The sequence below is a fragment of the Pempheris klunzingeri genome, chromosome 23, assembly GCF_042242105.1.
Source record: "Pempheris klunzingeri isolate RE-2024b chromosome 23, fPemKlu1.hap1, whole genome shotgun sequence".
Classification (NCBI taxonomy): Eukaryota; Metazoa; Chordata; class Actinopteri; order Acropomatiformes; family Pempheridae; genus Pempheris; species Pempheris klunzingeri.
Genome location: NC_092034.1, coordinates 17,668,611 through 17,812,789, shown reverse-complemented (window position 1 = coordinate 17,812,789; position 144,179 = coordinate 17,668,611). Strand labels below are relative to the sequence as shown.

The 144,179-nt window shown below is 41.6% G+C and overlaps 2 protein-coding genes across 2 annotated transcripts; both read left to right on the top strand.

The window, feature by feature from the left end:
• Window positions 1–81,398: 81,398 nt before the first annotated feature.
• On the top strand, window positions 81,399–93,559 carry LOC139223286 (mucin-17-like). The gene is made up of 12 exons (XM_070855263.1): window positions 81,399–81,527; window positions 81,651–81,766; window positions 82,645–82,709; window positions 82,846–82,891; window positions 82,979–83,034; window positions 83,712–83,833; window positions 84,459–84,521; window positions 84,849–85,020; window positions 89,444–89,608; window positions 90,430–90,518; window positions 93,037–93,296; window positions 93,503–93,559. The coding sequence occupies exons 3-12, from the start codon at window positions 82,645–82,647 to the stop codon at window positions 93,557–93,559; spliced, it is 1,095 nt and encodes a 364-aa protein (XP_070711364.1). The 5' UTR covers window positions 81,399–81,527; window positions 81,651–81,766.
• A 19,161-nt stretch (window positions 93,560–112,720) lies between these two features.
• ache (acetylcholinesterase (Yt blood group)) lies at window positions 112,721–143,618 on the top strand. Its single transcript, XM_070855306.1, has 10 exons — window positions 112,721–112,883; window positions 130,960–131,466; window positions 132,164–132,387; window positions 132,497–132,757; window positions 133,669–133,891; window positions 134,307–134,552; window positions 136,892–137,084; window positions 139,169–139,347; window positions 140,978–141,393; window positions 142,910–143,618. Exons 2-9 carry the CDS (start codon window positions 131,034–131,036, stop codon window positions 141,097–141,099), a joined length of 1,881 nt encoding a protein of 626 aa, XP_070711407.1. The 5' UTR covers window positions 112,721–112,883; window positions 130,960–131,033; the 3' UTR covers window positions 141,100–141,393; window positions 142,910–143,618.
• The last annotated feature ends 561 nt before the right edge of the window (window positions 143,619–144,179 follow it).

Sequence of the window (144,179 nt, the reverse complement as noted above, 5' to 3'; positions counted from 1 at the left end):
TTGTTAATTGCTGAACTGACCAAACTCTTTAGTTAGAGAGAGACCCAACGATTCAGGAATTCAAAATTAAGGATTCAAGAATCCCCACATGAGCAGCATCAGATATTATATTGAGCAACAGTGGCCAGGAAAAACTCCCCTTTAACGGGAAGAAACCTCGAACTTCGAGAGAGACAGAGAGAGAGAGAGACAACACAAGCAGCAACCAATATACTAACAGTGACTATAGCACTGACAATAAGAGTGTGACTAAAACATTAGCATTAGCAATATGGTTATGTTGAAAAACATGATGAGTGGCCGACGATCCTCAGCAGTGATTCATGAAGCCAGAGAACCACAGCAGAAGAACCACAGGACAGGATCCACAGGAACCTGAGAGATGAGAATTCCCCCCCTTGGCTCGCTTCAGCTCAACCATTTGGTAACATGGTGACAGTCTATACTGTGAATTGCAACAAATCTGCAATTAAAAATCACAGCACACACTACAAACCTCTAGACCTTTCTTATCTATTTCCCCACAATCTAAACAAGCGAAAACAATTTATGCATTTTAATATCAACAAACATTTGTCAAAAAGGAAAAAAAAAACTCCGCTTGGCCTGACCCAATGATGTAATGCTGACATCACCACCATCATAAATTGGGGAAGTGCTGGGCCGGCCTCCTCTCCAAACACTCCACACACACCAGAACAAACAAAGGTAAGTATAAACAAAGGAATAAACCACATTTAACCTGCAACTTAATAAAAGATAACTGACCTAAATGACCGTGTGTTTTACTTAAATTCTTCATGTACTAGATTTAAACTGTAACCTGACACAAACAACCCCGGGATAGTATGTGCCTTGCTACACTAGCCTGGTTAATTAAAGAAAAACACACATATAAGGAAAACAGAAACATGTCCAGGGACAAGTGGTGAGAAGAACCCACCCACTTTGTCACACGGGCATGTTTAATTTGGAGGGCTGCATCCATTGCTGTGAAGAAAATTCTTCTATAAGTGCTAGATGGAGCAATTTGTAGTAATTTCGGACACTGCGGGGTTGTGACTGTACAAACTTTAGAGATGGTCTTCCAAACATGTCTAACTTCCTCCCTTTCGGTTGCATGGGGTAGGTTAAATAGAATTCCCTAAAATAGTCATCAACGTGGTGATCACGTTGTCTGGATCAAACTTAGCTAGAAATTAAGTGTTGGACCCCCATAACCAGGGGGTCAATCGGGTTTTACCCCTTCAAGGTTTGAAGCCTAATTACAGACTGTGGTACAGAAGAGTGCTAAAGCCATTGACACACTGCTTACCTCAGTTTTCAGTTTCGCTCTGGCAGTGTTGTATGATTCCTTGTCACCTAAGACCAGTTGTAGCTCCCAGAAATGTTCTCGTAAACACATGTTGTAACTTAATAGTTGTTTTGTTTTTTTTTGTTTTAATGTGGTGAAATGTTATAAATGCACAAAGATGAAATCTTGTGGCACCCTTTGCCCCACCTCAAGGCTATCCAAGATTCCCACTAGGCTGATGGCAGTATAAAACAATTAACAGTGCACGAGGAGAGGTGTGTATGTGTAATAAACTTGAGGCACGGTCAAAAGGTTTACTGCGCTGCTTCCTCTTATCTTTGACCACCCTGCTTTCTGTGATATTTTCTCCACTCCCTGACACTACATGTTGTGTTGCTGTGCACAGTGTTGGGACCAGATGAAAGACTTAATCCTCAAAAGTCAGAGTATACCATACTTATGTGGCAATCTATTTTAAATGTTTTGAGAATTTGGAGTCATTCATCCCTGATATCTGAGATGTGGGAGACTAGGATGTAATCTGGTGATGGCACTTCCCTCAAGTTTCATGATCATCTTTTTTACAGTCATCTGTTCATGTTCAGCTGACAGAACTGCTTACGGTAAGATTTATAAATGTTAATTTCATTTCAATACTCCCAAACAGTTGTGATTCTTGTAGTAAAAATGTATGAATTGGAATGTACTTTCAAGTCAGATAAATGTATTAATTCCAGAGCGAAATTGTAGCATTATGACAGAAAAATCACATAGGTGATTACATGGTAGTAAGGAAATTAATACAACCACAAAGCCAAATAATTAGTAAAACAAATGAGTAAAATTTTAACAATTTAATAATCATTTGTCGACAACAATCTGTTGACCATACCATTGTATTTTTTTTTTTACAATTACTAATAAGCATTTACCTATAGACCTACTTAAATACGTTGTCTAAACTCTCAATACAGCAGCACACTGAATTAGCCAAATAATTAATTTTCTGCCCACATTTTGTTCATTAAATACCAACTCTACATTTAAAAATGCAAAAAACAATATCTACATGCATTACCTCTATCAAAACATGGCAAACCCAATTCAATATCAAATCATTCTTTCAAAACACCAGCAATGGTTAGTCAATCATAGCATAAATTTCAAATTCAGTTGAAGGCATTGCAAAAATTCTTTCTGTATTTTTCATGTTTCAGTTCAACTTGCATTCAACAAATAACGTGAAATCCATTGTTTTTTATAATTCAATTTCCATTACTGCTCTAACATTTTAAGTGTTGAATGTGTGCATTTTGGCGGTATACTATCTAAAAGTAAAGGAGTCATCTTTACTTTATAAAATGTACGGTAGAAAAATAGTACATGAAAGAATTGCTACAGTAAAGCCTACTAATAATGTGAATAATAATTGCTGCCAGTGATTAAAAAAAATCCAACAAATCCAGTACAGTAAAAAAGCTCAGAAGGGAAAAACACAAAAATGTACTGTCCTGTTCTCTATGTGATCTTCAGCATTTGGCCACATTGTCCTTATCATCTCATCTTATGCCACTGCTCACTATGCACCTTGCATAAACACTTGGCATGCCTAATACACCCTGGCAGTCCAGACATTAATTTGTTGTCTCTCTGCTCCTCTGTGTTGTTCTGTATCAACATTGAACAAAATCAATTCAAAAAGTTCTCTTTTTACTGTATATGTCCATGCAAGTGAAAGAATTTCAAAACCTGGCCATGTCTCCGATTGAGAATAGAATCAGCTGTAGGTGATTTACTTTACACTACTTAATTCAGCTATTTCTCAGCATTTTAATGCTCTGTTCATTCAAAAATGCTAATCAGCAGTTAATATAGCTTTTGAGTTGCTGTTGTTGCAAAGTTAACAGCTTTATACTATTTTTGTTTAAAAAACATTTACCTAATGTTTTGAACAATAGGTTTTTATTTCTGGCAGGCTCTTACAAGCATTTGTAAATAAAAAAAAAGGAAGCAACATAAATTTGGTATATGTAAAGAAAATTAAAGCATTTTAGAACATTTTAATTGCATATTCTGTGAAAACAACATAAATTGTGTTAATGGTAGAATCTACAAACATTTTTGAAAATGTGACATCAGAATGGACAAAGGGATATCAGCGATTGTAAAAAATAACAGTTTTTCAGAAAAGTGGAAACAAGTTGTTATTAAATTGTTAAACTTTTATTAATTAGTTGTTCTGATTTACCAGTTCTCTCTTACAATTTTTTTCTACTCTGCCTTCTTTTAAGTGAAGATGACTCATTTACTTTTATATTGTATGGTGCCAAAAATGCACGTTTGACACAACCAAAAAATGTAGAGTGGTTTGCAGTAAAAAGGAAACTGTATTCTAAAAAACTATTGATTTCTTATTCTATTATGCACAGGTAGAACTGAAACATAAAAAGTAATGTAGTCGTTGGGCCATGATTGACTGTATGTTTAGAAAGAATGATTTGATATTTAGTCACTCTGGTCACAGTCCAAGTGGCCCCCCTCAAAATTTTGTTAATGTGGATATTTTTTTCTTTCTTTCATTTTCTTCATTAATTTAAAACAGTTTAAAACATTAAGTTTAAAACAGTTTAAAACATTAAGTTTAAACAGTGTCCCAGAGTTTCTCTACTCAACTACTAAGCTTTTTACTAAGACTGCTATCAACTCTACCAGGGATATATTGTGTGTAATTGATGAAATGTTATTTATTCAAGTGCTGACTATAATGTCAGTTTTGGGGTCTAAGTCAAACAATGATTGGCAACTTTTTGAATTAAAGAAAAATGTAATGTACATGGTAATTGAACCTTTGCCTCTAAACTCAATTGGACATGTTAATTTCAATCCTGTTACTGTACCACTTCTGGTAATATGACAATGTCACTGAAATGTATCAATATTTGACTTTGTAAGGTCATGACCGTTATCTAAAATGTTTAATGTGTGAGGCTTTACATAATGAGAATATTGATACCTCTGGGAATAAATTTAATTGGAAAACAGTGCAATCCATTTTGATTAGCAAGGCTCTTTCATATGGGCATATGAGCAATGACAAATTTGGTTTGTCTGATAAGTCTACATTTTGCCAAGTACAGATCAAATTGTTCTTGCTCTGCCCTTTTCAAGCTGATTTAAGCAAATCAAGCAATAGTTGATGGCTCAGGATAGAAACCAGACTAATTGTTTTAATTTTTTTTAATGTTCTGAGTTTTTGTTAAGCAACAGCATGCAGTCTATTAAAATGTCTATTTTCAAAGAATAAAACAGATGTATATGAAATAAAATTTCATTGTAAGCTAATCAGAAAAATACCTAAATAAATAAAAAGATACTTCAGACTGAGCATACTCTGATCGCCCAGTAATCAAATCAGATCAGTGTGGTTACATCAATCAAATAAAACAGTTAGGATGATTAGATTCCAGTGTGCCTTCCTTTAAGATTTGCTTGACTAGTATGGATAATGGGTCATGGTCTGACTGCTGCAAATGCAAAAAGTACCCTTTTGTCAATATTGAAGTAGGCATGATTATTAACCAGTATTCGCTCTCCCTCTCATCAGTGGTGATTTACTGAAAATTACCCAACCCACAATAAGCAGTAAAATCCTGTGCAGTTGTTGATGTCATGGTTTGACTTAGCTGTTGATAGCCAGGTGACAGTGGCCTCCTGTTTTGTCAATGCCAACTTTACTTGCTCCACATTTTTTGTATTTGTTTACAGTCAAGTCAGCTGTTTAGCACGTGTCTCTGATTGGTGATTGTTTGTACAGTTGCTTGTTGGAGTTATTTTCATACTTGTTTGTCTGTTAAGCTGTACTGTGTAATTTAATGACTAAGGAAATGTTGGCCTATTCTGGTGCAATAGATAGGAAGGGTTGGAAAGCCATTTATTTGATACATTAAACAATACTTTTTTAGGTGAATGTAATATTTATAATATTATATGTTACGATATTCACTATGTTTTGCAATACTGGATGTATTGTAAAAGTCATGTATGGATGTTTACAATAACCGAATGTTGTGTGGGTTATATTCCAGCTCCATGCAAGTTTCTACAAATCTTTGTAAAATGATACCAGTGGGTTTAATGCTTCATATTACTGTAGGGGTCATGCCATTTTGGGGGCATTAATCTTGGCTGTCTGAAATCATTTGTAATTAGCAGAGATAATCAATAACCACCTTTCTTCAAAATTAAGAGACAAGATTTCTCAGTCATTTCTCTGAATTAATATGCTTCAATCTCAGTTTTGAATTATTATAAGTAGCATTTCTACTACCTAAATTACCATATCAAGTAACTCAATGAATGACATTAAGGCAAATCAACACATATACACTAAATGCAGGGTCTGTAACACTGGAAAAGCTAGCAAGAGTAGCTAGAGTTTGAAAGTGTCTGGCTTAAAAAAATCCCACACCCTTTCTTCATGCCTCCTTCCAATTCCAATTCCCCACAACACATGCCTGCCTAACAACTGCTGGAGGACAAGTCCACGGCTCTGCAGCTCTATAAGAGGTTTTATTGTCATTCTACAACTGTTAACAGCATTACAACGAAATTACGTTGGTACACGCGGTAACCCTAACCCTATATCAAAAGGAAGAATTATAAAAACAACAATTGGCTGCAAATATTCACATTTCAGAGGGTTGGTGGTATTAGTGCAAATAGACAGATATATGGAGTTGAACATATTTCACTGTAGTGTTGCACTTGAGAATATGGGTGTGGGTGAGGCTGGGTGTGGGATGTGGTGGTGGTGGTGGTGGTGGTGGGGGGGGTGTCAGTGACCTATAGTACGTTTAGCAGTTTGACATCTGTGGGGAAAAAGCTGTTTTTCAGTCTAGTGGTGTGGGCCTGAATTGTCCTAAATCTCCTGCCAGAGGGAAGGAGCCTGAAGAGGTGGTGGGCAGGGTGATGTTCCTGGCCCTGCTCTGGCATCGGGTCTCAAAGAGTTGGCTGACGGCAGGTAGATCAGACCCGGTGATCCTCTGTGCTGCTTTGATGACCCTCTGCAGTGCCTTCAGCTCCCTCTTGTGGCATCCTGCATACCACGCTGTGATGCAGTACGTCACCACCGTGCACCGGTAGAAGTTGGTGAGGAGGTTCCGCGGTAGTCCAGTCTTCCTCAGTTTCCTCAGGAAGTAGAGGCGTTGTTGTGCTCTGCTGGTGACGTGGGAAGTGTGTGTACTCCAGGAGAGGTTCTCGGTGATGTGAACCCCTAGAAACGTAAAGGTGGGGACTCTCTCCACAGCCTCTCCGTTGATGGTCATAGGAGCAGTGGCCGTCCTCCTGGAACTCCTGAAGTCCACCACAATCTCCTTGGTCTTTTTACTGTTCAGGATGAGATTGTTGGTGGAGCACCAGATTGTCAGGTTTTGTACCTCGCTCCTGTATGCTGTCTCGTCATTGTTGGAGATCAGTCCCACAACCGTTGTGTCGTCTGCGAACTTGATGATGGTGTTAGTCGCGTGGACAGGCTGACAGTCGTGGGTGAAGAGGGCAAAGAGGAGGGTGCTCAAGACACATCTTTGGGGCACACCGGTGTTCAGGGTGATGGTGGAGGATGTGTGATTCCCCAACCTGACAGACTGGGGGCGGTTGGTCAGGAAGTCCAGTGTCCAGTTGCAGATGATGGAGTTTAGGCCGAGGTTGTGCAGTTTGGAGACCAAGGCGCTGGGGATGACCGTGTTAAAGGCCGAACTGAAGTCCAGGATGAGCAGCCTGGCATAGGTGTTGGGTTTCTCCAGATGCTCCAGGGCGGTGCGCAGGACATTGCTGATGGCATCCTCGGTTGACCTGTTGGCTCGATAGATGAACTGGTGCTGGTCCAGCGTGGCAGGGATGGTGCATTTGAGGTGAGCCATGATTAACCTTTCAAAGCATTTCGCAATCACTGGTGTGAGTGCGATCGGCCTGTAGTCGTTCAAGCTGCTCACAGTTTTCAGCTTAGGGATGGGCACGATGGTGGTGGTTTTGAGGCATGCTGGGACGACTGCTCGGTTCAAGCTGAGGTTAAAGATGTCTGTGAACACCTCAGCAAGCTAGTCTGCGCATGCCTGGAGAACACATCCTGGGACGCTGTCAGGTCCTGTCGCTTTCCTGGTTTTGACTCGCTGCAGTGCATTCCTCACTTTGTTTGTGTCCAGCCTCAGCTTCCGTTTTCAAAACGGGCAAAGAACAGGTTCAGGTCCTCAGCAAGCAGGGGGTCGCATTGACAGGCAGAGTGCTGTTTGTTTTATAGTCACTGATTGACTGTAGGCCCTGCCACATACGTCTGGTGTTGTTGCTGTTGAAATTCCCCTCAATCTTGAGCCTGTATTCATTCTTTGCTGTTTTGATGCCACGCTTCAGGTTGGTTCTTGCCAGGCTGTATGCTGCAGTGTCTTTGGCCCTGTACGCAGCATTCCTGATCTTCTGTAGGTTCCTCACCTTGTTGTTGAACCAGGGTTTCTGGTTGGGGAACACACGGATTGTTTTCCTGGATGTAACAGTCTCTGTGCAGAAACTAATGTTGGACAATACTGAGGCTGTGTAGTGGTCCAGATCTAAGCTGTCCTGGGCAAAGACCAGTTTGTGCTCTCAAAACAGTCTTTCAGCTGTGATTTTGCAGTCTCGGGCCAGACCCTGATCTCTCTACTGGCTGGTTTAGTCCTGCTAATGAGTGGTTTGTAGGCTGGCAACATTAGCAGGGAGAGGTGATCAGATTGTCCGAGGTGAGGGCACACCACAGCCTTGTAGGCATTATTCACATTAGTGTACACATGGTCCCAAGTCTTCTCTCCCCTGGTAGGGCAGTTGATGTTCTGGTAGAAGTTGGGAAGAACTGATCTGAGGTTTGCTTGATTGAAGTCCCCAGCAACAATGAAGACGCCTTCGGGGTGGGAGTCCTGTTAGCCTGTGGTTGAATGTAAACGCCAGTAATGTAAACAACGGAGAATTCCCACGGTGAGTGAAAGGGTCTGCATTTCACTGTCATGTATTCCAGATCGGGGGTGCAGAGTCTCTCTGTAATTTTAGTGTCCATGCACCAGGCATTGTTGGTATAAACACAGAGTCCGCCACCCATCTTCTTGCCGGGTTCCGGTGTCCTGTTGGCACGGTAAAGCGTGCGGCCTGCTAGCTCCGCTGCCGCGTCTGGAGTGTTGCAGTTCAGCCATGTCTCCGTAAAAATCAGCACACAGCACTCCCTGATGTTGCGCTGAGATGTCATTATCAGTCTGAGCATGTCCAGTTTGTTGGAAAGTGACCGGACATTCGCAAGGAGAATCGTTGGAAGAGGCAGTTTGTATGGAGTAGCCTTTAGCTTAGCTTGTAGCCCGACTCGCCTCCCCCGCTTCTGTCTCCTCTGTCACCGCCGCCGCCGTCGTCTCAGTGGGATTACACGCTGATCCCGGTGGTCGGATGATCTCCGATGGTATCCTCTCATTAAACGGGAGGTGGCTACACTGAGTGCCAATTCTTAGGAGATCGTGTCGACTGTATCGTATAGCAGGCAGAGTGGTAAAAAACATGAGAAAAAGCAAAAACAAACAAAAAGACCGGGAGCACAGAGCCGCTGCGTCTGTGCATGCCGCCATCTCAGAGCAATTTTTTTCTTATTCATTCTGTGCTCAACCACTGACTCACAACCACTTAGCTTGTCAGTCTATCAAATAAGCGACTGTTAAATGCCAATATTATATAGACTGGAGCTAGATAGCTAAACCAAACGAAACATCACCTTTAACTGATTCTTACTGCTTGAGTGGATATTACTGGCTTGTGACAGTCACCAAAACCTTTTTTTTTTGTCAAAGTTTTTCATTTATTGATTACTTTTCAGACGTTATGAGAACTGCAACAAACAAAAAAATCTGAAATAAGTTATTTGCCCTGTCTTTAACAAGGTTAAAGAGTCCTGTGCTTAGCCTCAGACATGCTTTTGCTATGCATAAGGCATAAGGTCAAGGTTTATTTTAGAAGTGTTTGGAGGGAGACAGGGATTCTTTGGTGTGCAGTTTTCTTGGCTAGCATTTGATGAGCCAGGCTGGAAAAGGGTTGTGGCTCGAAAGAGGTATTTGCTGTGCAATGTTCTGATTGCAAACTGGAGGACACCAGTCGCTCCTGTATTCCTTGTTAGTTAGCCACTTGGCACAGCAGGATCCTGGAGACACACATTGACCAATGGTAGCTGAAAGCTGGCCCAGGTGCGAACATCTGTGGAATCTGGTAGAATGGGTTCACAAAAGGATTCATTTTATTCTCAACACAAAGAAACATGTGATACCACCATTTTAAAATGGTGGAATTTGGAATGAATGGAGATACAGAAAAAGCCTTAGTGAATGTAGTGTTACTAGTACTATTATATATATACATATAGTATATATCATAGTGTTCTCATAAAAGCTGGCAGCTTTAGTTGAAGTACTACAATCTACAATTAGTAGATACTTTGTGTGTAGAGTTCCTGTGAATACTGCCAAGAGGGGATCTACAAAGTATGATGAATGCTCGTATGCTAGGTAAAATGTGAATAACTTCAGCCTTGTACCTATGAACTTTCTTAGAAAATTATATACAAGAAGTACACGGACATACTCATGAATATGCTTAAAAGGACCATTACTATGCAAAAACTCAGTTTTGTGTATAAATGATGCTTGGTAATAAAGACATTAAATGTATATAATAAATTCTGTGAATTTTGTCTCGAATTATGTTGCAGGTAATAAAGAATGGCAAAAAGGAAATCTATTCATTTTTACTAACCTAACTGAAGACTCTCTTGCCTCATTAGTAAAAGATCCAAATGATACCTATTCAGAAATTAAAGAAACTAAGACATTTTCAGGAAACACCATTTCAAAATCAGTGTCCATTACTGAACAAATTATGTTGTTAAAGACTGATTACAATAATGATACATCAACAACTGATCAACCAAGGACAACAGATTCTACTGAAACCTCTTCAAGAACTTACAACACAGTAATGTTAACAACAAGATCGACTAATCCCACTGTAGCGTCTCATCCAACTGGAACAGCAGTCTCAGTATTATCAACTGAGCAAAGGCACGCAACTTCAACCACTGATTACATCACAATAACTAAGACAGTGGTAACAAATGGGAGAAGTGATGGCACCTCCACAACTGACCAACCTGAAACAACTGTTGAAACAAGTCGGGCAACTGAGAGTACCTTTACCACTGAGGAAACTGGTACGACTCTCGTGACAAGTGGATCAACTGACGAAACCTCCACAACTGATCGATCTGACACAACTGTTGTAACAAGTGAATCAACTGAGGTCACATCCACAACTGATCAATCTGACACAACTGTTTTAACACATGGGACAACTGATGGCCCTTCATCGACTGAACATTCTTCAACAACTCTTGTAACAAGTGGGACAACTGATGGCCCTTCATCGACTGAAACTTCTGCAACAACTGTTGTAACAAGTAGGACAACTGAGGGCACCTCCACAACTGATCAATCTGACACAACTCTTGTAACAAGTAGAACAACTGAGGAAACAGGAACAACTATTGTAACAAGTGGATCAACTGAGGGCACCTCCACAACTGATCAATCTGACACAACTCTTGTAACAAGTGGGACAACTGATGGCCCTTCATCGACTGAAACTTCTGCAACAACTCTTGTAACAAGTGGATCAACTGATGTCACCTCCACAACTGATCAATCTGGCACAACTTTTGTAACAAGTAGAACAACTGATGGAAGCATTACAACTGAAGAAACTGGAACAACTATTGCAACAAGTGGATCAACTGAGGGCACCTCCACAACTGATCAATCTGACACAACTTTTGTAACAAGTGGATCAACTGACGACACCTCCACAACTGATCAATCTGACACAACTGTTGTAACAAGTGGGACAACTGAAGGCCCTTCATCGACTGAACATTCTGCAACAACTGTTGTAACGAGCTCATCAACTGATGTCACCTCCACAACTGATCAATCTCACACAACTATTGTAACAAGTACAACAACTGAGGTAACAGGAACAACTATTGTAACAAGTGGAACAACTGAGGGCACCTCCACAACTGATCAATCTGAAACAACTGTTGTAACAACCTTATCAACTGATGTCACCTCTACTACTGATCAATCTGGCACAACTCTTGTAACAAGTGGATCAACTGAGGGCACCTCCACAACTGATCAATCTGACACAACTCTTGTAACAAGTGGATCAACTGAGGGCACCTCCACAACTGACCAATCTGACACAACTTTTATAACAAGTAGAACAACTGAGGGCACCTCCACAACTGATCAATCTGACACAACTCTTGTAACAAGTGGATCAACTGAGGTCAACTCCACAACTGATCAATCTGACACAACTGTTGTAACAAGTGGATCAACTGATGTCACCTCCACAACTGATCAATCTGACACAACTCTTGTAACAAGTGGAACAACTGATGGCCCTTCATCGACTGAACATTCTGCAACAACTGTTGTAACGAGCTCATCAACTGATGTCACCTCCACAACTGATCAATCTGACACAACTTTTGTAACAAGTAGAACAACTGATGGAAGCATTACAACTGAGGAAACAGGAACAACTATTGTAACAAGTGGATCAACTGAGGGCACCTCCACAACTGATCAATCTGACACAACTTTTGTAACAAGTGGATCAACTGATGTCACCTCCACCACTGATCAATCTGACACAACTGTTGTAACAAGTGGATCAACTGATGTCACCTCCACAACTGATCAATCTGACACAACTCTTGTAACAAGTGGAACAACTGAAGGCCCTTCATCGACTGAACATTCTGCAACAACTGTTGTAACGAGCTCATCAACTGATGTCACCTCCACAACTGATCAATCTGACACAACTTTTGTAACAAGTAGAACAACTGATGGAAGCATTACAACTGAGGAAACAGGAACAACTACTGTAACAAGTGGATCAACTGAGGGCACCTCCACAACTGATCAATCTGACACAACTGTTGTAACAAGTGGATCAACTGATGTCACCTCCACAACGGATCAATCTGAAACAACTCTTGTAACAAGTAGATCAACTGATGGCCCTTCATCTACTGAACATTCTGCAACAGCTGTTGTAACGAGCTCATCAACTGACGATACGTCCACAACTGACCAATCTGACACAACTGTTGTAACAAGTGGGACAACTGAGGGCACCTCCACAACTGATCAATCTGACACAACTCTTGTAACAAGTGGATCAACTGAGGTCACCTCCACAACTGATCAATCTGACACAACTTTTGTAACAAGTAGAACAACTGATGGAAGCATAACAACTGAAGAAACTGGAAAAACTATTGCAACAAGTGGATCAACTGAGGGCACCTCCACAACTGATCAATCTGACACAACTGTTGTAACAAGTGGATCAACTGACGACACCTCCACAACTGATCAGTCTGACACAACTGTTGTAACAAGTGGGACAACTGAAGGCCCTTCATCGACTGAACATTCTGCAACAACTGTTGTAACGAGCTCATCAACTGATGTCACCTCCACAACTGATCAATCTGACACAACTATTGTAACAAGTACAACAACTGAGGAAACAGGAACAACTATTGTAACAAGTGGAACAACTGAGGGCACCTCCACAACTGATCAATCTGAAACAACTGTTGTAACAAGCTTATCAACTGATGTCACCTCCACTACTGATCAATCTGGCACAACTGTTTTAACGAGCTTATCAACTGACGAGATCTCCACAACTGATCGATCTGACACAACTGTTATAACAAGTGGGACAACTGATGGCCCTTCATCGACTCAAACTTCTGCAACAACTGTTGTAACAAGTAGGACAACTGAGGGCACCTCCACAACTGATCAATCTGACACAACTCTTGTAACAAGTGGATCAACTGAGGGCACCTCCACAACTGATCAATCTGGCACAACTTTTGTAACAAGTAGAACAACTGATGGAATCATTACAACGGAAGAAACTGGAACAACTATTGCAACAAGTGGATCAACTGATGTCACCTCCACAACTGATCAATCTGACACAACTCTTGTAACAAGTGGAACAACTGATGGCCCTTCATCGACTGAACATTCTGCAACAACTGTTGTAACGAGCTCATCAACTGATGTCACCTCCACAACTGATCAATCTGACACAACTTTTGTAACAAGTAGAACAACTGATGGAAGCATTACAACTGAGGAAACAGGAACAACTATTGTAACAAGTGGATCAACTGAGGGCACCTCCACAACTGATCAATCTGACACAACTCTTGCAACAAGTGGATCAACTGAGGACACCTCCACAACTGATCAATCTGACACAACTCTTGTAACAAGTAGATCAACTGATGGCCCTTCATCTACTGAACATTCTGCAACAACTGTTGTAACGAGCTCATCAACTGACGATACGTCCACAACTGACCAATCTGACACAACTCTTGTAACAAGTGGATCAACTGAGGTCACCTCCACAACTGATCAATCTGGCACAACTTTTGTAACAAGTAGAACAACTGATGGAAGCATTACAACTGAAGAAACTGGAACAACTATTGCAACAAGTGGATCAACTGAGGGCACCTCCACAACTGATCAATCTGACACAACTCTTGTAACAAGTGGAACAACTGAAGGCCCTTCATCGACTGAACATTCTGCAACAACTGTTGTAACGAGCTCATCAACTGATGTCACCTCCACAACTGATCAATCTGACACAACTTTTGTAACAAGTAGAACAACTGATGGAAGCATTACAACTGAGGAAACAGGAACAACTATTGTAACAAGTGGATCAACTGAGGGCACCTCCACAACTGATCAATCTGACACAACTTTTGTAACAAGTGGATCAACTGATGTCACCTCCACAACTGATCAATCTGACACAACTCTTGTAACAAGTAGATCAACTGATGGCCCTTCATCTACTGAACATTCTGCAACAACTGTTGTAACGAGCTCATCAACTGACGATACGTCCACAACTGACCAATCTGACACAACTGTTGTAACAAGTGGGACAACTGAGGGCACCTCCACAACTGATCAATCTGACACAACTCTTGTAACAAGTGGATCAACTGAGGTCACCTCCACAACTGATCAATCTGGCACAACTTTTGTAACAAGTAGAACAACTGATGGAAGCATTACAACTGAAGAAACTGGAACAACTATTGCAACAAGTGGATCAACTGAGGGCACCTCCACAACTGATCAATCTGACACAACTCTTGTAACAAGTGGATCAACTGATGTCACCTCCACAACTGATCAATCTGACACAACTCTTGTAACAAGTGGATCAACTGATGTCACCTCCACAACTGATCAATCTGACACAACTGTTGTAACAAGTGGAACAACTGAAGGCCCTTCATCGACTGAACATTCTGCAACAACTGTTGTAACGAGCTCATCAACTGATGTCACCTCCACAACTGATCAATCTGACACAACTTTTGTAACAAGTAGAACAACTGATGGAAGCATTACAACTGAGGAAACAGGAACAACTATTGTAACAAGTGGATCAACTGAGGGCACCTCCACAACTGATCAATCTGACACAACTTTTGTAACAAGTGGATCAACTGATGTCACCTCCACAACTGATCAATCTGACACAACTCTTGTAACAAGTGGATCAACTGATGTCACCTCCACAACTGATCAATCTGACACAACTGTTGTAACAAGTGGAACAACTGAAGGCTCTTCATCGACTGAACATTCTGCAACAACTGTTGTAACGAGCTCATCAACTGATGTCACCTCCACAACTGATCAATCTGACACAACTTTTGTAACAAGTAGAACAACTGATGGAAGCATTACAACTGAGGAAACAGGAACAACTATTGTAACAAGTGGATCAACTGAGGGCACCTCCACAACTGATCAATCTGACACAACTTTTGTAACAAGTGGATCAACTGATGTCACCTCCACAACTGATCAATCTGACACAACTCTTGTAACAAGTAGATCAACTGATGGCCCTTCATCTACTGAACATTCTGCAACAACTGTTGTAACGAGCTCATCAACTGACGATACGTCCACAACTGACCAATCTGACACAACTCTTGTAACAAGTGGATCAACTGAGGTCACCTCCACAACTGATCAATCTGGCACAACTTTTGTAACAAGTAGAACAACTGATGGAAGCATTACAACTGAAGAAACTGGAACAACTATTGCAACAAGTGGATCAACTGAGGGCACCTCCACAACTGATCAATCTGACACAACTCTTGTAACAAGTGGAACAACTGAAGGCCCTTCATCGACTGAACATTCTGCAACAACTGTTGTAACGAGCTCATCAACTGATGTCACCTCCACAACTGATCAATCTGACACAACTTTTGTAACAAGTAGAACAACTGATGGAAGCATTACAACTGAGGAAACAGGAACAACTATTGTAACAAGTGGATCAACTGAGGGCACCTCCACAACTGATCAATCTGACACAACTTTTGTAACAAGTAGAACAACTGATGGAAGCATAACAACTGAAGAAACTGGAAAAACTATTGCAACAAGTGGATCAACTGAGGGCACCTCCACAACTGATCAATCTGACACAACTGTTGTAACAAGTGGATCAACTGACGACACCTCCACAACTGATCAGTCTGACACAACTGTTGTAACAAGTGGGACAACTGAAGGCCCTTCATCGACTGAACATTCTGCAACAACTGTTGTAACGAGCTCATCAACTGATGTCACCTCCACAACTGATCAATCTGACACAACTATTGTAACAAGTACAACAACTGAGGAAACAGGAACAACTATTGTAACAAGTGGAACAACTGAGGGCACCTCCACAACTGATCAATCTGAAACAACTGTTGTAACAAGCTTATCAACTGATGTCACCTCCACTACTGATCAATCTGGCACAACTGTTTTAACGAGCTTATCAACTGACGAGATCTCCACAACTGATCGATCTGACACAACTGTTATAACAAGTGGGACAACTGATGGCCCTTCATCGACTCAAACTTCTGCAACAACTGTTGTAACAAGTAGGACAACTGAGGGCACCTCCACAACTGATCAATCTGACACAACTCTTGTAACAAGTGGATCAACTGAGGGCACCTCCACAACTGATCAATCTGGCACAACTTTTGTAACAAGTAGAACAACTGATGGAATCATTACAACGGAAGAAACTGGAACAACTATTGCAACAAGTGGATCAACTGAGGGCACCTCCACAACTGATCAATCTGACACAACTGTTGTAACAAGTGGATCAACTGATGTCACCTCCACAACTGATCAATCTGACACAACTCTTGTAACAAGTGGAACAACTGATGGCCCTTCATCGACTGAACATTCTGCAACAACTGTTGTAACGAGCTCATCAACTGATGTCACCTCCACAACTGATCAATCTGACACAACTTTTGTAACAAGTAGAACAACTGATGGAAGCATTACAACTGAGGAAACAGGAACAACTATTGTAACAAGTGGATCAACTGAGGGCACCTCCACAACTGATCAATCTGACACAACTCTTGCAACAAGTGGATCAACTGAGGACACCTCCACAACTGATCAATCTGACACAACTCTTGTAACAAGTAGATCAACTGATGGCCCTTCATCTACTGAACATTCTGCAACAACTGTTGTAACGAGCTCATCAACTGACGATACGTCCACAACTGACCAATCTGACACAACTCTTGTAACAAGTGGATCAACTGAGGTCACCTCCACAACTGATCAATCTCGCACAACTTTTGTAACAAGTAGAACAACTGATGGAAGCATTACAACTGAAGAAACTGGAACAACTATTGCAACAAGTGGATCAACTGAGGGCACCTCCACAACTGATCAATCTGACACAACTCTTGTAACAAGTGGAACAACTGAAGGCCCTTCATCGACTGAACATTCTGCAACAACTGTTGTAACGAGCTCATCAACTGATGTCACCTCCACAACTGATCAATCTGACACAACTTTTGTAACAAGTAGAACAACTGATGGAAGCATTACAACTGAGGAAACAGGAACAACTATTGTAACAAGTGGATCAACTGAGGGCACCTCCACAACTGATCAATCTGACACAACTTTTGTAACAAGTGGATCAACTGATGTCACCTCCACAACTGATCAATCTGACACAACTCTTGTAACAAGTAGATCAACTGATGGCCCTTCATCTACTGAACATTCTGCAACAACTGTTGTAACGAGCTCATCAACTGACGATACGTCCACAACTGACCAATCTGACACAACTGTTGTAACAAGTGGGACAACTGAGGGCACCTCCACAACTGATCAATCTGACACAACTCTTGTAACAAGTGGATCAACTGAGGTCACCTCCACAACTGATCAATCTGGCACAACTTTTGTAACAAGTAGAACAACTGATGGAAGCATTACAACTGAAGAAACTGGAACAACTATTGCAACAAGTGGATCAACTGAGGGCACCTCCACAACTGATCAATCTGACACAACTCTTGTAACAAGTGGAACAACTGAAGGCCCTTCATCGACTGAACATTCTGCAACAACTGTTGTAACGAGCTCATCAACTGATGTCACCTCCACAACTGATCAATCTGACACAACTTTTGTAACAAGTAGAACAACTGATGGAAGCATTACAACTGAGGAAACAGGAACAACTATTGTAACAAGTGGATCAACTGAGGGCACCTCCACAACTGATCAATCTGACACAACTTTTGTAACAAGTAGAACAACTGATGGAAGCATAACAACTGAAGAAACTGGAAAAACTATTGCAACAAGTGGATCAACTGAGGGCACCTCCACAACTGATCAATCTGACACAACTGTTGTAACAAGTGGATCAACTGACGACACCTCCACAACTGATCAGTCTGACACAACTGTTGTAACAAGTGGGACAACTGAAGGCCCTTCATCGACTGAACATTCTGCAACAACTGTTGTAACGAGCTCATCAACTGATGTCACCTCCACAACTGATCAATCTGACACAACTATTGTAACAAGTACAACAACTGAGGAAACAGGAACAACTATTGTAACAAGTGGAACAACTGAGGGCACCTCCACAACTGATCAATCTGAAACAACTGTTGTAACAAGCTTATCAACTGATGTCACCTCCACTACTGATCAATCTGGCACAACTGTTTTAACGAGCTTATCAACTGACGAGATCTCCACAACTGATCGATCTGACACAACTGTTATAACAAGTGGGACAACTGATGGCCCTTCATCGACTCAAACTTCTGCAACAACTGTTGTAACAAGTAGGACAACTGAGGGCACCTCCACAACTGATCAATCTGACACAACTCTTGTAACAAGTGGATCAACTGAGGGCACCTCCACAACTGATCAATCTGGCACAACTTTTGTAACAAGTAGAACAACTGATGGAATCATTACAACGGAAGAAACTGGAACAACTATTGCAACAAGTGGATCAACTGAGGGCACCTCCACAACTGATCAATCTGACACAACTGTTGTAACAAGTGGATCAACTGATGTCACCTCCACAACTGATCAATCTGACACAACTCTTGTAACAAGTGGAACAACTGATGGCCCTTCATCGACTGAACATTCTGCAACAACTGTTGTAACGAGCTCATCAACTGATGTCACCTCCACAACTGATCAATCTGACACAACTTTTGTAACAAGTAGAACAACTGATGGAAGCATTACAACTGAGGAAACAGGAACAACTATTGTAACAAGTGGATCAACTGAGGGCACCTCCACAACTGATCAATCTGACACAACTCTTGCAACAAGTGGATCAACTGAGGACACCTCCACAACTGATCAATCTGACACAACTCTTGTAACAAGTAGATCAACTGATGGCCCTTCATCTACTGAACATTCTGCAACAACTGTTGTAACGAGCTCATCAACTGACGATACGTCCACAACTGACCAATCTGACACAACTCTTGTAACAAGTGGATCAACTGAGGTCACCTCCACAACTGATCAATCTGGCACAACTTTTGTAACAAGTAGAACAACTGATGGAAGCATTACAACTGAAGAAACTGGAACAACTATTGCAACAAGTGGATCAACTGAGGGCACCTCCACAACTGATCAATCTGACACAACTCTTGTAACAAGTGGAACAACTGAAGGCCCTTCATCGACTGAACATTCTGCAACAACTGTTGTAACGAGCTCATCAACTGATGTCACCTCCACAACTGATCAATCTGACACAACTTTTGTAACAAGTAGAACAACTGATGGAAGCATTACAACTGAGGAAACAGGAACAACTATTGTAACAAGTGGATCAACTGAGGGCACCTCCACAACTGATCAATCTGACACAACTTTTGTAACAAGTGGATCAACTGATGTCACCTCCACAACTGATCAATCTGACACAACTCTTGTAACAAGTAGATCAACTGATGGCCCTTCATCTACTGAACATTCTGCAACAACTGTTGTAACGAGCTCATCAACTGACGATACGTCCACAACTGACCAATCTGACACAACTGTTGTAACAAGTGGGACAACTGAGGGCACCTCCACAACTGATCAATCTGACACAACTCTTGTAACAAGTGGATCAACTGAGGTCACCTCCACAACTGATCAATCTGGCACAACTTTTGTAACAAGTAGAACAACTGATGGAAGCATTACAACTGAAGAAACTGGAACAACTATTGCAACAAGTGGATCAACTGAGGGCACCTCCACAACTGATCAATCTGACACAACTCTTGTAACAAGTGGATCAACTGATGTCACCTCCACAACTGATCAATCTGACACAACTCTTGTAACAAGTGGATCAACTGATGTCACCTCCACAACTGATCAATCTGACACAACTGTTGTAACAAGTGGAACAACTGAAGGCCCTTCATCGACTGAACATTCTGCAACAACTGTTGTAACGAGCTCATCAACTGATGTCACCTCCACAACTGATCAATCTGACACAACTTTTGTAACAAGTAGAACAACTGATGGAAGCATTACAACTGAGGAAACAGGAACAACTATTGTAACAAGTGGATCAACTGAGGGCACCTCCACAACTGATCAATCTGACACAACTTTTGTAACAAGTGGATCAACTGATGTCACCTCCACAACTGATCAATCTGACACAACTCTTGTAACAAGTGGATCAACTGATGTCACCTCCACAACTGATCAATCTGACACAACTGTTGTAACAAGTGGAACAACTGAAGGCTCTTCATCGACTGAACATTCTGCAACAACTGTTGTAACGAGCTCATCAACTGATGTCACCTCCACAACTGATCAATCTGACACAACTTTTGTAACAAGTAGAACAACTGATGGAAGCATTACAACTGAGGAAACAGGAACAACTATTGTAACAAGTGGATCAACTGAGGGCACCTCCACAACTGATCAATCTGACACAACTTTTGTAACAAGTGGATCAACTGATGTCACCTCCACAACTGATCAATCTGACACAACTCTTGTAACAAGTAGATCAACTGATGGCCCTTCATCTACTGAACATTCTGCAACAACTGTTGTAACGAGCTCATCAACTGACGATACGTCCACAACTGACCAATCTGACACAACTCTTGTAACAAGTGGATCAACTGAGGTCACCTCCACAACTGATCAATCTGGCACAACTTTTGTAACAAGTAGAACAACTGATGGAAGCATTACAACTGAAGAAACTGGAACAACTATTGCAACAAGTGGATCAACTGAGGGCACCTCCACAACTGATCAATCTGACACAACTCTTGTAACAAGTGGAACAACTGAAGGCCCTTCATCGACTGAACATTCTGCAACAACTGTTGTAACGAGCTCATCAACTGATGTCACCTCCACAACTGATCAATCTGACACAACTTTTGTAACAAGTAGAACAACTGATGGAAGCATTACAACTGAGGAAACAGGAACAACTATTGTAACAAGTGGATCAACTGAGGGCACCTCCACAACTGATCAATCTGACACAACTTTTGTAACAAGTGGATCAACTGATGTCACCTCCACAACTGATCAATCTGACACAACTCTTGTAACAAGTAGATCAACTGATGGCCCTTCATCTACTGAACATTCTGCAACAACTGTTGTAACGAGCTCATCAACTGACGATACGTCCACAACTGACCAATCTGACACAACTCTTGTAACAAGTGGATCAACTGAGGTCACCTCCACAACTGATCAATCTGGCACAACTTTTGTAACAAGTAGAACAACTGATGGATGCATTACAACTGAAGGAACTGGAACAACTATTGCAACAAGTGGATCAACTGAGGGCACCTCCACAACTGATCAATCTGACACAACTCTTGTAACAAGTGGAACAACTGAAGGCCCTTCATCGACTGAACATTCTGCAACAACTGTTGTAACGAGCTCATCAACTGATGTCACCTCCACAACTGATCAATCTGACACAACTTTTGTAACAAGTAGAACAACTGATGGAAGCATTACAACTGAGGAAACAGGAACAACTATTGTAACAAGTGGATCAACTGAGGGCACCTCCACAACTGATCAATCTGACACAACTTTTGTAACAAGTGGATCAACTGATGTCACCTCCACAACTGATCAATCTAACACAACTCTTGTAACAAGTGGATCAACTGAGGGCACCTCCACAACTGATCAATCTGACACAACTGTTGTAACAAGTGGAACAACTGAAGGCCCTTCATCGACTGAACATTCTGCAACAACTGTTGTAACGAGCTCATCAACTGATGTCACCTCCACAACTGATCAATCTGACACAACTTTTGTAACAAGTAGAACAACTGATGGAAGCATTACAACTGAGGAAACAGGAACAACTATTGTAACAAGTGGATCAACTGAGGGCACCTCCACAACTGATCAATCTGACACAACTTTTGTAACAAGTGGATCAACTGATGTCACCTCCACAACTGATCAATCTGACACAACTCTTGTAACAAGTGGATCAACTGATGTCACCTCCACAACTGATCAATCTGACACAACTGTTGTAACAAGTGGAACAACTGAAGGCTCTTCATCGACTGAACATTCTGCAACAACTGTTGTAACGAGCTCATCAACTGATGTCACCTCCACAACTGATCAATCTGACACAACTTTTGTAACAAGTAGAACAACTGATGGAAGCATTACAACTGAGGAAACAGGAACAACTATTGTAACAAGTGGATCAACTGAGGGCACCTCCACAACTGATCAATCTGACACAACTTTTGTAACAAGTGGATCAACTGATGTCACCTCCACAACTGATCAATCTGACACAACTCTTGTAACAAGTAGATCAACTGATGGCCCTTCATCTACTGAACATTCTGCAACAACTGTTGTAACGAGCTCATCAACTGACGATACGTCCACAACTGACCAATCTGACACAACTCTTGTAACAAGTGGATCAACTGAGGTCACCTCCACAACTGATCAATCTGGCACAACTTTTGTAACAAGTAGAACAACTGATGGAAGCATTACAACTGAAGAAACTGGAACAACTATTGCAACAAGTGGATCAACTGAGGGCACCTCCACAACTGATCAATCTGACACAACTCTTGTAACAAGTGGAACAACTGAAGGCCCTTCATCGACTGAACATTCTGCAACAACTGTTGTAACGAGCTCATCAACTGATGTCACCTCCACAACTGATCAATCTGACACAACTTTTGTAACAAGTAGAACAACTGATGGAAGCATTACAACTGAGGAAACAGGAACAACTATTGTAACAAGTGGATCAACTGAGGGCACCTCCACAACTGATCAATCTGACACAACTTTTGTAACAAGTGGATCAACTGATGTCACCTCCACAACTGATCAATCTGACACAACTCTTGTAACAAGTAGATCAACTGATGGCCCTTCATCTACTGAACATTCTGCAACAACTGTTGTAACGAGCTCATCAACTGACGATACGTCCACAACTGACCAATCTGACACAACTGTTGTAACAAGTGGGACAACTGAGGGCACCTCCACAACTGATCAATCTGACACAACTCTTGTAACAAGTGGATCAACTGAGGTCACCTCCACAACTGATCAATCTGGCACAACTTTTGTAACAAGTAGAACAACTGATGGAAGCATTACAACTGAAGAAACTGGAACAACTATTGCAACAAGTGGATCAACTGAGGGCACCTCCACAACTGATCAATCTGACACAACTCTTGTAACAAGTGGAACAACTGAAGGCCCTTCATCGACTGAACATTCTGCAACAACTGTTGTAACGAGCTCATCAACTGATGTCACCTCCACAACTGATCAATCTGACACAACTTTTGTAACAAGTAGAACAACTGATGGAAGCATTACAACTGAGGAAACAGGAACAACTATTGTAACAAGTGGATCAACTGAGGGCACCTCCACAACTGATCAATCTGACACAACTTTTGTAACAAATGGATCAACTGATGTCACCTCCACAACTGATCAATCTGACACAACTCTTGTAACAAGTGGATCAACTGATGTCACCTCCACAACTGATCAATCTGACACAACTGTTGTAACAAGTGGAACAACTGAAGGCTCTTCATCGACTGAACATTCTGCAACAACTGTTGTAACGAGCTCATCAACTGATGTCACCTCCACAACTGATCAATCTGACACAACTTTTGTAACAAGTAGAACAACTGATGGAAGCATTACAACTGAGGAAACAGGAACAACTATTGTAACAAGTGGATCAACTGAGGGCACCTCCACAACTGATCAATCTGACACAACTTTTGTAACAAGTGGATCAACTGATGTCACCTCCACAACTGATCAATCTGACACAACTCTTGTAACAAGTAGATCAACTGATGGCCCTTCATCTACTGAACATTCTGCAACAACTGTTGTAACGAGCTCATCAACTGACGATACGTCCACAACTGACCAATCTGACACAACTCTTGTAACAAGTGGATCAACTGAGGTCACCTCCACAACTGATCAATCTGGCACAACTTTTGTAACAAGTAGAACAACTGATGGAAGCATTACAACTGAAGAAACTGGAACAACTATTGCAACAAGTGGATCAACTGAGGGCACCTCCACAACTGATCAATCTGACACAACTCTTGTAACAAGTGGAACAACTGAAGGCCCTTCATCGACTGAACATTCTGCAACAACTGTTGTAACGAGCTCATCAACTGATGTCACCTCCACAATTGATCAATCTGACACAACTTTTGTAACAAGTAGAACAACTGATGGAAGCATTACAACTGAGGAAACAGGAACAACTATTGTAACAAGTGGATCAACTGAGGGCACCTCCACAACTGATCAATCTGACACAACTTTTGTAACAAGTGGATCAACTGATGTCACCTCCACAACTGATCAATCTGACACAACTCTTGTAACAAGTAGATCAACTGATGGCCCTTCATCTACTGAACATTCTGCAACAACTGTTGTAACGAGCTCATCAACTGACGATACGTCCACAACTGACCAATCTGACACAACTGTTGTAACAAGTGGGACAACTGAGGGCACCTCCACAACTGATCAATCTGACACAACTCTTGTAACAAGTGGATCAACTGAGGTCACCTCCACAACTGATCAATCTGGCACAACTTTTGTAACAAGTAGAACAACTGATGGAAGCATTACAACTGAAGAAACTGGAACAACTATTGCAACAAGTGGATCAACTGAGGGCACCTCCACAACTGATCAATCTGACACAACTCTTGTAACAAGTGGAACAACTGAAGGCCCTTCATCGACTGAACATTCTGCAACAACTGTTGTAACGAGCTCATCAACTGATGTCACCTCCACAACTGATCAATCTGACACAACTTTTGTAACAAGTAGAACAACTGATGGAAGCATTACAACTGAGGAAACAGGAACAACTATTGTAACAAGTGGATCAACTGAGGGCACCTCCACAACTGATCAATCTGACACAACTTTTGTAACAAATGGATCAACTGATGTCACCTCCACAACTGATCAATCTGACACAACTCTTGTAACAAGTGGATCAACTGATGTCACCTCCACAACTGATCAATCTGACACAACTGTTGTAACAAGTGGAACAACTGAAGGCTCTTCATCGACTGAACATTCTGCAACAACTGTTGTAACGAGCTCATCAACTGATGTCACCTCCACAACTGATCAATCTGACACAACTTTTGTAACAAGTAGAACAACTGATGGAAGCATTACAACTGAGGAAACAGGAACAACTATTGTAACAAGTGGATCAACTGAGGGCACCTCCACAACTGATCAATCTGACACAACTTTTGTAACAAGTGGATCAACTGATGTCACCTCCACAACTGATCAATCTGACACAACTCTTGTAACAAGTAGATCAACTGATGGCCCTTCATCTACTGAACATTCTGCAACAACTGTTGTAACGAGCTCATCAACTGACGATACGTCCACAACTGACCAATCTGACACAACTCTTGTAACAAGTGGATCAACTGAGGTCACCTCCACAACTGATCAATCTGGCACAACTTTTGTAACAAGTAGAACAACTGATGGAAGCATTACAACTGAAGAAACTGGAACAACTATTGCAACAAGTGGATCAACTGAGGGCACCTCCACAACTGATCAATCTGACACAACTCTTGTAACAAGTGGAACAACTGAAGGCCCTTCATCGACTGAACATTCTGCAACAACTGTTGTAACGAGCTCATCAACTGATGTCACCTCCACAATTGATCAATCTGACACAACTTTTGTAACAAGTAGAACAACTGATGGAAGCATTACAACTGAGGAAACAGGAACAACTATTGTAACAAGTGGATCAACTGAGGGCACCTCCACAACTGATCAATCTGACACAACTTTTGTAACAAGTGGATCAACTGATGTCACCTCCACAACTGATCAATCTGACACAACTCTTGTAACAAGTAGATCAACTGATGGCCCTTCATCTACTGAACATTCTGCAACAACTGTTGTAACGAGCTCATCAACTGACGATACGTCCACAACTGACCAATCTGACACAACTCTTGTAACAAGTGGATCAACTGAGGTCACCTCCACAACTGATCAATCTGGCACAACTTTTGTAACAAGTAGAACAACTGATGGAAGCATTACAACTGAAGAAACTGGAACAACTATTGCAACAAGTGGATCAACTGAGGGCACCTCCACAACTGATCAATCTGACACAACTCTTGTAACAAGTGGAACAACTGAAGGCCCTTCATCGACTGAACATTCTGCAACAACTGTTGTAACGAGCTCATCAACTGATGTCACCTCCACAACTGATCAATCTGACACAACTTTTGTAACAAGTAGAACAACTGATGGAAGCATTACAACTGAGGAAACAGGAACAACTATTGTAACAAGTGGATCAACTGAGGGCACCTCCACAACTGATCAATCTGACACAACTTTTGTAACAAATGGATCAACTGATGTCACCTCCACAACTGATCAATCTGACACAACTCTTGTAACAAGTGGATCAACTGATGTCACCTCCACAACTGATCAATCTGACACAACTGTTGTAACAAGTGGAACAACTGAAGGCTCTTCATCGACTGAACATTCTGCAACAACTGTTGTAACGAGCTCATCAACTGATGTCACCTCCACAACTGATCAATCTGACACAACTTTTGTAACAAGTAGAACAACTGATGGAAGCATTACAACTGAGGAAACAGGAACAACTATTGTAACAAGTGGATCAACTGAGGGCACCTCCACAACTGATCAATCTGACACAACTTTTGTAACAAGTGGATCAACTGATGTCACCTCCACAACTGATCAATCTGACACAACTCTTGTAACAAGTAGATCAACTGATGGCCCTTCATCTACTGAACATTCTGCAACAACTGTTGTAACGAGCTCATCAACTGACGATACGTCCACAACTGACCAATCTGACACAACTCTTGTAACAAGTGGATCAACTGAGGTCACCTCCACAACTGATCAATCTGGCACAACTTTTGTAACAAGTAGAACAACTGATGGAAGCATTACAACTGAAGAAACTGGAACAACTATTGCAACAAGTGGATCAACTGAGGGCACCTCCACAACTGATCAATCTGACACAACTCTTGTAACAAGTGGAACAACTGAAGGCCCTTCATCGACTGAACATTCTGCAACAACTGTTGTAACGAGCTCATCAACTGATGTCACCTCCACAATTGATCAATCTGACACAACTTTTGTAACAAGTAGAACAACTGATGGAAGCATTACAACTGAGGAAACAGGAACAACTATTGTAACAAGTGGATCAACTGAGGGCACCTCCACAACTGATCAATCTGACACAACTTTTGTAACAAGTGGATCAACTGATGTCACCTCCACAACTGATCAATCTGACACAACTCTTGTAACAAGTAGATCAACTGATGGCCCTTCATCTACTGAACATTCTGCAACAACTGTTGTAACGAGCTCATCAACTGACGATACGTCCACAACTGACCAATCTGACACAACTCTTGTAACAAGTGGATCAACTGAGGTCACCTCCACAACTGATCAATCTGGCACAACTTTTGTAACAAGTAGAACAACTGATGGAAGCATTACAACTGAAGAAACTGGAACAACTATTGCAACAAGTGGATCAACTGAGGGCACCTCCACAACTGATCAATCTGACACAACTCTTGTAACAAGTGGAACAACTGAAGGCCCTTCATCGACTGAACATTCTGCAACAACTGTTGTAACGAGCTCATCAACTGATGTCACCTCCACAACTGATCAATCTGACACAACTTTTGTAACAAGTAGAACAACTGATGGAAGCATTACAACTGAGGAAACAGGAACAACTATTGTAACAAGTGGATCAACTGAGGGCACCTCCACAACTGATCAATCTGACACAACTTTTGTAACAAGTGGATCAACTGATGTCACCTCCACAACTGATCAATCTGACACAACTCTTGTAACAAGTAGATCAACTGATGGCCCTTCATCTACTGAACATTCTGCAACAACTGTTGTAACGAGCTCATCAACTGACGATACGTCCACAACTGACCAATCTGACACAACTGTTGTAACAAGTGGGACAACTGAGGGCACCTCCACAACTGATCAATCTGACACAACTCTTGTAACAAGTGGATCAACTGAGGTCACCTCCACAACTGAACAATCTGGCACAACTTTTGTAACAAGTAGAACAACTGATGGAAGCATTACAACTGAAGAAACTGGAACAACTATTGCAACAAGTGGATCAACTGATGTCACCTCCACAACTGATCAATCTGACACAACTCTTGTAACAAGTGGAACAACTGATGGCCCTTCATCGACTGAACATTCTGCAACAACTGTTGTAACGAGCTCATCAACTGATGTCACCTCCACAACTGATCAATCTGACACAACTTTTGTAACAAGTAGAACAACTGATGGAAGCATTACAACTGAGGAAACAGGAACAACTATTGTAACAAGTGGATCAACTGAGGGCACCTCCACAACTGATCAATCTGACACAACTCTTGCAACAAGTGGATCAACTGAGGACACCTCCACAACTGATCAATCTGACACAACTCTTGTAACAAGTAGATCAACTGATGGCCCTTCATCTACTGAACATTCTGCAACAACTGTTGTAACGAGCTCATCAACTGACGATACGTCCACAACTGACCAATCTGACACAACTCTTGTAACAAGTGGATCAACTGAGGTCACCTCCACAACTGATCAATCTCGCACAACTTTTGTAACAAGTAGAACAACTGATGGAAGCATTACAACTGAAGAAACTGGAACAACTATTGCAACAAGTGGATCAACTGAGGGCACCTCCACAACTGATCAATCTGACACAACTCTTGTAACAAGTGGAACAACTGAAGGCCCTTCATCGACTGAACATTCTGCAACAACTGTTGTAACGAGCTCATCAACTGATGTCACCTCCACAACTGATCAATCTGACACAACTTTTGTAACAAGTAGAACAACTGATGGAAGCATTACAACTGAGGAAACAGGAACAACTATTGTAACAAGTGGATCAACTGAGGGCACCTCCACAACTGATCAATCTGACACAACTTTTGTAACAAGTGGATCAACTGATGTCACCTCCACAACTGATCAATCTGACACAACTCTTGTAACAAGTAGATCAACTGATGGCCCTTCATCTACTGAACATTCTGCAACAACTGTTGTAACGAGCTCATCAACTGACGATACGTCCACAACTGACCAATCTGACACAACTGTTGTAACAAGTGGGACAACTGAGGGCACCTCCACAACTGATCAATCTGACACAACTCTTGTAACAAGTGGATCAACTGAGGTCACCTCCACAACTGATCAATCTGGCACAACTTTTGTAACAAGTAGAACAACTGATGGAAGCATTACAACTGAAGAAACTGGAACAACTATTGCAACAAGTGGATCAACTGAGGGCACCTCCACAACTGATCAATCTGACACAACTCTTGTAACAAGTGGAACAACTGAAGGCCCTTCATCGACTGAACATTCTGCAACAACTGTTGTAACGAGCTCATCAACTGATGTCACCTCCACAACTGATCAATCTGACACAACTTTTGTAACAAGTAGAACAACTGATGGAAGCATTACAACTGAGGAAACAGGAACAACTATTGTAACAAGTGGATCAACTGAGGGCACCTCCACAACTGATCAATCTGACACAACTTTTGTAACAAGTGGATCAACTGATGTCACCTCCACAACTGATCAATCTGACACAACTCTTGTAACAAGTAGATCAACTGATGGCCCTTCATCTACTGAACATTCTGCAACAACTGTTGTAACGAGCTCATCAACTGACGATACGTCCACAACTGACCAATCTGACACAACTCTTGTAACAAGTGGGACAACTGAGGGCACCTCCACAACTGATCAATCTGACACAACTCTTGTAACAAGTGGATCAACTGGGGTCACCTCCACAACTGATCAATCTGGCACAACTTTTGTAACAAGTAGAACAACTGATGGAAGCATTACAACTGAAGAAACTGGAACAACTATTGCAACAAGTGGATCAACTGAGGGCACCTCCACAACTGATCAATCTGACACAACTCTTGTAACAAGTGGAACAACTGAAGGCCCTTCATCGACTGAACATTCTGCAACAACTGTTGTAACAAGCTCATCAACTGATGTCACCTCCACAACTGATCAATCTGACACAACTTTTGTAACAAGTAGAACAACTGATGGAAGCATTACAACTGAGGAAACAGGAACAACTATTGTAACAAGTGGATCAACTGAGGGCACCTCCACAACTGATCAATCTGACACAACTTTTGTAACAAGTGGATCAACTGATGTCACCTCCACAACTGATCAATCTGACACAACTCTTGTAACAAGTGGATCAACTGATGTCACCTCCACAACTGATCAATCTGACACAACTCTTGTAACAAGTGGAACAACTGAAGGCCCTTCATCGACTGAACATTCTGCAACAACTGTTGTAACGAGCTCATCAACTGATGTCACCTCCACAACTGATCAATCTGACACAACTCTTGTAACAAGTAGATCAACTGATGGCCCTTCATCTACTGAACATTCTGCAACAACTGTTGTAACGAGCTCATCAACTGACGATACGTCCACAACTGACCAATCTGACACAACTGTTGTAACAAGTGGGACAACTGAGGGCACCTCCACAACTGATCAATCTGACACAACTCTTGTAACAAGTGGATCAACTGAGGTCACCTCCACAACTGATCAATCTGGCACAACTTTTGTAACAAGTAGAACAACTGATGGAAGCATTACAACTGAAGAAACTGGAACAACTATTGCAACAAGTGGATCAACTGAGGGCACCTCCACAACTGATCAATCTGACACAACTCTTGTAACAAGTGGAACAACTGAAGGCCCTTCATCGACTGAACATTCTGCAACAACTGTTGTAACGAGCTCATCAACTGATGTCACCTCCACAACTGATCAATCTGACACAACTTTTGTAACAAGTAGAACAACTGATGGAAGCATTACAACTGAGGAAACAGGAACAACTATTGTAACAAGTGGATCAACTGAGGGCACCTCCACAACTGATCAATCTGACACAACTTTTGTAACAAGTGGATCAACTGATGTCACCTCCACAACTGATCAATCTGACACAACTCTTGTAACAAGTGGATCAACTGATGTCACCTCCACAACTGATCAATCTGACACAACTGTTGTAACAAGTGGAACAACTGAAGGCCCTTCATCGACTGAACATTCTGCAACAACTGTTGTAACGAGCTCATCAACTGATGTCACCTCCACAACTGATCAATCTGACACAACTTTTGTAACAAGTAGAACAACTGATGGAAGCATTACAACTGAGGAAACAGGAACAACTATTGTAACAAGTGGATCAACTGAGGGCACCTCCACAACTGATCAATCTGACACAACTTTTGTAACAAGTGGATCAACTGATGTCACCTCCACAACTGATCAATCTGACACAACTCTTGTAACAAGTGGATCAACTGATGTCACCTCCACAACTGATCAATCTGACACAACTGTTGTAACAAGTGGAACAACTGAAGGCTCTTCATCGACTGAACATTCTGCAACAACTGTTGTAACGAGCTCATCAACTGATGTCACCTCCACAACTGATCAATCTGACACAACTTTTGTAACAAGTGGATCAACTGATGTCACCTCCACAACTGATCAATCTGACACAACTCTTGTAACAAGTAGATCAACTGATGGCCCTTCATCTACTGAACATTCTGCAACAACTGTTGTAACGAGCTCATCAACTGACGATACGTCCACAACTGACCAATCTGACACAACTCTTGTAACAAGTGGATCAACTGAGGTCACCTCCACAACTGATCAATCTGGCACAACTTTTGTAACAAGTAGAACAACTGATGGAAGCATTACAACTGAAGAAACTGGAACAACTATTGCAACAAGTGGATCAACTGAGGGCACCTCCACAACTGATCAATCTGACACAACTCTTGTAACAAGTGGAACAACTGAAGGCCCTTCATCGACTGAACATTCTGCAACAACTGTTGTAACGAGCTCATCAACTGATGTCACCTCCACAACTGATCAATCTGACACAACTTTTGTAACAAGTAGAACAACTGATGGAAGCATTACAACTGAGGAAACAGGAACAACTATTGTAACAAGTGGATCAACTGAGGGCACCTCCACAACTGATCAATCTGACACAACTTTTGTAACAAGTGGATCAACTGATGTCACCTCCACAACTGATCAATCTGACACAACTCTTGTAACAAGTAGATCAACTGATGGCCCTTCATCTACTGAACATTCTGCAACAACTGTTGTAACGAGCTCATCAACTGACGATACGTCCACAACTGACCAATCTGACACAACTCTTGTAACAAGTGGATCAACTGAGGTCACCTCCACAACTGATCAATCTGGCACAACTTTTGTAACAAGTAGAACAACTGATGGAAGCATTACAACTGAAGAAACTGGAACAACTATTGCAACAAGTGGATCAACTGAGGGCACCTCCACAACTGATCAATCTGACACAACTCTTGTAACAAGTGGAACAACTGAAGGCCCTTCATCGACTGAACATTCTGCAACAACTGTTGTAACGAGCTCATCAACTGATGTCACCTCCACAACTGATCAATCTGACACAACTTTTGTAACAAGTGGATCAACTGATGTCACCTCCACAACTGATCAATCTGACACAACTCTTGTAACAAGTAGATCAACTGATGGCCCTTCATCTACTGAACATTCTGCAACAACTGTTGTAACGAGCTCATCAACTGACGATACGTCCACAACTGACCAATCTGACACAACTGTTGTAACAAGTGGGACAACTGAGGGCACCTCCACAACTGATCAATCTGACACAACTCTTGTAACAAGTGGATCAACTGAGGTCACCTCCACAACTGAACAATCTGGCACAACTTTTGTAACAAGTAGAACAACTGATGGAAGCATTACAACTGAAGAAACTGGAACAACTATTGCAACAAGTGGATCAACTGATGTCACCTCCACAACTGATCAATCTGACACAACTCTTGTAACAAGTGGAACAACTGATGGCCCTTCATCGACTGAACATTCTGCAACAACTGTTGTAACGAGCTCATCAACTGATGTCACCTCCACAACTGATCAATCTGACACAACTTTTGTAACAAGTAGAACAACTGATGGAAGCATTACAACTGAGGAAACAGGAACAACTATTGTAACAAGTGGATCAACTGAGGGCACCTCCACAACTGATCAATCTGACACAACTCTTGCAACAAGTGGATCAACTGTGGACACCTCCACAACTGATCAATCTGACACAACTCTTGTAACAAGTAGATCAACTGATGGCCCTTCATCTACTGAACATTCTGCAACAACTGTTGTAACGAGCTCATCAACTGACGATACGTCCACAACTGACCAATCTGACACAACTCTTGTAACAAGTGGATCAACTGAGGTCACCTCCACAACTGATCAATCTGGCACAACTTTTGTAACAAGTAGAACAACTGATGGAAGCATTACAACTGAAGAAACTGGAACAACTATTGCAACAAGTGGATCAACTGAGGGCACCTCCACAACTGATCAATCTGACACAACTCTTGTAACAAGTGGAACAACTGAAGGCCCTTCATCGACTGAACATTCTGCAACAACTGTTGTAACGAGCTCATCAACTGATGTCACCTCCACAACTGATCAATCTGACACAACTTTTGTAACAAGTAGAACAACTGATGGAAGCATTACAACTGAGGAAACAGGAACAACTATTGTAACAAGTGGATCAACTGAGGGCACCTCCACAACTGATCAATCTGACACAACTTTTGTAACAAGTGGATCAACTGATGTCACCTCCACAACTGATCAATCTGACACAACTCTTGTAACAAGTAGATCAACTGATGGCCCTTCATCTACTGAACATTCTGCAACAACTGTTGTAACGAGCTCATCAACTGACGATACGTCCACAACTGACCAATCTGACACAACTCTTGTAACAAGTGGATCAACTGAGGTCACCTCCACAACTGATCAATCTGGCACAACTTTTGTAACAAGTAGAACAACTGATGGAAGCATTACAACTGAAGAAACTGGAACAACTATTGCAACAAGTGGATCAACTGAGGGCACCTCCACAACTGATCAATCTGACACAACTCTTGTAACAAGTGGAACAACTGAAGGCCCTTCATCGACTGAACATTCTGCAACAACTGTTGTAACGAGCTCATCAACTGATGTCACCTCCACAACTGATCAATCTGACACAACTTTTGTAACAAGTAGAACAACTGATGGAAGCATTACAACTGAGGAAACAGGAACAACTATTGTAACAAGTGGATCAACTGAGGGCACCTCCACAACTGATCAATCTGACACAACTTTTGTAACAAGTGGATCAACTGATGTCACCTCCACAACTGATCAATCTGACACAACTCTTGTAACAAGTGGATCAACTGATGTCACCTCCACAACTGATCAATCTGACACAACTCTTGTAACAAGTGGAACAACTGAAGGCCCTTCATCGACTGAACATTCTGCAACAACCTTTGTAACGAGCTCATCAACTGATGTTACCTCCACAACTGATCAATCTGACACAACTTTTGTAACAAGTAGAACAACTGATGGAAGCATTACAACTGAGGAAACAGGAACAACTATTGTAACAAGTGGATCAACTGAGGGCACCTCCACAACTGATCAATCTGACACAACTGTTGTAACAAGTGGATCAACTGATGTCACCTCCACAATGGATCAATCTGACACAACTCTTGTAACAAGTAGATCAACTGATGGCCCTTCATCTACTGAACATTCTGCAACAACTGTTGTAACGAGCTCATCAACTGATGTCACCTCCACAACTGATCAATCTGACACAACTCTTGTACCAAGTGGATCAACTGAGGGCACCTCCACAACTGATCAATCTGATACAACTGTTGTAACAAGTGGATCAACTGACGTCACCTCCACAATGGATCAATCTGACACAACTGTTGTAACAAGTGGAACAACTGAGGAAACAGGGACAACTATTGTAACAAGTGGATCAACTGAGGTCACCTCCACAACTGATCAATTTGACACAACTCTTGTAACAAGTGGATCAACTGAGGGCACCTCCACTACTGATCAATCTGACACAACTGTTGTAACAAGTGGATCAACTGACGACACCTCCACAACTGATCAATCTGACACAACTGTTTTGACAAGTGGATCAACTGATGTCACCTCCACCACTGATCAATCTGACACAACTGTTGTAACAAGTGGATCAACTGATGGCACCTCCACAACGGATCAATCTGACACAACTCTTGTAACAAGTGGATCAACTGATGTCACCTCCACAACTGATCAATCTGACACAACTTTTGCAACAAGTAGAACAACTGATGGAAGCATTACAACTGAGGAAACAGGTACAACTATTGTAACAAGTGAATCAACTGAGGGCACCTCCACAACTGAACATTCTGCAACAACTGTTGTAACGAGCTCATCAACTGATGTCACCTCCACTACTGATCAATCTGACGCAACTTTTGTAACAAGTGGATCAACTGATGTCACCTCCACAACTGATCAATCTGACACAACTCTTGTAACAAGTGGATCAACTGATGGCACCTCCACAACTGATCAATCTGACACAACTCTTGTAACAAGTGGATCAACTGATGGCACCTCCACAACGGATCAATCTGACACAACTCTTGTAACAAGTGGATCAACTGATGTCACCTCCACAACTGATCAATCTGACACAACTCTTGTAACAAGTGGAACAACTGAAGGCCCTTCATCGACTGAACATTCTGCAACAACTATTTTAACGAGCTCATCAACTGATGTCACCTCCACTACTGATCAAACTGACACAACTTTTGTAACAAGTGAATCAACTGATGTCACCTCCACAACGGATCAATCTGACACAACTGTTGTAACAAGTGGATTAACTGACGGCACCTCCACAACGGATCAATCTGACACAACTCTTGTAACAAGTGGATCAACTGATGTCACCTCCACAACTGATCAATCTGACACAACTGTTGTAACAAGTGAATCAACTGATGTCACCTCCACAACTGATCAGTCTGACACAACTGTTGTAACAAGTGGAACAACTGAGGAAACAGGAACAACTATTGTAACAAGTGGATCAACTGAGGGCACCTCCACAACTGATCAATCTGACACAACTCTTGTAACAAGTGGATTAACTGACGGCACCTCCACAACGGATCAATCTGACACAACTCTTGTAACAAGTGGATCAACTGATGTCACCTCCACAACTGATCAATCTGACACAACTGTTGTAACAAGTGAATCAACTGATGTCACCTCCACAACTGATCAATCTGACACAACTGTTGTAACAAGTGAATCAACTGATGGCACCTCCACAACTGATCAATCTGATACAACTTTTGTGACAAGTGGATCAACTGATGTCACCTCCACAACTGATCAATCTGACACAACTGTTGTGACAAGTGGATCAACTGATGTCACCTCCACCACTGATCAATCTGACACAACTGTTGAAACAAGTGGATTAACTGACGGCACCTCCACAACGGATCAATCTGACACAACTCTTGTAACAAGTGGATCAACTGATGTCACCTCCACAACTGATCAATCTGACACAACTGTTGTAACAAGTGAATCAACTGATGTCACCTCCACAACGGATCAATCTGACACAACTCTTGTAACAAGTGGATCAACTGATGTCACCTCCACAACTGATCAATCTGGCACAACTGTTGTAACAAGTGGATCAACTGATGTCACCTCCACAACTGATCAATCTGACACAACTCTTGTAACAAGTGGAACAACTGAAGGCCCTTCATCGACTGAACATTCTGCAACAACTATTGTAACGAGCTCATCAACTGATGTCACCTCCACAACTGATCAATCTGACACAACTTTTGTAACAAGTAGAACAACTGATGGAAGCGTTACAACTGAGGAAACAGGAACAACTATTGTAACAAGTGAATCAACTGATGTCACCTCCACAACTGATCAATCTGATACAACTTTTGTGACAAGTGGATCAACTGATGTCACCTCCACCACTGATCAATCTGACACAACTGTTATAACAAGTGGATTAACTGACGTCACCTCCACAACGGATCAATCTGACACAACTCTTGTAACAAGTGGATCAACTGATGTCACCTCCACAACTGATCAATCTGACACAACTGTTGTAACAAGTGAATCAACTGATGTCACCTCCACAACGGATCAATCTGACACAACTCTTGTAACAAGTGGATCAACTGATGTCACCTCCACAACTGATCAATCTGACACAACTGTTGTAACAAGTGGATCAACTGATGTCACCTCCACAACTGATCAATCTGACACAACTCTTGTAACAAGTGGAACAACTGAAGGCCCTTCATCGACTGAACATTCTGCAACAACTATTGTAACGAGCTCATCAACTGATGTCATCTCCACAACTGATCAATCTGACACAACTGTTGTGACAACTGGATCAACTGATGTCACCTCCACCACTGATCAATCTGAAACAACTGTTGTAACAAGTGGATCAACTGACGGCACCTCCACAACGGATCAATCTGACACAACTCTTGTAACAAGTGGATCAACTGACGTCACCTCCACAACTGATCAATCTGACACAACTGTTGTAACAAGTGAATCAACTGATGTCACCTCCACAACTGATCAATCTGACACAACTGTTGTAACAAGTGAATCAACTGATGGCACCTCCACAACTGATCAATCTGATACAACTTTTGTGACAAGTGGATCAACTGATGTCACCTCCACAACTGATCAATCTGACACAACTGTTGTGACAAGTGGATCAACTGATGTCACCTCCACCACTGATCAATCTGACACAACTGTTGTAACAAGTGGATTAACTGACGGCACCTCCACAACGGATCAATCTGACACAACTCTTGTAACAAGTGGATCAACTGATGTCACCTCCACAACTGATCAATCTGACACAACTGTTGTAACAAGTGAATCAACTGATGTCACCTCCACAACGGATCAATCTGACACAACTCTTGTAACAAGTGGATCAACTGATGTCACCTCCACAACTGATCAATCTGACACAACTGTTGTAACAAGTGGATCAACTGATGTCACCGCCACAACTGATCAATCTGACACAACTCTTGTAACAAGTGGAACAACTGAAGGCCCTTCATCGACTGAACATTCTGCAACAACTATTGTAACGAGCTCATCAACTGATGTCATCTCCACAACTGATCAATCTGACACAACTGTTGTGACAACTGGATCAACTGATGTCACCTCCACCACTGATCAATCTGAAACAACTGTTGTAACAAGTGGATCAACTGACGGCACCTCCACAACGGATCAATCTGACACAACTCTTGTAACAAGTGGATCAACTGACGTAACCTCCACAACTGATCAATCTGACACAACTCTTGTAACAAGTGAATCAACTGATGTCACCTCCACAACTGATCAATCTGACACAACTGTTGTAACAAGTGAATCAACTGATGGCACCTCCACAACTGATCAATCTGATACAACTTTTGTGACAAGTGGATCAACTGATGTCACCTCCACAACTGATCAATCTGACACAACTGTTGTGACAAGTGGATCAACTGATGTCACCTCCACCACTGATCAATCTGACACAACTGTTGTAACAAGTGGATTAACTGACGGCACCTCCACAACGGATCAATCTGACACAACTCTTGTAACAAGTGGATCAACTGATGTCACCTCCACAACTGATCAATCTGACACAACTGTTGTAACAAGTGAATCAACTGATGTCACCTCCACAACGGATCAATCTGACACAACTCTTGTAACAAGTGGATCAACTGATGTCACCTCCACAACTGATCAATCTGACACAACTGTTGTAACAAGTGGATCAACTGATGTCACCGCCACAACTGATCAATCTGACACAACTCTTGTAACAAGTGGAACAACTGAAGGCCCTTCATCGACTGAACATTCTGCAACAACTATTGTAACGAGCTCATCAACTGATGTCACCTCCACAACTGATCAATCTGACACAACTTTTGTAACAAGTAGAACAACTGATGGAAGCGTTACAACTGAGGAAACAGGAACAACTATTGTAACAAGTGAATCAACTGATGTCACCTCCACAACTGATCAATCTGATACAACTTTTGTGACAAGTGGATCAACTGATGTCACCTCCACAACTGATCAATCTGACACAACTGTTGTGACAAGTGAATCAACTGATGTCACCTCCACATCGGATCAATCTGACACAACTCTTGTAACAAGTGGATCAACTGATGTCACCTCCACAACTGATCAATCTGACACAACTCTTGTAACAAGTGGATCAACTGATGTCACCTCCACAACTGATCAATCTGACACAACTCTTGTAACAAGTGGAACAACTGAAGGCCCTTCATCGACTGAACATTCTGCAACAACTATTGTAACGAGCTCATCAACTGATGTCACCTCCACAACTGATCAATCTGACACAACTGTTGTGACAAGTGGATCAACTGATGTCACCTCCACCACTGATCAATCTGACACAACTGTTGTAACAAGTGGATTAACTGACGGCACCTCCACAACGGATCAATCTGACACAACTCTTGTAACAAGTGGATCAACTGATGTCACCTCCACAACTGATCAATCTGACACAACTGTTATAACAAGTGAATCAACTGATGTCACCTCCACAACTGATCAATCTGATACAACTTTTGTGACAAGTGGATCAACTGATGTCACCTCCACAACTGATCAATCTGACACAACTGTTGTGACAAGTGGATCAACTGATGTCACCTCCACCACTGATCAATCTGACACAACTGTTATAACAAGTGGATTAACTGACGTCACCTCCACAACGGATCAATCTGACACAACTCTTGTAACAAGTGGATCAACTGATGTCACCTCCACAACTGATCAATCTGACACAACTGTTGTAACAAGTGAATCAACTGATGTCACCTCCACAACGGATCAATCTGACACAACTCTTGTAACAAGTGGATCAACTGATGTCACCTCCACAACTGATCAATCTGACACAACTGTTGTAACAAGTGGATCAACTGATGTCACCTCCACAACTGATCAATCTGACACAACTCTTGTAACAAGTGGAACAACTGAAGGCCCTTCATCGACTGAACATTCTGCAACAACTATTGTAACGAGCTCATCAACTGATGTCATCTCCACAACTGATCAATCTGACACAACTGTTGTGACAACTGGATCAACTGATGTCACCTCCACCACTGATCAATCTGAAACAACTGTTGTAACAAGTGGATTAACTGACGGCACCTCCACAACGGATCAATCTGACACAACTCTTGTAACAAGTGGATCAACTGATGTCACCTCCACAACTGATCAATCTGACACAACTGTTGTAACAAGTGAATCAACTGATGTCACCTCCACAACTGATCAATCTGACACAACTGTTGTAACAAGTGAATCAACTGATGGCACCTCCACAACTGATCAATCTGATACAACTTTTGTGACAAGTGGATCAACTGATGTCACCTCCACAACTGATCAATCTGACACAACTGTTGTGACAAGTGGATCAACTGATGTCACCTCCACCACTGATCAATCTGACACAACTGTTGTAACAAGTGGATTAACTGACGGCACCTCCACAACGGATCAATCTGACACAACTGTTGTAACAAGTGGATCAACTGATGTCACCTCCACAACTGATCAGTCTGACACAACTGTTGTAACAAGTGGAACAACTGAGGAAACAGGAACAACTATTGTAACAAGTGGATCAACTGAGGGCACCTCCACAACTGATCAATCTGACACAACTCTTGTAACAAGTGGATCAACTGACGACACCTCCACTACTGATCAATCTGACACAACTCTTGTAACAAGTGGATCAACTGATGTCACCTCCACAACTGATCAATCTGACACAACTCTTGTAACAAGTGGATCAACTGAGGGCACCTCCACAACTGATCAATCTGATACAACTGTTGTAACAAGTGGATCAACTGAGGTCACCTCCACTACTGATCAATCTGACACAACTGTTGTAACAAGTGGATCAACTGATGGCACCTCCACAACGGATCAATCTGACACAACTCTTGTAACAAGTGGATCAACTGATGTCACCTCCACAACTGATCAATCTGACACAACTGTTGTAACAAGTGAATCAACTGATGTCACCTCCACAACGGATCAATCTGACACAACTGTTGTAACAAGTGGATTAACTGACGGCACCTCCACAACGGATCAATCTGACACAACTCTTGTAACAAGTGGATCAACTGATGTCACCTCCACAACTGATCAATCTGACACAACTGTTGTAACAAGTGAATCAACTGATGTCACCTCCACAACTGATCAGTCTGACACAACTGTTGTAACAAGTGGAACAACTGAGGAAACAGGAACAACTATTGTAACAAGTGGATCAACTGAGGGCACCTCCACAACTGATCAATCTGACACAACTCTTGTAACAAGTGGATCAACTGACGTCACCTCCACAACTGATCAATCTGACACAACTGTTGTAACAAGTAGAACAACTGAGGAAACAGGGACAACTATTGTAACAAGTGGATCAACTGAGGTCACCTCCACTACTGATCAATCTGACACAACTGTTGTAACAAGTGGATCAACTGACGACACCTCCACAACTGATCAATCTGACACAACTCTTGTAACAAGTGGAACAACTGAAGGCCCTTCATCGACTGAACATTCTGCAACAACTATTGTAACGAGCTCATCAACTGATGTCACCTCCACTACTGATCAATCTGACACAACTTTTGTAACAAGTGAATCAACTGATGTCACCTCCACAACGGATCAATCTGACACAACTGTTGTAACAAGTGGATTAACTGACGGCACCTCCACAACGGATCAATCTGACACAACTCTTGTAACAAGTGGATCAACTGATGTCACCTCCACAACTGATCAATCTGACACAACTGTTGTAACAAGTGAATCAACTGATGTCACCTCCACAACTGATCAGTCTGACACAACTGTTGTAACAAGTGGAACAACTGAGGAAACAGGAACAACTATTGTAACAAGTGGATCAACTGAGGGCACCTCCACAACTGATCAATCTGACACAACTCTTGTAACAAGTGGATCAACTGACGACACCTCCACTACTGATCAATCTGACACAACTGTTGTAACAAGTGGATCAACTGACGACACCTCCACAACTGATCAATCTGACACAACTGTTGTAACAAGTGGATCAACTGACGGCACCTCCACAACGGATCAATCTGACACAACTCTTGTAACAAGTGGATCAACTGATGTCACCTCCACAACTGATCAATCTGACACAACTGTTGTAACAAGTGGATCAACTGATGTCACCTCCACAACTGATCAATCTGACACAACTGTTGTAACAAGTGGAACAACTGAGGAAACAGGAACAACTATTGTAACAAGTGGATCAACTGAGGGCACCTCCACAACTGATCAATCTGATACAACTGTTGTAACAAGTGGATCAACTGACGTCACCTCCACAACTGATCAATCTGACACAACTGTTGTAACAAGTAGAACAACTGAGGAAACAGGGACAACTATTGTAACAAGTGGATCAACTGAGGTCACCTCCACTACTGATCAATCTGACACAACTGTTGTAACAAGTGGATCAACTGACGACACCTCCACAACTGATCAATCTGACACAACTCTTGTAACAAGTGGATCAACTGATGTCACCTCCACAACTGATCAATCTGACACAACTGTTGTAACAAGTGGATTAACTGACGGCACCTCCACAACTGATCAATCTGACACAACTGTTTTGACAAGTGGATCAACTGATGTCACCTCCACAACTGATCAGTCTGACACAACTGTTGTAACAAGTGGAACAACTGAGGAAACAGGAACAACTATTGTAACAAGTGGATCAACTGAGGGCACCTCCACAACTGATCAATCTGACACAACTCTTGTAACAAGTGGATCAACTGACGACACCTCCACAACTGATCAATCTGACACAATTGTTGTAACAAGTGGATCAACTGACGGCACCTCCACAACGGATCAATCTGACACAACTCTTGTAACAAGTGGATCAACTGATGTCACCTCCACAACTGATCAATCTGACACAACTCTTGTAACAAGTGGAACAACTGAGGAAACAGGAACAACTATTGTAACAAGTGGATCAACTGAGGGCACCTCCACAACTGATCAATCTGATACAACTGTTGTAACAAGTGGATCAACTGACGTCACCTCCACAACTGATCAATCTGACACAACTGTTGTAACAAGTAGAACAACTGCGGAAACAGGGACAACTATTGTAACAAGTGGATCAACTGAGGTCACCTCCACTACTGATCAATCTGACACAACTGTTGTAACAAGTGGATCAACTGACGGCACCTCCACAACTGATCAATCTGACACAACTCTTGTAACAAGTGGATCAACTGATGTCACCTCCACAACTGATCAATCTGACACAACTGTTGTAACAAGTGGATTAACTGACGGCACCTCCACAACTGATCAATCTGACACAACTGTTGTAACAAGTGAATCAACTGATGTCACCTCCACAACGGATCAATCTGACACAACTGTTGTAACAAGTGGATCAACTGATGTCACCTCCACAACTGATCAATCTGACACAACTGTTGTAACAAGTGGATCAACTGATGTCACCTCCACAACTGATCAGTCTGACACAACTGTTGTAACAAGTGGAACAACTGAGGAAACAGGAACAACTATTGTAACAAGTGGATCAACTGAGGGCACCTCCACAACTGATCAATCTGACAAAACTCTTGTAACAAGTGGATCAACTGACGACACCTCCACTACTGATCAATCTGACACAACTCTTGTAACAAGTGGATCAACTGATGTCACCTCCACAACTGATCAATCTGACACAACTCTTGTAACAAGTGGAACAACTGAGGAAACAGGAACAACTATTGTAACAAGTGGATCAACTGAGGGCACCTCCACAACTGATCAATCTGATACAACTGTTGTAACAAGTGGATCAACTGAGGTCACCTCCACTACTGATCAATCTGACACAACTGTTGTAACAAGTGGATCAACTGATGGCACCTCCACAACGGATCAATCTGACACAACTCTTGTAACAAGTGGATCAACTGATGTCACCTCCACAACTGATCAATCTGACACAACTGTTGTAACAAGTGAATCAACTGATGTCACCTCCACAACGGATCAATCTGACACAACTGTTGTAACAAGTGGATTAACTGACGGCACCTCCACAACGGATCAATCTGACACAACTCTTGTAACAAGTGGATCAACTGATGTCACCTCCACAACTGATCAATCTGACACAACTGTTGTAACAAGTGAATCAACTGATGTCACCTCCACAACTGATCAGTCTGACACAACTGTTGTAACAAGTGGAACAACTGAGGAAACAGGAACAACTATTGTAACAAGTGGATCAACTGAGGGCACCTCCACAACTGATCAATCTGACACAACTGTTGTAACAAGTGGATCAACTGACGTCACCTCCACAACTGATCAATCTGACACAACTGTTGTAACAAGTAGAACAACTGAGGAAACAGGGACAACTATTGTAACAAGTGGATCAACTGAGGTCACCTCCACTACTGATCAATCTGACACAACTGTTGTAACAAGTGGATCAACTGACGACACCTCCACAACTGATCAATCTGACACAACTCTTGTAACAAGTGGAACAACTGAAGGCCCTTCATCGACTGAACATTCTGCAACAACTATTGTAACGAGCTCATCAACTGATGTCACCTCCACTACTGATCAATCTGACACAACTTTTGTAACAAGTGAATCAACTGATGTCACCACCACAACGGATCAATCTGACACAACTGTTGTAACAAGTGGATTAACTGACGGCACCTCCACAACGGATCAATCTGACACAACTCTTGTAACAAGTGGATCAACTGATGTCACCTCCACAACTGATCAATCTGACACAACTGTTGTAACAAGTGAATCAACTGATGTCACCTCCACAACTGATCAGTCTGACACAACTGTTGTAACAAGTGGAACAACTGAGGAAACAGGAACAACTATTGTAACAAGTGGATCAACTGAGGGCACCTCCACAACTGATCAATCTGACACAACTCTTGTAACAAGTGGATCAACTGATGTCACCTCCACTACTGATCAATCTGACACAACTGTTGTAACAAGTGGATCAACTGACGACACCTCCACAACTGATCAATCTGACACAACTGTTGTAACAAGTGGATCAACTGACGGCACCTCCACAACGGATCAATCTGACACAACTCTTGTAACAAGTGGATCAACTGATGTCACCTCCACAACTGATCAATCTGACACAACTGTTGTAACAAGTGGAACAACTGAGGAAACAGGAACAACTATTGTAACAAGTGGATCAACTGAGGGCACCTCCACAACTGATCAGTCTGATACAACTGTTGTAACAAGTGGATCAACTGACGTCACCTCCACAACTGATCAATCTGACACAACTGTTGTAACAAGTAGAACAACTGAGGAAACAGGGACAACTATTGTAACAAGTGGATCAACTGAGGTCACCTCCACTACTGATCAATCTGACACAACTGTTGTAACAAGTGGATCAACTGACGACACCTCCACAACTGATCAATCTGACACAACTCTTGTAACAAGTGGATCAACTGATGTCACCTCCACAACTGATCAATCTGACACAACTGTTGTAACAAGTGGATTAACTGACGGCACCTCCACAACTGATCAATCTGACACAACTGTTTTGACAAGTGGATCAACTGATGTCACCTCCACAACTGATCAGTCTGACACAACTGTTGTAACAAGTGGAACAACTGAGGAAACAGGAACAACTATTGTAACAAGTGGATCAACTGAGGGCACCTCCACAACTGATCAATCTGACACAACTCTTGTAACAAGTGGATCAACTGACGACACCTCCACTACTGATCAATCTGACACAACTGTTGTAACAAGTGGATCAACTGACGACACCTCCACAACTGATCAATCTGACACAACTGTTGTAACAAGTGGATCAACTGACGGCACCTCCACAACGGATCAATCTGACACAACTCTTGTAACAAGTGGATCAACTGATGTCACCTCCACAACTGATCAATCTGACACAACTCTTGTAACAAGTGGAACAACTGAGGAAACAGGAACAACTATTGTAACAAGTGGATCAACTGAGGGCACCTCCACAACTGATCAATCTGATACAACTGTTGTAACAAGTGGATCAACTGACGTCACCTCCACAACTGATCAATCTGACACAACTGTTGTAACAAGTAGAACAACTGCGGAAACAGGGACAACTATTGTAACAAGTGGATCAACTGAGGTCACCTCCACTACTGATCAATCTGACACAACTGTTGTAACAAGTGGATCAACTGACGGCACCTCCACAACGGATCAATCTGACACAACTCTTGTAACAAGTGGATCAACTGATGTCACCTCCACAACTGATCAATCTGACACAACTGTTTTAACAAGTGGAACAACTGAGGAAACAGGAACAACTATTGTAACAAGTGGATCAACTGAGGGCACCTCCACAACTGATCAATCTGATACAACTGTTGTAACAAGTGGATCAACTGACGTCACCTCCACAACTGATCAATCTGACACAACTGTTGTAACAAGTAGAACAACTGAGGAAACAGGGACAACTATTGTAACAAGTGGATCAACTGAGGTCACCTCCACTACTGATCAATCTGACACAACTGTTGTAACAAGTGGATCAACTGACGACACCTCCACAACTGATCAATCTGACACAACTCTTGTAACAAGTGGAACAACTGAAGGCCCTTCATCGACTGAACATTCTGCAACAACTATTGTAACGAGCTCATCAACTGATGTCACCTCCACTACTGATCAATCTGACACAACTTTTGTAACAAGTGAATCAACTGATGTCACCTCCACAACGGATCAATCTGACACAACTGTTGTAACAAGTGGATTAACTGACGGCACCTCCACAACGGATCAATCTGACACAACTCTTGTAACAAGTGGATCAACTGATGTCACCTCCACAACTGATCAATCTGACACAACTCTTGTAACAAGTGGAACAACTGAGGAAACAGGAACAACTATTGTAACAAGTGGATCAACTGATGTCACCTCCACAACTGATCAATCTGACACAACTGTTTTGACAAGTGGATCAACATATTTCACCTCCACCACTGATCAATCTGACACAACTGTTGTAACAAGTGAATCAACTGATGTCACCTCCACAACTGATCAGTCTGACACAACTGTTGTAACAAGTGGAACAACTGAGGAAACAGGAACAACTATTGTAACAAGTGGATCAACTGAGGGCACCTCCACAACTGATCAATCTGACACAACTCTTGTAACAAGTGGATCAACTGACGACACCTCCACTACTGATCAATCTGACACAACTGTTGTAACAAGTGGATCAACTGACGACACCTCCACAACTGATCAATCTGACACAACTGTTGTAACAAGTGGATCAACTGACGGCACCTCCACAACGGATCAATCTGACACAACTCTTGTAACAAGTGGATCAACTGATGTCACCTCCACAACTGATCAATCTGACACAACTGTTGTAACAAGTGGAACAACTGAGGAAACAGGAACAACTATTGTAACAAGTGGATCAACTGAGGGCACCTCCACAACTGATCAATCTGATACAACTGTTGTAACAAGTGGATCAACTGACGTCACCTCCACAACTGATCAATCTGACACAACTGTTGTAACAAGTAGAACAACTGAGGAAACAGGGACAACTATTGTAACAAGTGGATCAACTGAGGTCACCTCCACTACTGATCAATCTGACACAACTGTTGTAACAAGTGGATCAACTGACGACACCTCCACAACTGATCAATCTGACACAACTCTTGTAACAAGTGGATCAACTGACGACACCTCCACTACTGATCAATCTGACACAACTGTTGTAACAAGTGGATCAACTGACGACACCTCCACAACTGATCAATCTGACACAACTGTTGTAACAAGTGGATCAACTGACGGCACCTCCACAACGGATCAATCTGACACAACTCTTGTAACAAGTGGATCAACTGATGTCACCTCCACAACTGATCAATCTGACACAACTGTTGTAACAAGTGGAACAACTGAGGAAACAGGAACAACTATTGTAACAAGTGGATCAACTGACGTCACCTCCACAACTGATCAATCTGACACAACTGTTGTAACAAGTAGAACAACTGAGGAAACAGGGACAACTATTGTAACAAGTGGATCAACTGAGGTCACCTCCACTACTGATCAATCTGACACAACTGTTGTAACAAGTGGATCAACTGACGACACCTCCACAACTGATCAATCTGACACAACTCTTGTAACAAGTGGATCAACTGATGTCACCTCCACAACTGATCAATCTGACACAACTGTTGTAACAAGTGGATTAACTGACGGCACCTCCACAACTGATCAATCTGACACAACTGTTTTGACAAGTGGATCAACTGATGTCACCTCCACAACTGATCAGTCTGACACAACTGTTGTAACAAGTGGAACAACTGAGGAAACAGGAACAACTATTGTAACAAGTGGATCAACTGAGGGCACCTCCACAACTGATCAATCTGACACAACTCTTGTAACAAGTGGATCAACTGACGACACCTCCACTACTGATCAATCTGACACAACTGTTGTAACAAGTGGATCAACTGACGACACCTCCACAACTGATCAATCTGACACAACTGTTGTAACAAGTGGATCAACTGATGTCACCTCCACAACGGATCAATCTGACACAACTCTTGTAACAAGTGGATCAACTGATGTCACCTCCACAAGTGATCAATCTGACACAACTCTTGTAACAAGTGGAACAACTGAGGAAACAGGAACAACTATTGTAACAAGTGGATCAACTGAGGGCACCTCCACAACTGATCAATCTGATACAACTGTTGTAACAAGTGGATCAACTGACGTCACCTCCACAACTGATCAATCTGACACAACTGTTGTAACAAGTAGAACAACTGATGAAACAGGGACAACTATTGTAACAAGTGGATCAACTGAGGTCACCTCCACTACTGATCAATCTGACACAACTGTTGTAACAAGTGGATCAACTGACGACACCTCCACAACTGATCAATCTGACACAACGGTTTTGACAAGTGGATCAACATATTTCACCTCCACCACTGATCAATCTGACACAACTGTTGTAACAAGTGGATCAACTGATGGCACCTCCACAATGGATCAATCTGACACAACTCTTGTAACAAGTGGATCAACTGATGTCACCTCCACAACTGATCAATCTGACACAACTTTTGCAACAAGTAGAACAACTGATGGAAGCATTACAACTGAGGAAACAGGTACAACTGTTGTAACGAGCTCATCAACTGATGTCACCTCCACTACTGATCAATCTGACGCAACTTTTGCAACAAGTGAATCAACTGATGTCACCTCCACAACGGATCAATCTGACACAACTCTTGTAACAAGTGGATCAACTGATGGCACCTCCACAACGGATCAATCTGACACAACTCTTGTAACAAGTGGATCAACTGATGTCACCTCCACAACTGATCAATCTGACACAACTCTTGTAACAAGTGGATCAACTGATGTCACCGCCACAACTGATCAATCTGACACAACTCTTGTAACAAGTGGAACAACTGAAGGCCCTTCATCGACTGAACATTCTGCAACAACTATTGTAACGAGCTCATCAACTGATGGAAGCGTTACAACTGAGGAAACAGGAACAACTATTGTAACAAGTGAATCAACTGATGTCACCTCCACAACTGATCAATCTGACACAACTTTTGTGACAAGTGAATCAACTGATGTCACCTCCACAACGGATCAATCTGACACAACTGTTGTAACAAGTGGATCAACTGACGACACCTCCACTACTGATCAATCTGACACAACTGTTGTAACAAGTGGATCAACTGACGACACCTCCACAACTGATCAATCTGACACAACTGTTGTAACAAGTGGATCAACTGACGGCACCTCCAAAACGGATCAATCTGACACAACTCTTGTAACAAGTGGATCAACTGATGTCACCTCCACAACTGATCAATCTGACACAACTCTTGTAACAAGTGGAACAACTGAAGGCCCTTCATCGACTGAACATTCTGCAACAACTATTGTAACAAGCTCATCAACTGATGTCACCTCCACAACTGATCAATCTGACACAACTGTTGTAACAAGTGAATCAACTGATGCCACCTCCACAACTGATCAGTCTGACACAACTGTTGTAACAAGTGGAACAACTGAGGAAACAGGAACAACTATTGTAACAAGTGGATCAACTGAGGGCACCTCCACAACTGATCAATCTGACACAACTCTTGTAACAAGTGGATCAACTGACGACACCTCCACTACTGATCAATCTGACACAACTGTTGTAACAAGTGGAACAACTGACGACACCTCCACTACTGATCAATCTGACACAACTGTTGTAACAAGTGAATCAACTGATGCCACCTCCACAACTGATCAGTCTGACACAACTGTTGTAACAAGTGGAACAACTGAGGAAACAGGGACAACTATTGTAACAAGTGGATCAACTAAGGGCACCTCCACAACTGATCAATCTGATACAACTGTTGTAACAAGTGGATCAACTGATGTCACCTCCACAACTGATCAATCTGACACAACTGTTGTAACAAGTGAATCAACTGATGTCACCTCCACAACGGATCAATCTGACACAACTCTTGTAACAAGTGGATCAACTGATGTCACCTCCACAACTGATCAATCTGACACAACTGTTGTAACAAGTGAATCAACTGATGGCACCTCCACAACTGATCAATCTGACACAACTTTTGTGACAAGTGGATCAACTGATGTCACCTCCACAACTGATCAATCTGACACAACTGTTGTGACAAGTGGATCAACTGATGTCACCTCCACCACTGATCAATCTGACACAACTGTTGTAACAAGTGGATTAACTGACGGCACCTCCACAACGGATCAATCTGACACAACTCTTGTAACAAGTGAATCAACTGATGTCACCTCCACAACGGATCAATCTGACACAACTGTTGTAACAAGTGAATCAACTGATGTCACCTCCACAACTGATCAATCTGACACAACTCTTGTAACAAGTGGAACAACTGAAGGCCCTTCATCGACTGAACATTCTGCAACAACTATTGTAACGAGCTCATCAACTGATGTCACCTCCACAACTGATCAATCTGACACAACTGTTGTAACAAGTGAATCAACTGATGCCACCTCCACAACTGATCAGTCTGACACAACTGTTGTAACAAGTGGAACAACTGAGGAAACAGGAACAACTATTGTAACAAGTGGATCAACTGAGGGCACCTCCACAACTGATCAATCTGACACAACTCTTGTAACAAGTGGATCAACTGACGACACCTCCACTACTGATCAATCTGACACAACTGTTGTAACAAGTGGAACAACTGAAGGCCCTTCATCGACTGAACATTCTGCAACAACTCTTGTAACAAGTGGATCAACTGATGTCACCTCCACAACGGATCAATCTGACACAACTCTTGTAATAAGTGAATCAACTGATGTCACCTCCACAACGGATCAATCTGACACAACTCTTGTAACAAGTGAATCAACTGATGTCACCTCCACAACTGATCAATCTGACACAACTCTTGTAACAAGTGGAACAACTGAAGGCCCTTCATCGACTGAACATTCTGCAACAACTATTGTAACGAGCTCATCAACTGATGTCACCTCCACAACTGATCAATCTGACACAACTGTTGTAACAAGTGAATCAACTGATGCCACCTCCACAACTGATCAGTCTGACACAACTGTTGTAACAAGTGGAACAACTGAGGAAACAGGAACAACTATTGTAACAAGTGGATCAACTGAGGGCACCTCCACAACTGATCAATCTGACACAACTCTTGTAACAAGTGGATCAACTGACGACACCTCCACTACTGATCAATCTGACACAACTGTTGTAACAAGTGGAACAACTGAAGGCCCTTCATCGACTGAACATTCTGCAACAACTCTTGTAACAAGTGGATCAACTGATGTCACCTCCACAACGGATCAATCTGACACAACTCTTGTAACAAGTGGAACAACTGAGGAAACAGGAACAACTATTGTAACAAGTGGATCAACTGAGGTCACCTCCACAACTGATCAATCTGGCACAACTTTTGTAACAAGTAGAACAACTGATGGAAGCATTACAACTGAAGAAACTGGAACAACTATTGCAACAAGTGGATCAACTGAGGGCACCTCCACAACTGATCAATCTGACACAACTCTTGTAACAAGTGGAACAACTGAAGGCCCTTCATCGACTGAACATTCTGCAACAACTGTTGTAACGAGCTCATCAACTGATGTCACCTCCACAACTGATCAATCTGACACAACTTTTGTAACAAGTAGAACAACTGATGGAAGCATTACAACTGAGGAAACAGGAACAACTATTGTAACAAGTGGATCAACTGAGGGCACCTCCACAACTGATCAATCTGACACAACTTTTGTAACAAGTGGATCAACTGATGTCACCTCCACAACTGATCAATCTGACACAACTCTTGTAACAAGTAGATCAACTGATGGCCCTTCATCTACTGAACATTCTGCAACAACTGTTGTAACGAGCTCATCAACTGACGATACGTCCACAACTGACCAATCTGACACAACTCTTGTAACAAGTGGGACAACTGAGGGCACCTCCACAACTGATCAATCTGACACAACTCTTGTAACAAGTGGATCAACTGGGGTCACCTCCACAACTGATCAATCTGGCACAACTTTTGTAACAAGTAGAACAACTGATGGAAGCATTACAACTGAAGAAACTGGAACAACTATTGCAACAAGTGGATCAACTGAGGGCACCTCCACAACTGATCAATCTGACACAACTCTTGTAACAAGTGGAACAACTGAAGGCCCTTCATCGACTGAACATTCTGCAACAACTGTTGTAACAAGCTCATCAACTGATGTCACCTCCACAACTGATCAATCTGACACAACTTTTGTAACAAGTAGAACAACTGATGGAAGCATTACAACTGAGGAAACAGGAACAACTATTGTAACAAGTGGATCAACTGAGGGCACCTCCACAACTGATCAATCTGACACAACTTTTGTAACAAGTGGATCAACTGATGTCACCTCCACAACTGATCAATCTGACACAACTCTTGTAACAAGTGGATCAACTGATGTCACCTCCACAACTGATCAATCTGACACAACTCTTGTAACAAGTGGAACAACTGAAGGCCCTTCATCGACTGAACATTCTGCAACAACTGTTGTAACGAGCTCATCAACTGATGTCACCTCCACAACTGATCAATCTGACACAACTCTTGTAACAAGTAGATCAACTGATGGCCCTTCATCTACTGAACATTCTGCAACAACTGTTGTAACGAGCTCATCAACTGACGATACGTCCACAACTGACCAATCTGACACAACTGTTGTAACAAGTGGGACAACTGAGGGCACCTCCACAACTGATCAATCTGACACAACTCTTGTAACAAGTGGATCAACTGAGGTCACCTCCACAACTGATCAATCTGGCACAACTTTTGTAACAAGTAGAACAACTGATGGAAGCATTACAACTGAAGAAACTGGAACAACTATTGCAACAAGTGGATCAACTGAGGGCACCTCCACAACTGATCAATCTGACACAACTCTTGTAACAAGTGGAACAACTGAAGGCCCTTCATCGACTGAACATTCTGCAACAACTGTTGTAACGAGCTCATCAACTGATGTCACCTCCACAACTGATCAATCTGACACAACTTTTGTAACAAGTAGAACAACTGATGGAAGCATTACAACTGAGGAAACAGGAACAACTATTGTAACAAGTGGATCAACTGAGGGCACCTCCACAACTGATCAATCTGACACAACTTTTGTAACAAGTGGATCAACTGATGTCACCTCCACAACTGATCAATCTGACACAACTCTTGTAACAAGTGGATCAACTGATGTCACCTCCACAACTGATCAATCTGACACAACTGTTGTAACAAGTGGAACAACTGAAGGCCCTTCATCGACTGAACATTCTGCAACAACTGTTGTAACGAGCTCATCAACTGATGTCACCTCCACAACTGATCAATCTGACACAACTTTTGTAACAAGTAGAACAACTGATGGAAGCATTACAACTGAGGAAACAGGAACAACTATTGTAACAAGTGGATCAACTGAGGGCACCTCCACAACTGATCAATCTGACACAACTTTTGTAACAAGTGGATCAACTGATGTCACCTCCACAACTGATCAATCTGACACAACTCTTGTAACAAGTGGATCAACTGATGTCACCTCCACAACTGATCAATCTGACACAACTGTTGTAACAAGTGGAACAACTGAAGGCTCTTCATCGACTGAACATTCTGCAACAACTGTTGTAACGAGCTCATCAACTGATGTCACCTCCACAACTGATCAATCTGACACAACTTTTGTAACAAGTGGATCAACTGATGTCACCTCCACAACTGATCAATCTGACACAACTCTTGTAACAAGTAGATCAACTGATGGCCCTTCATCTACTGAACATTCTGCAACAACTGTTGTAACGAGCTCATCAACTGACGATACGTCCACAACTGACCAATCTGACACAACTCTTGTAACAAGTGGATCAACTGAGGTCACCTCCACAACTGATCAATCTGGCACAACTTTTGTAACAAGTAGAACAACTGATGGAAGCATTACAACTGAAGAAACTGGAACAACTATTGCAACAAGTGGATCAACTGAGGGCACCTCCACAACTGATCAATCTGACACAACTCTTGTAACAAGTGGAACAACTGAAGGCCCTTCATCGACTGAACATTCTGCAACAACTGTTGTAACGAGCTCATCAACTGATGTCACCTCCACAACTGATCAATCTGACACAACTTTTGTAACAAGTAGAACAACTGATGGAAGCATTACAACTGAGGAAACAGGAACAACTATTGTAACAAGTGGATCAACTGAGGGCACCTCCACAACTGATCAATCTGACACAACTTTTGTAACAAGTGGATCAACTGATGTCACCTCCACAACTGATCAATCTGACACAACTCTTGTAACAAGTAGATCAACTGATGGCCCTTCATCTACTGAACATTCTGCAACAACTGTTGTAACGAGCTCATCAACTGACGATACGTCCACAACTGACCAATCTGACACAACTCTTGTAACAAGTGGATCAACTGAGGTCACCTCCACAACTGATCAATCTGGCACAACTTTTGTAACAAGTAGAACAACTGATGGAAGCATTACAACTGAAGAAACTGGAACAACTATTGCAACAAGTGGATCAACTGAGGGCACCTCCACAACTGATCAATCTGACACAACTCTTGTAACAAGTGGAACAACTGAAGGCCCTTCATCGACTGAACATTCTGCAACAACTGTTGTAACGAGCTCATCAACTGATGTCACCTCCACAACTGATCAATCTGACACAACTTTTGTAACAAGTGGATCAACTGATGTCACCTCCACAACTGATCAATCTGACACAACTCTTGTAACAAGTAGATCAACTGATGGCCCTTCATCTACTGAACATTCTGCAACAACTGTTGTAACGAGCTCATCAACTGACGATACGTCCACAACTGACCAATCTGACACAACTGTTGTAACAAGTGGGACAACTGAGGGCACCTCCACAACTGATCAATCTGACACAACTCTTGTAACAAGTGGATCAACTGAGGTCACCTCCACAACTGATCAATCTGGCACAACTTTTGTAACAAGTAGAACAACTGATGGAAGCATTACAACTGAAGAAACTGGAACAACTATTGCAACAAGTGGATCAACTGATGTCACCTCCACAACTGATCAATCTGACACAACTCTTGTAACAAGTGGAACAACTGATGGCCCTTCATCGACTGAACATTCTGCAACAACTGTTGTAACGAGCTCATCAACTGATGTCACCTCCACAACTGATCAATCTGACACAACTTTTGTAACAAGTAGAACAACTGATGGAAGCATTACAACTGAGGAAACAGGAACAACTATTGTAACAAGTGGATCAACTGAGGGCACCTCCACAACTGATCAATCTGACACAACTCTTGCAACAAGTGGATCAACTGTGGACACCTCCACAACTGATCAATCTGACACAACTCTTGTAACAAGTAGATCAACTGATGGCCCTTCATCTACTGAACATTCTGCAACAACTGTTGTAACGAGCTCATCAACTGACGATACGTCCACAACTGACCAATCTGACACAACTCTTGTAACAAGTGGATCAACTGAGGTCACCTCCACAACTGATCAATCTGGCACAACTTTTGTAACAAGTAGAACAACTGATGGAAGCATTACAACTGAAGAAACTGGAACAACTATTGCAACAAGTGGATCAACTGAGGGCACCTCCACAACTGATCAATCTGACACAACTCTTGTAACAAGTGGAACAACTGAAGGCCCTTCATCGACTGAACATTCTGCAACAACTGTTGTAACGAGCTCATCAACTGATGTCACCTCCACAACTGATCAATCTGACACAACTTTTGTAACAAGTAGAACAACTGATGGAAGCATTACAACTGAGGAAACAGGAACAACTATTGTAACAAGTGGATCAACTGAGGGCACCTCCACAACTGATCAATCTGACACAACTTTTGTAACAAGTGGATCAACTGATGTCACCTCCACAACTGATCAATCTGACACAACTCTTGTAACAAGTAGATCAACTGATGGCCCTTCATCTACTGAACATTCTGCAACAACTGTTGTAACGAGCTCATCAACTGACGATACGTCCACAACTGACCAATCTGACACAACTCTTGTAACAAGTGGATCAACTGAGGTCACCTCCACAACTGATCAATCTGGCACAACTTTTGTAACAAGTAGAACAACTGATGGAAGCATTACAACTGAAGAAACTGGAACAACTATTGCAACAAGTGGATCAACTGAGGGCACCTCCACAACTGATCAATCTGACACAACTCTTGTAACAAGTGGAACAACTGAAGGCCCTTCATCGACTGAACATTCTGCAACAACTGTTGTAACGAGCTCATCAACTGATGTCACCTCCACAACTGATCAATCTGACACAACTTTTGTAACAAGTAGAACAACTGATGGAAGCATTACAACTGAGGAAACAGGAACAACTATTGTAACAAGTGGATCAACTGAGGGCACCTCCACAACTGATCAATCTGACACAACTTTTGTAACAAGTGGATCAACTGATGTCACCTCCACAACTGATCAATCTGACACAACTCTTGTAACAAGTGGATCAACTGATGTCACCTCCACAACTGATCAATCTGACACAACTCTTGTAACAAGTGGAACAACTGAAGGCCCTTCATCGACTGAACATTCTGCAACAACCTTTGTAACGAGCTCATCAACTGATGTTACCTCCACAACTGATCAATCTGACACAACTTTTGTAACAAGTAGAACAACTGATGGAAGCATTACAACTGAGGAAACAGGAACAACTATTGTAACAAGTGGATCAACTGAGGGCACCTCCACAACTGATCAATCTGACACAACTGTTGTAACAAGTGGATCAACTGATGTCACCTCCACAATGGATCAATCTGACACAACTCTTGTAACAAGTAGATCAACTGATGGCCCTTCATCTACTGAACATTCTGCAACAACTGTTGTAACGAGCTCATCAACTGATGTCACCTCCACAACTGATCAATCTGACACAACTCTTGTACCAAGTGGATCAACTGAGGGCACCTCCACAACTGATCAATCTGATACAACTGTTGTAACAAGTGGATCAACTGACGTCACCTCCACAATGGATCAATCTGACACAACTGTTGTAACAAGTGGAACAACTGAGGAAACAGGGACAACTATTGTAACAAGTGGATCAACTGAGGTCACCTCCACAACTGATCAATCTGACACAACTCTTGTAACAAGTGGATCAACTGAGGGCACCTCCACTACTGATCAATCTGACACAACTGTTGTAACAAGTGGATCAACTGACGACACCTCCACAACTGATCAATCTGACACAACTGTTTTGACAAGTGGATCAACTGATGTCACCTCCACCACTGATCAATCTGACACAACTGTTGTAACAAGTGGATCAACTGATGGCACCTCCACAACGGATCAATCTGACACAACTCTTGTAACAAGTGGATCAACTGATGTCACCTCCACAACTGATCAATCTGACACAACTTTTGCAACAAGTAGAACAACTGATGGAAGCATTACAACTGAGGAAACAGGTACAACTATTGTAACAAGTGAATCAACTGAGGGCACCTCCACAACTGAACATTCTGCAACAACTGTTGTAACGAGCTCATCAACTGATGTCACCTCCACTACTGATCAATCTGACGCAACTTTTGTAACAAGTGGATCAACTGATGTCACCTCCACAACTGATCAATCTGACACAACTCTTGTAACAAGTGGATCAACTGATGGCACCTCCACAACTGATCAATCTGACACAACTCTTGTAACAAGTGGATCAACTGATGGCACCTCCACAACGGATCAATCTGACACAACTCTTGTAACAAGTGGATCAACTGATGTCACCTCCACAACTGATCAATCTGACACAACTCTTGTACCAAGTGGATCAACTGAGGGCACCTCCACAACTGATCAATCTGATACAACTGTTGTAACAAGTGGATCAACTGACGTCACCTCCACAATGGATCAATCTGACACAACTGTTGTAACAAGTGGAACAACTGAGGAAACAGGGACAACTATTGTAACAAGTGGATCAACTGAGGTCACCTCCACAACTGATCAATCTGACACAACTCTTGTAACAAGTGGATCAACTGAGGGCACCTCCACTACTGATCAATCTGACACAACTGTTGTAACAAGTGGATCAACTGACGACACCTCCACAACTGATCAATCTGACACAACTGTTTTGACAAGTGGATCAACTGATGTCACCTCCACCACTGATCAATCTGACACAACTGTTGTAACAAGTGGATCAACTGATGGCACCTCCACAACGGATCAATCTGACACAACTCTTGTAACAAGTGGATCAACTGATGTCACCTCCACAACTGATCAATCTGACACAACTTTTGCAACAAGTAGAACAACTGATGGAAGCATTACAACTGAGGAAACAGGTACAACTATTGTAACAAGTGAATCAACTGAGGGCACCTCCACAACTGAACATTCTGCAACAACTGTTGTAACGAGCTCATCAACTGATGTCACCTCCACTACTGATCAATCTGACGCAACTTTTGTAACAAGTGGATCAACTGATGTCACCTCCACAACTGATCAATCTGACACAACTCTTGTAACAAGTGGATCAACTGATGGCACCTCCACAACTGATCAATCTGACACAACTCTTGTAACAAGTGGATCAACTGATGGCACCTCCACAACGGATCAATCTGACACAACTCTTGTAACAAGTGGATCAACTGATGTCACCTCCACAACTGATCAATCTGACACAACTCTTGTAACAAGTGGAACAACTGAAGGCCCTTCATCGACTGAACATTCTGCAACAACTATTTTAACGAGCTCATCAACTGATGTCACCTCCACTACTGATCAAACTGACACAACTTTTGTAACAAGTGAATCAACTGATGTCACCTCCACAACGGATCAATCTGACACAACTGTTGTAACAAGTGGATTAACTGACGGCACCTCCACAACGGATCAATCTGACACAACTCTTGTAACAAGTGGATCAACTGATGTCACCTCCACAACTGATCAATCTGACACAACTGTTGTAACAAGTGAATCAACTGATGTCACCTCCACAACTGATCAGTCTGACACAACTGTTGTAACAAGTGGAACAACTGAGGAAACAGGAACAACTATTGTAACAAGTGGATCAACTGAGGGCACCTCCACAACTGATCAATCTGACACAACTCTTGTAACAAGTGGATTAACTGACGGCACCTCCACAACGGATCAATCTGACACAACTCTTGTAACAAGTGGATCAACTGATGTCACCTCCACAACTGATCAATCTGACACAACTGTTGTAACAAGTGAATCAACTGATGTCACCTCCACAACTGATCAATCTGACACAACTGTTGTAACAAGTGAATCAACTGATGGCACCTCCACAACTGATCAATCTGATACAACTTTTGTGACAAGTGGATCAACTGATGTCACCTCCACAACTGATCAATCTGACACAACTGTTGTGACAAGTGGATCAACTGATGTCACCTCCACCACTGATCAATCTGACACAACTGTTGAAACAAGTGGATTAACTGACGGCACCTCCACAACGGATCAATCTGACACAACTCTTGTAACAAGTGGATCAACTGATGTCACCTCCACAACTGATCAATCTGACACAACTGTTGTAACAAGTGAATCAACTGATGTCACCTCCACAACGGATCAATCTGACACAACTCTTGTAACAAGTGGATCAACTGATGTCACCTCCACAACTGATCAATCTGGCACAACTGTTGTAACAAGTGGATCAACTGATGTCACCTCCACAACTGATCAATCTGACACAACTCTTGTAACAAGTGGAACAACTGAAGGCCCTTCATCGACTGAACATTCTGCAACAACTATTGTAACGAGCTCATCAACTGATGTCACCTCCACAACTGATCAATCTGACACAACTTTTGTAACAAGTAGAACAACTGATGGAAGCGTTACAACTGAGGAAACAGGAACAACTATTGTAACAAGTGAATCAACTGATGTCACCTCCACAACTGATCAATCTGATACAACTTTTGTGACAAGTGGATCAACTGATGTCACCTCCACCACTGATCAATCTGACACAACTGTTATAACAAGTGGATTAACTGACGTCACCTCCACAACGGATCAATCTGACACAACTCTTGTAACAAGTGGATCAACTGATGTCACCTCCACAACTGATCAATCTGACACAACTGTTGTAACAAGTGAATCAACTGATGTCACCTCCACAACGGATCAATCTGACACAACTCTTGTAACAAGTGGATCAACTGATGTCACCTCCACAACTGATCAATCTGACACAACTGTTGTAACAAGTGGATCAACTGATGTCACCTCCACAACTGATCAATCTGACACAACTCTTGTAACAAGTGGAACAACTGAAGGCCCTTCATCGACTGAACATTCTGCAACAACTATTGTAACGAGCTCATCAACTGATGTCATCTCCACAACTGATCAATCTGACACAACTGTTGTGACAACTGGATCAACTGATGTCACCTCCACCACTGATCAATCTGAAACAACTGTTGTAACAAGTGGATCAACTGACGGCACCTCCACAACGGATCAATCTGACACAACTCTTGTAACAAGTGGATCAACTGACGTCACCTCCACAACTGATCAATCTGACACAACTGTTGTAACAAGTGAATCAACTGATGTCACCTCCACAACTGATCAATCTGACACAACTGTTGTAACAAGTGAATCAACTGATGGCACCTCCACAACTGATCAATCTGATACAACTTTTGTGACAAGTGGATCAACTGATGTCACCTCCACAACTGATCAATCTGACACAACTGTTGTGACAAGTGGATCAACTGATGTCACCTCCACCACTGATCAATCTGACACAACTGTTGTAACAAGTGGATTAACTGACGGCACCTCCACAACGGATCAATCTGACACAACTCTTGTAACAAGTGGATCAACTGATGTCACCTCCACAACTGATCAATCTGACACAACTGTTGTAACAAGTGAATCAACTGATGTCACCTCCACAACGGATCAATCTGACACAACTCTTGTAACAAGTGGATCAACTGATGTCACCTCCACAACTGATCAATCTGACACAACTGTTGTAACAAGTGGATCAACTGATGTCACCGCCACAACTGATCAATCTGACACAACTCTTGTAACAAGTGGAACAACTGAAGGCCCTTCATCGACTGAACATTCTGCAACAACTATTGTAACGAGCTCATCAACTGATGTCATCTCCACAACTGATCAATCTGACACAACTGTTGTGACAACTGGATCAACTGATGTCACCTCCACCACTGATCAATCTGAAACAACTGTTGTAACAAGTGGATCAACTGACGGCACCTCCACAACGGATCAATCTGACACAACTCTTGTAACAAGTGGATCAACTGACGTCACCTCCACAACTGATCAATCTGACACAACTCTTGTAACAAGTGAATCAACTGATGTCACCTCCACAACTGATCAATCTGACACAACTGTTGTAACAAGTGAATCAACTGATGGCACCTCCACAACTGATCAATCTGATACAACTTTTGTGACAAGTGGATCAACTGATGTCACCTCCACAACTGATCAATCTGACACAACTGTTGTGACAAGTGGATCAACTGATGTCACCTCCACCACTGATCAATCTGACACAACTGTTGTAACAAGTGGATTAACTGACGGCACCTCCACAACGGATCAATCTGACACAACTCTTGTAACAAGTGGATCAACTGATGTCACCTCCACAACTGATCAATCTGACACAACTGTTGTAACAAGTGAATCAACTGATGTCACCTCCACAACGGATCAATCTGACACAACTCTTGTAACAAGTGGATCAACTGATGTCACCTCCACAACTGATCAATCTGACACAACTGTTGTAACAAGTGGATCAACTGATGTCACCGCCACAACTGATCAATCTGACACAACTCTTGTAACAAGTGGAACAACTGAAGGCCCTTCATCGACTGAACATTCTGCAACAACTATTGTAACGAGCTCATCAACTGATGTCACCTCCACAACTGATCAATCTGACACAACTTTTGTAACAAGTAGAACAACTGATGGAAGCGTTACAACTGAGGAAACAGGAACAACTATTGTAACAAGTGAATCAACTGATGTCACCTCCACAACTGATCAATCTGATACAACTTTTGTGACAAGTGGATCAACTGATGTCACCTCCACAACTGATCAATCTGACACAACTGTTGTGACAAGTGAATCAACTGATGTCACCTCCACATCGGATCAATCTGACACAACTCTTGTAACAAGTGGATCAACTGATGTCACCTCCACAACTGATCAATCTGACACAACTCTTGTAACAAGTGGATCAACTGATGTCACCTCCACAACTGATCAATCTGACACAACTCTTGTAACAAGTGGAACAACTGAAGGCCCTTCATCGACTGAACATTCTGCAACAACTATTGTAACGAGCTCATCAACTGATGTCACCTCCACAACTGATCAATCTGACACAACTGTTGTGACAAGTGGATCAACTGATGTCACCTCCACCACTGATCAATCTGACACAACTGTTGTAACAAGTGGATTAACTGACGGCACCTCCACAACGGATCAATCTGACACAACTCTTGTAACAAGTGGATCAACTGATGTCACCTCCACAACTGATCAATCTGACACAACTGTTATAACAAGTGAATCAACTGATGTCACCTCCACAACTGATCAATCTGATACAACTTTTGTGACAAGTGGATCAACTGATGTCACCTCCACAACTGATCAATCTGACACAACTGTTGTGACAAGTGGATCAACTGATGTCACCTCCACCACTGATCAATCTGACACAACTGTTATAACAAGTGGATTAACTGACGTCACCTCCACAACGGATCAATCTGACACAACTCTTGTAACAAGTGGATCAACTGATGTCACCTCCACAACTGATCAATCTGACACAACTGTTGTAACAAGTGAATCAACTGATGTCACCTCCACAACGGATCAATCTGACACAACTCTTGTAACAAGTGGATCAACTGATGTCACCTCCACAACTGATCAATCTGACACAACTGTTGTAACAAGTGGATCAACTGATGTCACCTCCACAACTGATCAATCTGACACAACTCTTGTAACAAGTGGAACAACTGAAGGCCCTTCATCGACTGAACATTCTGCAACAACTATTGTAACGAGCTCATCAACTGATGTCATCTCCACAACTGATCAATCTGACACAACTGTTGTGACAACTGGATCAACTGATGTCACCTCCACCACTGATCAATCTGAAACAACTGTTGTAACAAGTGGATTAACTGACGGCACCTCCACAACGGATCAATCTGACACAACTCTTGTAACAAGTGGATCAACTGATGTCACCTCCACAACTGATCAATCTGACACAACTGTTGTAACAAGTGAATCAACTGATGTCACCTCCACAACTGATCAATCTGACACAACTGTTGTAACAAGTGAATCAACTGATGGCACCTCCACAACTGATCAATCTGATACAACTTTTGTGACAAGTGGATCAACTGATGTCACCTCCACAACTGATCAATCTGACACAACTGTTGTGACAAGTGGATCAACTGATGTCACCTCCACCACTGATCAATCTGACACAACTGTTGTAACAAGTGGATTAACTGACGGCACCTCCACAACGGATCAATCTGACACAACTGTTGTAACAAGTGGATCAACTGATGTCACCTCCACAACTGATCAGTCTGACACAACTGTTGTAACAAGTGGAACAACTGAGGAAACAGGAACAACTATTGTAACAAGTGGATCAACTGAGGGCACCTCCACAACTGATCAATCTGACACAACTCTTGTAACAAGTGGATCAACTGACGACACCTCCACTACTGATCAATCTGACACAACTCTTGTAACAAGTGGATCAACTGATGTCACCTCCACAACTGATCAATCTGACACAACTCTTGTAACAAGTGGATCAACTGAGGGCACCTCCACAACTGATCAATCTGATACAACTGTTGTAACAAGTGGATCAACTGAGGTCACCTCCACTACTGATCAATCTGACACAACTGTTGTAACAAGTGGATCAACTGATGGCACCTCCACAACGGATCAATCTGACACAACTCTTGTAACAAGTGGATCAACTGATGTCACCTCCACAACTGATCAATCTGACACAACTGTTGTAACAAGTGAATCAACTGATGTCACCTCCACAACGGATCAATCTGACACAACTGTTGTAACAAGTGGATTAACTGACGGCACCTCCACAACGGATCAATCTGACACAACTCTTGTAACAAGTGGATCAACTGATGTCACCTCCACAACTGATCAATCTGACACAACTGTTGTAACAAGTGAATCAACTGATGTCACCTCCACAACTGATCAGTCTGACACAACTGTTGTAACAAGTGGAACAACTGAGGAAACAGGAACAACTATTGTAACAAGTGGATCAACTGAGGGCACCTCCACAACTGATCAATCTGACACAACTCTTGTAACAAGTGGATCAACTGACGTCACCTCCACAACTGATCAATCTGACACAACTGTTGTAACAAGTAGAACAACTGAGGAAACAGGGACAACTATTGTAACAAGTGGATCAACTGAGGTCACCTCCACTACTGATCAATCTGACACAACTGTTGTAACAAGTGGATCAACTGACGACACCTCCACAACTGATCAATCTGACACAACTCTTGTAACAAGTGGAACAACTGAAGGCCCTTCATCGACTGAACATTCTGCAACAACTATTGTAACGAGCTCATCAACTGATGTCACCTCCACTACTGATCAATCTGACACAACTTTTGTAACAAGTGAATCAACTGATGTCACCTCCACAACGGATCAATCTGACACAACTGTTGTAACAAGTGGATTAACTGACGGCACCTCCACAACGGATCAATCTGACACAACTCTTGTAACAAGTGGATCAACTGATGTCACCTCCACAACTGATCAATCTGACACAACTGTTGTAACAAGTGAATCAACTGATGTCACCTCCACAACTGATCAGTCTGACACAACTGTTGTAACAAGTGGAACAACTGAGGAAACAGGAACAACTATTGTAACAAGTGGATCAACTGAGGGCACCTCCACAACTGATCAATCTGACACAACTCTTGTAACAAGTGGATCAACTGACGACACCTCCACTACTGATCAATCTGACACAACTGTTGTAACAAGTGGATCAACTGACGACACCTCCACAACTGATCAATCTGACACAACTGTTGTAACAAGTGGATCAACTGACGGCACCTCCACAACGGATCAATCTGACACAACTCTTGTAACAAGTGGATCAACTGATGTCACCTCCACAACTGATCAATCTGACACAACTGTTGTAACAAGTGGATCAACTGATGTCACCTCCACAACTGATCAATCTGACACAACTGTTGTAACAAGTGGAACAACTGAGGAAACAGGAACAACTATTGTAACAAGTGGATCAACTGAGGGCACCTCCACAACTGATCAATCTGATACAACTGTTGTAACAAGTGGATCAACTGACGTCACCTCCACAACTGATCAATCTGACACAACTGTTGTAACAAGTAGAACAACTGAGGAAACAGGGACAACTATTGTAACAAGTGGATCAACTGAGGTCACCTCCACTACTGATCAATCTGACACAACTGTTGTAACAAGTGGATCAACTGACGACACCTCCACAACTGATCAATCTGACACAACTCTTGTAACAAGTGGATCAACTGATGTCACCTCCACAACTGATCAATCTGACACAACTGTTGTAACAAGTGGATTAACTGACGGCACCTCCACAACTGATCAATCTGACACAACTGTTTTGACAAGTGGATCAACTGATGTCACCTCCACAACTGATCAGTCTGACACAACTGTTGTAACAAGTGGAACAACTGAGGAAACAGGAACAACTATTGTAACAAGTGGATCAACTGAGGGCACCTCCACAACTGATCAATCTGACACAACTCTTGTAACAAGTGGATCAACTGACGACACCTCCACAACTGATCAATCTGACACAATTGTTGTAACAAGTGGATCAACTGACGGCACCTCCACAACGGATCAATCTGACACAACTCTTGTAACAAGTGGATCAACTGATGTCACCTCCACAACTGATCAATCTGACACAACTCTTGTAACAAGTGGAACAACTGAGGAAACAGGAACAACTATTGTAACAAGTGGATCAACTGAGGGCACCTCCACAACTGATCAATCTGATACAACTGTTGTAACAAGTGGATCAACTGACGTCACCTCCACAACTGATCAATCTGACACAACTGTTGTAACAAGTAGAACAACTGCGGAAACAGGGACAACTATTGTAACAAGTGGATCAACTGAGGTCACCTCCACTACTGATCAATCTGACACAACTGTTGTAACAAGTGGATCAACTGACGGCACCTCCACAACTGATCAATCTGACACAACTCTTGTAACAAGTGGATCAACTGATGTCACCTCCACAACTGATCAATCTGACACAACTGTTGTAACAAGTGGATTAACTGACGGCACCTCCACAACTGATCAATCTGACACAACTGTTGTAACAAGTGAATCAACTGATGTCACCTCCACAACGGATCAATCTGACACAACTGTTGTAACAAGTGGATCAACTGATGTCACCTCCACAACTGATCAATCTGACACAACTGTTGTAACAAGTGGATCAACTGATGTCACCTCCACAACTGATCAGTCTGACACAACTGTTGTAACAAGTGGAACAACTGAGGAAACAGGAACAACTATTGTAACAAGTGGATCAACTGAGGGCACCTCCACAACTGATCAATCTGACAAAACTCTTGTAACAAGTGGATCAACTGACGACACCTCCACTACTGATCAATCTGACACAACTCTTGTAACAAGTGGATCAACTGATGTCACCTCCACAACTGATCAATCTGACACAACTCTTGTAACAAGTGGAACAACTGAGGAAACAGGAACAACTATTGTAACAAGTGGATCAACTGAGGGCACCTCCACAACTGATCAATCTGATACAACTGTTGTAACAAGTGGATCAACTGAGGTCACCTCCACTACTGATCAATCTGACACAACTGTTGTAACAAGTGGATCAACTGATGGCACCTCCACAACGGATCAATCTGACACAACTCTTGTAACAAGTGGATCAACTGATGTCACCTCCACAACTGATCAATCTGACACAACTGTTGTAACAAGTGAATCAACTGATGTCACCTCCACAACGGATCAATCTGACACAACTGTTGTAACAAGTGGATTAACTGACGGCACCTCCACAACGGATCAATCTGACACAACTCTTGTAACAAGTGGATCAACTGATGTCACCTCCACAACTGATCAATCTGACACAACTGTTGTAACAAGTGAATCAACTGATGTCACCTCCACAACTGATCAGTCTGACACAACTGTTGTAACAAGTGGAACAACTGAGGAAACAGGAACAACTATTGTAACAAGTGGATCAACTGAGGGCACCTCCACAACTGATCAATCTGACACAACTGTTGTAACAAGTGGATCAACTGACGTCACCTCCACAACTGATCAATCTGACACAACTGTTGTAACAAGTAGAACAACTGAGGAAACAGGGACAACTATTGTAACAAGTGGATCAACTGAGGTCACCTCCACTACTGATCAATCTGACACAACTGTTGTAACAAGTGGATCAACTGACGACACCTCCACAACTGATCAATCTGACACAACTCTTGTAACAAGTGGAACAACTGAAGGCCCTTCATCGACTGAACATTCTGCAACAACTATTGTAACGAGCTCATCAACTGATGTCACCTCCACTACTGATCAATCTGACACAACTTTTGTAACAAGTGAATCAACTGATGTCACCACCACAACGGATCAATCTGACACAACTGTTGTAACAAGTGGATTAACTGACGGCACCTCCACAACGGATCAATCTGACACAACTCTTGTAACAAGTGGATCAACTGATGTCACCTCCACAACTGATCAATCTGACACAACTGTTGTAACAAGTGAATCAACTGATGTCACCTCCACAACTGATCAGTCTGACACAACTGTTGTAACAAGTGGAACAACTGAGGAAACAGGAACAACTATTGTAACAAGTGGATCAACTGAGGGCACCTCCACAACTGATCAATCTGACACAACTCTTGTAACAAGTGGATCAACTGATGTCACCTCCACTACTGATCAATCTGACACAACTGTTGTAACAAGTGGATCAACTGACGACACCTCCACAACTGATCAATCTGACACAACTGTTGTAACAAGTGGATCAACTGACGGCACCTCCACAACGGATCAATCTGACACAACTCTTGTAACAAGTGGATCAACTGATGTCACCTCCACAACTGATCAATCTGACACAACTGTTGTAACAAGTGGAACAACTGAGGAAACAGGAACAACTATTGTAACAAGTGGATCAACTGAGGGCACCTCCACAACTGATCAGTCTGATACAACTGTTGTAACAAGTGGATCAACTGACGTCACCTCCACAACTGATCAATCTGACACAACTGTTGTAACAAGTAGAACAACTGAGGAAACAGGGACAACTATTGTAACAAGTGGATCAACTGAGGTCACCTCCACTACTGATCAATCTGACACAACTGTTGTAACAAGTGGATCAACTGACGACACCTCCACAACTGATCAATCTGACACAACTCTTGTAACAAGTGGATCAACTGATGTCACCTCCACAACTGATCAATCTGACACAACTGTTGTAACAAGTGGATTAACTGACGGCACCTCCACAACTGATCAATCTGACACAACTGTTTTGACAAGTGGATCAACTGATGTCACCTCCACAACTGATCAGTCTGACACAACTGTTGTAACAAGTGGAACAACTGAGGAAACAGGAACAACTATTGTAACAAGTGGATCAACTGAGGGCACCTCCACAACTGATCAATCTGACACAACTCTTGTAACAAGTGGATCAACTGACGACACCTCCACTACTGATCAATCTGACACAACTGTTGTAACAAGTGGATCAACTGACGACACCTCCACAACTGATCAATCTGACACAACTGTTGTAACAAGTGGATCAACTGACGGCACCTCCACAACGGATCAATCTGACACAACTCTTGTAACAAGTGGATCAACTGATGTCACCTCCACAACTGATCAATCTGACACAACTCTTGTAACAAGTGGAACAACTGAGGAAACAGGAACAACTATTGTAACAAGTGGATCAACTGAGGGCACCTCCACAACTGATCAATCTGATACAACTGTTGTAACAAGTGGATCAACTGACGTCACCTCCACAACTGATCAATCTGACACAACTGTTGTAACAAGTAGAACAACTGCGGAAACAGGGACAACTATTGTAACAAGTGGATCAACTGAGGTCACCTCCACTACTGATCAATCTGACACAACTGTTGTAACAAGTGGATCAACTGACGGCACCTCCACAACGGATCAATCTGACACAACTCTTGTAACAAGTGGATCAACTGATGTCACCTCCACAACTGATCAATCTGACACAACTGTTTTAACAAGTGGAACAACTGAGGAAACAGGAACAACTATTGTAACAAGTGGATCAACTGAGGGCACCTCCACAACTGATCAATCTGATACAACTGTTGTAACAAGTGGATCAACTGACGTCACCTCCACAACTGATCAATCTGACACAACTGTTGTAACAAGTAGAACAACTGAGGAAACAGGGACAACTATTGTAACAAGTGGATCAACTGAGGTCACCTCCACTACTGATCAATCTGACACAACTGTTGTAACAAGTGGATCAACTGACGACACCTCCACAACTGATCAATCTGACACAACTCTTGTAACAAGTGGAACAACTGAAGGCCCTTCATCGACTGAACATTCTGCAACAACTATTGTAACGAGCTCATCAACTGATGTCACCTCCACTACTGATCAATCTGACACAACTTTTGTAACAAGTGAATCAACTGATGTCACCTCCACAACGGATCAATCTGACACAACTGTTGTAACAAGTGGATTAACTGACGGCACCTCCACAACGGATCAATCTGACACAACTCTTGTAACAAGTGGATCAACTGATGTCACCTCCACAACTGATCAATCTGACACAACTCTTGTAACAAGTGGAACAACTGAGGAAACAGGAACAACTATTGTAACAAGTGGATCAACTGATGTCACCTCCACAACTGATCAATCTGACACAACTGTTTTGACAAGTGGATCAACATATTTCACCTCCACCACTGATCAATCTGACACAACTGTTGTAACAAGTGAATCAACTGATGTCACCTCCACAACTGATCAGTCTGACACAACTGTTGTAACAAGTGGAACAACTGAGGAAACAGGAACAACTATTGTAACAAGTGGATCAACTGAGGGCACCTCCACAACTGATCAATCTGACACAACTCTTGTAACAAGTGGATCAACTGACGACACCTCCACTACTGATCAATCTGACACAACTGTTGTAACAAGTGGATCAACTGACGACACCTCCACAACTGATCAATCTGACACAACTGTTGTAACAAGTGGATCAACTGACGGCACCTCCACAACGGATCAATCTGACACAACTCTTGTAACAAGTGGATCAACTGATGTCACCTCCACAACTGATCAATCTGACACAACTGTTGTAACAAGTGGAACAACTGAGGAAACAGGAACAACTATTGTAACAAGTGGATCAACTGAGGGCACCTCCACAACTGATCAATCTGATACAACTGTTGTAACAAGTGGATCAACTGACGTCACCTCCACAACTGATCAATCTGACACAACTGTTGTAACAAGTAGAACAACTGAGGAAACAGGGACAACTATTGTAACAAGTGGATCAACTGAGGTCACCTCCACTACTGATCAATCTGACACAACTGTTGTAACAAGTGGATCAACTGACGACACCTCCACAACTGATCAATCTGACACAACTCTTGTAACAAGTGGATCAACTGACGACACCTCCACTACTGATCAATCTGACACAACTGTTGTAACAAGTGGATCAACTGACGACACCTCCACAACTGATCAATCTGACACAACTGTTGTAACAAGTGGATCAACTGACGGCACCTCCACAACGGATCAATCTGACACAACTCTTGTAACAAGTGGATCAACTGATGTCACCTCCACAACTGATCAATCTGACACAACTGTTGTAACAAGTGGAACAACTGAGGAAACAGGAACAACTATTGTAACAAGTGGATCAACTGACGTCACCTCCACAACTGATCAATCTGACACAACTGTTGTAACAAGTAGAACAACTGAGGAAACAGGGACAACTATTGTAACAAGTGGATCAACTGAGGTCACCTCCACTACTGATCAATCTGACACAACTGTTGTAACAAGTGGATCAACTGACGACACCTCCACAACTGATCAATCTGACACAACTCTTGTAACAAGTGGATCAACTGATGTCACCTCCACAACTGATCAATCTGACACAACTGTTGTAACAAGTGGATTAACTGACGGCACCTCCACAACTGATCAATCTGACACAACTGTTTTGACAAGTGGATCAACTGATGTCACCTCCACAACTGATCAGTCTGACACAACTGTTGTAACAAGTGGAACAACTGAGGAAACAGGAACAACTATTGTAACAAGTGGATCAACTGAGGGCACCTCCACAACTGATCAATCTGACACAACTCTTGTAACAAGTGGATCAACTGACGACACCTCCACTACTGATCAATCTGACACAACTGTTGTAACAAGTGGATCAACTGACGACACCTCCACAACTGATCAATCTGACACAACTGTTGTAACAAGTGGATCAACTGATGTCACCTCCACAACGGATCAATCTGACACAACTCTTGTAACAAGTGGATCAACTGATGTCACCTCCACAAGTGATCAATCTGACACAACTCTTGTAACAAGTGGAACAACTGAGGAAACAGGAACAACTATTGTAACAAGTGGATCAACTGAGGGCACCTCCACAACTGATCAATCTGATACAACTGTTGTAACAAGTGGATCAACTGACGTCACCTCCACAACTGATCAATCTGACACAACTGTTGTAACAAGTAGAACAACTGATGAAACAGGGACAACTATTGTAACAAGTGGATCAACTGAGGTCACCTCCACTACTGATCAATCTGACACAACTGTTGTAACAAGTGGATCAACTGACGACACCTCCACAACTGATCAATCTGACACAACGGTTTTGACAAGTGGATCAACATATTTCACCTCCACCACTGATCAATCTGACACAACTGTTGTAACAAGTGGATCAACTGATGGCACCTCCACAATGGATCAATCTGACACAACTCTTGTAACAAGTGGATCAACTGATGTCACCTCCACAACTGATCAATCTGACACAACTTTTGCAACAAGTAGAACAACTGATGGAAGCATTACAACTGAGGAAACAGGTACAACTGTTGTAACGAGCTCATCAACTGATGTCACCTCCACTACTGATCAATCTGACGCAACTTTTGCAACAAGTGAATCAACTGATGTCACCTCCACAACGGATCAATCTGACACAACTCTTGTAACAAGTGGATCAACTGATGGCACCTCCACAACGGATCAATCTGACACAACTCTTGTAACAAGTGGATCAACTGATGTCACCTCCACAACTGATCAATCTGACACAACTCTTGTAACAAGTGGATCAACTGATGTCACCGCCACAACTGATCAATCTGACACAACTCTTGTAACAAGTGGAACAACTGAAGGCCCTTCATCGACTGAACATTCTGCAACAACTATTGTAACGAGCTCATCAACTGATGGAAGCGTTACAACTGAGGAAACAGGAACAACTATTGTAACAAGTGAATCAACTGATGTCACCTCCACAACTGATCAATCTGACACAACTTTTGTGACAAGTGAATCAACTGATGTCACCTCCACAACGGATCAATCTGACACAACTGTTGTAACAAGTGGATCAACTGACGACACCTCCACTACTGATCAATCTGACACAACTGTTGTAACAAGTGGATCAACTGACGACACCTCCACAACTGATCAATCTGACACAACTGTTGTAACAAGTGGATCAACTGACGGCACCTCCAAAACGGATCAATCTGACACAACTCTTGTAACAAGTGGATCAACTGATGTCACCTCCACAACTGATCAATCTGACACAACTCTTGTAACAAGTGGAACAACTGAAGGCCCTTCATCGACTGAACATTCTGCAACAACTATTGTAACAAGCTCATCAACTGATGTCACCTCCACAACTGATCAATCTGACACAACTGTTGTAACAAGTGAATCAACTGATGCCACCTCCACAACTGATCAGTCTGACACAACTGTTGTAACAAGTGGAACAACTGAGGAAACAGGAACAACTATTGTAACAAGTGGATCAACTGAGGGCACCTCCACAACTGATCAATCTGACACAACTCTTGTAACAAGTGGATCAACTGACGACACCTCCACTACTGATCAATCTGACACAACTGTTGTAACAAGTGGAACAACTGACGACACCTCCACTACTGATCAATCTGACACAACTGTTGTAACAAGTGAATCAACTGATGCCACCTCCACAACTGATCAGTCTGACACAACTGTTGTAACAAGTGGAACAACTGAGGAAACAGGGACAACTATTGTAACAAGTGGATCAACTAAGGGCACCTCCACAACTGATCAATCTGATACAACTGTTGTAACAAGTGGATCAACTGATGTCACCTCCACAACTGATCAATCTGACACAACTGTTGTAACAAGTGAATCAACTGATGTCACCTCCACAACGGATCAATCTGACACAACTCTTGTAACAAGTGGATCAACTGATGTCACCTCCACAACTGATCAATCTGACACAACTGTTGTAACAAGTGAATCAACTGATGGCACCTCCACAACTGATCAATCTGACACAACTTTTGTGACAAGTGGATCAACTGATGTCACCTCCACAACTGATCAATCTGACACAACTGTTGTGACAAGTGGATCAACTGATGTCACCTCCACCACTGATCAATCTGACACAACTGTTGTAACAAGTGGATTAACTGACGGCACCTCCACAACGGATCAATCTGACACAACTCTTGTAACAAGTGAATCAACTGATGTCACCTCCACAACGGATCAATCTGACACAACTGTTGTAACAAGTGAATCAACTGATGTCACCTCCACAACTGATCAATCTGACACAACTCTTGTAACAAGTGGAACAACTGAAGGCCCTTCATCGACTGAACATTCTGCAACAACTATTGTAACGAGCTCATCAACTGATGTCACCTCCACAACTGATCAATCTGACACAACTGTTGTAACAAGTGAATCAACTGATGCCACCTCCACAACTGATCAGTCTGACACAACTGTTGTAACAAGTGGAACAACTGAGGAAACAGGAACAACTATTGTAACAAGTGGATCAACTGAGGGCACCTCCACAACTGATCAATCTGACACAACTCTTGTAACAAGTGGATCAACTGACGACACCTCCACTACTGATCAATCTGACACAACTGTTGTAACAAGTGGAACAACTGAAGGCCCTTCATCGACTGAACATTCTGCAACAACTCTTGTAACAAGTGGATCAACTGATGTCACCTCCACAACGGATCAATCTGACACAACTCTTGTAATAAGTGAATCAACTGATGTCACCTCCACAACGGATCAATCTGACACAACTCTTGTAACAAGTGAATCAACTGATGTCACCTCCACAACTGATCAATCTGACACAACTCTTGTAACAAGTGGAACAACTGAAGGCCCTTCATCGACTGAACATTCTGCAACAACTATTGTAACGAGCTCATCAACTGATGTCACCTCCACAACTGATCAATCTGACACAACTGTTGTAACAAGTGAATCAACTGATGCCACCTCCACAACTGATCAGTCTGACACAACTGTTGTAACAAGTGGAACAACTGAGGAAACAGGAACAACTATTGTAACAAGTGGATCAACTGAGGGCACCTCCACAACTGATCAATCTGACACAACTCTTGTAACAAGTGGATCAACTGACGACACCTCCACTACTGATCAATCTGACACAACTGTTGTAACAAGTGGAACAACTGAAGGCCCTTCATCGACTGAACATTCTGCAACAACTCTTGTAACAAGTGGATCAACTGATGTCACCTCCACAACGGATCAATCTGACACAACTCTTGTAACAAGTGGAACAACTGAGGAAACAGGAACAACTATTGTAACAAGTGGATCAACTAAGGGCACCTCCACAACTGATCAATCTGATACAACTGTTGTAACAAGTGGATCAACTGATGTCACCTCCACAACTGATCAATCTGACACAACTGTTGTAACAAGTGAATCAACTGATGTCACCTCCACAACGGATCAATCTGACACAACTCTTGTAACAAGTGGATCAACTGATGTCACCTCCACAACTGATCAATCTGACACAACTGTTGTAACAAGTGGATCAACTGATGTCACCTCCACAACTGATCAATCTGACACAACTCTTGTAACAAGTGGAACAACTGAAGGCCCTTCATCGACTGAACATTCTGCAACAACTATTGTAACGAGCTCATCAACTGATGTCACCTCCACAACTGATCAATCTGACACAACTGTTGTGACAAGTGGATCAACTGATGTCACCTCCACCACTGATCAATCTGACACAACTGTTGTAACAAGTGGATTAACTGACGGCACCTCCACAACGGATCAATCTGACACAACTGTTGTAACAAGTGGATCAACTGATGTCACCTCCACAACTGATCAATCTGACACAACTGTTGTAACAAGTGAATCAACTGATGTCACCTCCACAACTGATCAGTCTGACACAACTCTTGTAACAAGTGGAACAACTGAGGAAACAGGAACAACTATTGTAACAAGTGGATCAACTGAGGGCACCTCCACAACTGATCAATCTGACACAACTCTTGTAACAAGTGGATCAACTGACGACACCTCCACCACTGATCAATCTGACACAACTGTTGTAACAAGTGGATTAACTGACGGCACCTCCACAACGGATCAATCTGACACAACTCTTGTAACAAGTGGATCAACTGATGTCACCTCCACAACTGATCAATCTGACACAACTGTTGTAACAAGTGAATCAACTGATGTCACCTCCACAACTGATCAGTCTGACACAACTGTTGTAACAAGTGGAACAACTGAGGAAACAGGAACAACTATTGTAACAAGTGGATCAACTGAGGGCACCTCCACAACTGATCAATCTGACACAACTCTTGTAACAAGTGGATCAACTGACGACACCTCCACTACTGATCAATCTGACTCAACTGTTGTAACAAGTGGATCAACTGACGACACCTCCACAACTGATCAATCTGACACAACTGTTGTAACAAGTGGATCAACTGATGGCACCTCCACAACGGATCAATCTGACACAACTCTTGTGACAAGTGGATCAACTGATGTCACCTCCACAACTGATCAATCTGACACAACTCTTGTAACAAGTGGAACAACTGAGGAAACAGGAACAACTATTGTAACAAGTGGATCAACTGAGGGCACCTTCACAACTGATCAATCTGACACAACTCTTGTAACAAGTGGATCAACTGATGTCACCTCCACAACTGATCAATCTGACACAACTTTTGCAACAAGTAGAACAACTGATGGAAGCATTACAACTGAGGAAACAGGTACAACTATTGTAACAAGTGAATCAACTGAGGGCACCTCCACAACTGAACATTCTGCAACAACTGTTGTAACGAGCTCATCAACTGATGTCACCTCCACAACGGATCAATCTGACACAACTTTTGTAACAAGTGAATCAACTGATGTCACCTCCACAACGGATCAATCTGACACAACTCTTGTAACAAGTGGATCAACTGATGGCACCTCCACAATGGATCAATCTGACACAACTCTTGTAACAAGTGGATCAACTGATGGCACCTCCACAACTGATCAATCTGACACAACTCTTGTAACAAGTGGAACAACTGAAGGCCCTTCATCGACTGAACATTCTGCAACACCTATTGTAACGAGCTCATCAACTGATGTCACCTCCACAACTGATCAATCTGACACAACTTTTGTAACAAGTAGAACAACTGATGGAAGCGTTACAACTGAGGAAACAGGAACAACTATTGTAACAAGTGAATCAACTGATGTCACCTCCACAACGGATCAATCTGACACAACTTTTGTGACAAGTGAATCAACTGATGTCACCTCCACAACGGATCAATCTGACACAACTCTTGTAACAAGTGGATCAACTGATGTCACCTCCACAACTGATCAATCTGACACAACTGTTGCAACAAGTGAATCAACTGATGGCACCTCCACAACTGATCAATCTGATACAACTTTTGTGACAAGTGGATCAACTGATGTCACCTCCACAACTGATCAATCTGACACAACTGTTGTGACAAGTGGATCAACTGATGTCACCTCCACCACTGATCAATCTGACACAACTGTTGTAACAAGTGGAACAACTGAGGAAACAGGAACAACTATTGTAACAAGTGGATCAACTGAGGGCACCTCCACAACTGATCAATCTGACACAACTCTTGTAACAAGTGGATCAACTGATGTCACCTCCACAACGGATCAATCTGACACAACTTTTGTGACAAGTGAATCAACTGATGTCACCTCCACAACGGATCAATCTGACACAACTCTTGTAACAAGTGGATCAACTGATGTCACCTCCACAACTGATCAATCTGACACAACTGTTGCAACAAGTGAATCAACTGATGGCACCTCCACAACTGATCAATCTGATACAACTTTTGTGACAAGTGGATCAACTGATGTCACCTCCACAACTGATCAATCTGACACAACTGTTGTGACAAGTGGATCAACTGATGTCACCTCCACAACGGATCAATCTGACACAACTCTTGTAACAAGTGGATCAACTGATGTCACCTCCACAACGGATCAATCTGACACAACTTTTGTGACAAGTGAATCAACTGATGTCACCTCCACAACGGATCAATCTGACACAACTCTTGTAACAAGTGGATCAACTGATGTCACCTCCACAACTGATCAATCTGACACAACTGTTGCAACAAGTGAATCAACTGATGGCACCTCCACAACTGATCAATCTGATACAACTTTTGTGACAAGTGGATCAACTGATGTCACCTCCACAACTGATCAATCTGACACAACTGTTGTGACAAGTGGATCAACTGATGTCACCTCCACCACTGATCAATCTGACACAACTGTTGTAACAAGTGGAACAACTGAGGAAACAGGAACAACTATTGTAACAAGTGGATCAACTGAGGGCACCTCCACAACTGATCAATCTGACACAACTCTTGTAACAAGTGGATCAACTGACGACACCTCCACAACTGATCAATCTGACACAACTGTTGTAACAAGTGGATCAACTGATGTCACCTCCACAACTGATCAATCTGACACAACTCTTGTAACAAGTGGAACAACTGAGGAAACAGGAACAACTATTGTAACAAGTGGATCAACTGATGGCCCCTCCACAACTGATCAATCTGACATAACTTTTGCAACAAGTAGAACAACTGCTGGAAGCATTACAACTGAGGAAACAGGAACAACTATTGTAACAAGTGGATCAACTGAGGGCACCTCCACAACTGATCAATCTGACACAACTGTTGTAACAAGTGGATCAACTGATGGAACCTCCACTGCTGATCAATCTGACACAACTTTTGTAACAAGTAGGACAACTGATGGAAGCATGACAACTGAGCAACCTGGAACAACTATTGTACCAAGTGGATCAACTGAGGGCACCTCCACAACTGATCAATCTGACACAACTTTTGTAACAAGTGGATCAACTGATGACACCTCCACAACTGATCAATCTGACACAACTGTTGTAACAAGTGGGGCAACTGATGGCCCTTCATCGACTGAACATTCTGCAACAACTGTTGTAACAAGTGGATCAACTGATCACTTTGATAAGACTGACGTAACAAGTCAGACAACTGAGGGAATCTCTACAACCGAGCAATCTGGAATGACTGTTGTAACAAGTGGATCAACAGATGGCACTTTACCAACAGATCGAACTAGTACAACATTTGACTTGTTTACTACTGTGGAAAAGTCAACATATCCATCAACTGAACTCCCCACTCGACCTCCCACTAAGATACCAACTGACTTTCCGACTCGACCTTCAACAGGAAAAACAACCCAACTGCCAACAGGAACTACATCTTTACTGCCAACTAAACCACCAACTGGACCACCAATCATAACATCAATAAACCCAACCACTAAGCCACCAACAACAGTTCCAACTAAACCATCTACAACAGCAACTGTTCCAACCACTAAAGAGCCATTACAATGCCAGAATGGAGGAACTTTCAATGGATACAATTGCACATGTGTTGTTGGACTCATTGGAACTCTTTGCGAATTTGTTAAAATCAGTCTCAATCCAGGTAAATCAGATATCTTCCTTCCTTTGAGTTTTACATTTAAATTTTCTAATTGGGATTAAGTGATTTTAAAATGTGTTATTATTCAACCAGAGTCAGTTTTATATATTTTTTCTCTCTTCACAGTTACACTCAACAGAGCAGTAGTGGTTAATGTGGTGATCAACGAAGAATATAATGACCAATATGATGATGTAACATCACGTGAATACAAAGAATTTGTTGGAAACTTCTCCAACCAGGTGAGATATGTGGATGAAGCATCTTTGTAAAGCAAAACCTGCCATATATGAATTGTACATTTCTAAACTATAAATCAAAGTAGCAGTGACCTCTTTGTCATCTTATATAGGTAATAGTCATAGTTAATTGTATAGTCAAGATGTATATAGTTATTATTGGCTGGAGTGTGTATGTGAAAACATACACACGTAAGAAACCTGGATCAATGTTAAGCACTATCCTCACTTAATACTCAAGCCAGAAAGTTTTAACCCATAGCAAACAATTGCAATCAAGCTTTTCAATCATCTGGTCCTCCAAATTTTGGCTTTTGTCATGATAATGAAGCAGCCCTGGGACAACAAATGAAAAAGTAGTTAATCAATCAATCAATCAGTCTTTATTTATATAGCGCCAATTCATAGCAGTGTTATCACAAGACGCTTTACAGAAAAAGCAGGTCTAGACCAAACTCTTTAATTAAGAGAGAGACCCAACGATTCAGGAATTCAAAATTAAGGATTCAAGAATCCCCACGAGCAAGCAAAAGTAGTGAACAATATCATTGTAGATTCATGTCATGCAACGTTGTAAAGCAGAGCCAAGTTGAAATCAAACAATTTGCTGCACTACATTTAATAGATATGAGGACTAAAAAGATTAATCAGCGTCCTTCATATCAAAGTGCAATCTGTTATAAAGTCTAAAATAGCTACACAAATTATCATTTATGTCAAGATGGCATTGTAAGTGGTTGTACTGTGTGTTAAGTGGCATAAGGAGTGTATCCTCTGTGTAACAACCAAAATATTGTATAGAACATGGGTTGAAGAGAGGTCACATGCAGTCTGTTAAACTGGGAAAACATAGACATTGTGTTTTTTGTTTTTTTTTTCAGATGGAGAAATATTACCTGACAAAGAAGATACAAAATTTTAAAGAAGTGGTGGTAATTAGTGTTAGGTACTTAGACTTTTTGAAAATAAAGGATTAATTATTGAAATAATCTTAAAGATGCACATTCTTTTTGATTTTTTGCACACTTTTAATATAATGCTGTTTTTTTTCCTTAAATTTCGCTTTTGTTCTTTTCTCTTAGCCGTGGAGACCCTCTAGTCAGATTCTCAAATAACATCATGGAACAGGTAAAGCTATTGAGACACTTCCAACAGTACATTGAATCAGACATGACAGATGAAAATTGGTCATTGATTGCTTTATGTTTATTTCAGATACGAATATTAGGTGAAGCCATGAGTATCTACAGGAGCACACCAAAAGCAAATGGGTAATTACAAAATAGACAACAACAAAGATTGTTCTTCTAGTAATGATAAATACATGAATTTAAAATGTAGATATCAGTTGAGTGAAACTGCACTGAGCAGCTGTTTCGTGGTAGTAACGCATACTGCAACTGTGTCGAAAATCTGATCCGACAATACCCTGTTAAGTAACTTTCAATCTTAGAACCCATTTGGTTACCTCTATGGGTGAGAACCAACCAGCAGATTTATGGATAATGGATAAGAGATACCCATTATCCATATATCCATATTAAGTTTATGTTCATGTTTGAATTGCATTGCACATTGGTGATTTTTTTTCACTCTCTGAGGTGAATAATTTTGTAGACACAGAGCTGCACAAGTGTTATCTTAATCAATCAGCATAAGAAGACTTTGGGAAAAAATATGTAAATAAGGATGGATGGAATTATCAAATTTGATTAAATTATTTTGTCAACTTACGGTTTTTATATTGACTAATCTAAATTTGAGTGACCTATAGTGCCTCAACTTGGGATTTATGAAGCAGGTGTATTTTCAACCAAAAATCGTACATTTTAGCACTGATCTCACCAACGCTTCATAATCTAAATTTGGAAAATCACAAATTTTAAGAACTTCTTTTAAGATTGTTTAAATGAAATTGACATATTGTATGAAATTCTTATTGCCACAGTGTTAGTGTCACACATGACGTGGTTCTGGTGATTCCAAATAACGTAAATGCTGAACAGCTATATGAGAAAGATGCTGAAGCAGTTCAGGAAGCTGCCGACACCCTTGTTAGCTGCACAGAAGGTAAGACAAAAATTTCATAATCATATACACAAGTAGAAAATCATGAGATTAAAAACCATATAAAAACAATCTTCTGACATGGTAAAGAAAATCTGTAAATAGTCCAAAAAAGTCCAAAGTTTGGTTTTGACATGTAAAAATGGTAATAACTGATATGCTAATATGCTCTCAATGACAGCAGCAGGTAGTTTTTTTATGATGATCACCATTTCAATTTGGCATGTCAGCATGCTGACATTCCCTTTTGGTTTTGTTGGTATTTGATCAAAAGTTGAAGAATTGGACAAATAAAAAAATGGACCTATTGATGGAATACTAAGCTGCCACCCAAATAATCAATTGAACCTGATTGATCAATTCAACATGAGAAGGGGCATGTTTGTCAGTAGTTGTTGATGTTTTGGCGATCCCTTTAGCGGTTATTGAGATATTTCACGATACAGGTGAAAATTTGACCTGGAATTCATCCTCTGGGGACCATTGAAGTCCATACTAATTTTCCTTGCAATCCATCCAATAGTTGTTGAGATATTTCTATCTGGACCAAAAAACTAAAAAAAATACTGTTGTGGATACTGTATGCTGTATATACGTCAAAATATTTTTTTATCCTCTCATTTTACAGAATGTCCTAATTTCAACATCACAGCTGAGCCCACAGTGAATAAAACGGAGGCTAATTTGGAATGTCAGTATTACCACGAGGCGTGTGTGTGTGTGTGTGTGTGTGTATTAAGTATGAAAATTACATTTATAATTTCATGTACTCTTTTGTTTGACTCTTCACACTGGCATTATTATAGCAGTAGCCATGACACGTTTTTGCATGCTTATACAAATTTAAGAGGCCCATTACATCATGAAAGTGTACTTCGCCCCATCCCCTTTAGTTAGACCAATTTTTGACCCTTTGAGATGTTACAATGAGAGTACATGTATGAATGGCAAAATTGGAATTAACAGTGTGGTTATTTGGCTCTTCATGTCTTCATTTCCTTCTCCTGTCATGTACCAGTGGCTTGTGGACATTTTGTTGAAGATCCAGATGTTGCTCAATACTACCAACCTCTGCCAATTGATGGAACGATAGCATGTGTGACTGTATGCCATATTCAACATTCACATCATAAAAGATGCTACAACAAGGGAGTCTGCAAAGTGTACAAAGTCTCAGGACCTTTTTGCGAGTAAGTTGATAACACTGTCAGTTTGATGCTTGTCTTACTACAGAGATGGTAGTTCACCTAGAAATGTGCACATATGGATCTACCTCACACTCAGCCCTCTACACGCCCGTATTCCATTTCCACCATAAAGCTTCTATTCAAATCACCTCATAGATGTTGATGCATAGAAATCATCCACTGATTATCAGCAATTTTACATAAAAACAAAATGAAAACTAAAATCATATTTGGTGTTATTTGATCTACTATACAATAGTAGAAGATATCAAAAATTACTGACACTCTGTTCTGGAATTCTTTAATGCTAGTTGTCTCTTTCCAACCGATGCATCAGGTAGGCTAGTTAACATGATTGAGATGAAAATGTTCACACTTCAGGAAAAGCCCACGCCAGACTTTCCTGAATATTGCCACCTGCCACATCTAGTCATTATCAAGTAGAAGTAGTAGTAGTAAAAAGTAGTACCACCCCAAATGCATGATTTTCAGATTATAAATAAATATTTTATATATACTGTGTGTGTATATATACAGTGGGTACAGAAAGTATTCAGACCCCTTCACTTTTTCCACATTTTGTTATGTTACAGCCTTATTCCAAAATGGATTTCCCTCATCAATCTACACACAATACCCCATAATGACAAAGTGAAAAAAGTTTTTTAGAAATTTTTACAAATATATTAAAAATAAAAAACTGAAATATCATATGTACATAAGTATTCACACCCCTTATTCAGTACTTTGTTGAGGCACCTTTGGCAGCAATTACAGCCTCAAGTCTTCTTGGGTATGATGCTACAAGCTTGGCACACCTGCATTTGGGGTGTTTTTCCCATTCTTCTCTGCAGATCCTCTCAAGCTCTGTCAGGTTAGATGGGGAGCGTCGCTGCACAGCTATTTTCAGAGATGTTCAATGGGGTTCAAGTCTGGACTTTGGCTGGGACACTCAAGGACATTCACAGACTTGTCCTGAAGCCACTCCTTTGTTATCTTGGCTGTGTGCTTCGGGTCATTGTCCTGTTGGAAGGTGAACCGTCGCCCCAGTCTGAGATCCTGAGCGCTCTAGAGCAGGTTTTCATCCAGGATGTCTCTGTACTTTGCTGCATTCATCTTTCCCTCTATCCTGACTAGTCTCCCAGTTCCTGCCGCTGAAAAACATCCCCACAGCATGATGCTGCCACCACCATGCTTCACCGTAGGGATGGTATTTGCCAGGTGATGAGCGGTGCCTGGTTTCCTCTAGACGTGACGCTTGGCATTCAGGCCAAATAGTTCTATCTTGGTTTCATCAGACCAGAGAATCACTGTGCTCTTCAGGACCTTCAATGCTGCAGAAATTTTTCTGTACCCTTCCCCAGATCTGTGCCTCGATACGATCCTGTCTCGGAGGTCTACAGACAATTCCTTTGACTTCATGGCTTGGTTTCTGCTCTGACATGCACTGTCAGCTGTGGGACCTTATATAGACAGGTGTGTGCCTTTCCAAATCAAGTCCAATCAATTGAATTTACCACAGGTGGACTCCAGTCAAGTTGTAGAAACATCTCAAGGACGATCAGTGGAAACAGGATGCACCTGAGCTCAGTTTTGAGTGTCATAGCAAAGGGTGTGAATACTTATGTACATGTGATATTTCAGTTTTTTATTTTTAATACATTTGCAAAAATTTCTAAACAACTTTTTTCACTTTGTCATTTGGTATTGTGTGTAGATTGATGAGGGAAAAAAAGAATTTAATCCATTTTGGAATAAGGCTGTATCATAACAAAATGTGGAAAAAGTGAAGGGGTCTGAATACTTTCCATACCCACTGTGTATATATATATATATGTGTGTGTGTGTATATATGTATATATATGTATATATATGTGTGTGTGTGTGTGTATATATGTGTGTATATATGTATGTATATATATATATATATATATATATATTTGTATCTTTCAATTAATATTCTTCAAATAGACACTTAATTGGAAAGTAAATCAAAACTAAAGCAGCTAAGCGCTGAGCTTTTTGTAGTGACAATACAAGTGCAGCATTACAAGCAGTTCACATTTCTATTTTTTTCTGTATTGTCATTATTGTGTTCTTGTTATATCACTACTACTACTACTAATGTGAAAAACACAATAACTAATTTCATAACAATTTCTTATGTCCTAGATCAGTGGTCGGCAACTAGCGGCCCACGGGCCAAAATTGGCCCGCCGCCAATAATACCTGGCCCACCAGGTGAAATTAGGCGGTCGCCTAGAGCACCAGCTGCTGGAGGGGCGCTGCCAGTAATAATTTGCATCCCCGAGTGGCGCCCCCCATCCGTCTGCAGCTGTTGAGACGCGCGCGCACCCCACCCCCCACCCCCCCGTCCGGCGCTCCTGAGGCGCACGCCGCCCCCCCCCCCCACAAATTGTGTTTGTTGATAAATGCTTTAACAAGGATATAGAATAATAACACTTAATGTTAAAATCTTTTTAACAATAGTTAAACAACGTAGCCCTCTAGCTGTCCACACATATTACTGATAAGGAAGGACATTATGTCTTTATGAAAGGGATTCTCAACTCTGGGGAAGTAACATTACTAATGTTTATAGACCACCAGTACAGGAAAAATTGGTAATCAAGAAAATATTTGACATGATTACCATCAAAGTATCTGGTATTTTAATTTGTGAAGGAGACTGGAATGTCCAGTCTTAGACTCCACAAATCCAACAAAAATGTTTAATCCTGGAACATTAAACTTGTTCACCCTTGTACGTCATATGGCATGATGTTTATGTAATCAATCACATCATGGTGAAATCGCTTTTAACAACCAATAGCCCCTTTTCCACCGCAGGAACTTTTTTCATTTACCTGGGATTTTGAAAAACCTCTGCGCGTTTCCACCGAAATTACCCGGGGAAAAAACTCTCCCTCAACCCCAAACTTTCCCTGAAAAAAGTTCCTAGTAGCGAGGTGGTACTTTTCAGATTACCCGGAATTGTTGAGGGGCAGGGCTGTGTGCTGAAGCACGCTGATTGGTGGAGCACACTTGCAACATTCCGCACTTCCGTGTTTAAGCCAGTGTGGCTGCAACTTGTTTATTTCATTTCTAAAAGCTTCACTTCGTTTGTATTTTGATCAGTGTTTCCCCTACCATTATATTAGGGGGGCGTCCCGTCCCCCAACGGCATCATGGTCTACATGGTGGCGCGTTTACAATTCTCCTCTGCTCTCTGTACCGCACTATGAGAAGTGGACGGATGATGAGGTCCAGGCTCTTTTGAGCGTATTATAAGAAGCTGAAGGACAACAACAGTCGCAGTGGGTCCGACCGCCGTACTATACGTCAGCCTGATTTGAATGAATGTTCCAGAACTTTGAGGTGCAGTGGAAACGCAAACCACACAGATGACCTGCAATTCTTTTACCCAGGTAAATAGATTCCTGGTAATAAAAGTTCCTGGAAATGTTGGTGGAAAAGGGGCTAATGATAATTATTCTGACCCCACGTGGAATTTCCAGGACCAAAAAACAACCATACACACCAGCCAATTGTAATTGCATGTTCCCCCACTTAGGGGAACAGCTTTTTTTCTATCTGCACATTAATAGTCAAATATAAGTTACTGAATAAGCCTTATTTAAAGCTCATGCTCAGCAACCACAACAGAGGTCGGCTCAACTTACTCCGTCGTGATGGCACAAATTTCATTAACACCTTCGACTTTCATCTCCTTCAACACCTAAAACCTGCTTTCTGATTTCTGTGTTATTCGGGTAACCTTATTCGGTCTTAAATTATTGTTTAACTCTGGCAAAACTAAATGTATGCTTTTTTCTAACTGACTTAGACTGACTTCTGGTTTGATGACAAGCCGCACTGTAAGAAGCACATTACCAAACTGTATCTCCCATTGTTTAAATATCAAGTCCATGGTTCTCCTAGAACTGCAGAAAGCAAAATTGTTCAGGCAGCCTTTTAGTTATGAAAATGGTGATGTCACATACATGTCTATCATTCTGCCCTTAAGCTGTTTACTGTATGAGAAAGTTGGGTGGCAGTCACTGACAGTGAGAAGAGAATGGCACTGTATCCTTTTTACACACTAAATGCATTCACACTAAGCAGTGTGAATGCATTTGTTTGCTTTAAAATTAATGTTGCCCCTATGTTGATGTCCTTGACCTATGTAATGTCAAAGTTGTTGATGTAGACTGTAACTTCTTTATTTTCAGTATTTCTCATGTTTCTATGTTGCATATGTACTATAACCATGGCATCCTTGTTAAAGACTGCTCTCAATTGCCTTCCCTAGTTAGATAAAGGTTGAATTAAAAAAAAAAATAAAAAATGTGTCATAAAGTTCAACGTATTCACAATGTGTAACGGTAACTGCTACCTTTTTGCCACCTCTTCCTTCCTGTTTCAGGTGTCATGATGTGGATGGGACTTGGTACTTGAGAGATGACTGTAGCTTTCCTGTACAGAAGATTGCTTTCTATGCTGGGATATGTCTGACCTTTGCTTGTCTGTTGCTGGTGGTTGGAGTCTTGATTGCGTTCCGTATTCTGAGGAGCGAGAAATGGCAAAGAAGGTAAGCTATACACTGACATGAATGGTTGTTAGTCAGCACATAAAGATGAGATAAAATCTGGGCTTTAGTCTTAGTTCAGCTCAGTTAACCATAATTTGCATTAAATATGTTCAGCTACCATAAATGTGAATGATGATGACATCAAAGTTAAATTTTTTTCTGCCATATCTCCCCTTGTCCTTCACTCATGCACCCCCACTATATATATACTATATAACTATAGCCAGGCATGGTTCAGGAGTTGTTATTAGATAAATTGATACTTTTGTTCATTTAGAATTTTAGCCAAGGTTTGTCAAGGTTCAACATCAGGGTTAGACAACTCAGTCATAAATTACTTTTTTGTATATCTAAGCATGTTCATTCTAAAAATCATGTATATCTTTTGTATCGTTATTTGATTTAACCCTGTAAAGCCTGAAACATGAAATAATTGCCAGAAAATTCAAATTTTTTGAAACTGGAGTGTTTATTGAACCTTCTGACAAATTACAAAAACACATTACATTTTTTAAAGTTTAAATTTGTATCATTTTTGCTACATCCAGCATTTGCTTTGTTTATAAAACAGATAAAATACAAAAACCACAAAAAATATCACATTGATGATGTAGAGGTCTCAAAAACGTATGTATCAAATATGATACACTTGGTGTTACAGGGTTAAGATATTTTGAAATGATATTTCACATTACAGGGTCAACCCGGGTTTATGGTGTCTGGAACAGGAATTCCCTTGCACTTTGCTTTTTAGAGCACAGGATAAATGTTTATTCTGTAATGAAGCTGATGTGATAAAAGCTGTCCTGCTGTGTCTGTAGGAATAGGGCCATGACAGAATCAATGGTTCACCAGTGGCTGGATGAGGACATTGAGTGGTCCAGATCAAACAGTGACATTCACAGTGCTGGTAATGTATTTAATACATACAGACACACACACACACACACACACACACACACACACACACACACACGCTTCTTATGTTCAGCGTATAGTGTTAGCCTCACAACTCAAGTGAACTTTCTGATTTAGATTTATATTGTCAAAATAAAGCAATGAAATCTGTGATCATAGAGCCGAGGGACTCTGTGGTAATTCTCAGTTTGTGCTATTTAAAAATATAGCATAAATATGTCCCTTGCAAAATGTGCCAAAAAGCAAAATGTTTGATTTGAAGTAAGAACATTTGCATTGTGTCAGTCTGACCAGGTGCAAGCTAAGGATTTCAACATGTTTCATGCTTCAGGGTGTGTCCTCTGTGGACATGCAGAGGAATGACTTAAATACTGAAGTTCTTTGGGGAAGCTGTATCCTCTGAAGGAAATGCTGACAAGCTGATATAGCTGGTTTTCCTTCTGCATTTTTAGAAGAATTAAGGGTTGAAAATAAATATGGTATATTCACTATCCAAAGCCTTTGGACTAGGTCCTTAAAAATACAGTGTAATGGGGGAACATTCATGCACACAGCATGACATCTTAAAGCTACATGAATTGATCTTTTAGAGATCATTTAGGGGCAGCATAATAAGCTATAAACACAACACTGAATGCTATGGCTTTATAAAGTTGAATGTCAATTGTGCATTTATTTACACATCCTGCAGACACAGCAACGTTAGCATTCATTTGGAGTCATGTTTGGGTCCACCTGATGGATATTCAAGTTTGAGTGTTAGGGCCACATTGAGTGAAAGAAAATCAGATTTTGAGAATAAAGTTGAAATATTATGAGACTAAAGTAATCATTTTGATTAAAGAAGAAAAATTAAAACAGTTTTCCTGATTATGCATAAATGTCATCATCGTGTGGCTTATTGTCCAGACAAATGCTAACTTCAAAACCTCTGATGAAGTACAGTGCACCACTGTTACCCTAAGCTTTTTGATGGGAAACATCCTAGAGTGAGGAGACAGTCCCAGCCCGAGGTGGCTGTAAGTGAGGGGGCGTCACACTGTAGTCCAAACACAAGTCAAAAATAGAAACTGGAGGCTACAGTAGCCTGTCCCTATGGGCTGTCAGCAAATGTTAAGACATGCACTTGTACTCCAGTCAACCTATGAAGATAATATAGGCTCTGACTCCAAGCAATCTATTCTTTTATCACTTTTTTTCTCAAAATATTATGATTTTGTACTCAAAATACCACAATTTTGTCCTGGAAATGTCACAACTTTTAGACTTAAGACTTAATCTTCGAACTTTTCAATGCCCATAATACTAGGTTATATGGTTTCTACCAATGTCTGAGAAAAATATAAAATGCTCCACTATGTTCACCAGCTAGTTGATAACTTTGTCTGCCTGCTGTTTGGTACCAACTGTGAATTTATCTAAGCTTTTTATGGGAAACAGCCGCCTGATGATGCTGTTAGAAACCACACAGATGACAGTGGAGATTTTGTTTTGTTTTGGCTTTGTGGTTTTAAAACTCTCCATAGAGATGAGAAAACCTTTGTGGTAATATTCTAATTTTTTTAAGGATATGAGTCCTTAATTGACAACATGACACAAGTACAGAGCAGAACAGACAAAACAGGACAAAAAACTTTGTCAGCCCATATTAGAAGCTCCTGTATCTTGCCTGCACATTGTGTGTCTTTCTCCCACAGCTTTGCCTACCTGACAAAATGTCACAGTGACAACTGCCAAGCAAAGCAATGATATCATATCAAAGGACAATGGAGTATTGGGGCCACAGAAAAAACACACAAAAAATTAAGTATTCTAAAATTTGAGAAGTCAAAAAGTCATAATATGACAATAAAGAAAAGTCAAAATATGACAAAGGACAAAAGTAAATATTTTAAGAGAAATATTTTAATATTTCAAGAAAGTTTAGCAAAAAAATCTTAATCTTAATTTTTAATAAATCAAAAATAATAATAAAATTAAAATAAAATTAGGCCACAAAATGGGTGAGAGGTCAAAATAGAAGGTGATTGTGTGTCAAAAGATAACTTTTTTGTTATTTGTCTATTAATTTCTACACAAAAAAATTTCTCCACGTCCCTCAATTTTTGCTCTTCCGATATTTCCCCTCTAAATTAACAAGTGAAATTACAACTTAATTCTCATAATCTCATGACTATTGTCTCATAAAATCCCAACTTTATTCTTGTAGTATTATGAATTTTTAACAAAATGTTGTGACTTTTTCATAAAATATGGGATTTGTGACTAATTGTGGCCCTTTAGGTTTCATGTGCTTGCATAATGTTACACTTTTATAGAATAGCTGTTCTATCCTCTTGGCTAATACTTTGAACTTACTTTGAGCAAAATAGGGCCGTCATTTCTGGTTTGGAGACAAAACCAGAAACCACGGACCCATGCACTGTTGTTCCAGCATAAAATGAGATTTATTCTGTGTGTGATCACCCAATAACCTCTCACTGTTTTCTTTCCTAAATGTATTTTTTTAGGAGATTTAGACAACCCCTGTTACACATATGATGGATCAAGTTTCTACAGAGAGGACCAAGGTTTTTACATAGAACCTGTTTTCCAGCAGAGTCAACCATCTTCACACACTAGATCGAACACGCTGGACACTGAGTACCCCCTGTCAGATACTCCATATGGACACAGTACTCTAACTACTACTACCCTTTCATTTTCTAACGTTGGACTCTCACAGTCCAGCCTGCCGCAACCACAGAGAGACTTCTCATCCAACCAGCCGGTCAGTGCACCCCAACAGAGAAGATTAGTTTCATACTTTTACAGATAACTTTGCTTTCAAAATGGAGTTTGAATAAAGAAAGAATAATTCATAAGGATCATTCCATTTATTGACACAACTTTTCCCTCATGTGCATCAATTGAATTTGTTCTTCTTAAAACAGTTTTTTCTTTGCTGTTGATTCATTCGTTTCTTTCTGTCCACAGATGAGGATCAGAAGGCCTCAGATTAGGACTTCCGGGAACGTCGGAACAATGCAATAAAGAAGTCTGTTGATTTTGTCACTTGCTCTTGCATGTTTTTGCTGTTACGGTATATGATGAATGAATATCTCAACCTGCTGCTTTTAGGTGTTTACGGCACTGTTTAATTTATTTATTTGTTGTTTTTTGTAATAATCAAAATCCAATAAATCTATTTATGATTTTGTGATTATAGCCTAACATGGAAGAAAAAAATATCTCTTTTTACATTATAAAGATTATTCTAAGAAAATTAGAAATGAGTGGAAGTACAGACATTTTGACTATTTAAAAATGCTCCTGGCTATTCTGAAGTTGTTGTTTACATGTGCATGCAGATAATTATTGTCCAATATAATACTATAACAGACTGAGGTAAGAGGAACAGTAGTACTATGCATACTGTGTAGACATGTTGACATTATAGTACAGAGCCACAGTGGATTAAAAGATTTAGTAGTAAACATAACTTTGACTAAATGTGACAAAATGAATTTTCAGACGTCTCAAAAGAATACATAAAAAGCCACTATGAATGAACTTGAGGACAAATTTAAGTCCAATATTCTTTCCTCAGATCTGATTTGGTCTCCATCAACTTCTAAAATAAGAAAATATTGTTCTCGGCTTTTCGATGCCCCACTATCTTCAACAACTAATCTCTAACTTTGTCCTCCTGCTGTTTGGTGCTGACAGGTGGTGTGCAGTGTTTATCTGAGCGTTCTTTCTGAAATAGCTAGACGTGGGGTAGATAAGAGCACTGACGTTGAACAGTAAATCTGCCATAATACCAAAGTGCAGAGTGTGATAATCCGCTGTTGGTTTCTTACTCCGAGCAACCTCTTTGACCAATTCTTAGTATAAAAACATTGATTAGTGCACCTTTATCATGACACAACATTAAATCAAAACCTATGTTAAGTTAAAAATTCTGCAGTGGAAAATTTCTGTTTAATTTTGGGCTACAAGCGTTGTCTGTAAAAGAGAGACCTTTGATGGGCGTGTCTCAAGTTCAAAGGAACTTTCATTATCTTGCATATGATCAATTTCCATCATTATTATTGTCAATGCCCGCTAAATTGCACATCCTAATGTCTGGTCACATCAGGAAATGGCAAAAATCCAGCAGACCAGGGTTATAAAATGTAATGCTGAGAAACAGTTGATATGATAGCTCCCTCCATTTCAGACTTTGGCAGTACACTGTTTTGTTTGGCTAGTTTTTCAATTTTGAACTCCATGTGAAAGCACCAAGCAAATATGTTTTTTTTTTTAACTAACCTATTAACAAATCCATGATGTTGGCCTTGATTTTGGCCTCAACTTTCTTTGGCTAACTGTATAGAACTGTGTTTCATGATTGTATATATTGTTTTTATTTTATTTATATTTGATTTATTAGTTTTATTGTAAATGTAATTATCTGTATATATTATGTTCTATGTGTGTGTAACACGAAGGAGCAACAACTTATATTGCAAAACCCCTTGTTGTAAAATGTTATAAAATGAATAAAGCTCGAGCCATGATAATGTAAGAAACAATCAGCAAGGTCTCAGGTTGAACCTATAAGTCTAAAAGACACAAGCTGGTAATGAGGACTGTGTTCACAGTGTGTGTGGGGGGGGGTACTTTCAGTATGGAGCCACTAGGGGTCACTGTAGTCTTGCTTTAACAGTGCTTCCATCACTGTAGTGAGGTGAGGAAATGGCTGTAAAAGGGAGTAACAGATGGTTAACTGATAAAACAAAGAATACTTAACCAAACTTTGACAATTGTATATTTAAATTTACACTCAAATGTTAACTGTACATATTGAATCCAAAAATCAATGAATGTATTATTACCAAGATCTGTGATAATTAATTATTAATCAATTATCAGAATTGGGTAAATTCTAGAATGTAATTCAGGAATTTTCATTTACAAAATTATTGTTAAAACACGGGGCATATATATATATATTTCAATAATGTGAGGAAGTCCTAAGTGTCATAAACGTTTTAAAGTTTCTACTTATGAGGGGGTTTGAATCTTATTTCAATGTACATCCATTTTAACCAGTGAGAGAGTGTGTGTGAATCTGCAAAGAAGTGAAAGCTAGAGGCAAAATCCAAGATGGCTACAGACAAGGAATTGTCCCTTCCTTTGTAGGGCCAAAGGAATCCACAACCATGGAGGAATCACAGACTACAGACAGTGGAGATGTGCATGCAGCTCCTGTGTCTGTGTGAAATAGAACTAACATTTTGGTGGGGTGGCTAAACACATATCACATCAACCAAAGTTATTTAATAAAATTCAAGGAAATGCATACATGTTAACAAGGTTAAACAGTTCAGCTTTGCCATGTACAGTTATGTACAGCTATGCTATGTATGCCCAGTCAAGGTTTGTTACTGGTCTTTGGAAAGAGAAAGGGGGACGTCCTTGGCGTGCTGCTCTCTTAGCTGGCAAATCCATTGGTGAGCTAGGTTGAGGTCCCAATGTAGATGTAGCTGTCCTTACTGTTCAGTGTTCCAATTTCAGATTAGAAAGTCGTGCCTTTTTTCTTTGCTAGTGAGCCACTTGGGTCTAACTTGTTTTGTGCTCTTCTTTACTTGAAAAAGTCAGCTGGCAGACTTACCAGCTGGTACTAATCAACTTGTTCAGACGGGATTTCATGTTGCTACGATGAAGAAGGTGGTGTGTTTTGTAAAGAGCCGGTAGCTGCGGGCCTCCTCAGCACACATCTGTCCGCCCTGACGTCAGTAATACCGCCACTCCCTCACTGTATTTGTGGTGCCATGTGAAAGTAACAGTAAATAACACTCATTTATTTCTAACATGTAGTTAACATATATTTCAGTTTTCTTTTATAATCAGTTTGCAGTAACAGTTTTAGACACCAAAACTACTTGGTTAGGTTTAGGAAAAGATGATGGTTTAGGTTAAACTCATAAGTCAAATATAAAAGGCAGTGTACATGAAACACAAAATATCTTCTTTCCAAAATACATCTGGATTTAGATCAGAATCAAACCCGGCGTTTTTAAAACCCTGGCAACAGCGACCAGGCATTTTTATTATTTCTGTGAACAAGGTAAACGGCTACACGCAAACCAAACACTCCATGTCCTTAGTTGTGTTTGTGCCGCATACAAATGACGCCACTGGAGTTTCGGGCCGCCTTGCTATGACAACCCCACCCACTTTGAGGTGGTACGCAACTGTAATGGAAAACGACCCAAACAGAGTCGAGTCAAGTCGAGTAGAGCTAAAACTGTGTAATGGAAAAGCGCCATTAGAGGCTTGAGGCGCCAAATGAGTAAGCTTGTTTGCTTTCCTACGTTTTGGAGTAAAAAGTATGTATGAAGAGTGAAAACTGTGGGAATGAGAGCAAGCTTTTTTTCAAGAAGTAATAATATAAAGTAATACTCATAAAATAATAAAGAGGGAAGAGAACAAAAGTATGACAGCTGTTCGTGTAAAACAATGTTATTCCTTCATAAAATGTTATTATGAAAAAATCAAATCAAAATCCTAAAAAACCAAAGGTGACATCAATAAAAGAAAATAATAAAGTAACAACAATACATGTCGTATGTTACTATATGTTATCACAAACATATTGTGTGTGGGAATGTTTCTGTTGTGAGTTGCTGTGAAAATGCACTCAGTGAGTCTTGCAGGCCGCAAATGCTGTCTGTCCACATGGCTGAAGAACTACAATAAAGAGATTCACTTTGAATGGAGAGAGAAAAAAAACTGTACATTTGTCTCTGGTGGTTTGAATGGGTGCTAAAAATGTCTATGTGACTGAAGGGCAGAAATGTGAAGCTGATATATTTAGGGCATTCATTTATTTTAATGCTACTATATTTTGCTGCTTTATGTTGATTCTTTCGCAGTCATTTCTATGTGAATTAACTGTTTATTTGAAAAGATATCCGATGATCATGCACATGAGCCACAGAGAGAGATTTTGGCCTCATGCTCCTTTCAGCTTTAAACATGTTTATTAGCTCAGTCCATAACTGTAGTCCTGTTAATATGTCATCAACACCTGTGAAGTAAGATGGAGATGACGCTGCACGTCAGACAGTTCTCTGCGTCCTGATAATGGACACCTCAAAGGGCATTATCCTAAACCATATCATATACCATGGTCGTTTGCTAAACAATGAAGACCATTCATTTACATTTTCATGCATTTTGCAACCAAAATCTAAAGTTTTTCACAAGCCGTAATCAATCATTAGTTTCTTATGCAATGGAAACTTAACTACTCCAGTAAATAGGACGGATCATAGACACGATGTACCATCGGGAAATATTTCTTGTCCGCTCAGTTCATAGATCCCTATGGCTCAGTTGTTAGCTAGAAAGCTACCATTATACTAGCAAAATTCAACATAAATAATGCTGCGTACGGTTGACAAAGTATAATGTCACAGTATTTTTCACAACAAGACTAGCGCGCTAACCAGCTATGTCACTGTGCCCAAATCAATATCAAGATTTTCACAGACAAATGAATGGCCGTGCATAATGTTACTGTCGGCTGCATCCTGAAGCTACAAGCTGAATGTGAGATGTGAGATGATCGCTTGTGCAGACTTCATCCTGTAGCATTGTTGCCCTGATTTTCCACACAGCAACAGTTTTTCAGTCTCAGTGAGGTTAGAGGGGATCAGTCTACTTCCTGTAGCTTATATGTCTCCATCATGTGGTGTTCAGAGGTCAAGACATTGAAGGACCAACATTACAATCACTGTTAGAAATAAGCTAGCTTGATAAATTGTGAACAGAGGCTCTGACTGGGTGTCTGTTGCTATGGTTACTCCAGCCAGAGCATTCATTTAGAAATCGTTTAATGGACATTCAGCAGCCAATCAGAATCAAGTATTCAACATAAAGTTGGAATGAAATATTTTTTACCTCTTCTCATGAAATGATTGTGACAATGTGATTTATTCTGATCAATCTCTTCCAAACATCACAGTGAAAATGAAACCACAATTAGCCTTTGCAAACTGTGTATTCAGGCTTGAACAAAATTGGGGGTATTGAACAACAGGATTAAGGGCTTTGTTAAAATTTTTCAACCTTGGTCAATTTGACAGCACATATTTGAGGGGATTTCATGCATAAGAATGTCCAATATTACTCTTTCAAATGTCACTCAGTCACTAATATTGAGCACGGCCACCCCTGACACGGATCAATGCATTAAGACGTCGTGGCATACTGTCCACAAGCTTGTTGATGCCGTCAATGGGCAGGGCGTCCCACTCGTCGGTCAGATCCCGGGCTAATTCCTGTTGACTGAGGAATATTGTCCCTCTCATTAAGGGCTCGGCCTAAGGCATCCCAGGCATGCTCGATAGGGTTCATATCAGGGGAGTAAGCAGGCCATGGCATCTGCTGCACCCCCTCTGCATCAAGAAAATCTGTCACTGCAGCTGCCCTATGTGCTCTTGCTTTGTCGTCTTGCAGCCTAAAGTTGTTCCCATAGTGTGGGTGGCAATGATTCTCCAGGATGTCCCGGTACACGACAGCATTGACGTTTCCATCCAGCACTACCAATGGCATTTTTCCTCCATAATGAATAAAGGCCCATACCATCACTGAGCCGTCACCTCCTTGAGTGGTTTCCTGGATGCAGTCATCGCGGAGGTTCTCTCCACGTAATCACCGCACCATTTGTCTTCCATCTATACGGTCAAGGATGTAGCAGCTCTCATCCATAAAGACAGCATGTCGCCAGTGCTCAAGCTGCAATCCTCTGTGCTCCCTAGCCCAGCGAAGTTGAGCAACTCTGTGTTGAACAGTTAGGCGTGGACACTTCATTTGTCTTGCTCGGTAACCATCTTTGATTTACAGTTTGGCGGGAAATGTTGATTCCATGGTGTGGTTCGCTGGCATTTTCCAATTTCTACAGCACAGATTAAGCAGTTGCTGATCCTCTTGTCTGGTACTTAGTCATGGTCGTCCTGGAGATTTTCGTGGTCTCGAATGACCCTCCTCTCGATGATGTATGAGGATTTTACAGACTGCATTCTGTGATATTCCAAGAAAATCAGCAATGTTGGCTTGCTTGTGTCCGTCCTGTCGAAGTGCAAGCACTGTTTGGCATATTGCCAGTTGTGTCGGACAAGGCATTGCCTAGGGAACTTCGTCAAATTTGGTTGAAAATTATATAGGAAATTCAGAAAACATGGACTTACTGGATACAGACTTTAAGGAGGAAAAGGACAACACAGCACCAAACAATAACTGGGACTCAGTATGTAATCATTGCACCTGGTCAAAGGTGATTACTGATGTGTATAAATAGGAATAAAATGAGGAATGTGTCTGAAAAAATAATTATTCCAACTTTATGGGCAACAGTGTATATGACACAAGTTAATGGTGTTGCACTGAACTGCAGTATATTGTTTCTGGAGATAAAAATAAACTTGATACGTGAAACAGATGGATATGCAGTCTGAGTTAATTGTACTGGACAAGCATGTTGACACATACATGGACATAGACTGACTCTGTGTCAGTGGCTCTAGATATAAACACTGAGCGTCATCCTTTAGTACCTCATCCTCTGAACATCCTCTGAAGGGTTGAAACTGTAACACACAAGCTGCAGGAAATACACGGAATCTCTGAACTAACTGAGATTTGGATCATATCATCACTTTCTGGTCGCATCTTTGAACAGTTTACACATAGTGATTGTCACTCATGGGAACAAGCCTGTGATCTTGGGCTTTTGTGTGATCTTAAACACCTGTCTGCAAGCAGAAAATCAGGGCTAAAATAACATCATCTCCAATCCCACATTTAACTCGCTGCTTCAGGCTGGAGGTTACAGTAATGTTACACATGGCCACTCATTTGTTTAAGTTAATGTTGATTTGGGGACAGGGACATGGCTGCTTGGCTAGCTAGTCTTGCTAAACATATTGTGTAATCACTAAGTGTCATTTGTCAATCATATAGCAGTGTTATTGGCCAAAGCCAAAGGGTTATATGAGCAGACTAGACTACCTAAGATTCCATTGCTTAAAAATCTTATGGGATGGTAATGATTGTTTCTCACATTGACCAGATTCTCAGGCGTTACCAGGGAAAGTTATGGCTTGTGAAAATATTTAAGATTTGGGTTGCAAAATGCATGAAAATTCTTATTTTATTTTCCTTGACTAGTGACCGTTGTATAAGCAGGATAATGCTCTTCTAGGTGTCCATAATCAGGAATTAATGGACTTTGTGAAGGAAGCCGTTCAATGCACAGCATCCATTCATTCCTGATAAAGGGCACCTTGTTAGGCATTGTTCCTTAAGGCCATAGTTATTTATACATGTATATACTTATATATATATTCTGACAGTGTGGGGGGCAGGCCGCTTGCTAGTTTGAATGTTGTGGTGGAGCCAGGTGGGGCCCCTATATTTAGCCTACCAAGGAGAAGAAATGGAGCAGGCTTAGGGCAGGACAGATCCAGGCAAATTAGTTCAAATTTGTTCCAAATATTAATATGTAAAATTTAATACAAGGTAAATAGTGATGCGATAGGAAGAAAAGGTAAATATATGACAATCCCTAATAATTTGCACAAAGCCTATGTTGTGAGTATAGAGAGTCTCAGTAAGCAGTTAGTGATGGACAGAGAGAAAACTAATTACACAGCAGATATGGAAGGGAGGGGGAGACGGGAAGGTTGAGGGAGAGATTTATGTGTTATGCCCAGTCAGTGTTGCTGCAGTAGCAATTAGATAATAGGTCTGGATCAGCAGCACACAGCCTGCTCAACACCATTAGAGATTAGCCTGAGAAAGCTGTTTCACTGCCTGCTGGATGCAGACCTGCTCTTAACCACTCGGTCTTTATGAATTTCATCCGTATATCTGTCCAACTCTGTGGAAATACCTCTGAGATTAACCAGAGAAATACATTTCACTGGCTTCCTGGATAATAACCTCTCATGTTTATAGATATAACTATATTTATTTCTTTATATTCACATATACACACAACTATTTATTCTACTTACTTATTCATTTTTAGCAAAAATGGAGGCTCTGAGATACACCATTTGGTATTTTAGGACACATCAATGTGTGTGAAAGAATAGTCTCCTCCGACTTAGATTCCTCCTGTATGAAAGCTGTGTGAATGGGTGAATGAGGATGTAGTCTAAAAGTGCTTTGGGTAGTAGAAAAGACAAGAAAGGTGGTATGCAAATACAGACCATTTACCATGCAACCTGGGGTCATCACGTATGTCAGGTCTTTCAACATCCTCACCCAGGCTACCTAGCCAGGGTTGATCAGAATTTGTGTCCTAGCAGCATTACCTCTTAGATCACACTTTCTAAACAATCCACGTGGCCCTGATCGCAGCCCTGTAAAGGAACAGCAAATATAGCTAATTGAATGGATGGTATATAATTACATATCAGCTTAATGTAAAGGAGACTGGCTTGATTTCCATAATGCACCTCTACAGATTTTGAAAGTGTCTTTGGCCCAAGATACATAACACGGCTGGTGCCACAGGGTGATAGTGTGGATACATTATGGTGGGGGCTGACAGCTTAAATGAAATATTCCCTGATCATGGTGTGCAATCAATCAATCGATCAGTCAATCAATCTTTATTTATTTATATATATATTATTTATATTTCATAACAGCATTATCTCAAGACGGTTTCCATAAACAGCAGGTCTAGACCAAACTCTTTAATTAGAGAGAGACCCAACAACTCAGGAATTCAACATTAAGGATTCAAGAATCCCCACATGAGCAGCATCAGATATTATATTAGACAACAGTGGCACTGGGAGCACAGTGCTCTAGTGGGGTAATACGGTACTATGAGTTCTTTAAGATATGATGGAGCCTGGCCATTAAGAGCTTTATAGGTGAGGAGGAGCATTTTAAATTTTAATCTGGATTTCACAGAGTCCTTGAGTTTTCACACATAGGTGCACCCCTGGACCCAGCTTTACAGCCACCATCAGCCAATGTGGGACACATGACCCCACAAAACCAGAGCTACCCCACTCATCTCTCTCTTTCTGATCTCATCTGGACTGTGGAGAAGCACAAACTCTAACTTGGCATATATAGCATAGCATAACTATATACATGGCTAAGCAACGGTTTAACCTTGTAAATGTATTGGTTTTGATTTGCTTCATCATTCATTGAGTTTGATTGCTGTGATGTGTTGTAGTTTACTGTGCAGCCATAAAGTTAATAGTAGTAGTTAATAGTAATTTTGGTCGCAGTTATTAAGTTAATTATTAATCATAATACCAAATTGATAGTTTAGTTATTTTATGAGACTGAATCAAATCAATTGGCTATCTTTTTCCCCATTTACCAATTGAGACTTTACACAAAGTTTTTAATTAATTTAATTTAATTTATATAATTATTAATAATAATAACAATTATTAATAATTTCCAAATTGCCCCATACAAGGTACCACAACATTTTTGGTGCCACCATATGAGGCAGAGTATTAATTGTCCACACATTTTTGGAACCCCAACATTTATTGGTGCCCCATAGTACCAAACCCCAACAGCTATAGTGTTAGAAAATGTGTCTCTAAGGTGTTTAGGGCCAAGCACAATAACTTTGTCTGAGTTTAGCAACAGAAGATTGCTGCTCATCCAGGACTTAATGTCCTTAAGGCAGACTTAGAGTTTAGTCAACTGATTGGATTCATCTGGCTTTATTGATAAGTATAATTGGGTATCATCTGCATAACAGTGGAAATTTCTGAGAATTGCGTCCGTGTAACATGTGTGTCATGTATTTCATATTTCCATCTAAACACCAAAGTTAAGGGTTTATAGTATGTTTTAATCAAAATCAAAGGGATACAAAACATAGATTGAGTTCCCACTCCCCAATCGACAGATCTGAACAAATCTATGGTTAGGCCATTTAGCAGGATTGTTGTGTGTAGCAGTGTTGATGACAGTGAACAGTGCCTGTACTTCTAGGGCAGAACATATTGATTATGTAATATACAACTAGTGGTGCTGCAATGACTTTTTCTTAATTCTCTGAGAGCTGTTTGCCATTATGCTGAGGCAGACATTGTAATGGAGAGAGAAAGAGAGGGAGAGAGGGATGAGGATAAAGAAGAAGAGGACAGAATGAGATTAAGGGAGGGGAGGAGAAACTGGCTGCAGATTCATAGTGAGTGTGTGTGTGTGTGTGTGTGTGTGTGTGTGTACGTGTGTGTGTCTTCACAATATCAAATCCTCCTCCTATTGGTTCCAGTTTTAACACAGCCTTAGACAGAGAAGAGCAGCTATTCAGTGAAATCACTGGGTGTACATATCCAGCAGGTAAAAGCCAATCGGAAGTGACCACTTGAAGGTTTTTGATGCATTTCAATGTCTACTGACACACACTTGTTGTTGGTAACTTACCAGATTTGACTCTATGTGGCAACAATGCATTTCGTCAAGTGTGTTAACTCAGTCACTGGCAGATCTCGTGTTCAACTGACGGGCTGCAGGTAGTCAGACTGCATTGATATGATACTAAAATAAAAATAATAAATGTTGCATTGTATTGTAGTGGGAGGTGTTTCCAGTGACAGTCCTAGACAGGGCAACTGGCAACTAAATTAATTGTCAGACGGGCATCCGTCAGACGGTCAAACAGCTTTTTAACACGAACCAAGTGTTCTTCCCAGGTATTACTGTAGACAACCACAACATCCAAGTGCACTGCACATCCATCCAGCCCGGCCACGACCTTATTGATCAGGCGCTTGAATGCCGCTGGTGCATTACGCAACCCAAAACTCACTGTGTAAGAAAAAAGACCAAAAACTATCATGAAAACTGAGATGTCCTTTGGACTCTTTGACAGGGATACTTGCCAATAACCCTTCAGCAAATCAAATTTGCCAATAAACTGAGCTGAGGCAACCTCCTTGGAAGAGACCAACTTTTCTCTGGCCATCTGTCCAGCCATACACAGCTGATGCCGGAACCCATTCATGTAGTCAATGGCGCCCCGTACTGTATGCCCAAACACTAGTTCACTAGGTCTGAACACAAGGACCAACAGCATACGACTTTCATCCAAGAACACCCAATTAAGAGAGGTTAGCTGTCACAATAGTCTTAATGTTGTCTTTTAAACTGTTATCCCAAAGGAACCCAGTCTTAAGCCTAATCAGGGACAGAAAACTGTAATTTACTACAGCCGCGTACAGCGCCTCAAACACTAGCTTGGAACAAAGCACACTCCTTCAAAACAAACCGACGGCTTATTTCCTCAGACCAGACAAGGTTGTAAGTGATCACAAACTGTTTATTAACTAAATGTGAGCGAATAAAAAAGTCAGTAATCAGCCATGCATGCATGAATGGGTGTGTGTGGACATGTGCAGCAACGAAACAAAAACAACAACCGCGCCAGCGAGGAGATGGGGAGTTTCGACAGAGAGAAGAGAGAGAGCGAGCCCACTCAACGGAAGGGGCCCAGGTGTGGCTCATGAGGCTAATTCTCCAGATCTTGGAAAACAAAAAAGGGACAAGCAACAGAAAACTGCACAGACACCTAGTGGGACGGAGGGGTCGTCACACTTCAATGTATCAGATCACTGGCAATGTATTGAGATGGGTACCACATGGACCTTAGAGATGCAAGTAAACACATGGGTATTAACCCTTAATAACCTCCTAACCTTTTTAACCTGTTGGCCCTCTAATAGTGAAACTGTCAATATTATGTTTCATCAAACACTTTTACTGGGAAGGAACTGATCACTGCAGCCTCCAGGGGCTACTAGTATGGTGTTGCATACCAATTAAGAAAAGAGAAAGAGAAAATGAAGAGAAAGAAAGGCATATTTAACTGAATAAAACAGTTATGGAAGAGCTGTCATCTGTTGGAGCCAACTGCTGGTGGTGCTGATATTTATGACTGTCAGTGCTTGGCTGATGATGTCATCAGTGTCAGACCAAAGAATGTGGGAAAAAAGTGAGGTAACTGATCAATGTGGCAAAAGTAATTATATCATATTTATGTACATATGTCTATATACATATATATCCCCCTCCCCCCACACACACACACACACAAACACAAAATGATATAAATCGTGCCCAGACAGTCAGCTCTACTGACACTAAAAGCCCAGGACAGATCCTATTTTGCCGTTGTAACAGATGCCCTACAACTGCACAACTGCATGACGGCATTGGTTGTGTGTGTGTGTGTTTTAATGTACCCTGAGGAGAGGAAAGAGGTGGGACAGGTCAGATTCAAGGCACTTAAGTTGATTAAAATCTGCCACAGTACTTCCTCTCCTCCATGCATTCTCTCTTTCCTTCTCCTCATCTACCATTTCCTCCTCTCCTTTTCAGAGAATGCTGCAGTACACCTATATTGTCAACCAAAGGCAAGAAGAGAATAGCCAGACTCCTTCAAGCTCACAGGAAAGGACACATATGAAGCTCGATTGTAGTTTATGCTGGAGACAGTAAACATTCTCCTTTCCTTATCTCAGGGGGAGTATTTGAAGTGTGTTTCCAGTTTACACTTTGAGGCTGAACTAATCGCTTTTTGGTTTAACAATGAGTCAGATGGCTTTGAGTAATGTGAAAGGTGTCACTACTAGTGTTCAGCTTGGAGAATTAAATAAGTTAGTTATCCTTAACTCTAAGGCTCAGTCACACCAGAAAGTGGTACAGTAAAATGACTCTGCATGTCTTTGTGACATATTTGGTTACAGAAGGCGAATGACGTTATGTCTACACTCACAGGGATAGTTAGTGAACTGCTGATAAGCTAACGGCTCAATCACTAGTGGGCTCCGGGATATTCTCTGTATTTTCTCTCTACTGTTCACCTTTTTTATGTATTTTGTTCACCATTTAACACTATTTTGTTCAATGAAAAGTTACTGAAATCAGAAAGCTCTAGAGTTTATGAGCTTGCTCACTGACCATTTGCTCATTAGCTCAGCAAGGTTGCTTAACAGTACAAATGGTCTGTATTTGTATAGCCTTTCTAGTTATTTCAACTACTCAAAGCGCTTTACATGACATCCTCATTCACCCATTCACACATCATTCATACAGGAGGGATGTAATTTGGAGGAGACTATTCTTTCATACTCATTCACACTCTGAAGCCATGCTTCAGGAGCAAGTTGGGGTTCAGTGTCTTGCCCAAGGACACTTCGATATGTTGACCCATAGGAGCTGGGGATCAAACCCCAGTCCTTCTGAGTGAGGGACGACCCACTCTACCACTGAACCACAGCCGCCCCACTACAACACACTTGATTATATTTGTATGATGATTAGATGATTATCTCATAACTCACTGTAAACCATACTTCTGTCAAGGTCTCTGCAGATCCTCAGATCCACAGAGTTTGTTGATATTCAGACGAGAACTAAGAGAAGAGACCATATTTCTCCTGTACTGGCTTCTCTTCATTGGCTTCCAGTAAAATCTAGAATAGAGTTTAAAATCCTTCTCCTCACCTACAAGGTTCTTAATGTTCAGGCTCCATCATATCTTAAAGAGCTCATAGTACCGTACTACCCCACTAGAGCACTGTGCTCCCAGACTGCAGGCCTACTGGTGGTTCCTAAAGTCCTCTAAGTAGTGAAGGAGACAGAGCCTTCAGCTATCAGGCTCCTCTCCTGTGGAATCGCCCTCCAGTTTGGGTTCTGGGGGGCAGACACCCTCTGTACATTTAAGAGTAGACTAAAAACTTTTCTTTGTGATAAAGCCTATAGTTTAGGGCTGGATCAGGCCTTAGACCAGCCCCTAGTTATGCTGCTATAGGCTCAGACCACTGGGGGACTCCCATGATGCACTGGGCTCCTCTCTCCTCCTCTTCCTCTCCATCATTATGTCTCATGTCTCTTTAATGTCTGTTACTATTCAATTCAATTCAATTCAATTCAATTTTATTTGTATAGCCCAATATCACAACAGAGTGTCTCACAGTGCTTTACAAAGTTCACTGAAATAAACAAGTGTAAGCGAACAAACAATCTAATAAAGAGTCCAGCAGTCGATGAGGCCAATGGATCAGTCCGGTGGATCAGTCCGAGGCATCACCTGCCCTTTATGACCCTCCTTCTTCGGGAAGGAAAAACTCAAAAAACCCAGTGGGAAAAGAGAAACCTCCGGGAGCACCACAGTGAAGGAGAGATCCAGCTCCCAAGGACGGACAGGCTGTAGCCTTGGACAGACGCACATCCATTGGCTGGTGGAGAACCACATCAGCGGGACCAGGACCAGGATCCATAGGAACCAGGGAACCACATCAGCAGAACCAGGACCAGGATCCACAGGAACCAGAGAACTAACTTGCTATCTTCTCCGGAGCCTTTCTGTGCTTTTCTCATCTCTCAGGTTCCTGTGGATCCTGGTCCTGGTTCTCCTGCTGTGGTTCTCTGGTTCCTGTGGATCCTGGTCCTGGTCCTGCTGCTGTGGTTCTCTGGTTCCTGTGGATCCTGGTCCTGGTTCTCCTGCTGTGGTTCTCTGGCTTCATGAATCACTGCTGCGGATCGTCGGCCACTCGTCATGTTTTTCAACATAACCATATTGCTAATGCTAATTTATCAGTCACATTCCTATTGTCAGTGCTATAGTCACTGTTAGTATGTTGGTTGCTGTTTGTGTTCTCTCTCTCTCTCTCTCTCTCTCTGTCCAACCTCCACCCAACACGGACCCTGACAGAAAGCCCCCCCCCCTGAGCCTGGGTCTGTTCCAGGTTTCTTCCCGTTACAGGGGAGTTCTTCCTGCCACTGTGTCCTAATATAATATCTGATGCTGCTCATGTGGGGATTCTTGAATCCTTAATGTTGAATTCCTGAATCGTTGGGTCTCTCTCTAATTAAAGAGTTTGGTCTAGACCTGCTCTTTATGGAAAGAGTCTGGAGATAACGCTGTTATGAATTGGCGCTATATAAATAAAGATTGATTGATTGATTGATTGACATTAAATTTAATTAGTGTGTCAATTTTTGACGTTACAATTTTACATCAGCGTTGATCATTTCTGCAATGTCCAAAGCCTATTTGTTTTTATATTGAATAGATGGTGTACACTCTGCAACTCTAAATTGCTAGTGGTGTGAGTGTGAGCATGAATGGTTGTCTCAATGTGTCATACCATACCTGGTCATACCACGTATTTCTGTGAGATCAGGTTGTGGGTAACATTCAATCCAAGTTGTGATTGCACCTGCAGCAGTATAGAAATAAGACAAGATGAACACGTGAAGAACATGTGATTAAGAAGTATTCTTTAAACCTGTTTACCTGCTTTGTTTCTTTACTTACTTTGCAGTATACCTGCTGCTCCCCCTCCACTACCCAGGACCTCATTCCCGTCTCCCAAGTGGCTTTGACTATGGAGAGTGGGGAAAGCAAATGTGTACAATTTGCTGGACAGTGGTCTGTGGGTGTTGAAAGGTGGCCATAAGTGTACTATTCTTAGATACAGATGTGTCTGTGTTTAATTCTAACCAGATCATATCAAATTGCAAAATTAGAATTGCTATTATAAATTGATTCATTAGATAAGCATTCAAATTATACATTCATAAATCCAAGTACATTTTATGGAATTGTAAATGGAATACATTTGGATACATTAGCACTGTTGCCTCACAGCAAGAAGGTTCCAGGTTCTGATCCAGGTTGGCACCCGGGGTCTTTCTGTGTGTTTGCATGTTTTCCCTGTGCTTGCGTGGGTTTTCTCCGGGTACTCCTCCCAAAGTCCAAAGACTGCAGGTTAATTGGCTCCAGCTCCCCCGCGACCCTGACGGATAAGCAGTATAGATAATGGATGGATGGATAATGGATGGATGTAAATGGAATAGCAAGATTGATTTCCATTTACTGATATGTCTGCCTACTATATTTGATCTTACAATTCAATTGTCTTCTGTTGTAACCTTTGCAGTTTACATTTTACAATCACTTAAAGTTAAGGAATGGCTTTTCAACTCGTGCTCCTGTCTGAGCTTTGTCCAAACCCACAAAACTTTATTTGAAATTATAGTGGAAATCCCAAAGTTTCCAACGACCCCAAATCTGAACCAGATTTTTGAGATGTTTGCCTAAAATGGTGCATCGAGAATATTTCCAAAAAGAATATTTGAATATTAAAAATAAAATAAAAAAATAAAAATTTAAAATAAAAAAACTTATGTAAGCAACATCATTTAGCTTCAATGAACAGCTGGGACCAGTTGATAAAGAACAGAGGTGTTACTGTGGCTTCCTCTATCGTCTTTTCTGTGAGCAAATGTCCGGTCAATGGACAATAAGCTAGAAGAGCAGGATGGCTTTTGAATGTGACACTAACAGCTGTAACATTGGTTTTCATGGATTCTTGGCTCTACTCTTTGATCCTAGACAGAGGCTCTCCACCACAAGGACCAAACAATAGAATCAACGGAGGCCCATGCCCTGGCCGAGCTATATGGAGTTATTGACGAGACTGGCTGGAGTCTGATTTTATTGTAGCCTATGTGCAGTGGTAAAGCATTCAACTATGTTTACATTCCCTTCCTGGAAGGATGTAAGGCCCTCCCTCACCCCCCTTTGGTAACTCAGACCATGTCTCAGTTCTGTTGTTGCCAATAGGCAGGAATTCAAACAAGATATAGCAATGATGCGGACCATTCAACACCGGTCCAACCAGTCAGACTCTGCCCTGTGTCACTGCTCCAACACTATTCCTGGCTGAGGAGGTACATAAAGCACAGGACCCCTGCCCACTATCAATATCCTGGGCAGACGTGTGCAGATCCTTCAAAAGGACTAATGCACCTGGACCTGATGGCATCCTTAGCTGAGCTCTGAAGATGTGTGCAGACCCACTGACAGGTGTCTTTCACAGACATTTTCAACCAGTCACTATTTTAGTCTGCAGTCCCCAGTCCCCAGTGCAGTCACCTCTGCCTAAATGACCACAATCCAGTAGCACTCAGAGCTCCTGTAGTTCATATTAACACATGATTATATCAACATGACAGCATGAGCTAATAAAAGTCAGTTGCTTCTCCTCGGTTGGCTGAAAGGGATTCAATTTTCCAAAACTTCCGACCTCAAGCAGACCACTGCTGTAAAGTTTGTCTTAAGTCTGTGGCATCTGAAAGCAGCAGCAGGATTAATTTCTACCAGCATCTCAAACTGAGGCATGCAGCCCAGTGGAAGGAGTGTGTGGCACTGCAAGCTGCACATGACAGTAGCAGCCCATAAAACACAGGTATCACTAGCAGAATCATTTCATGTGGCTTGTTTTTCAGAAAAAGAAATGGATTCAAATCATAAATCGGGTGTGGCATGAAAAAAATCAGAGACACTTTAATTTTCTTATTATAGCCTAGATGTTTTTTGAACATTGTTGGAGGGAGCTATGAACTAAGAATTTCATTGGAAACAACTGCCTCATTGCAATTGTTGTGCATGTTGTGCATGCAACAGGAAGCAATTTGAACTTGATTGGTCAGCTATAATCATTGAAAATTAGCGAAAGTCAACCAGACAGATAGATAGATAGATAAATAGATTTGATCTTCACTATAACATACCTGTATATTAGTGCATGTTAACAGGAAAAAACAATGCATGAAGATTTTCTGTTGTTCTGCACACACTTGGTTATATACTTTGTTTTTATGTTTGTTTTTTGACTCTCGGGTTACTGGTGTAAATCTTTGCATTGATTGCGGTTTCCAATCACATTGCACCTGCAACGGCTTTGTGTATAGTTGTGCTTTTTCCAGTGCTTACTGCAGAATTCTCATCCTTGTCTTGCTAACAATGTAGTTGGCTCTGTGAATCGATTCATTCAAAACTGATCTAAAGGGGGATTCTGTTTAACTGCTGAATGTCATTGTCAGTCACGTAGTACAATCTATACAGATAATAAACAGTACTTTTACCTCACTGACATGACTCATCCCACTTTGAAACTTTATCCTATTAATGATGATTTTTCCTTGACCTAACCCATTGACCTCTTTCCCCTAGTTTTTCATTATTTGACCAGTTGACGTGAACATTTGTTATTTGATTTTTTTTCATTATGTGATGTGTAACTTTGCAAATAATGAGTCCTGTCAATGTCAGGATTTGCTGTGGTTATTTGAGAAGAGGCATACAGGCACACACACAAAACATTCCCACTATTCTGAGCACGAGTCCCATCATATGTGCCCGTGGGCTGGTTTGTGAAGCAGTTGTTGTCTGTCTCTGGTGTCAATAAAAGACAACAGTTGTCCTTTTTTACCAGGCAGGGACCATTATTATGAGTGTGTGTGTGTACATGTAGGTTTCAGTGTTTTTAGAGCTGGTCCCACACTCGAGACAAGTCTGTCTAGATCTCTGCTGTTTCAGTTTGAGCTATTCTTTTTTGCGTCTGTTATGTGTGAGGTCTTCCAACTGGATGGTGCATTAAATAACAAGCATGCATGCTTCTTTTTGCTTCACCTTAAGGGGAAAGTCATGTTGTGATGTACAGGAAGTGCCCACAAATCAGTAGCCACACTGTATATGTAGGAAGCCAAACAAAACCCCCAAATCACTGCCATGAATGGTTCACCTGGCCACGTCATAGCCTGGCCTGACACACTGAAATGTATCGGGCTGCTTTAAGTTCTTTACTGATTGGCTTTTTAATCGATCAATCAATCAATCTTTATTTATACAGCGCCACTTCACAACAGTGTTATATCAAGACGCTTTACATAAAGAGTAGGTAAGACCAAAGTCGTTAATTCATTAATTAATTAAAGAGTTAATTAGAGATTAGAGAATTAATTAGATTTCTTTTTTCTCTATCTTGTTATTAGTTTCCTTTCTCTTCATCTGTTCGTTTAATGGCTTCCTATAGAGCCTTAAAATGCCTTTAAAGTGTTTTCTTTTCTTCTTTTTCCACAGTCAGTGAATCACAGTAGGAACCCTGCTTGTCAGACCCTTGGCTTGGGGGGGGGGGCATCACGGGCACTTCCACGCTGCCTGACAGGAGAGTCAGACGCAGGTGTTCTCGCGAGAGAAGCCGCCTGTGGTGCGTTCACAGGCGCTATTTATCAGCAGCAGTCTCCCCCTACCGTCACCGCTTCACGCTCCGCCAGAGCGAATGTTCAATAAACGCACCGCTGCTGGGAGGAGGCTTCACCGACATTTCGTCTTTGACACCCGGTCGGAGAAAGAGTCTGCTTCGAGAAACACTTCCACCCGCTCACACCGTCACCGTCCGCCGTCCGAGCAGAGCGAAGACAGGAAGAAATAAGCTAGCAAGTCATCGGCTCGCGTTCGCTCCGCAGGGGGAGTCAGGTAAGACGAGGATCCCTGGATATGTTATTGGCAGATGGTCTCGTTTGACAGCTGCTGTGAAATCCCACTGTTCGCCTGTTTTCAAATAGAATCCTTGCCCAGTGAATTTCAGCAGCCAGGCTGCGCCCGCCCGCATCATGTCGCGCCGCGAGAGCTGCAAACCGATGCAGTTTAACTAGTGTTCGTCTGCTGCACAGCCGATGTGATGCCCGTTCATCTCTGCTACATCAGCTGCAGCCATGCTCACTAACCAGCCTTCTCAGAACCAGCGCCGGGTCAGACTGAGCGCCTGCACCTGCGGTCCTCCAACATGGGCCATGCCAAATTCCCTTTAATATATTAGCAATACAAGGTTTGTCAGCAAATCTCCGTAGCGCTGGAACATGGCTGGGTGTCAGTTGTCAACACAAAATGTTATGTGTCTGTTCGGCACACATATAAACACATACACATGCATGTTGCGTAAAAATGTTGTTAATTGAAGTCTCTGCGGCAGCCTGCAGGAGAAAGTGAACGGCTTATAAATTGTATTCAGTCACACATACATGCACAGGTATGTGTTTTCCTGTAATGGGGCATTAAAAAGTCAAATATATTGCCACATGTGATCAAATAGTGGAATGCATATTTCCTCTCCTCCCTGGGGAGGGAGGGAGGTCGGATGTGTTAGAACTGCAGGAGACAGTTCGGGGAAATCGATGTATGACGCGCCTCATTGGCGAGACGCATGTGGCTGCTGTGTGTTGTTGGTGCCTTCCTTCATCACACACACACACACACACACGTTCATCCGCTTTGTTTCTCTGTCTCCATCACACACAAACACACACTGTAGGAGATGTGCACACGTCTTGGTTCGTGGAGAGCTCCGAAAGAACCTTTCTTGCAAAAATCTTAGATGTTTTAACCACAGCGATTGATGGTGCGAAGGCCTGTCTGATATTATTAACATTATTATGTGTCTCTGTATGGATCTTATTGTCTGACTCAACATCATCAGCCAGTATTTGGTGTTGTTGAATGTGCACTACTAAAATGGCCTGATATTTCAACCAATTGCAATCTTGTTTCTTGGTGATGTCTTTATTTCCCGGCAGAAGCACACAGAGACCGTGTTCTCCTAAGTTGCACATTTTGCTTAATCTGTCAGACACTCTTAACAGCTCCGTGTGTGGTGGCAGATCAGGTCTCCACATGTGATGCATATTGCATAACAGGGATGCTGCATGTCAGTGGATAAGAGAAGCGAGTTGATGATGTGTGTTTTTGTTTTTGTGGTTAAAATAAAGCGATTCTTCTCCTCTTCCCTCTCTGCCGCTGCAGCTCACGACAGCCTGAATCATTTGCTTCTGTAAGACATACCAGTAAATGCAGTTTTGGCAGCTGGCCGTGCACACTCATTATCTGCATTCTCAGCTGAGTGACTGCCAAAGTGTAATCAATGCTGCAGGTTTTATTCATTTATTGAAAGTTGTATATGCATGCAGTTTCCGTATGAGGGATAATATCTGTAAGTGAATTCTGACTCATGCATTTTTTATCCCTGGGGAGTTCTACTTTCTGGCTCTGTGTTAAGCTGCTTTGCTAGTTTGACAGGCTAAAAAGATTGAAGGCTGGTGTGACTCTATATATTTCTTATTGTCAATAAACCCCACAAATAGACCAAAGCCAACAGTATTGGTCTCATCTATCAAGGCTTTCCAACCCTGTCTGTGACATTCAGCCTTAAGACCATTGGTACCAACTAAAGATGTACATCTTTCAACATCATCAGCAGCTCACGAATATGTCATTCTGTTTTGTAAAAGTCTCAGTCATTTCTTCAAACAGCTGGCCGATCTGCGTTTTAGAATTCATTGCTTTAAAAGGGGGATAAGGCTGATTTACTGGCGGACCACCAAACTGCTGCCAGAGTTTGCTGCTCCGTTAGGGTGTATTCAGGACTGCCATGTTTCGCATCAGATCATGTGCCCTCTTTTGTTGAAAATAAAATATGTTCATGCAGATTTTTGTTTTCTGTGGAGATACAAACAGATTCAGGGATTTAGATGCTTGTTATTATGGACCATATGATATGATTTGATAGGCTGTTAGCTACACAGACGACACTACGAGGGCTTAGAAGGATCCATTTGGTTTTAATTTCATTTCAGTCGCCCTAGTCTTTTTTTAACATCCCCAATATGTGTTCTCTATGTTTTATTGTATAGCATAATTTATCTGATAAGACATATCCAGTTCTGCTGCCTATATTACACAGTGTGAGCTCCAGATATTTGGGATTAAGAAAGATGCCGATGTGAAGTTGCGGCAGTCGTTTTGATATTTAGCCAACTGATGAGATGGTAAGTAGGTGTGATGAGAAAGATAATAGCAGTAGTGTAGCAGACCTAAGCTGATACCATGTGAAATCTCTGCATTTCTAGTGTTCATAACACACAGCACTACAGCAGGGGCAGTGCTTGATGTGCAGAGTGACTTGTAACCTGCACAGCCTGTGGGTGGGTTAAGTGTCAGGACAGAGAACAGTGAACAGTTTCATGTGGGAGTGGGTAGGAAAAGACTCTAAAAGCACTGTTTATACTGTGGCTGTGTGAGCTGATTCTCCACATTAACATTCAGCCATCTGAAGCTGCCGGCTTTAAACCAGAAAAGGATGTCAAATTTCTATCGATTTTAAAACGGTCTCGTAAGTGTTCACGAACAAACGTGAAGTTGCGTAACTGGTAAACCACGATGCTAAAAGTAAACATAGAGGGATTTGTATCTGTTAACCTGTATCTGCATCAGAACCACTAATTTACATGAGGTTACTTTTGTGTCATTATCACGCAGTCAGAATTGGTTTGAGAGCAAAACTACGATCCTGCAATAATGCAGTTTATTGCATAAAATGTTTTTCATTTTTTTTCTATTTTTTCATTTCACTTTTAATTTGAAAAAGAATTGATGCAAAGTTTTGCTTGCTGATGAACAGAATCCCATGGGCCAGTTGATCTGATCGACAGCCTGGCAGCCTGGTCTTTCCTCTGGACGTCAGAGCTCCCTCCCCTGTTTCACAGACTGACAGAAATGCCATGAATCATTTTTAAAAAATATTTCTGTAATGCTGGAAATTAGATAATAGGATTAAATAAGAATTCAGTATGCGTTGTGGTCAGTGTCTTTAAAGTCAGGAGTTTTGGGGATTCTGTTCTGTGGAGCGGTGAAACAAAACTTTAAGGGTCGTAGGATCAGCGTGTTAGAAGCTTCCCGATTCTTTCATTGACAGCCCAAGAATTTCAGCCGGAGGTTTCAGTCTGGTCTCACAAGCAATTTATTCTGGTCACATTCTGGTCACACATAAAGTACTCGCAGCTCTGGGCTCATGACGGACCCCGGGGGGGCTGGTCAGAGGAGCTCTCCTTTTCTCCTATTGATTCAAACATGTCATCTTTAAATGCTTGTTGGACATCATAAAGGATGTAACCTTTCTGATTTGCGGTTTAGGTTCGTGCGTCACAGATAGCACGTTCCTGTAGTGATGTTATGGTAATCTAAAAGCTGTGGGTGTTGTTTGCAAGGCGTGTATCTAGAATCAAACTTTAGAATGTGTTTTGCACAACAAAAGCACTACAATCAGGGTCTGTCTGGTATCTGCCTCTCAAAACAATACAGGAGAAGCCACGTCTGTGGAGGTCAGATTGACATTATCTGTTCACTCTGTAACTTTATTTGAGAAGGCCTAAAACATTTTATGGTCACATTAAAATTCTAACTCAACAAGCAGAAGAAAGAGGCATACGCTGAAAAGAACACCCTGCCTACAGTGAAGCATGGCGGTGATGCTCTGGGGCTGCTTTTCTTCTTCTGGCTCTGAAAACCTGCAGCGTTTGGAGGACAAGATGGATTCAATCAAGTATCAGGAAATCCTTGGAGAAAACATCATGCTGTCTGTGAGGAAGCTGAAGCTTTGGTGTCACTGGACCTTCCAACAGGACAATGATCCCAAACATACCTCACAGTCCACCAAGGCTTCAGAAAAAGTCCTGGAAGATACTAGAGTGGTCGTCACAGTCACCTGACCTGAATCCCATAGAAAATGTCAGGATTTGAAGAAAGCATTTGCAACAGTCAAATACATGGGCTGTTCCTCAGGAACACTGTCAGAACCTGGTGTCTGGTTATGCTCTACTGAGTGCTAAAGATGCTTGTCAAGAAGGGGCTGAATCATTTAGAGACAGCAGTAGTCAGTGAAAGTGGAATATTGTGTTGAATTTGGAGAAACCACCTGTAATAGTTATATATATATTACAATATTAGCTGTGTTGAGCTATTTCAATTGTTCTTGTTTGAGTTGTTCAGTGAGCACAGCTGGAAGTTTGTACATCTTCCCCATACACCTCATTTGAAATGGAGGTTGAATCATTCATAGTGCAACTGTATGTAAACAGTATTCCAATGAAAAATGAAATTGCAGTTTTTTTCCAATATTGTGCAGCCCTAGTTCAGGGCTGGCACCTGTCCAGGTACCAGTCCACACCCCATACTGTAGTCTGTTTGTGCAGTTGTGTGAGTTTGGAGGTCGAGCACAAACTAACGACAATCTGAGCCTCTCATGGCAAAAACGAGCACTTTTGGTGGACGTGTTTTGATGGGTGTTATTGTCCTAAAGCAGGGGTGCCCAATACATCGATCGCGATCTACCGGTTGATCGCGGAGGTAGTGCCGGTAGATCGTGTGACATTAAAAAAACAAAAAAAACATCGCGTTTGCAACTTGATTGACGTACAGGGCGGCCAGTCTGAGTCGCCAGTCACGGGCAGGGACATACACGGTCAAACACATTAGCTACCGCAAAACTCTAGCGAGCGAAGTGACCTAGTTAGCCTTCCAATCTATATCTACTAAAGAAGGGAGACTCTGGGATGGGGAATGGGATAGGAAGGGATATTCGACTCCATTCAGTGCAAGTCATCAGAGGAAGGTAGTGACCATAAATGTATTGAATATTCCAGTTACTCTTGTCACTTGTGTGCAATATTGATTGGCTGCTGGCTGAGAAGGTGTACTGGAACATTTCCAAAACGTTTCATACCTACCAGTCAAACTAAACCTAAATATGTAAAAATATAAAAACCAAAATTATCCATTCAAGTTTCTGACTGTTTATAAGTTGGCGAGTGGCAGAATAGCTGTAGCTGTAATTAGCTGTTTTTCCTAATGAGCATCCTAAATTGATCAAAGATCATTGAGTGAGAGGTGTTCTAGAAAGAAATATAGGAAAGAAGCTTCAGGATTTCCTTCAACTTCAGAATTCAGTTCAACTGTGCTACTTCCATTGGACTGGGTCTTTCTCACCGAAGACATTTTGCTTCGTCACAGTAGGAAAAGCACAAGTGTAGATAATCAAATGAGCGATGGCTGAATTCCATTTCGCTGCTTTATTTTCAGGGTGCTGGCGTAATAGCTTACTGGGACAGAGCCGTCGGTAATGTTATTAGCAACACCTGTGCTTTTCTTACTAGGACATTCAACATGTCTGTTGTGAAAAAAGTCTATAAACTTAAATTTGGCCATTTAAATGCTAGTGTGACCAGACCTTTACTGTGAAAACAGAGGAGGAAAAGAAAAACGGAACAACTGTTAAACAAGTCGTGAAACACACGACCAATACATATCGTTGACTTGTGCATTTGTTATAGGTAATATGTTAGCATTCAGCATATAGCAAGCAATACTAGAATAGTACAATACACACACACCATAGTAGGAGGAGCTGGGGAGAATAACACCTAAACTTGCCACGATGCAACTTCATTGCAGGGCATTCGTTACCATAGTAATAGGTAGTAAATTTGGTTTGTGGAACAGGGTGCCATTTGCCCTCGAAAGGGAAATGCAGCACATGCACATAATGCGGAAGCATGGTGCTGTCGAGCATTCTGGAAATGTTTCCCACTGTCTCAGTTAACATTCAGAGGGGGAGGATTAATGGTCTGAAACTGCATGAAAACAGGGTCCAGGACCATTTGTGGACAGAAAGTTTTGGGCTAGTACAGGATTGAAGGTTCCAGTCCCTGACAGTGTCTCAATGCGAAGTATAACATTTATGCAGTAACATGCTCTCAACAACCCAGAATAGAGTATATATAGTGACCTGTTGGGTGTTTAGTATCTGTGTAGTAGTGAATGAGGTTTCAGACACAGTATAGGGTTATTTCAGTCTTTTAGACATTTCAAGGGTTGTTTTGTTTGCTCTCATATTCTGATCTATTCCAGTGTAACCCAAATTAAATCCTACTCAGTAACTTCCTATCTGTGAGTGTGTGTGTGTGTGTGTGTGTGTGAGAGAGAGAGAGTGTATGTCGTGTAATCGAAGTGCTGTGTGAAACATTAGATGGCCAAACTTCAAAATGGAAAATTCCAGTGAATCCCCTGCTGCTGGTGTGTATGTCACCGAGCTGAGATGCTTCACTGCTACTAGGTACTGTAAGTTACTTAGAATGAGTTTGTATGACTTTTAGTAATAAAATCTAGATTTTCTGTGTATTTATGGTAAGAATGCAGATAATTAGAACACATACAGGTGAATAACAAAATATTACATCTTCTATTGTGGTATATGTAATTTTATATTGCACTATTGATACAATGTGATCTAGTAGTTTTTGTGGAAATACAATGCATTAAGTGTTTTATTTGAACTATGTAATTTTGTGGATGCACCACATGTAACATGTTGCTTGCAATAGTGTAAAGTGTCATTATTCATTTACACAGATTTAATGTTAACTGATCTACTGGGACTTCACACACTGGTGAGCTTTTATACAATTTTAGACAAATTAATCATCTTTATAGCTGCTTTAAAAATGAATCATACTATTTATAATATTTTATTAACCATCTGTTAACTGTATGTTTCATAGCAACCAGACTTTGCAGATGTAAGTGGCAGATAGTAAAAAATGAAAATGATCATTTTAACTGATACCCACAGATGACATGTATTTTGGCTGGTTTTTACGCTTTACAAAGTAACAAGAGTCTGCACTATGACTATTGTGGCCCATTAAGGACATCATAATTTATTGTCTTGATCTTAACCTTTTGCTCAATTAAATGTCAGTGGCAACAACGAAAAATGCCCATCACACATTTCCAGAGCCCAGAGTGGTTTCATCACGTCAACAGTGTGAAACTCAAAAACATAAAATGTAGTGTCCTAAGACTAAACCTGATGTGCATTGGGAACCCCTGTCATCTATGAGTGTTGCATGAATGTAGTGTTACAGCACTTTGACTGGTCGAAAAGACTAGAGAGACAGTCCATTTACCATTTAAATGATTAATTGAAGAAACAGTAGTGTGTAATATTATCCCTGTCCTTAAGATACCTTAATTACTAATAGTTCCCAGGTTGGAGGATTCCCTCTGTGCACTGCATCTTAACCACCAGGGCAGTCAAAACTAATTCATAGTTTTGCCACGGTCAGTAATAATCTGATCACCTGAGCATTTTAACTCGGCAATTTTGTCGTTGGAGTTTTGCCTTGTAGCTTCTTTTATCCTCCATGTGTTTTGAACATTTCTAAATATAGATACTGGACTTCTTCAGTGGATCTCTGATCAAAAATGTGTGCTGTATTTATGTCTTTTCAGACATCCATACATTCAACTAACAGTATGCTATTTCTAGACGAGGCCTCACTGTCTAATACATTGATTAACACAGAGCAGTATATTGTCTTCCATACTGATATTGGCTTCTCTGTCTGTTTTATCCTGAACGACGTATGACTTGTAATGGCTCCCAGTGAAACCAATCCTCCTGTGAAGTTCATACACAAATTCCTCAGTCTAATTTGAGAAGTGACACACTTTCTCCCACCCAGTCCCAGGCCCCTCCACTCACTGCCATCCTCTCTTATTTCCCTACCCACTGAAACCCCTCCTCTTTCAACCCCCTCTCTGTCTGTTTAGTGTTCATCCATTCAACTTTATCCTCTGTTTTCACTGGAATCACATTTAGGATTGATCACATGTTCACTTTGGATCTTGCACACTGGTGCACTTAGGGGTATGGCTGAACATTTTGAGAATTCCCCCTCCAGCTGTCTGTCTAAGAATGACTTCAGAGAATCACTATCTATATCAGGTCTGTGCCCAAAAACACTCCCTATTTACTATCCAGTGCACTATATTTACAGAGTAGGTGATTATAGTAGTGGTCTTCACAGGTCCAACATGACAGTCCCAAACCTTAACGGGCGCTGGAAACTCAACTGTACACGATCATTTTGAAGAAAAAAATGTAGTTATATACAGACGTGTGTAGTGTAAATGTTTCTACTATATCGTGTCTCTTAACATTCAACAATGGACTGAAAAATGTAGTGGCTATAGCATACAACTGCCTGCTGTGCATTTCATGGAGGCAAGAATGAACTGCTGTGTGATGATGATCTGTTAGTCTTTGAAACCTCAATTTACTGCTTACTACAGAGTAAACTATGGTGCGTCTCATTTATGGCAACCTGCGGTGTTAAGTGCAAAGCTGGAGTCAACCTGTGGATAGCCTAGCTTAGCATGAAGCCTGGAAGCACAGGGAAACAGTCTGACGTTACAAAAGCCTCCAAACAGAAATGTGCGGTCAATGACACAATTTGTAATTTTGTGGGGAGTTATGTGTTGGAATAACGGCGGGGTGCAGTGACTGTGCAGCTTCCTTGTCATGACAGTGTCTGTGCAGTGAGCAAAAATAAAACGTGTGCTCGCCAGCCACATCTCAGAAACCTGCACTACAGCCGGAAATACACTGAATACAGGTCAATGACGTGACACTACGTTTGTTTTATGCTCATATGGTGTTACGTTAACTTAAAAGGGTTGAGATTTGTATGTATATGTAACCCCCATTCAAAGAGCCATTTTGTTAATAATGTGCAAGAAAACCATGTGACAGGAAATTATATCATATACTAGGACCCCTGATGCTCCTAATTGCTGCATGCCAAGGTTAGTAACTCTTCAAAATATAAGATAATTTGACATTTTTAGGGTATGGTCAGGTATGCATAGGTTTACATGTCAAATGGTATGACCCCATGAAAACACTGATGATCCATAATAATTCTAAAGATGAGTATTTACTTCAGAATTTATGTTTGAAATCTTCACACCAAGGCCATGTGCTTATAAAAGTGTCTATGATAATGGCTGTCAAATTTTATTCTATACAGGCATCAGGCTGTGTAACTCCTCAACTGAGGTGTTGTGCATTCTGATGTCTGTGGGGACAAAGGATCCTCTGTACTGCTCAGTCCTCAGTCACAGCGAGAGGAGCCGTCCACTGCGGCAGCTCCTCTGTCCTGCCAGGGTGTGGTGAAGAGGGTGGCTGACATTGTCCGTGATGGCCTGCAGCTTGCTCCGAGCGCATCTCTCCACCACACCATCCCCAGTGAATCCATGCTCCTAACCCAGCACTGAGCCAGCCTCCCCAGCAGAGCCTCCAGAGGGAAAATAGCCAGGCCTGTCCATTTCTGAAGAGGGCATCTTTATTCAGGGACCAGTGCAATTCTGTTTGCCACTGGGTACGATCTCTCAGGAAAATTAAGGCTCACTTCATGGCACAAAGGAAGTGCATCAACCGTTGTGAAAACAATCCACCCTTCAGTTTGCATTTGTTTCTACTTCATCTGTAAATAACGCAACCTGCCTACTTTTTTAATACAACAGGATGTTTTGCTCTGCCTTTATTGTGTACTGAGACTGAGGTTTCTATTTCAAACTGGGATTCTTACGGTTGCTTCCTGGACTGGACAGTAGCCTGGCTGCTATCAGTAGCGCTAGCCATGTTGCTAACATTAGCGATAGCAGATGGCATTCTTTCTACTTTATCAGTAAGTAACACAGCCTGCCATAATGAATTAATATACCCAGATGTTTTACTCTGTCTGTATCCTAGCACTGAGATCAGGGTTTTATAATCTAAAATAATGTGTTTTCATGTCTGGAGGAAACCAGGCACCGCTCATCACCTGGCCAATACCATCCCTACAGTGAAGCATGGTGGTGGCAGCATCATGCAGTGGGGATGTTTTTCAGCGGCAGGAACTGGGAGACTAGTCTGAATCGAGAGAAAGATGAATGCAGCAATGTACAGAGACATCCTGGATGAAAACTTGCTCCAGAGCGCTCTGGTCCTCAGACTGGGGCGAAGCTTCACCTTCCAACAGGACAACGACCCAAAGCACACAGCCAAGATGACAAAGGAGTGGCTTCGGGACAAGTCTGTGAATGTCCTTGAACCCGATTGACCATCTCTGGAAAGACCTGAAAATAGCTGTGCACCGACGCTCCCCATCCAACCTCATTGAGCTTGAGAGGATCTGCAGAGAAGAATGGGAGAAACTCCCCAAATCCAGGTGTGCCAAGCTTGTAGCATCATACCCAAGAAGACTGGAGACTGTAATCGCTGCCAAAGGTGCTTCAACAAAGTATTGAGTAAAGGGTGTGAATACTTATGTACATGTGATATTTGAGTGTTTTATTTTTGATAAATTTGCAAAATTTTCTAAAACATTTTTCGCTTTGTCATTATGGGGTATTGTGTGTAGAATTTTGAGAGGGAAAAAAAAAGAATTTAATCCATTTTGGAATAAGGCTGTAACATAACAAAATGTGGAAAAAGTGAAGCGGTATGAATACTTTCTGGATGCACTGTATATCTCAATACACTGATATCGTACTGCTAATCTTTTAGTCCTATTGTTAGTGCTAGAGTCACTGCTAGTACGTTGGTTGCTGTTTGTGCTGTCTCTCTCTCTCTCTCTCTCTCTCTCTGTCCAACCTCCACCCAACGCAGACCCCTACAGAAGCTGCCAACATTGAGCCTGGGTCTGTTCGAGGTTTCTTCCCTGCCACTGTTTCCTAATATAATATCTGATGCTGCTCATGTGGGAATTCTTGAATCCTTAATTTTGAATTCCTGAATCGTTGGGTCTCTCTCTAATGAAAGAGTTTGGTCTAGACCTGCTCTTTATGTAAAGCGTCTTAAGATAACGCTGTTGTGAATTGGCGCTATATAAATAAAGATTGATTGATTTCTTTATTGTCATTTTTATGCACAGCACAAAAACGAAATGGCATTTGCAAAACCGCAGCAAATAGATCATTTAAAACATTTGTTGCAACATATACAGTATAAAGTACATTCCATGCAATGGTAGAATAAATATGGGTTGGAAACATAGTTAAAAGGCAGTGTGGAATAAAATGCCATCGTTTAAAGCAAGTTCACATAGTGCTGTAAAACATCATTTACATGTTGTGGTTTAGCAGTCTCATTGCTGTGGGGAAGAAGCTATTCAGCGGTCTTGTGGTCCAGGAGTGAATGCTACTGTACCTTTTCCCCAATGGCACATGAGAAAATGGGTATTAAGAGTGATGGGAGAGATTGTTGTGATGCTGGTGTTGGTTGTAGATGTCCATCAGAGATGGAATAGAGACACCAGTGATCTTCTCTGCTGTTCTCACGATCCTGTTCACTTTCGGCCTCTCATCCGACCTGCTGTTGCTAAACCAAGAAGTGATGCAGTATGCGAGTATGCTTTTGATGGTTCCTCTATAAAAGATTGTTGGAGCTGGAGTGGGGAGGTCCACTGTCTTTATTCTACAGAGGAGATGGAGACACTGTTGTGCCTTCTTGATGATGGCTGTGGTGTCATTGGAGGACAGGTCGTCATTTAGATGCACACCCAGGAACTTGATGCACTTAACCCCATCTACCACAGATCTGCTGATGATCAGTGGTGGGTGGTGACTGGAAGTGGCCCTCCTAAAATCCAAAATCATCTCCCCAGAGTTGTCTGTGCAGCTGTCAGCTGCTCACTTCTATATGCTGTCTCGTCTCCATTCCTGATGAGGCCACAACTTTGGTGTCGTCAGCGAAGATGTGGTTTGTGTTGAATTGTGCAGAACAGTCATGTGTCAGCAGTGTGAGCAACAGTGAACTAGTACACACCCTTGAGGCGATCCTGTAGTGGGCTTAGAGGTGGTGCTGCCAATTCTGACTGTGCCGGTGTTGTGACAGTAAGTCCAGGAGCCAGTTGCAACTCTATTTCCGACAGCTACAGCTTGTCCACCAGCTGCTGTGGCAAGATTGTGTTAAATGCTGAGCTAATCAATTAGCCAGATCCTGACGTAGGTGTTTTTATCTTCCAGTTGAGTGAAGTGGAGTAGGGTGGATATGGCATCCTTTATAGACCTCTTTGGTCGGTAAGCAAATTGAAGGAACTAAAGTCAGCGGGGAGGCTGATTTGAGATGTTGCATGATTAGCATTTCATAGCTAGTGGGACGGAGCAACCAAGTAGACGTCTTTCAGATAAGTTGGATTTGGTTTCTGGGACATTGGGTGGAGGTTGGTTGGACAGAGAGAGAGAGAGAGACAGCACAAACAGCAACCAACGTACTAGCAGTGACTATAGCACTAACAATAGGAGTGTGACTAAAAGATTAGCAGTATGATATTATTGAAAAACATGACGAGTGGCAGACGATCCGCAGCAGTGATTTATGAAGCAGAGAACCGCATCAGCAGGACCAGGACCAGGATCAACAGGAACCTGAGAGATGAGAAAGCACAGAAAGGCTCCGGGCAGTCTCCCGGCAGTCTGAGCCTATAGCAGCATAACTAGGGTCTGGTCTAAGACCTGAGCCAGCCCTTAACTATATGCCTTGTCAAAAAGGAAGGTTTTTAGTCTACTCTTAAATGTAGAGAGGGTGTCTGCCCCCCGAACCCAAACTGGAAGGGGGTTCCACAGGAGAGGAGCCTGATAGCTGAAGGCTCTGCCTCCTGCACTACTTTTGGAGACTTTGGGAACCACCAGTAGACCTGCAGTCTGGGAGCGCAGTGCTCTAGTGGGGTAGTACGGTACTATGAGCTCTTTAAGATATGATGGAGCCTGACCCCTAAGAGCCTTGTAGGTGAGGAGAAGGATTTTAAACTCTAGACTTTACTGGAAGCCAATGAAGAGAAGCCAGTACAGGAGAAATGTGGTCTCTTCTTTTAGTTCTTGTCAGAACACGAGCAGCAGCGTTCTGGACCAGCTGGAAAGTCTTTAACGACTTATTGGGGCAGCCTGATAATAATGAGTTACAATAGTCCAACCTAGAAGTGACAAATGCGTGTACTAATTTTTCTGCATCATCTATGGATATGATGGGCCTGATTTTAGCAATATTACGTAGATGGAAAAAGGCAGTTCTAGAAATCTGTTTAATGTGGGAGTTAAAGGACAAATCGTGATCTAATAAGACTCCCAGATTCCTCACAGTGGAGCTGGAGGCCAGAGTAATGCCATCCAGAGCAGTTATGTTGGTAGAAAAGGTGTCTCTGAGGTGTCTGGGGCCAAGCAGAATAACTTCAGTTTTATCTGAATTTAGCAGCAGAAAGTTGCTGTTCATCCAGGACTTTATGTCCTTAAGGCAGATTTGAAGTTTAGCCAACTGATTGTGTTCATCTGGCTTTATTGATAAATATAATTGTGTATCATCTGCATAACAGTGGAAATTAATGAGTGCTTCCTGATAATATTACCCAGAGGAAGCATATATAAGATAAAGAGTATTGGTCCAAGCACTGAACCTTGTGGAACTCCATGTCTAACTTTAGTGTGGACAGAGGATTCATTGTTAACGTGTACAAACTGAAATCGATCTAATAAATAGGACTTTAACCAGCTTAATGCAGTTCCTTTTATACCAATGAACTGTTCCAGTCTCTGTAACAGGATATGATGGTCAATGGTGTCGAAAGCAGCACTCAGGTCTAACAAGACCAGGACAGAGAGAAGTCCTCTGTCTGATGCCATAAGGAGGTCGTTTGTAACCTTCACCAGTGCTGTCTCTGTGCTATGGTTCGTTCTAAAACCTGACTGAAAATCCTCAAATAGACTATTAGACTTCAGAAACTTACACAGGTGATTAGCTACAACTTTCTCCAGGATCTTGGAGAGAAAGGGAAGGTTGGATAAAGGTCTATAGTTAGCTAATACACCTGAATCAAGAGTGGGCTTTTTCAGGAGAGGTTTAATTACTGCTACTTTAAAGGGCTGTCGTACATAGCCTGTTAGTAAAGACTGATTTGTCATATCCAGTAAGGACGTGTTAATTAGGGGCAGGACCTCCTTAAGTAGTCCAGTAGGAATTCATGGGGTCTAGGAGACATGTTGACGGTCTAGATGAGGAGATTATTGAGGTCAATTCAGAAAGATCAATTGGAGAAAAACAGTCCAAATACACATCAGGTGTAACAGCTGTTTCTATGGTTCCTTTTTATAATTTCTGTCATTTAAAAAGTCAACGCTAACGACTTTGATTTTGAAGTGTAGCATAGTATAGTATTGTATAAATGGCATTTGGGAACTGATTCAGAGTTATAGACTATATGAATCCCTCCATTTGTGATGTTTTCATCTGATGCAGTGTTTTGTTTCTTCAGCAGAGCGGACGCTTCAGGGATGTTTATGTAGCATGCTTCATGTAGAGATTCTCAGCAGCACTGCTGCCCTCCTTAAAAGTCAGATGCCTATCAAAATAAAGCCTAAATATTTATATTGTTCAATAAAGGACAGCATTGTTAAACTAAAAGTGAAAGTAAGTGTACAACTTGAAAGTAATTGCTCTCTGAAATGAACTATCTGACTGCCTGTTTACCACCACTGTCCACATCCAGCATCATTCAGCCACAGGAGTCGCCGTGTGTGTGGTTTCGAAATGCCTGGAGACAGTTGTCTCCCACCTGTCAGGTCGGAGGCTGCTGTTTATGTTTTGTAATGTATGGTTGTCATAGTGACAGGATTAGCTTGGAGGTGCTGTAAGAGATAGGGACAGCTGTGTGTGTGTGTGTGTGTGTGTGTGTGTGTGTGTGTGCATCAATACTATTTCTGAACACACTCCCTCTCAGTTGTATAGAGGATCTATTTTGGTGATGTCACCTTCCTCTGTCTCTCACACACACATTCAAACAGACAAGATGGTAATATTATCAATGGTTGTTGAATATTGTTATGCTCTCTTATGCATTATCATATTATCGTACCTAAACAAATGTCTCACACTATTAACATTACTCTACATCCACAGCAGACATTACCCAGCTGATATATTCACTCCAGGATGTATCTGTGTGGACATGCTTTACTGAAGACCAGTACTGATATTTGTTTGTACAATTTGTGCTGATATTCAGTTTCCATCAGGGATGATAAAACTACTATGATAAGAAATATCAGTATATATGAACCTTATGGTGGAAAGACCCTGTAAACTGCAGCCATTCCAGACCAGTCTTTTTGCAGTTTGACCAATACTAGGGGCTAAAATTCAGGATATGTCAGCCTGTGCTTCAACAGTGCTCTTTGTTTACGAAGAAGCTAAATACGAGACTTGTTGTGTGTAATGATTTGCAGCACACAACCAGTGAAAAGATGTTTTTTCTCTGGTTGTGGTTTTCTCATATTAAACTTTCTTGTTTGACATTCTATTTGAGACACAGTTGTAGTCTCTCACCCAGTGAGAGTCACAGTTTTAATGTACTCCTCTGCCTACCGTCACCTATAAACAAAGAGGAAAAAATAACTAATAAAAATAGCAATAAAAAGTTGGTCACAAAAATAAATCAGCCAACCTTCTCCCACACATATCTAATTTATGCCAAGTGCCACATTAATCCATCAAATGGTGTGGCATTTACAAGGGTTTTACTCTGATGCCTTTTTATAGTGCCCCTTGTGACCACACACCTGTCTCAGGCTTTGTTGCTGAGTATTTGAGGCACTTTAAATGTGTCTGCATGCTGAAAGAAAATAACTTTCCCTCTCTCACAGTGGAACTTTGGTAACAGAGACCTTTGCAATTGCTGCATGAACATAATGCGACATAAGCATTTGTCTACAGAGTAACGGCTCTGTTTCCTTTCAGTTGAGAGACTTGTATTTGCCATCAAAGTGGTGTCTGGATAACATAACATACCATGACTTTAGAACAATCAATCATCCAGAAAGCAAATCCACATTACAGGGTCTTGTGTCGTTTGCCATAAAAATGTGAACAGGCTGACATTATACTGAGTGCCAGAGAAACGTATCCATATCCACATTATGATTTTTTTTCTTCTTTTAATGGTCAATTTTTGTACAGCATACTTCACAGCACACTTTACAACTTGAAATTAGTTCTCTGTATTTAACCCATCATATGTACAAACACATGCCCCACACTCATGCACATGCATATGAACAGAGGGCAGCCATACAAGGCGCCCGGGGAGCGATCTTAGGGGGGGGGTTAAGGGCCTTGCTCAAGGGCCAAAGTGGCGCCGGCGACGCTGATGTGATGGCGGTGCTACACCTGTCGTCCTCTTGGTCACCACACCAAGTCTTCTTTCCTTTGGGGGTTCTCTCAGTCCATGCCGGTCTAGGGGTACGAACCAGCGACCTCCCGGTCACGAACTCGTCTCTCGAACCACTCGGCCACCACTCCCCCCAGCACTAAATCTTTTTCTGTCCATACTGAGGAGAAACCATAGCTTTATTAATGATGAATGTGAAACAACTTTTGAAATCTGTGAGTCTAGTCAGAGTAGGAGAAGATGTCATTTAATGTAAGATGTTTTGCAATTCAGACAATGCGAGACAATGTGTATATGAGATGAAACTCAACATTGGTGTTCTCAAGTGGTTTTGATTCAAGATTCAAGATGCACCTTTATTCACATATACAGCTACATTCAGAAAAATGTACAGTGAAAGAAAAGGAAATTTTAAAAAGAAATTAAGTTTAAAAAATAAAATAAATACCAATATACAAAATATAATGCAAATCTACAAAACAAAAGAATGTACAAGAGTAAAATATAGTGCAAATATACAAAATGTACACAGGTGAATAGTGCAAATTTACAAAAGTGAGCTATTGTGGTTATGATAAAGGGTAACAATATGACTGTTGCAGTGTTTTTGTATTCTGTGTTTTGTGACAATAAACTGCCAGAAGCTCTAGAAAGCTGTAAATTGCTTAATATGTGTATATGAAAGGTGTTTGGCTTGCTGTCTACATGATGTTACCACAACTCCATGTCCATGACCATGATGGAGCACTATATCCTGAAAAGTTGCAGTGACTCATGAACATAAACAGAATCAGTGGAATGTGTATTATTCTGCTGTAGCACTCACATGTTCATCTGGGATATAGAACAGCAGGACTCCCGTCAGACCGCTGTTGTCTTGGTGTTGTGTTGAATATTTAATAAGTCTTTTCTGGGAAGCCACAGCCCACCTACACATCTCCAGTCACTTTACTGTCCACTGATAACCTGCACCAGGGTGTGCAGACATCCTGAAGAGGCCCTCACATGTGCTTAATTGGCTGCCTAAATCCAAGACATGAACAGCACTGATCAGTCCAGTCTTTTGCTTTTCACTCTGTAAGTGATCATATTGTCATCGTTTTTACAGTATTCTGTAAAGCTTGACTGGCATTGATAACATGTAGAGATGTGTCAGAATCTGTCTGATTCTGCTCTGTGCTCTGCTCTGAGACTAATTCATTGATCACTCGCATAGTAAATTTGCTTCCATGTAACTAATCTGAGTAGCACATTGCAATGTCATGACAAACGGCTGCTAATTAATGAGAAAAAAGCTCATTGTTGGCCAGCACTCACCATCTCCACTAATGACTGCCCTGACCCTGTCCCTGACTAATGCACAGATAGACATGAAATATGCTGCAGATTTTTCCAGAGGGGAATTTTGTTGAGCCTCTTGAACCTACTTTTAGCACCACTGTCAGGCCCAGAAGAAGAGATATGTGACCAACATTACACATGTACAAAATAATGGATTTGAGCTGTCTGCTATTCTGAACACATCTTTGAAGCAACCTTGACAACACTTACAGACTTCCCATTTCCACTGTCCTCTTATTTCTTTAATCTGATCCCTCCCTTCAGTCTGTTCTGTTCTCCATCACACTCTTTGTAATCACATTCTCTCTCTCTCTCTCTCTCTCTCTGTCCCTCTCTAGAGCTGAGGGGAAGCAGAACAGACTGTGTGGCTTGAGCTGTGGTCGTGAGGGCACGTACCGTCTTTGCCTCCATCATGCAGACCTCCATCCCTCTCCTCCTTTCCCCAATCTTCTTCCTGTCTCTCCTCATCCCCACCTGCTCCTCCCAGAGCGAGGCAGACCTCATCGTTCAGACACGTACAGGTCGAGTCCGCGGCATCCGCCTGCCTGTGCCGGACCGCAGCTACGTCACTTCTTTCCTGGGCATCCCATTCGCTGAGCCACCAGTAGGGAAGCGACGTTTCCGTCGTGCTGAGCCCAAGCGTCCATGGACAGGGGTGTATGAGGCTAACGCCTACCCCAACGCCTGCTACCAGTTTGTTGACACGTCCTTCCCCGGCTTCCATGACAGCGAAATGTGGAACCCAAACAGAGAGATGAGTGAGGACTGCCTGTACCTTAATGTGTGGGTGCCCTCGTCACCCAGACCACACAATCTCACCGTCATGGTGTGGATCTACGGGGGAGGTACTTGGTCACGTCTTATTCAGTCAAAGGTCAAAAATATAAATAGGTTACACATGATTCATTCTTCCAGTGAGGACGTTGGGTTAGGGGTGGATGGCATACAACCAACACAAAGCACCTTCTCAGAGCATTTACAGTATCTAGCTAAAAATTACAATGGGTAGGAAGAAATGCACAAAATAACACTATGGTATGCAGTGGTCATCAGTAATGTGTAAGATAATGAAGTAGGCATGTACCAATAAGACTACTGTTTAAATAATTTGAACAGACTGCATGTCACAGCAATTAGAAGTGAGCTGCAAATAAAGTAAATTATAAAAGAGATGTTACAGAGCACAAGGTTTTATTTTACGCGGATGCCATGCTTCCTTATACAGTATGTTAGGACCTGCATTATCTTGGCCAATCATTTTGTATCTACTGGTGACATTTGGCCATATTTCAGGTTATAAAGTTAACGTGTAGAAAAGATAAAGCAACCCAGATTATGGCCGTATCTCTTAGTATGATACCTTTTCAACTGTGTCCTTCTAAAATGTAAGATATTGTATGGATAACTCATAACACATAAAAATCTTTGAATCTTTGAATTATAATCACCCCGGTGAAGAGAAGATTGAATGTTTAGATCACAAAGCTACTGTCTGTCTGAGATTGTGATACAATACTATACTGTGATTTTCAAAATGTCCAGGGTTCTACAGTGGTTCTTCTTCTCTCGACGTATATGATGGCCGTTACCTAGCTCATAGTGAGACAGTCATTGTGGTTTCCATGAATTATCGGATTGGTGCCTTTGGCTTCCTCGCTCTGCATGGCTCCTCTGAGGCTCCTGGCAACGTGGGTCTGCTGGACCAGAGGATGGCACTGCAGTGGGTGCAAGACAACATCCATTTTTTTGGTGGAAACTCGAAACAGGTTTGTTTCTCACAGATTTATTTGTTTGTCCTATTGTTTTTATGCAAAATATCAAGTGCAAGCTAATTTTGAACTTGATCTGTCTCTTTGCTGTCTTTTTACCCTTTAGGTGACTATCTTTGGTGAGAGTGCTGGTGGTGCTTCAGTAGGCTTCCACCTCTTGTCTCCAGACAGCCGGCCTACCTTCACCAGGGCCATCCTTCAGAGTGGGGTCCCCAACTGTCCCTGGGCCTCTGTCAGCCCCGCTGAGGCCCGCAGGCGGGCCATGCTGCTGGGCAAGCTGGTTGGCTGCAACGGAGGCAATGACACTGAGCTGGTGGATTGTCTGCGCAGTAAAACCCCACAGGAACTCATTGACCAGGAGTGGCAGGTAATGCTACAATAAACAATCAAGTTCATTCTCTTTTCAGCTGTGACTCAGGCAGTATGGGAAGGGAATAATGCACTCTTTCTCGTAACCCTTTAAAATATCCATAATCATATTGAATTACATAAGAACTGTATAAAATCTCAGCTTTGCTGGGCATCGTTTGCCATGCAGTGTACAGGTGGGAGCAAGGACCAGTCAACTGTTCCTGAGCAACTGTTGGACGTTCGGATACATTTCTGACATGTCATGTTGGTCAGGCTATCCCCAGTTGAAGCAGAGCCACAAGTCCATTCCCCAAGGCCATAACATAAATAATGAATAACAGCAGAGTAATCCTTTAGATTCTGCCTCAGTGACCTTCACAAGGTTAGACTTACAAAGAATCCAACACAGCAGAAAATAATTGAGGCAGAACGCCATGTCTGCTGCTGAAGCGGTGGCACAGGAATTAAGATCTTACTTTGAGGGTTATTGCAATGAGTGATATGTCACCATGAAAGTAATACTTCTAGTTCCGTCTTCCTCTGAATCAGGTCATTCAACTAAATCAATTGTTGCGGTGTGAAAAATTCAACAAGATGTCAGCATTCAAATGCACTCCTTGAGTGTTTCTTTCAGTTCTTGTCGGCCATAAGTCTTTACAGACATTTATGACATAAGCACTTTTATGCAGCTGTGTATCATATGGCATGACTCAAGACCCATGGCACGTACCATATGTGCTGTGCTGCAAGTGAGTTGGAGTGCTGGCCTGGGGAGTCTCTTTGGTGTTATTTCACTAGATTTCTTGAGTCTTGATTTTTTTTGTAGATTCAGTTACATCGGCATTTCATGTCCCATTTTCGGTCACATGACATTATTATTTGCATGTCGACATGGTACATTTGACCTTGTCATCCTGTCCTGAGCAGGTCCTGCCATGGTCAGCCCTCTTCCGGTTTTCATTTGTCCCTGTTGTGGATGGCGAGGTTCTGCCTGACACTCCTGAGGCCATGCTCAGCTCAGGCAACTTTAAAGAAACTCAGATCCTGCTCGGGGTCAACCAAGATGAGGGTTCCTACTTCTTACTTTATGGAGCACCAGGCTTCAGCAAGGACAACGAGAGCCTCATCTCCAGAGAGGACTTCTTGGAAGGTGAAGTTCTCTTAACTTAAAAGAACTCAAGACTCAAGACTCAAAGATTACCAACAAATTCTGTTTGACTAAAGGCACTGCTAAAATGTGTCAGTGAAGTGAAGTGACGTGTCTGGCTTAGTTAAAATTCACCATAGATTTGAACAGTTTCTGTTGAAAGCTTAATCACATTGTTTTCCATGTGTCTTGACACATGGTTTAAAGGTAATGATCCATATAAAAGTGATGTGTGCAGTTCTGTAAGACAAAAAACTAAAATAAATTGTATGTGTGTTACTAATCAGAGAATGAATATATAAATCACCACCATCAAATCCAAACAGAACAATTAGAGCCACAATTCAGCCATGATTCTACTTTGTTCCTCTAAAGGTTTCAAATACATTTGAAATTGTTTTAAACTTCACTATCCCAGGTGTCAAGCTCAGCGTACCACATGCAAATGATATTGGCCTGGAGGCGGTGGTGCTGCAGTATACCGACTGGATGGATGAGAATAACGGGCTGAAGAACCGAGACGCCATGGATGACATCGTGGGCGACCATAATGTCATCTGCCCACTGGCTCACTTTGCTCGCTCCTACGCCCAGCACAATGCTCTCAAGACTAACATGGGAAGTGCCAGCTCCGGGGTGATGAACAGCGGAGGAAACTCACAGGGTAATATTGTTTATGCGTGTGTGTAATCCATTTCATATAGTCACCAGCACAGGTGTGTGGTTTTACTGTACAGCTTTATGAGTGAAGATACTGAGAAACCTGCAAACAACTTCTGGGATTGAAGTAATCTTTGTGACTTTTGTGTTTCAAATGGCGAACTCAGATCCAACACCATATTTGTGTTACACACAATGACTCAAACAAACTAAATGATTGAGGCAGCAGTAGACCAGTATGACCAGACTATGATGTGATGTAACAGCTGTTTGTGGTTAGACAAAGAGGATGTTAAAGGTCTATCTCTGTAGGGATCCTTTCCAAAATGTTGTCAGGCACGTAGAATAACAATCTGAGCCTGTCAGTGGTAAGCACTTTTAATGGACGTGCTTTGATGGTTTCAGTTGCCCCAAAGGATGACATTGTAGCCATTGCAGCATGTTTGCAAACCCCTTTTTGCGGCTGCTGGCTCAGGTGATCTACTGGATCAGTTCCAAAACGGTTTGTACCTCCCAGTCATTTCAAACCTAAACTGTTAAAAAATAGGTTTGAAAATACCAAGTTATCCTTTAAATGGTGCTGTGCACTGTAATAATAATGCATCAGCTGGGCTTGTATGGGGCAGCACGGTGGTGTTGCCTCACAGCAACAAGTTTCCAGGTTCGAATTCAGGTTGAAACCTGGGTCTTTCTGTGTGGAGTTTGCATCGCTGAACACAACGTTCCTCCATGTTCAGGTTCCAGTGCAAGTGTTGCTGGCCTGATGGTGAAGGGTAATCATGGCAGGCCTCCTGGCAGCCCTATGAGACTGGCTGCGTGCAGTCTGTTCCGGATTGTCTGGGCAGAGATTTGGCAAATTTTTCATGGGCACAACCAACATACTCCGCTCTGCTGCTCATCCCACAAATGCATGTTCCTTGCTAATGTGTCACCACTTTAAAAGGGAAATAAACAGGCTTTCCAACGGTATAAGATTTATTGCCAAGAAGCATTGTTACAACAAAGAAATAATCTACCAAACACAAAATTCCTTACTTTTTGTGCTATGTTTATATGTATATATATATGTGTGTGTGTGTGTGTGTGTGTGTGTGTGTGTGTATATGTATATGTATATATATGTGTGTATATTCAGTCAGGTCCATAAATAGTTGGACATTGACACAATTTTCAGCATTTCGGCTCTGTACACCACCACAATGGATTTAAAATGAAACACTTTCAGCTTAAATTTGAGGGTATTTACATCCAAATTAGGTGAACAGTGTAGGAATTACAACACATTTTATATGTGTCCTCCACCTTTGCAAGGGACCAAAACTAATTGGACAAACCAACATAATCATAAATCAAATTGTCACTTTTAATATTTGGTTGCAAATCCTTTGCAGTCAATGACAGCCTGAAGTCTGGAACCCATAGACATCACCAGACGCTGGGTTTCGTCCCTGGTGATGCTCTGCCAGGCCTCTACTGCAGCTGTCTTCAGTTCCTGCTTGTTCTTGGGGCATTTTCCCTTCAGCTTTGTGTCCAGCAAGTGAAATGCATGCTCAATTGGATTCAGGTCAGGTGATTGACTTGGCCAATGCAGAACATTCCACTTCTTTGCCTTAAAAAACTGTTTGGTTGCTTTCGCAGTATGCTTCGAGTCATTGTCCATCTGCACCATGAAGCACCGTCCAATAAGTTCTGAAGCATTTGGCTGAATATGAGCAGAGAATATTATCGGAAACACTTCAGAATTCATCCCGCTGCTTTTGTCAGCAATCACATCATCAATAAATATAAGAGAACCAGTTCCATTGGCAGCCATACACGCCCACGCCATTACACTACCACCATCATGCTTCACTGATGAGGTGGTATGCTTTGGATCTTGAGCAGTTCCTTCCCTTCTCCATACTCTTCTCTTCCCATCATTCAGGTACTAGTTGATCTTTGTCCCATCTGTCCATAGGATGTTGTTCCAGAGCTGCACAGGTTCTTTTAGATGTTTTAGTTTTAGACTCTAATCTGGCCTTCCTGTTTTTGAGGCTCACCAATGGTTTACACCTTGTTGTGAACCCTTTGCATTCACTCTGGTGAAGTCTTCTCTTAATTTTTAACTTTGACTCAGACACACCTACCTCCTCTTTTTGACCTGGGTTTGAATCCTAAATCACAACCAGAATTTCATTTATTTCCAAGTAAATTTATGTCAGATTGAAGATCTGGGACTTGGTTGAGGACTAGGGGTCGAAAAACACCATTAGTTAAAACTTTCTCAGGCTCATCTACAGAGAGTGGTGATGTCAGACCATTGCTGTTGCCCAAACTTGTCCCTTTCTCCTCCTGTTCCTCAAGGTGGGATATATCTCTACCTGTTCGACCACCGAGCATCCAACCTGGCCTGGCCGGAGTGGATGGGTGTGATTCATGGCTACGAGATAGAGTTTGTATTCGGCCTGCCACTAGAGAAGAGACTCAACTACACCATCGAGGAGGAGAAACTGAGCCGACGCATGATGAGATATTGGGCCAACTTTGCACGAACTGGGTGAGGCGCCACGAACTGGAATTAATCCGCGATTTACTTACAAACTATAATGAGCAGCAGAGAGAGTAGAGTTCACCACAGAAGACAGTCCAATCTATCTTCATTAGGTTTCTTGGCTACAGAAAGGCCAGAAGTGTAAGTCTGATTGCATGGGATCATTTGGTCTCCAGCATACTTTTCCTCTAGAACCACCAGCCAAAAGCTTATTCACTTATTCAGTGAAATATTTCAACATCTACTGAATGAATTAACACAAATAATTCCCTGACTTCACCTCTTGTGCCACCGTGAGGTTGATATTTTAGGATTTAACTGATGCTGAGTATTGTGTAAAAGTATTAGGCAGGTGTGAAGAAATGCTGTAAAGTAAGAATGCCTTCAGAAATATAACATGGAATTGTTTATTTTCATTGATTTACAAAATGTAAAGTGAGCGAACAGAAGAAAAATCTAAATCTAATCAGTATCTGGTGTGACCACTCTTTGCCTTCAAAAGGTGAGGCTGTGGAAGACAGTTTGATGTCACAGGTCATCATGTTCAGACTGAGCACAGCAACAAGGTGGTTCTACTGCATCAGCAAGGTCTCTTCCAGGCAAACATTTCAGAGCAGACTGGGGTTTCAACATGTGCTGTTCAAGCTCTTTTGAAGAAAAACAAAGAAACGGACAACGTTGAGGACTGTAATGCAGTGGTCGGCCAAGGAAATGTAGTGCTGCAGATTAAAGACACATTATGCTCACTTCCCTTCAAAATCTGAAGATGTCCAGCAGAGCCATCAGCTCAGAAATAGAAGAAACCAGTGGGACCAGGTACACCATCTACTGTCCGGAGAAGTCTGGCCAGAGGCCAAAAAGCCAAACCTTCGACGTGGAAACGTGGCCAACCGACTCAACTATGTACGGAAACAGGAACTAGGGTGAAGAAAATGGCAGCAGATGCTCTGGACTGATGAGTCAAAATATTATAAAATATAGGCTGTAGCAGAAGGCAGTTTGTTCGCCAAAGGGCTGGGGAGCAGAACGATAATGAATGTCTGCAGGCAACAGTGAAGCATGGTGATGGCTCCTTTGCAAGTTTAGGGCTGCATTTCTGCAAATGGAGTTGAGGATTCTGTCAGGATTAATGGTGTCCTCACTGCTGACAAATACAGGCAGATACTTATCCATCATCAACACCATCAGGGAGGCATCTGATTGGCTCCAAATGTATTCTTCAGCAGGAGGAGGAGACTATTCTTTCACACACATTCACACACTGAAGCTATGCTTGCTTCAGCAAGTTGGGGTTCAGTGTCTTGCCCAAGGACACTTTGATATGCTGACTCATAGTAGCCGGGGATCGAATCAGTGACCTTCCGATTGGTGGACAACCCACTCTACCACTGAGCCCTCTTCAGTGTACAGAAGAACAAGGAGTCCTGGAAGTGATGGTGTGGGCCCCCCACAGAGCACTGATCTCACCATCATCCAGTCTGTCTGGGATCACATGAAGAGACAGAAGGATCTGAGGCAGCCTTCATCCACAGAAGATCTGTGGTTAGTTCTCCAACATGTTTGGAACAACCTGCCTGCTGAGTTCCTTCAGAAACTGTGTGTAAGTGTTCCTGAAGAACTGATGCTGTTCTGAAGGAGGATGGATAGATGGATGGATGGAAAGGTCGCACCAGATACTGATTTGATTTAGATTTTCCTTCTGTTCATACACTTTTCATTTTGTAAATTGATAAAAATAAACAATTAAACTCAATATTTCTGAAAGCATTTTTACTTTATAGCACTTCTTCACACCCAAACTACCTTAACTAAGTTGCCTTTGTGCCATGCCTTGCTTATATATACGATGTGAAAGCCTGGTTGATCTTCTAGTTTTGTGATGCTGATGGTGAAATTACATAGCAAGTGGTATTGACCACCGTTGAATTTGACTGCCTTTGTTTTAGCTGAGTAGATCTCAAAACTAGTAACTGAGTGTAGAGATAATGTTTAAAATCAGTTTTCAGTCCATTTGATCTATTTTGCTTTTAATATCCATCTTTGTTCTAATGGCATCTCTTTTACCTCCCCCTCATCCTCTTCCCCATCAGAAATCCCAATGTGAACCAGGACGGGCTGGTTGAAAGCAAGAAGCGCTGGCCTTTGTTCACGATTAGCGAGCAGAAACATGTAGGACTCAACACTGAACCACTGAAGATCCACAAAGGTCTCAGGAACCAGATGTGTGCTTTCTGGAACCGCTTCCTGCCACGCCTCCTCAACATCACTGGTAAATACTACTGAACAGTACTTCCACTCAACAGATGACACCTGTCGTGAATACTAGTCATTGTCCACCCAGCTGAACTTATGGCACAGTTATACCAGAAAGCAACAAAAACATTACTGGCCTTAAGGCTCTTTTATACATTTTAAAATAAAGCCAGTGTTCAAATAAAATGCCGCCATGGCTCACACAAACAATGACAAACACTGAAAGAAAATATACGCACAGCACTTAAACGATTTCTGTCAATGCAAACAAAAGGCTTATTTCTCTCAAATTTTGTGCTCAAGTTTGTTAAAATCCATAGTGGGCACATCTCCTTTGGAAAGTTAATCCATCCGATAAAAGGTAAATATACTGTACTTATCTAGGGCCTTTCTAGTCTTTTCAACCATTTAAAGGCCTTTTCCACCCAGTTCACAGTGGAGGAATCTAATTGAGGAGATTCACACTCCACTTTAGGGTGCGGTCCGGTCCACACTTCTACTTGCGTACTGAAGGAGCTAAGGATCGCTCTGGAGATTTTTGGAGATTTTGGCACAGCTGCCCACTCTATGATGTACACTTCTAGCACACAACGCTATGTTACAGAGGTTGGTTTTATGGGGTTTTGGAATTGGCATAAGCTGACGCACCAGATGGTTTGTTACGCAGACCCTTCTGAGAAGTCGTCTTTGGGAACTGTTTGTAAAGGGGCAGGCACTTTCAAAATAATACTTGGCAGGTGATTTGAGGAACCATTTGTCTATCCCCGTCTATCATGGGCTAACTTCAACCAATCATATTGTCAAGCCATATGATGTAGGTAAAACTTTTTCCAAAGAGGAGTGAAAACGTCTTTTCCATCAAGAAAAGCCTTCATTGCTGTGAAGTGAAGAAATACTCTCCAGTTCAGATATCACTGGTGCTTTAGAGGCATCTGTAGCCATTGATGTTTTCGAACAAAGAGTTGCTTCTTGCTGGTGTCACACCTAAAATGGGTTTCTGGCAGTAGTTTCTCAGGACACTGATTGGTTTGGCAGCAAACACGTAACTTGAAGCCTGCAAGATGGATTCTTTCATGATCCTGATTCTGGTCCTGATCTTGCAAATCCAGTTGTCTCGCAGCTGCCACAAATGATGACTGGTGGAATATCCAATAGAGATGTTGCCCGTGAATTGAATGCTCATTTTGCTACCATAGTTTCCAGAATTTGCCTTTACATCCAACCAGCCAGACCACATGTTATCATACCAACCCAGGACCGCCACATCTTGCTTCTCCACCTGCAAGATCATCTGATACCAACCACCTGAACAGCTGATGCAGTTGTTGGTTCGGACAAACACAAGAATTTCTGCATTAGCTGTCAGAGACTGTCTCAGGAAAGCTTATCTGGGTGCTCTTCTTCCTCACCAGGGTCTTAACCTGACTGCAGTTAGTTGTCGCAACCAAATTATGTAGTAACCAACTACTCATCGGACCCTGGTGTCCGTCCTCAGACCAGCTCAAATAACAGAAGACCCACCCCAAAACATAATTGACAATCTGTGACCATGACCTAAGCAGTAGGACAGCATTAGTGTAAAGCTAGGGGTAAAGGCTGAACTGCTAACCACTCTCTTCCTTTTGTCTCTGTGTTTCTTGTCTCAGACAACATAGATGAGGCAGAGCGTCAGTGGAAGGTGGAGTTCCACCGCTGGTCCTCTTACATGATGCACTGGAAGAGCCAGTTTGACCATTACAGCAAGCAGGAGCGCTGCACTGACCTCTGAGAGCCACAACAGAGAGATGAGAGAATAACAGGGAGGGGGGGAGGCAGAGAGAACAAGCTATGACCATTTTCCTCCATAGCCCATCAGTGAAGTCTAACTTCATTCAGCTTTTATTTTTCAGTCATGTTTTCTGTTTCACTACACACACAACCACAGGCACGGTTCATCTTTATTTATATTATTTATACTATTTATTTATGTGTTGTTTTTTTCTTAATATGTGTGTCTCTGTCAGAATTAAGGGCTATGGAGAGAACTTGTCATCAATATGGAGGAATATTACAAATGTCAAAGGTGTGTTATTACCGTGTGTGTGTGTGTGTGTGTGTGTGTGTGTGTGTGTGTGTGTGTGTGTGTGTGTGTGTGTGTGTGTGTGTGTGTGTGTGTGTGTGTGTGTGTGTGTGTGTGTGTGTGTGTGTGTGTGTGTGTGTGTGTGTGTGTGTGTGTGTGTGTTGAAAGCCCCCTGTTTAACTCAGCTCTCGACAGGCCCATGACATTGCACCACTGCTGGTTTACTGTTGACTTACTTGTCATTGTGTTAATGTCAAAACTCATCTTTTGTTTCCTGAGGATTCCTTCCTTCAACATATCAGGGTTTTGTTTTTTTTTTTGGACTAAACAACACTGTTTATGTCTCTCACGTTTCTGCCGAAGCCTTTTAGTCTTGTTCTTGTTCATTATTACTATTTGACCACTACTGCCATTGCCTGTTGTGTCCTGCTTCATTTTGTCTATTTCTCACGTGGTAAAGCCATAAGCTGTGTTACATCCAAGTGTTTTTGTGTGAAAAGGCTCCATGGAAACATTAGTCTCCCTAAATGTTTCTCTGTATCGGGAAAACCACTTTATGATAGTTTGATATGACATGTAGGTCTGTAATATAGATCCTTCCATTTGTACTGTAGCTGGTGAATTCAATTCAGTCCAACTGATTTGTGCCTAATTTACTGTACATTACATTTCAAAAGTTCACATTAAATCAGCATAACAGTTGGAACTAAAAATGTCTACTGACACTGTAAAAACTGGATTAGTGATGCATTTGAGGGAATATTTGATCACATTTTAACAAAGGGAAAGTGATCGAGTTTGAAAGATTGTAAACTATTGGAGAGAACCGTACAGAATCTGAGCTTCATACAAAAGTGTCACGTGGAGAACAGCAGCCACTGTGGCCACAAGTGATAACTGTGGTATAATATTCCATTTTACAGAACATAGTTTAAATGTAGTAGAACTGAGGAGTGTCGCAAAGTCAGAGAACTGATTCAGTGATGTCAAATATAAAAACAGTACAAAACAATTCTAAGTACTACTGCAACTAACAGTTATTTTAACGATGATTTAATCTGCTGATTATTGTCTCGATTAATGGATTAATTAGTTAGTTAATTAGAGTGAAACGCCCACCATGATATCCTTTACTATTGAGGAAAAACCAAGAAAAGAATTAATTCTCACGTTGACTGATATTAGCTATCACAAGCTGGTGGTTATGCCACTGTAAAATCAACTTTTGATTTAGAAGAGAATGAAAGTATTCTTCCTTTTTTCAAAAGTCCTATGGTCTCACTTTACAGCCACTGTGTGTAGGTTTTGGGAAAGGTCTTACCTTGGCAGTAATACCTAAATTACGTTTGAATGCACCCACTATAATGTAATGTAATCTATCTACCTGCTACTATGCTATACTATATAATAGTATATTCTATATATACTATACTATTTCCTTTGTTACATTATCAGTAAGTAAAGTATTCCAGGTTTAGTATATATTTGTATAACATTTTGACAAATTCTTGTATTGCAGTGAGACTGAATCAGTTGCTAGTGGAAAGGATAAGAGGCGTCTGACAGAAGGGATAACTTGAATTCTAGCAACTTTCCCTTCAGACTCATTCCTCCTTCAAAAAGCTATCTTGGCTGTTCTAGTACATCAGAAAATATCGCCATAATCAAGGTAATCCCTCTGATGTACAGCATGTTGTCGTGTTTGTACATTTTAATGTCTTTCCTTGTCTCTCACCCTGAACCTCTGGGTGAGATGTAGAACCGGGAGCAGGGCCGTAGCTAACAGTGAGCTCACTTAAATCAACATATAGTGTAAATGTTATAGGCTGAATACGGTCTTTTTAAACTCAATATATTTAAATGTGACTGCTTTTAGGCTAACTAACAAATAGATAAAAAAATCTGTATGTCACCACCACAATTTCTGTTTTATTAAGTGTGGAGAGGTCTTTCACAGTAAACAGCATTTAGTCGTCTTTATTGTTTCACATTAAAACTGAGACTGAACTAAATCGCAGAGGGAACTGAATTAATAAAACCTACAAACAAATGTAGTGAGGGGGTGATGGGAAGGGGGCTGGGCTTTGACCCAAGAGCTATGACTCCATTCCTTCTAAGGTCTAGGACCGAACAAATGCACTGAATTATACGTGTGTGTGTGTGTGTGTGTGTGTGTGTGTGTGGGTGTGTCATCCACTTAGTGTCGTGTACAGCTGTGATGTATTTCATTAACATTTCTGTGTGTGACACATCTCTCTGTTCTTTCCTTGTTTCTAACCTTCACTCTCTTTTCCCACCAGCCGCTCACCCCCCCCCCCCCCCCCCCCTCCATAACAAACCCTTCCGTCTTCAATTCCTCTTCCATTTTCTCTGTCCTCCTCCTCTTCTCCTCCTACATCTGTTCCTGTCCCTCCATCACTGTCCCGTTGTCCGGCCCCTCCCCCTGCTTTTCCGCCTCTCCATCTTCCTCTTCTTTAATCTTCCTCTCCACTCCGGCTGTCATCTTCATCTTCGTCTCTAATCAACCTCCACCCACCCTCCTGTCTTTCTTCCTCTCTTCCTTTCATCCGTCTCTCACTCTTGTGTCAGATCACATTTTTTCCACTCTTCTTTCCTTCCTTAATACTCCATCTCACATCTCTTTCTCCTTCCACCTCATCTAACTTTTCTCCTCTCCATCAACTCTCTCATTGCTCTTTCCTTCCTCATCCATCTCTTTCCCCTCACCTCCCCTCTCCCTTGTGCTCTCCTTCCCTACCCCCTCCCCCATCCCTCTCCATCCTCCTGCT

Bases quoted from the DNA above. Each gene is read 5' to 3' on its own strand.
- LOC139223286 (XM_070855263.1), top strand. From the start codon at position 82,645: ATGGAGAAATATTACCTGACAAAGAAGATACAAAATTTTAAAGAAGTG. The intron at 82,892-82,978 runs GTAAAGCTATTG...TGTTTATTTCAG, and splicing joins CAAATAACATCATGGAACAG to ATACGAATATTAGGTGAAGC. The intron at 83,035-83,711 runs GTAATTACAAAA...TTATTGCCACAG, and splicing joins AGCACACCAAAAGCAAATGG to TGTTAGTGTCACACATGACG.
- ache (XM_070855306.1), top strand. From the start codon at position 131,034: ATGCAGACCTCCATCCCTCTCCTCCTTTCCCCAATCTTCTTCCTGTCT. The intron at 132,758-133,668 runs GTAATGCTACAA...TGTCCTGAGCAG, and splicing joins TCATTGACCAGGAGTGGCAG to GTCCTGCCATGGTCAGCCCT. The intron at 137,085-139,168 runs GTGAGGCGCCAC...CTTCCCCATCAG, and splicing joins GCCAACTTTGCACGAACTGG to AAATCCCAATGTGAACCAGG.